This window comes from Salvia splendens, chromosome 10 (assembly GCF_004379255.2).
Source record: "Salvia splendens isolate huo1 chromosome 10, SspV2, whole genome shotgun sequence".
In the NCBI taxonomy this organism is placed as follows: domain Eukaryota; kingdom Viridiplantae; phylum Streptophyta; class Magnoliopsida; order Lamiales; family Lamiaceae; genus Salvia; species Salvia splendens.
This window is the reverse complement of record NC_056041.1, coordinates 4461711-4599992: the sequence shown is the minus strand read 5'-3', so window position 1 is coordinate 4599992 and position 138282 is coordinate 4461711. Positions and strand designations below refer to the sequence as shown.

Below are 138282 nucleotides of genomic sequence, written 5' to 3'. Positions count from 1 at the left end.
CCAGTGCAACAAGCATCGCAACATGTACCGACGCCGATTCAGACCCAGGGAGGTCCGGGACGTGCGGTTGATCAGGCAAGACCGCCGAGGGTCCGAGTTTCGCAGGCAGAAAAGGCGGAACGAGCTCGGTTGGGTCTGTGTTATTACTGCCCAGCTAAATGGGTGGTGGGTCATGTGTGCAAACAATGTTTATTGTGTTACGCTGAGGAGGGAGATGAGGGCGTGGCCACTTACGATGAGAAAGTTCCCAACGATGCCGCTCACAATGGGGGCTCTAATCTTGATGTTCCAAACGACGAGGCCATAGAAGAGATCGAGAAGACCGACGATATGCCGCTGCAAAGGCTCGTCGGGGTATATGATGAGAAGATTGGCGCAGTTTGACGAAAGTGAATTCGAGAGTAGACCCATGGACGAGATGCGTTCCGATGATTCGGTTGGCAACAAACTGGATCGATTGATGGATAGGATGGATAAATTAGATGCTTGGAGAGAGGAGACGGACCGGCGGTTTGAGGATTTGGAACTTGCAATCCCGCGCGTGTTCAGCCAGCCGTTTGCCTGCGATGACGACGATGAATGGGAGTATGAGGATTATCGTCGCAAACGTAATTGGAATAGTAATCACCACATGGGATCGGTCCAAACCCATCGCACCACCTGTTGGTATCCTCCCGTGGATCGACCACGGCCGAGTTGCCAGTTGTACGACCCACCACAGTCACGGAGGCCCCCTTGGGAACCATTGCCTCGCCGTGCATCGCGAGAATATTCGGACTCCTCAAATGTACCGTCGTGGCAGCCGCGCTTCACCAACGTGGAGTCCTCATCAATATATGGGCAGCTGCACTTCACCAACAGGGATTCCTCATATGTACCGCCGAGGCAATACAAGACCTCGACTATTAGGCAACCCACCTATTCGTCGGACGTACCACCACGAAATCCCCCAGAAATGGATCGTTTGAAGCTTTTCGACAGCGACGGCATTTCTTCAGACGACGACCTGTCCAAAATTGAAATCAACCAGGAATTTGCCAAAAACAAGAAGCGAGAGGAACTGCATAGGTACGAAGCGCTCAAGAAGCAGGGCAGAGTCGACTCGTCGGCCTCGGATTCAGAGGAATCGTCGTCTGGAGAGGAGGAGTTGAAGAAACCGAGTAAGAAGACTGACGCCAATTTTTTTGAGGTGTTGATTAAGGTGAAAAATCAAGACCCGATTTTGAGGGAGCAAGATGCGAAATTGTTCGAATCCGATGACGAGGATAGTGATGAAGAGGAGGATACTGCAAGTATGAAGAAGGGGAAGCCAATGTATTTGAAAGACGTCGTTTCGAAGCAATTGATTAAGGCGGGTCCAGAGCTAAGTGATGAAGAGGATGGAAGTGGGGATGGTGGAGAGAACAATAAGTTGAAGAGTTATTCGCACGAGCAGAAGGAGCTGAGGAAGCAGATTGTGAAATCTCTGGAGGAGGGGAAATCGGATGATAATAAGGAGCTGCCACATGGAGGATTTATGAAGTGCTTGCTAGCCACAAAGACATTTAACATCGGGCTAAACATGCCGGCAAATCCTGTTGTCTTCACGAATGTTCAGGAATTTGATGGGGATTACTATGTCAGGAGACATTTGCCTATTTGGCGTGTGTTCGATCCAGGAGGAGACGCCTCAACAAAGCTTTTACTTCCGACTATCGTCGTTGCTTCGTAATTTCCACCTTGAAGACAAGGCGGATTTCAACCGTGGGGGAGTTGATACGATCCCATATCTTAGGAACAATTATTTAGTAATCTTTTGATTCACCAAATCCTTCCATATATTTGTTATCTTGGTCAATAAGTTAGGGTATAGTATTTGAGTATTATAAATAGGGATAGATAGTTATTATTTGCATTCATTCAGAAAATCAATAAAATCATTACGTGTCCAACAACGTGTTGAGAAATTCTCTTTCACTAAGATCTCGCGCTGCCCGACGGAGAGGAATTCCCGCGCACAGCCGGTTCTTTGCTACCGCCGATCCTTCGCTAGGACGCCGGAGAAACGGGATACGACGTAGGGTCGTATCATCTGGTGCTTTCATCTTGTGTGCTCATGAGACGTGTTAACTACAACAGCAGAGCCGGCTGGGGCTCTTCACGCCCTGACTCATTCACGAGTGGGGGGCAGCGTCGTCAACAGCCCGTTGATCGTCGCAATTTTGGGGTCCCTCATCGACCGCAGTTAGATGATGGGGATTTGGAAGTTCGTCAATCGGAGGAGATAAATCACGACGACTCTGTGAGTGGTAAGTTGGATCGCTTATTGGATCGTCTCGACAGATTTGATGCGTGGAGGGACGAGACCGATCGACGTTTCCAGTATCTGGAGCCGCCGGTGGCGCGCGAGGCAGAACCGCCCTCGTGTTTCGAGGCCAGAGAGGATTGGGGGGATGATGGTTTCAGGTATACACGGTATGGTGACAGAGGGTATAATTCATGGTACCTTGACGGGGGGCTGCGAGACGGCCAGCAGCCGGGTCGGGGTCGCCGCGGAGGCAGGGGCCAACTAGATTTATGCTGGGACCCGCCAGGGTATATGCAGGCCCGTACCCGTGCGGGAGGCTTCGACCAGTCGCAGGAAAGGCCATCAACGTGTTGGGATCCCCCACAGCGTTTCCAGGCCAACATGTCGGGTTATGATCAACCCAAAAGGGTGCACATGGATGCCCCGCGTTTCGATGGGACAAATGCATCAAATTGGATCTTGAGGGTCCAATGTTACTTCAATCATTTGATGTTGCCCGATGCCCAACGATTGCACTACGTGGTCATGTTACTTGATCAACCAGTGGCGGATTGGGTATTCAACTATTTTGCAAATAACGATTTCGTGACGTGGCAGGATTTCTTGGAGGATGTGCGTGATCGTTTTGATCGTCAAGGCCCTAAACCAGTTATGAAGGAGAGGCTACAGTTGCATAGACCGTTGTCCTTAGCGGTGGCTAGGGCACACGCACTGGAGCTGGCGGATACTCATGTAGATCGTACCCGCCAGCCACCGTCGTCGACGACTTCTCATCGCCCCTGGCAGAACAGAGAGGGTAGAGGTCAGGTGGGGAGTGCTCCAGTGCAACAGGCATCGCAACATGTACCGACGCCGATTCAGACCCAGGGAGGTCCGGGACGTGCGGTTGATCAGGCAAGACCGCCGAGGGTCCGAGTTTCGCAGGCAGAAAAGGCGGAACGAGCTCGGTTGGGTCGGTGTTATTACTGCCCAGCTAAATGGGTGGTGGGTCATGTGTGCAAACAATGTTTATTGTGTTACGCTGAGGAGGGAGATGAGGGCGTGGCCACTTACGATGAGAAAGTTCCCAACGATGCCGCTCACAATGGGGGCTCTAATCTTGATGTTCCAAACGACGAGGCCATAGAAGAGATCGAGAAGACCGACGATATGCCGCTGCAAAGGCTCGTCGGGGTATATGATGAGAAGATTGGCGCAGTTTGACGAAAGTGAATTCGAGAGTAGACCCATGGACGAGATGCGTTCCGATGATTCGGTTGGCAACAAACTGGATCGATTGATGGATAGGATGGATAAATTAGATGCTTGGAGAGAGGAGACGGACCGGCGGTTTGAGGATTTGGAACTTGCAATCCCGCGCGTGTTCAGCCAGCCGTTTGCCTGCGATGACGACGATGAATGGGAGTATGAGGATTATCGTCGCAAACGTAATTGGAATAGTAATCACCACATGGGATCGGTCCAAACCCATCGCACCACCTGTTGGTATCCTCCCGTGGATCGACCACGGCCGAGTTGCCAGTTGTACGACCCACCACAGTCACGGAGGCCCCCTTGGGAACCACTGCCTCGCCGTGCATCGCGAGAATATTCGGACTCCTCAAATGTACCGTCGTGGCAGCCGCGCTTCACCAACGTGGAGTCCTCATCAATATATGGGCAGCTGCACTTCACCAACAGGGATTCCTCATATGTACCGCCGAGGCAATACAAGACCTCGACTATTAGGCAACCCACCTATTCGTCGGACGTACCACCACGAAATCCCCCAGAAATGGATCGTTTGAAGCTTTTCGACAGCGACGGCATTTCTTCAGACGACGACCTGTCCAAAATTGAAATCAACCAGGAATTTGCCAAAAACAAGAAGCGAGAGGAACTGCATAGGTACGAAGCGCTCAAGAAGCAGGGCAGAGTCGACTCGTCGGCCTCGGATTCAGAGGAATCGTCGTCTGGAGAGGAGGAGTTGAAGAAACCGAGTAAGAAGACTGACGCCAATTTTTTTGAGGTGTTGATTAAGGTGAAAAATCAAGACCCGATTTTGAGGGAGCAAGATGCGAAATTGTTCGAATCCGATGACGAGGATAGTGATGAAGAGGAGGATACTGCAAGTATGAAGAAGGGGAAGCCAATGTATTTGAAAGACGTCGTTTCGAAGCAATTGATTAAGGCGGGTCCAGAGCTAAGTGATGAAGAGGATGGAAGTGGGGATGGTGGAGAGAACAATAAGTTGAAGAGTTATTCGCACGAGCAGAAGGAGCTGAGGAAGCAGATTGTGAAATCTCTGGAGGAGGGGAAATCGGATGATAATAAGGAGCTGCCACATGGAGGATTTATGAAGTGCTTGCTAGCCACAAAGACATTTAACATCGGGCTAAACATGCCGGCAAATCCTGTTGTCTTCACGAATGTTCAGGAATTTGATGGGGATTACTATGTCAGGAGACATTTGCCTATTTGGCGTGTGTTCGATCCAGGAGGAGACGCCTCAACAAAGCTTTTACTTCCGACTATCGTCGTTGCTTCGTAATTTCCACCTTGAAGACAAGGCGGATTTCAACCGTGGGGGAGTTGATACGATCCCATATCTTAGGAACAATTATTTAGTAATCTTTTGATTCACCAAATCCTTCCATATATTTGTTATCTTGGTCAATAAGTTTTTTTTTTTTTTTTTTTTAATTTTTAGGAGGATCGACGATGGTTCCCCATCTACCCTCCGATGTGACTCGGACCCCCGACCTAACAGTTGGAGGTGAAGCGTCTTACCCAGTAGGTGCGCTTCGTTGTCATTCTGGGCCCACAGGCCCAAGGAGAAATTAATCCCCAAATCTGCACTTCCTAGGATTCGAACCTGCGACCTCCTAGGAAGTGAAAGCTCCCTGATATCAACTCCCAAGCCACTAGAGCAGCTTGGTTGGATATCTTGGTCAATAAGTTAGGGTATAGTATTTGAGTATTATAAATAGGGATAGATAGTTATTATTTGCATTCATTCAGAAAATCAATAAAATCATTACGTGTCCAACAACGTGTTGAGAAATTCTCTTTCACTAAGATCTCGCGCTGCCCGACGGAGAGGAATTCCCGCGCACAGCCGGTTCTTTGCTACCGCCGATCCTTCGCTAAGACGCCGGAGAAACGGGATACGACGTAGGGTCGTATCAGATTCGCGATTTGGGGAGAATTTGATTTGGGAGAAGAGATGGAGGTAGGGTTCGCGATTTGGGGAGAAATACTCTCCTGAATCTGTGAAGAGGGAAACACGCCAACCTCATTGGCGTGTGTTCAAATTTTTATTTTTTAATTACTTATAAAAACGCCAACAAGACTTCCGTTTTCTACTTAAACACGCCAACGTGGTTGGCGTGTTTCAATAAATATTGTATTTACATAAAATCAAAAATTAATCGTAAAACGCCTTCTTGGTTGGCGTATTTACCTAATAAAACGCCAACGCGGCTGGAGTTTTTCCATAAATGGAAGAAATAACAAAGTGGATACATTTTTGTTATTGTAGTAGTAGAGTCCTCCACGCATCCGATTTTCTCACCATTATATGGGAGTAGAACACATAATTCTGTGATCTTAGATCCAATCTGAAATCGGTTGCCATAATGTGAAAACACTCTGAATAAAATTTGTTCTTCGTTCTTGCCCGTGGATATAGCTAATTGGCGAACCTTACACAATTACTCTATTACGTCACGATGCTCACTACTTCATATGCTTTCACACCTCAAGACAACTTTCTCATCAGCTGTGGTGATTCTTCACACAAAGGTTCAGCTTATCTGTCGGAAGGTACTTCATCTTCCCTCACAAACCCAAATTCGTCTTCCAATTCTGCTGCTATTTACACCACAGCTCGAGTTTTCACTTCTGCCTCGAGATACTCTTTCAACATCAAGAATCTTGGCACTCATTTAGTTCGTCTGCATTTCTCTCCCTTCACCTCTCCGAATTATGATCTCAAAAATGGAAAATTTGGTGTTTCCTCAAATGGGATTTCTCTTTTAACTAGCTTTAGTGCTAATGCTACTGTTGTGAAAGAGTTCTTTGTCATGGTGGATAGAGATGAGCTTGAGATTGTGTTCACACCTGATTCCAGTTTTGCATTTGTGAGTGCAATTGAGGTTTTCTCAGCACCCAAAGATTTCTTCATTGATGCTGGTGGGATAGCCTTGATTAGCCCTGGGGAGATTAGTGAGTTTAAGCAGAATGTTTCAAACCAAGTTTTGGAGACTGTTCATAGAGTTAATGTTGGGGGTTTGTTGATAACACCTTTCAATGACACTCTTTGGAGGAGTTGGATTCCTGATGAGGATTTTCTTGCGATTAAATCTGCTGCTAAGGTTGCTAGGACTAGTGATCCTCCGGACTACCAGCAGGGCGGGGCAACGAGGGAGGTTGCCCCCGACAATGTGTACATGACTGCACAGCAGATGAATGTGTATAATGGGAGTTTGGCTAACCATTTCAACATCACATGGGATTTCCCGGTTGGCTCGGAGGGTGCTATGCATTTGGTCCGTCTCCATTTCTGTGATATCGTGAGCGTTGCCCTCAACACGTTGTACTTCAACATATATATAAACGGTGTTACTGCATACAAGGATGTGGATCTCTATGTGCTTTCACTTCACATTCTTGCATCTCCTTATTACATTGACTTTGTGGTGAAGAATATGAGGGGCTCTGGTGTTGTTCGGATCAGTGTTGGCCCCTCGGACATGAACAACGCGATGAAAAAGAATGCTATTCTCAATGGGGTGGAGATTATGAGAATGCTGAACTATGTGGCTCCATCTCCCCTGAGGTCCAAGAAGGATGGCAAGTGGATCGTGTTAGGTTGTGTCGTTGGTGGAGTTCTCGTTCTGATTTTGGCAGTTGTGATGGTTTTAGCCATACTGGGATGCAGGAAGAGGAAGCCCAAGCCCAAGACGAGACGTGCAGAGAGTGCAGGTTGGACTTCTCTGCGCGTGTTTGGTGGTGGCAGCTCCCATGCCACAATATCTCAGGGCACGGTCCTTGCCACTCCCAGCCCCTATGGCCTCTATGACTTGAAGATCCTATTTGCTGATCTACAGCTTGCTACCGATAATTTTGACAAGAGTTTGGTAGTTGGCACGGTGTACAAAGGGGTGCTCAAAGACAGCGTAAAAGTTGCTGTGAAGCGAGGCGTGCCTGGCTCAAGGCAGGGGCTCCCGGAGTTTCACACTGAAATCACTGTACTATCCAAGATTCGCCATCACCATCTTGTCTCACTTGTTGGCTACTGTGAGGAGCAATCCGAGATGATACTTGTTTACGAGTACATGGAGAAGGGGCCGTTGAGAAACCATCTCTATGGTAGCGACTCACCACCTTTATCTTGGAAGCAACGCCTTGAGATATGCATCGGGGCAGCCAGAGGGCTTCACTACCTCCACACCGGCTCAGCCCAAGGCATCATCCATCGCGACATCAAACAAACCAACATTCTTCTTGATGAAAACTGTGTTGCTAAGGTTGCTGATTTCGGCCTCTCAAAGTCAGGGACGAGACTCATGTCAGCACTGGCGTGAAAGGCAGGTTTGGCTACTTGGATCCTGAATATTTCAGGAGACAGCAGCTCACTGATAAGTCAGACGTCTACTCATTTGGGGTCGTGCTCTTTGAGGTTCTCTGTGCTAGGCCTGCAGTCGATCCATTGCTGAACCGCGAGCAAGTGAACTTAGCTGAATGGGCAATGGAGTGGCACAAGAAAGGGATGATCAGTGAGATCATAGATCCTCACCTCAGTGGTCAGATCAAGCCAAGTGCCCTCAAGAAATTTGGGGAGACGGCTGAGAAGTGTTGGGGCTGAATATGGCGTGGATAGGCCGACCATGGGCGATGTGGTGTGGAATTTGGAGTACGCGTATCAGCTGCAGACTAACGACAGGCCAAGGGAAGAAGAGCAACGGGCAACAGATGGTAATGGTGGCGATGGTGAAGCACCTGTTGTTGTTCCATCGAGGCGTTAATAATGGTTTGCTTAATTTTTATTTTGTGAAAAATAGTTAACAGTAGAAAGAGTGTTGGATATATTAAATTAATCTATGTACACTTTGATGGTTTGCAAAGAAATAAATTGATACATCAATCAATTAAGATACATGTCATTCTATCAACCAATCAAAATCAAATTAAGGAAAGGCTCGTTGTCTAATCCACTCGTTTATTATTAAATTAGTTTAACTCTGATGTTTCTTAAGAAATACTTATGTCTTATCCAAGAATGAAGTAATTGCACGAATAGTCTATTAAATGAATTTATTAAAATAAATTAAATGAATCAAACGTAACATTTTTCGGATGATGATCAGTCATACAGTTTTCCATTGGCCAAAGGAAATGTGAGATCATAATAAATTAATAATGTGTCGTGATGATTGTACAAGTTTTCGCACAGTATATGATACGTACATATTCTAACCACCACACAACTTCAATTATTGAATGCCCTTTTAATAATTTAATTTTAATATGTACTCAGGTTGGATATTGCAATAGAACTGTCGAAATACAGAACATTGCCCACCATTTTGTCTACCTGCATTCTATTTAACGCAACATTAATGTGGCCAAATTGAACATTTGAATAATAGTAGTAATAATAATAGTTCATCGTTTAGTGACCATAATTATTTAAGTCAGTAACGCAAGCCTGAATTTTAAAGTTGCCATGAAGAAAAATCTAGGAGTTGCTACTGCTAATAACAATAAGATATTTTTGACGCCGCCACCATAAGGGGTAGAAGAAAATGTTGAAAGAGAGTGAAATAAACTCAAGATAGACAATGATTAAGAATTCAAAGTAGTAGTACATAATATACTAAGATAAGAAATTCAATTCCAACAAGAAAAATCGCAACAAATGCAAAAAATATTAAATTTATTTATAAATAGTGAGATTGCCAAAATATTCGTGAATTTATTTCCTGAGTAACGATTTTCACTCGACCTCACAACGAATTTTCAATTTCAGGTCATAAATTCAATGACACAATAAAAATTCACAATGCTCCATTTTAGGGTCATAAATTCAACGATACAATAAAAATTCAAAATATTTTCAAATTTCAAATTCAGACAGTCGATTAAAAGTTAAAGACCATAATCAACAATTTAAGACAAGGCAGGTTTATAAAGTAGTTAATGAAAAATGCAAGAATATGGTACACACAGATTCTACAGTAGTAACAGATGAATCACATCTCTTAAATTCATAGTCACACCGCCATCATCACTCTCTTAAATTACTTTCACCTAATCTGATTTGTTTCGGAACAAGTATTCAAGTGCCCATCCTCAATCATTCCACCTGATTCAACTTTGAAGTGGAGATAAAAATCGTGGGCGAGAGGGGTTTTTTGAATTGAATCGAAATTGTGAAGGGGAAAGGGAAGCGCTGAATTTGAGATGACGGAGGTCATACTCCATGTCTACGACGTCACCAACAGCGGCAGCGACAAAACCAACAACACCATAATGCAGATCAACAAGATTTTCAAAGACGGAATTGGCCTCGGTGGCATCTTCCACAGCGCCGTTCAGGTTTTGCACTCCCACTCTGCTTCCTGTGTGAATTTGTGTGGGTTTTTGGTGCTTATTTTGAGTATTGTTTTAGTGGTTTGGGCTAATGCTGTTTTAGGTACTTGCATAGTTAAATTTGTTCTCAATTTGGGAATTTGATTTTTGGGGATTCCTCTGCTCAAATATTTTTCGAGGGCGAAGCAGTTCTATGTTAGGTGAGGCTGGATTTGGACTTGTTTTCGAGAAAAATCCAAAAGGATGCCCTGATTTGGGTTTTTTCTTAAAATTTTTGTACTTGAATAAGGGCTCTATATATAGGTTCTATATACGTTTTATGGATTGAGCTTTCACCTTAGGGGTTATAATTAATTGCCTGTGTCAATATCAAGTTATTATTAATAGCTTAGGGAGTACAAGTGATCATGAAACATTTGGTTGCCATTGAGAAAATGCATTAATTTCGTTGGATGGATTGGGGTTTGACACAAAGATGAGTGTAATTCTTTGGTGGGAAATCCCCAATGGCTTCTTGAAAAACCAATCAACAAGTTTTCTCAGTCGTCAATGGAAATGGAGTGTAAAACGAAACAGCGTGTGGTGGGTGTTAGTTTTTCTACCAAACACATAATAGCCACTCCTGACCTCATGTTAATCTCCACCTTTATTAAGATGTTAAGGCTGTTTACCTTAATGTTTCCATGTTATGTACATACTGTAGATTTAAACAGTTTGTGTCTATGACTCTTTGCGTAACTTGTTGGTATTAGGCAACCAAAACATGTCAGAGGTTCTAATCCAGTTTATTTTGATGAATTACAAGTTTTGAATATCTGGATGTGATATGTAAGAAGCAATATTATCAGATCTTCTTCATCATCTATAGAGTTGTTCGTTTGTTTTCTCTATTTGGTTATGGGCTTTATGGCAAGCCAATGTATCTAATGTGTTACAAACAGTAGCGGGATATATGGGAAGAGTTTGCAAGTCAATGCTGTACCATATTCATAGTTCTTGTAGTTTAGTATGTGCGCCGAGTGGATGTTTTGACTGGTGTTACAAAAACATCGTGTGTTAAAGGATACTGATTTTGCCATCTCCAGATCCCTTATAACAAGGTTGCATATTGTGTCTCTCATAAATCTTTTGGGTCTTGCAGTTTTCACCATTTTGATGCTTACTCGTTTTCTTCTATATCTACATTGTATCATATTTTCAGATTGTTTTTTTGCTCGAGCAGGTTATGGGGGATCTTTCTGTGTTTTCACTTGATATGTACTCCATATCTTTTGCCTACTTGACTTTCAATGCACTCTTGGATACAGCTGAGTTATGATTATGCTATTGTTACTGAATTTTCAATTGCTCGACAGGTTTATGGTGATGAAGAATGGTCTTTTGGGTTCTGTGAGCAGGGTACTGGAGTCTTCCACTGTCCTTCAATGCAGAATCCAATGTATACATACCGTGAAAGCATCAAACTTGGACAAACCACAAATTCTGTCTCTAAGATTAACCAAATTCTCAGCGAACTGAGCAGAGAGTGGCCTGGAGAATCATATGATTTGCTAGCAAAAAATTGCAATCATTTCTGTGATGAATTGTGTGAGAGACTGGGTGTTTCTAAGCTACCTGGTAAGGCAGTCCCTCTTACTGACTAATGTTCTTTTTTTGTTGCAAATATTTCATTTTGATAATTGTAGCTCTCCTTTGTTTGTCAGATTCTGGTTAGAAGTTATTTTTGGAAAATGGGCATTATATATCAGCTTATGTAATAACTTGGCAGTGTTTTTGCTCAACTATGCTTCCTTGATCTTCAACAAAGATTCCCTAGGTATAATTATGTGGGACAATTTGTGTGGAATATATACTTTTCTATGACTTATCAGACTAGCTGTGGACATAATATACAATATGTGTTTTCACTTGGGAACAATTGAAAATCATAGATTGTCAGGGACTTGGTTCTATCGTATGCCTCTCTTATTTTCTTGATTAAGTTTGCTAACTTCTTTTAACAGCTTGGTTCTGTTCTTTAGTCTGCACAAGGTTTTACATGTGTGTTTAATTGCTAAGTACTCCCTCCGTCCCAACTTAAGAGTCCTAATTAGTTAGGGCACGGGTTTTAAGAAATGTAAAGAAAGGTGGATTGAATAAGTTAGTGGAATATGAGTCTCACTTATATATATTACTTTTATAATAAAATGTGAGTGGAATAAGTTGGTGGAATGTGGGGCCTACTTACCATTTATGGTAAAAGTGAAATAGGACTCTTAAGTTGGGACGGACGGAAATGGCAAAACAAGACTTTTAAGTTGAGACGGAAGGAACCCCCATGTATTGATTCTTGGTTAGCATGACCAATGTCATTCTGTAATTAGGTGTATCGAAATGGCATGTTGCACTGAGTAATTGTAGGCAGCATTTTCACTTCTTTACTGTTGGATTATCATATAACCCATTTTCATTTCTTCTTGGAATCGTAGTAATCTTTTCACCTCCATAACAGGTTGGGTGAACAGGTTTGCAAATGCTGGAGACACTGCTGTAGAAATAGCCGGAAACACAGCATATAGAGTAAGGCTCCATATCCATTTGCTTTCCAACAGACTCATTTACATTACTGTTTTCCACAGCCTCATTTATGATGAAATTTCTGAAGCCCTTTATTTTGATTGTGGTTGCAGTTTAGGCAAGCCAAAACCGAAATCGTCACTGCCAGCAAAGTCGCATATCGATTTTTAGCTGGAATTGCATCCAACAACATGATTGCAGGCCCAGATGCCCCCAGCAACTCTAATGGTGGAACACCCCGATTCCAACCTACCTGGTTCAAGAACCTCGTTGCACCCGGCGAGAAACCTTCGAGTAGTTCGGAGCTGGAAGATGAGGATCAGCTACTTAGACAAGACGCCAAAGCACCTCTATGATCAGACTCTCTACCTGACCACAGTGTCCAGCATCATTGCCTGTTAACTTGTATGCCAGAATACCAAAACATTTGGGACTCTTGATCTTGCAAATTGTTGTAATATGTTGTCGCAACTTATATAACATTTGGAAATTAATAGATTGTCGAACGTTTATGTCAACCTAATTTTTTGGGTCAGGAAGTCTCAAAATTCTCCAATCTTAAAACATTGTTTCTTATCATATCACCCACGAAATAGATTTCTTAGCGTGGAACATTTTAAAAAACAGATGAGGACTTGAATATCAAGAGATCATAACTCTTTTAGGCACCTCCTGCTGTCATAAACAAATACTACCAGATTAATACGTATCTAGCTAATTACAGTGAATTTGTTTGCTTGGCAAATTTTCAAGTACAACAGAAACAGTAAAATACTAAAGCCGAAAGTATGAAAATGTGACGATACAAAATATGATATCTCATAAAAAGGACACAGCCGAGCTCACTCCACATGTATGTACAGAAAATTATTGAAAAAACAGAACCTAGTGCTCGCACAACAACTTAACCGATCCTCTCAGATCTTTTTTGCACCTTTTCACCCTCTTAGCATCTCGTTGAACATATAAGCATCCACATGTGCGTCGTCAGCTATTTTAAGTGACGAAACAGCCTGAGCAGCAAGATGACCAGCAGATAAACCCACGGAGCCCCATCCCTGTTCAGCAAAATATTGAGGGTAGACGTCTCCTCCAAAACAATGATCAGATGAGATCATCAGGTTAGAGTTACCCCAGTGACTCCACACGCGCCCATATCTATGAGCATCAGAAACCAATCCAATATTTTCAAGGGAACACTTAGGGAGATCTTGGTAAGGAACCAAAGAGTGTCTCCCAACAATGATGTCCATGTTATTAGCATGATCCCACGAGGCCAGCCCCTCACCCTTCTCCAACATTAGTTTACTCGAATCATCTGAGTCTTCGCCAAGTAGGACATGCAGAGCAACCGCCTCTGCTATGGCAGCACCTTCTTCGTCAAGTCTTTCCTGTTCTTCTTTCTTTCTCTGTTTCTTCTTTTCTAGCTCAGAACGGATGGCCGCAGAAGTAGCTAATGCCTTCTCCAAGCGTCTCTTTTTCTTCTCAGCCTGTTTAATTCGGTCAATCTCATCTTTCACCTGCTTCTTCTTGCCTTTCCTTACACCAGCTGTGGCTTTAGCACCTTCCATGATATCCAATCACACTCAACTCAAACCCTATTGCTACACTGTCCTAACAGCCTAATTTCTTTCGAGAATTTCCTCTTTGTATTCCCTAGTAAACTTCCCTATGACGTATACATTATCTAAGCAATATAAGCTTCATCTCCTTTTGAAACATGTTATTGAATACTTAATAAACTGAAATTAAAAACCCAAAAACAATAAAGCAGTATAAAACTTACACCTACACCCACTCAGGTCTGAATGAGTACCTCATCTTGCGCACACTACATTCCCAAAAAGAAATAATAGGAGATAAAAGAAGTGAAAAGTGGTAAGCACTCATTAATCCTGACTTCATCATTGTTCTCAACCTTTCCCTTTGCCACCCACTAACAGAACACTTAGAAAGAGTAACTCAATTAATACGAAATCTTTTCCGTTTCAAACAACTCACATGGCCTTCCCCCCTGCAATAAACAAGAATAACCTCAGCATTTACACAACCGCTAACAGAAAGAAATGTACAATTCAAGGGAAAACACACAAATATATTTAAATACTGTAATACACAAATAACTACCAAATGAGAGTCATAAATCTTGCACATACCTAGATACTAAATGCCATGGAATCAATCAAGACACATGCCAAGGAAAATATTGACAGTATAGAGACTCAAAACAACATCAGGAAAGAAGAAACATTACAAAGCATACTGTATTCTAGCATAAGTAACCCTACAGATTGACTGGATAAAGGAAACACAACACACAGTTAAGTGATACTGAAATCTAAGATAAAACAGTTTCAGGATTGCGCAATTTACACACAATTTGGTATTCGAAACTATGCAGATACAAAAATGATCCTTCAGGCAAACAAATAAACGATGATAAACAACTAATGTCCAACTAAGCTAGGATGAGTAACCAACTTTAATCGAATAGATATCTTGAATAATAATTAAGGAATTGATTCACACATTGTTTCTACATTCTATGCAATTGTTCGAGTTTCGCCTAGCAGAAACATATGCCCAAATCTCAGATCCCTAAAACAGGAATATATGCCGCTCATTAGACAACTCCGAAGAATCGGCAGATCTGAATACTCCTAACTCAATAATAAACCCTAACTCAATTCCACAATTCAATAAGCAAAAACTCATCAATTTGACATACGATCCGATCCAGTCAGCCATGATGCCGGAAATTCAATCAATTGCTCAATAAATCATTCAGAACAAGATCAACATACCCACATGACATATTACAAAACTTCAGAGATCAATCTGAAAAAAACGAGAATTTTCTTCAAAATTATTGGTAACAAATATAGCGGACCTGGTGGAATCAAGGAGAATGAAGAAGGCCTCCCGACAAAGCAATTGGAACTAAAAATTGAATAAAAAGCTGTAGATAAAATTAAAGATTGAAGTGTGTCTGGATCTGCAATCAGTCGCGCGTTGAGAGAGAGAGAAAAAGATATTGATAAAATAACTGATCACATGAGATTGCCGGTGAGAAGAGACGGGGATGAGTAGGAGAAGGAAGGGTATTTTTGGAACAACAGATGGAAACTGCCACGTGTCGGTCAAAGGAGAGTGATCCAGAATTTCTGACTTTTCAATATTTTAATCGGGGCCCACTATTCTCTTCATTCTAGTCGACGATCTTCAGCCGTTCAATCCTTTGTCAATAAATGGATTAACGGCCACGATGTGCACCGGATATGTGACATCATACTAAACTTTCTTGCTTTGCTCATTAAATTGACATGAAAAGCGATACGAAATTTAAATCTTGGATATCTTCACTCGATTATAATGTCAATTGCTGAAAGTATAATTATACATATAGATCTCTAAAATATGACTCAGTTGGGACGGAGGGAATATTAGTTATAGGTTATTTTCTCAAATAATTTTTTCCAACCATCAAAATTTAACATCACATCTTCAAATCTCATTGGATGTAAGAAGCCTACATCACCTTTTAATACATCTTCGGATTCGGACAATGCCCTCTATGTTCTCTCTCCAATATTTTGAGTATAATCATCATCGCCTCGCCCCCGCACAACATGTCAAAACTCACTCAGGTGGTCATAAATTTGTTATGTAATTATCCTAAAAGCTAAGATACTTTCATTAAAATAGTAAGTATAGTGTTACAAAATTGAATATTTACCCAACTAAATCTTTTTTCACAATCATTTATAATTTGTTACCATCGAAGTCTTTTCAGGATCCAATTTCATTTTGAATGTTCTATTCCTCTTGGTACAATCTTAATTTGATAATAATTTATTTGTATTTAATTAGTACTAGTACTTAATTAATAAGACTTGTTAGCATAAATAATTGTGAATTCCACGTTACTTCTTTTGTTACCATAAAATAATCCGTCTCAAAAATAAATATAAAAGTTATTTTTCAAATTTGAATTTTAAACGACCCTATCTCCCATATGTAAAATAATTACAAACATAATTTTAATTTATCTACATTATTCATTTTATAGCTCGAACTAAACTCCTGCCCCAATTTGTGATAGTCCCACCATATGCATGGCCTATTGTCAATGATAGATGGGGCACTTTTTGTTTGGCAACTATAAAGTGCTATTTCGCGAGCCTTCAAAGTTACAAATCTTGAATAGCAAATAATGAAGTTTAGGCTTTTATCCAGACATTATCTTAGCTTCATATTGGAAAGACTTAAAAACTAGGCCTACAACATAAGTTATCCTTTTTGGAATAATAATAATATTATAATACTACACGTTTTAGCTAAAATAGAACATATGGGGTAGGTTAGGTTAAACTTTCTAAAAAATAGTAGTATAACTAATTAATCCAGTACGAAAATATCCTCATTAGGCACCAAATCCAGCAACAATTTACTAGGCACCAAATCGACATATTAGCAATTTATGCGGGTCATATTATAATTTTAGGAACATAATTTAGGCACCCAATTAACATATTAGCAATTTATGGGGGTCATATTATAATTTTAGGAACATAATTTACCTAGATTTAGTTCTCTCTCTTGCAGAGCTCTCGCACTGCAGCATATTTCCATTTTAGCTCAATCGTCACTCTCCCACCATTTCAGATTCAGAATACACACACTCACATCCACACATTGTGGCGGCGGCCGTCGGAATATTTTCCGGCGATAGCCAATCGTAACGATGATATCCATCCACACAATCATCAAGCCATCGACCCTCCAATTCCGCCCCAAAAGGCCCTCCAGAAAGCCGCCCAAAACCCTAGCTCCGATCCACGCCCTCCTCCAGTACAACCGGAAGCCTCAGCTCGCCGGCGACACTCCACGAGTGGTGGTCATCACCTCCGGGAAGGGCGGCGTCGGCAAGACGACCACCACCGCCAACATCGGCATCTCCCTCGCCCGCCTCGGCTTCTCCGCCGTCGCCATCGACGCTGACGTCGGCCTCCGCAACCTCGACCTCCTTCTCGGCCTCGAGAATCGCGTCAACTACACCGTGGTGGAGGTCCTCAACGGCGACTGCCGCCTCGATCAAGCCCTAGTCCGCGACAAGCAGTGGTCCAATTTCGAGCTCCTCTGCATCTCCAAGCCCCGATCCAAACTCCCCCTAGGGTTTGGCGGAAAAGCCCTAATTTGGCTTGTAGACGCCCTCAAAAACCGCGAAGAAGGCCCTCCCGATTTTATCCTCATCGATTGTCCCGCGGGGATCGACGCAGGGTTCATCACCGCCATCACGCCGGCCAATGAGGCGGTGCTGGTGACGACGCCCGACATCACCAGCCTCCGCGACGCGGATAGGGTGACGGGGCTGCTGGAGTGTGATGGGATTAGGGATATTAAGATGATTGTGAACAGGGTGAGGACGGATATGATCAAAGGGGAGGATATGATGTCGGTTTTAGACGTGCAGGAAATGCTCGGGCTGCCGTTGCTGGGGGTGATCCCGGAGGATACGGAGGTGATCAGGAGCACGAACCGAGGGTATCCGTTGGTTCTGAACAAGCCGCCTGCGCTGGCGGGATTGGCCTTCGAGCAGGCGGCTTGGAGGCTGGTGGAGCAGGACAGTATGAAGGCTGTGATGATGGAGGAGGAGCCCAAGAAGAGAGGTTTCTTCTCTTTCTTCGGAGGCTAAACCGAAATCAGTGATTGCAGAATCTGTACAGTGTAGGTTTGCCTCGTTTTCGTTGTTTGTGAGTTTTGGTTAGGATTTAGAGTGATCAATGGGGGTGTATCTTGATCAAAAGGTGAGAGAGATCGCTTTGGATTTTGATTTCTTTATACATGTGCTTCATTCTTTCGCTCTCACATTTATTTCAAGACATCATTTTTGTTGAGTTGAGAACTTGGTTTTGTGTTCGGCTATATATGGTTTCCTGCTTGGTATGTTATGTTTGATTCTTGCTTTTCACTTTTCAAACTAATCAAGGTTGGTGGGCAATCTTGGTGAAGTTGTGTGTTACCATCTTGATCAACTCCATACTAGTATTATTTTTATCCATTAGCCAAATTTGAGTTTCCATCTTAACTGGATAATGGTTTAGTAGTAACTGTTAGCACAGAGCTATATAGAGAACAACAAATATACAGTTGGATGCAAATCTCAAACATGTACACATTTTATAGCAGCTTGAGTATTTATCTTATCTTGTGAATTGCAAAGGCAATCAACAAAACCCGTGGGAAAATTCGAATATCAGTAAAAGTAAGTCATAGAAGGGCATCTTCATTCTACAGAAATTGCAGGCTTGACTCCTGATTGAACTTTTGCTCCAATTCTCGGAGCACCTTCCGTCCAACCAGAGTTATATCACCTGTTAAAGCACATGAATATTATGGAGCCTTATATTCTTCATTGAGTTTAGTCACGTAAAATAGCCTACTCACCTGCTCCTAGTGTCAAGATCACAAGCTGACGATGGCGGTTCTTGGATACCATATTCACCAGCTCACTGATCACATTCTCCTGATAGATATTATATTGATCAGTATGAACACTTAATGGTCATGATTTTCCCCAGTAATGTAGTTGGAAATTTTCGACTTGATTTCAAGAGCCCTTTTATAACCACTTAAACGTGGATAAAGGTGTCACAAATGTTCATCATGCTCAACATATGAATAGACTTAAACTCTAAGCCATGCACTGACTACTACTAGTATTTTTTGCTCAACACTCACTCCCTAAGACTAAAGATGATGCTGTACTAAATTCCACAATCTTGAGCACTTTCGAATTGTCAAATTGTGCTTGTGCTTTGTAGATGAAGATTAGTTGCAAGAAATTATGCTTCCAGAGCCATAGGCTCATGAATGTGCTAAAAGGAAAAGCTTACTCATACCAGGCATGGGATAAAATCGCATGTTGGACTGGTTACGCCAATATTCCAAACGTTAGTTTCCCTGGCAGCATAGACCTGTTGTGAATCAGATGAGTTGTCAGACCTGTTGATAATGGTAACTGATTTATACAGAACTTGCACTTAAATTAATTACCTCAGTAACTATGACTTGATCTGCTTTTTTGAATGCAGAGGCAAACTCACTCATCAATGCTGCCAGGCGACTGCAAACAACATTGTTAAGAAGAGCTCAGCTCTATAACTGAAAATACAATTGGTGACACTCATACATCACGAAATATAGAGACCTGTAAGTGTGAGGCTGGAAAACTACCAAAAGTTCCTCTAAAGGAAAAATCCTTCTTGCCGCTTGAAGAACACAGCGTACCTCAGTGGGATGATGAGCATAGTCGTCAAATATACGACATCCATGAATTTTGCCAATATACTCAAAACGTCTGGAGATGCCTTTAAAGTTTTTCAAATGTGACTTCACTTTATCAATTGATTCATAGAGTTGTCTACCGTCACCAAATAAAGCATTTAAAGCAGCAATCACCTGTAGACTTGAAAATGTGAAATACATTAAGAAAAGAGCGGATTTAGCAAATACCATAACTGCCATGAAAATGAGAGTAAAACTGACATGGACAGCAACACCTAGCCTCCAGGCAATAATTAGAATTAGTAAGCAGATTAATGTCAAAATATGAATGATCTAGTTAACAGACTTGAAATCCCTAGAAAATGAACACAAAAAGGCATATTTAGAAAACAGAAAATAAAATTAATGTTACACATTGGTACTTGGAATCTCTTACCGCTATCCAAGCCCCCTAGCTCAAGTGGTTGAGTAGGGTGACAAGGATACCGCGCCATCTTGGAGGTCTCGAGTTCGACTCCTGGATGGCGCAACTTACTTGGGATTAATTTCCCCTGTGGGCCTTTACAAGGCTTGTTGCCTTGGGGCTTGGCAAGCTTACGAGCCTGGACCCGAGCCATGCGGGTGGCAATGGGGAGGGGCTAGGTAGCTTGCCGAATGTATCTCGAACTCCTTAAAAAAAAGAATTACCCGAGCCATGCGGGTGGCAATGGGGAGGGGCTAGGTAGCTTGCCGAATGTATCTCGAACTCCTTAAAAAAAAGAATTAAGCACATTATGGTCTCTACAACAAGATGTATTCAAGGTACAACTAGATACAAGATTTTAGTAAGTATTAGGAAAAAGAAAGACAACTCCAGAACCACATATGACAAATATGGACTAATAATATGCAGAGAGAAACCCAAAACCAGAAGACCTTTTTCATTTAAGCAATGGTAAGAAAATTTTCAGCAGAAAATTACGGATTGGTGCTTAGAACCATTTGCCCTCTCCCTAACAAAGTCTGCTAAGATCACGCAATTAGAAGCCTACCAGTTGATAGTCACAACCACCGTGAGAGTTTGGAGAAACTGATGAAGCCTGCCAGTTATTGTAACCTGACATTCCGAAAGTAGTAATATTGTATCTCTTGGCGCATAGCTGGTCAGAGAGACCTCCACATAATTCAGAGGATCAGATACCTCTATGGGGTGATTCAGCATAGAAAAAGCACCTAGGCTCTGGCCATGCCTACAAATATTCATTCTCAGCAGGTTACACTTTAGTTATGATTGCTTAAACATGAATGTGAGATCATGACAGCATGAAGAGGAAGAGCTCATATTGATGGATGATCAGCAGGGGCGGATGCAGAAATAATTATTGATAGGGGCTGAAACTTCTAAATTTTATTTTGATGTATATTTTTGAGTAATTTAAATTATTTATAGGGGCTTTTACATTATAACTTACACTAAATTTGATTAAATTTTTTAAAAAATTAATAGAAAAAATTTTAAAAAATTATTTCATTGAGGGCTTAAGCCCTACCCCCTTACAACCTTGGGTCCGCCCATGATGATCAGAGATGCATACTTATCCCCATATACAATAAGGTGGCCATCAATTCTTACTCTCTCAAGGAACTTCCTGAAAATTTCTTTGACAGCCTCCTACTTTGGAAAAAATATCATGTGAAATAATAGGGGAAAGTTAAAATGTTGATAACTTGCATTATGTTGTCAAAATAACTGCACTAAACCTCATCTTGATATATATCCACATGCTCCCAGTCCAAATTTGTTACTATGGCTACATGAGGTAATAATCCAAGGAAGCAACCATCATATTCATCAGCCTACATACAAAAGAGCAAAGAACTTCAAGATTACCAAGGTGCAGATAAAGCTGTGCAGTTCTCACAGATATAAGAAACTAGTCTCTCCTTACAGAAGATTTTTTATACCTTACAACTAAGATCGCAAAGACGCAAACTCCATTCTAATCTAATCATAATGAATTAATAAAGCATTATTAAGGATGATCGGTGAGCCAAACCGAGATATATTAATTGATTTATTGCGAAGTAAATAGTAGTATGTAATTAAACTCTCACTGAGAATTTTAAGTTTTACTATTGAAATAAAACAGAGGTAGAAAAAAGTTTACCTCCATTTGCCAAGAGAATCTGGAGTAAACGGCAGCGGCGGCCATGGAAGTGATCCCTAAGCTCGACATAAGCGCCGCGATCAAATAAGTAGACCGCTCCGATTCCTTCCTCTCTAACTTCTCTGCCAATCGCGCCGCCGAGGCGATGCGTTCCTCATCCGCATCTCCGATCGCCAATTCCGTCAAATTAGGTTTCTTCCTGGAAACAGAGGGGGTAACCGGTGAAGGTGGTGCGGCTAGTGAGGTCGACTTTGGAGCGAGAAATGACGAGTGTTTGAATTGGAAGAGCGCTATTGAGGAGACGGGGACAGTGTTTCCAGCCGACATGGACCACGGTTTCTGTATCGCCGGCGAATTTCGACGGCCTTTTATTTCTTTTATTTTGTTTGAGAGAATTTTGTTTAAACTTTATACTCCACGTTAGTATCGTGGACTGAGTTTTCTGATTTATATAGTGACCAGGGCGGTATGTGCTGGAAATAAATTTCTATTTTAATCAAAACAATACATATTATATGATCATTTTTTAGGGAAAAAACAGGAAGCGGTTTGATGGTTGGGCGAATTTTTGATGGTAACAAATGCGGATGAAAAATATAGATCACGACACAAGGAATTACGTGGTTCGATTTACTGAGGTAAATCTACGTCCACGGGAAGAAAGGAGGGCAAGATTGTATTGCTTGATCTGGTTTACAGCTTACAAATACAGACTTGCTATATGATATTTGATGTCTAGAGCCCTTTTCTATCTGATCTAAGTTCTATTTATACATTGAACTAAGATCGTGGCTTGCATCACCACTAACTAGGTCGTGGCTTGCATCACCACTAACTAGGTAGTGGATGTCGTGGAGGTCATGAGATCCTGCATGGGTCCACTATCTCTTTGTTTGGTCCGCTATCCTGCATGAGATCCTGCATGAGTTGACACCACTAAATAGATCGTGTAGTGGAGGTCGTGGAGGTTCTGCATGAGTCCACTATCTCCCAGTTCGGTCGAATACTGAGACCGAACTTCTGAACTATGACCGAGCAGCTTTTGCCGATCTGAGAGTAGAGCTTGATTGGTCGGCTTTTACCGAGCTGTAGGCTGGGGCCGAACTCTTTGGTAATGCGGCTGGGGCCGAACTCTTTGGTAATGCCGAACTGATACTCTTCCTTGGGCTTTGGGCTAATGGGCCGTCACTGCTATTGAGCTTGTTTAGTACGTACTCCATCACTACCCCCCCCGAAAAGCGAAGTGAATCACTTCGGCGAAGCGAGTCACTTCGGCATTCTGGATAAAGGTACAGGGGAGGCTGACGTCAGGGGACGTGCCTTGCGCGTGACTGCATTAAATGCGACAGTAAAATCCGGCCGTTGAATCCTGAAAAGGTGGGATTCGAAACGGTGCGATGATTTTGAAATCTTCTCCGAATCTGATAAATACGTCCTTTATTCATCAGTTGAACACTTTTGCTATTGCTTCTTCTGCATTCTCTCTCTTTTGCGAAAAAATTTCCTTCCGCTTTCAAGAATTTCTTCAGAATTTTTTCAGACTTTGAAAGAGTAAGAACTATGTCTTCTTCTTCTTCTTCTGAGTCAGGTAGCGGTAGGAAAGGGGATAAGGGGTCTTCTAGCCGGAAAGAATCCGGGGAGAAGACCGTAGAGTATTTTCACAGCATCTTGAGTAAGGATACTGTGATATCTTTACACGAAAAATATTTTTTTCCTGGGGGGAAGGTTGCGATTCCCGACGACCTTCATAGGGCTGACTCGCCGCCGGAGGGTTACGCCACCGTTTATGAAGCCGGCTTGGAATGCGGGCTTCGTTTCCCTCTTCCCCCTGCCTTTGTAGAGCTGCTAGATTTTTTTCAACTCCCTTTAGGTCAGGTGACTCCGAATTCTTGGAGGCACTTATCGGCCTTTGCTGCCGAACTGCGTAGGCTAGATAAGGATCTGTCTCTGAGGGCAATCCTTAATTTTTTCCAGTTTAAGAGGAAGGGATCTTGGTTTTACTTGATCCCTTTACAGCCTTTTAGGGCCTTCTGCAAAACCAAGTGGCCAAAGTGGCAACATCGCTTCTTTTTTTATAATAGGACAGCGGCTCCGGGCTTTCCCTGGAGAGGGCCGAAGTCCGTGATTCCTCATCCTCGGTTAGAACCGTTGGACGAGCTCGAGGGCGAGCTCAATAAGATTCCTATGATTAGGAAGCAGTACCTGGAGTCTGAGCTCGTCAAGGGCGACTTCGTGTTCGACTCCTCGTCTTCGGACGAAGAGGCTGAGGGTGAGGATTTCTTTTTTACGCATTACTGCCTTGACGACGAAAACTAACCTTGTTTTCTTGCTTTTTGGCAGTGAACTTGCTAAACAAGTTCGGTCGCAAATCCTCCGAATCTAAGGAACCGGAGAGGCCGAAAACCAGCAGCTCGGCGTCTGATGCCGAGAAGAATCCGAAGAGGCAAAAGACCTCTTCGGATCCAAAGAAGCCGGAGTCGACTTCGGCAAGTAGGAAAGGGAAGACCCAGAAGCCCCCAAGAGCGCCGGAGAAAGACGTGGTCTTGGCGCCTCCTTCGGAACATATCTGTGAGCCCTTTTTATGGCCCACGGACTTCGCCGAGGTGAATTCTGTTCTTGATTTTCTGGCCTTGCTTTTTTCCTGTATTTTTTTTGTGGCCTCTCGGTTGACTTTTTCCTTTTTCCATTTTCAGAGGAACGATATGCTCTCCAAGCTCGTCGCCGTTGAACTCTCCAAAGCGTCCAACGATTATGCTGAGATGCAGAGGAAGTTGGCGGCTGCTCGTCACCAGGCCGAACAGGCTAAGGCAGACTTTGAGAAGGCCAGAGCTGCTAGGATCTCGGCCCAGGATGAAGCCCAGTTTGCCAAAAACCAGCTCGTCATCCAGCGAGAGCAGACGAAACGGAGGGATGCTGCCGCCGTGGTTGCCCAAGGGGAGATTCTCCGTGCTTTCGCGGAGAAACTCTTTCTGAGCAATCAATTTTCGGCCTTTGTCGGTGATCTGCTGAAACTGATGACCGATAATGCCGAGCAGGGGCCCGAAGTCGTCCTGCCTCTGTACGGCCGAGAGATAGCAGCTCGTCTCCAGAGTCTGCCGCTCCTTGAGGAGCTTGCTTCGTCCTCGGTCCTGCTTTCTGCTGACCGAGTTCGTAGTTGCCGAGCTGATCAGGACGAGAATATGGAGGCTATCTTCGCCTCCTTAGGGCCAGTTTCACCTGCTCCAATTTTCCACGGAGAGGGTGAGACTGAGCAGCTTGATCAGCAGACCGGAGGCAGGCAGGCCGAGCAAGAGGTGCTGCTGATCGGTGATGGGGGCACCGAGCAGGCTGGGGGGAGCATGGAGGCCGAGGCTGAAGCTGAGGCAGACAAGGAGAAGGAAGCTGAACTTCACCGAGGAGCCGGAGACGAAGTTGGCGGAGTATGATTTCGTCTCCCTTCTCTTAGTTTAGTTTCTTCCTTCTTGTAAAATGGCTTTGAAGCCCTTGTGTAAAAAATTTTTTTTTCTTATGAATGAAAAAATTCTTCTTTCTGCACTTGTGTCTTCGTATAGCTTTTCGTACTCTCTTTTACTCCTGTTGTGGTTTACTACCTGCTCGGTAAAATGAAATGCCGAACTGACATAGCTGCTTTGTATTCTTAACTCTTAAGGAGCTGGAGGTACTTCACTGGAAGCGGCTGTACTCTTCCGCTTTAGACGAAGCTGAGAAAAAAGCCATAGCTGACCAGATGAAGAATGACGAACTCTTGGCTTGTTTAGTGAAGCTGGAGGCCGACAATAAGGACTTAGAGTCCGAAAAGAAAGATCTGGAGGCCGAGCTGAACACTGCCGTCGCTGAGAGGACTGCGTATGAGGATTTCATCTGCAGGCGCGGGGGAATGACCATCTCTGAAGTTCAGGAACGAGTTGACGAACTGTGGGAGGAATATCATGTACTCCGGAGGAACAATGCGCTGGAGAGCTCGGCTTGCCAACAAGTCGTGAAATCATTGCGGCGCTGGGCTTCTCGGTACGACATCATTCTTTCCCGGCGTCCCTCAATCGAGAGATTCCTTAGGCATTTCCTGCCAACAGATGGTCACACTCCAGCTCAAACCCCTGATTCACTTGCTCAAAACCCTACTCCAAGTCAGCAACGAACTCAGGAACAGCCGGAAACGTCAAGACGAGAACGGACTCAGGAGCAACCGGAAACGTCAAGACAAGAACGGACTGAAGTTCGTAGAGGAGCTGTGATTATGAGTGAGCAAGATCAACAAATGCTTCGTGAAGAGACTCTTCGCCGCCGAGGTGCTAGAGCTTCCCGGGTTCAGGGAAGAGGCGGTAGGTCGATTAGAGCATCTCGTCGACCTGCTTATTCTTCAGCTGCCGAGAACGCCCGAACTCGGCTTCACGAGGATTTTGTGAATAGATGGCTCAACTTTAGCAACCAGGGACAGTAGAATAGTCCTTTGTAATAGCGTAACGCCTTCTCGTAGGGCAGCGGAGTTGTATGCCGAACAAGTTTTAATAAATGAAATCTTCATTTCGCTTCTATCACTGCGTATTTACAGCTCAGCGAAAAAATTTCATCGTGCTCGTCCTCGGTCTTATGAAGTAAACTTCTTTGACCGGACTCGTCCTCGGTCTTATGAAGTAAGCTCCTTTGACCGGACTCGTCTTTGGTCTTATGAAGTAAACTTCTTTGACCGGACTTGGTCCTCGGTCTTATGAAATAAACTTCTTTGACCGGACTCGTCTTTGGTCTTATGAAGTAAACTTCTTTGACCGGACTCGTCTTTGGTCTTATGAAGTAAATTTCTTTGACCGGACTAAGCTTGTGTCCTAATTTGGCGAGTTTTATCGCTCGGATCGGACTTTCCCTTGTCCTAATTTGGGGATCGGACTTTCCCTTGTCCTAATTCAGCGAGTTTTATCGCGTGGATCGGACTTTCCCTTGTCCTAGTTCGGCGAGTTTTATCGCGTGGATCGGACTTTCCCTTTGTTGCAGTTCGTTTCAGACGAACTGCTTGTTTCTTAAGCTGAATTGTGGTCTTGTATCCTCCTTAGAAGCTTGGACTCACAATCGTTGGCTTATATATGTTCTAAAAAGGGGATCAGCCTTCGAAGAACAAGATACCTCAGTAACATTTGTAAGAGACGACACGCATATAGACAGACAAAACGCACATAGACGAACAAAACGCACATAGACAAACATGAAAAACAAGTAAAAAACAAAGAAAGCACATACCCCTAGGACCGAACTAGACACAAGACTGACTGACCGGACTGTCTCTTACAAATGGAACTTCTTGAGGTTGGAAATGTACCATGTTCGGGGTACTTGTTCTCCTGACATGTGAGTCAATTTGTAAGACCCTTTGCCGAGGACTTCTGACACCCGATATGGACCTTCCCATGTGGGTTCGAGTTTGCCCAGCTTTTCTGCTCGGCTTACTTCGTTGTTTCTCAAGACGAGATCTCCCACTTGAAATTGCAGCTTTTTCACCCTTTGGTTATAATACCGGGCTACTTGCTCCTTGTACTTGGCTGCTTTTATGCAGGCCAATTCTCTTCTTTCTTCGGCCAGATCTAGTTCGGCTCTCAGTCCGTCATCATTCATTTCTGCTGAGAAATTAAGAGTTCGGGGACTGGGTATGCCGATCTCAACCGGAATCACGGCTTCAGTGCCGTACACCAGACTGTACGGAGTTTCACCGTTGGAGGTTTTGGGTGTAGTTCGGTAGGACCATAGGACTTGAGGGAGATTTTCTACCCATTGTCCTTTGGCTTGTTCTAACCGAGCTTTTAACCCTTTCACCAAGATACGGTTTGTTACCTCCGTTTGTCCGTTTGCTTGTGGGTGGGAGACCGAAGTGAACCGCTGTTGAATATTCAGCTCTTGGCACCAATTCTTGAATGTCTTGTCGGTGAACTGAGTCCCATTATCCGAAATGAGGATGTGGGGTATGCCAAATCGGCACACTATGTTCTTCCAGACGAAATCCAATGCCTTCGAGCTCGTTATCGTAGCTAATGGTTCAGCCTCCACCCACTTCGTGAAGTAATCCACGGCAACGATAAGGAATTTCATTTGCCGAGGAGCTTGTGGTAGTGGTCCTACTATGTCTATGCCCCATTGCATAAAAGGCCAAGGGCTTTGCATAGCACATAGATCGGTCTGCGGCATCCTTGGGATATTTGCATGAATTTGGCACTTCGTACATGTCTTGACGAGCTGCACTGCTTCTTGTACCAAAGTTGGCCAATAATATCCCCATCTCAGAACTTTTTTAGCTAAAGCTCTAGCTCCGATGTGGCTACCGCAAGATCCTTCATGAACTTCTCTAAGGATGTAGTCCGTCTCTTCTGGTCCTACACATCGCAATAACGGTTGAAGGTAGGACTTTCTGTATAGGACTCCTTCATGAAGTTCATACCGAAGTGCTCGGCATGTGATTTTCCGAGCTTCTCTCTTATCCTCGGGCAGTTGTCCTTGATCTAGATACTGTAAGATCGGCGTCATCCAGTTCGGCGAGCTGGTTACTGAATGTACCTCAGCTTCATCAATGCTTCGGTGTAGTAATTCCTCCACCTTTGAGCTCGGATATGAGGCCAACTTACTTAAAGTATCTGCTCGGCTGTTTTCTGCTCTGGGAATGCGGATTATCCGAAAATAAGAGAAACTTCGGCTAATGCTTTGCGCTTTGTCCAAGTATTTTTTCATCCTCTCATCTCGGGCTTCACTTGTACCCAGCATGTGATTCACTATGACTTGTGAATCACAATGGATTTTGAGAGATTTAACAAATAGACTTTGCGCTAATTGAAGTCCGGCAAGGAGGGCTTCGTATTCGGCTTCGTTATTAGTAGTTGGGAATAAGAACCGAAGTGAATAAGTTACCTCGTGTCCGTCGGGAGCGATAAGTAGAATACCAGCTCCACTTCCCGTCTTATTCGAAGCTCCATCTACGAATCCACTCCAGCAGTCCGGCGGTTCTACTTCGGATTCTTGGGGCTGTGTTAGTTCGTCATTGGCAGGATTTTTCTGTTCGGCAATAACAGGGATTGCTTGATCGAACTTTGCTTCTGCAAGAAAATCTGCCAAGGCTTGTCCCTTGATGGCTTTCCGAGGTAGATATTCTATTGAGTGTTCTCCCAACTCTATGGCCCATTTGGCGATTCTGCCTGATGCTTCTGGCTTGGTCAAAACTTGCCGAAGTGGCAGATCGGTTAAGACACATACCTTGTGAGCATAGAAGTATGGCCGCAGTCTCCTTGCTGCATTTACTAACGCCAGAGCAATTTTTTCCAGAGGTTGATACCTTGTTTCTGGACCTCTTAATGCTTGGCTTGTAAAGTAGATGGGAAGCTGCTTTAGGCCTTCTTCTCGTACAAGCACCGCGCTAATGGTTTGATCTGATGCCGCTAAGTATAAGAATATCACTTCGGCATCTGTTGGAGCAGAGAGAATTGGAAGCTTGGCTAAATAACTTTTGAGCTCGTCAAATGCCTTTTTCTGCTCGGCTCCCCACTCAAACTTTGGTGCCTTTTTCAATACTTTGAAGAACGGTAGTTGCTTTTCGGCTGCCTGGGAAAGGAATCTATTCAGTGCGGCTAGACATCCAGTTAGTCTTTGCACATCATGTATGGACTTCGGCATCGCCATGTTCTGAACAACTTGAACTTTTGAGGGATTTGCCTTGAGTCCGTCCCTTGAAACCCAACAACCCAGAAACTTTCCCAAATCTACCAAAAAGGTACATTTTTGGGGATTGAGTTTGAGGTTGGCTTTTTTGAGCACGTCGAGGGTGGATTTGAGGTTGTCTTCGTACTCCGAAGTGCTTCTGCTTTTGACGACTATGTCGTCAACATACACTTCAACCTCTTTTCCGATCAAATGCCGAAAGAGCTTATCTACCATCCTTTGATATGTGGCTCCGGCATTCTTTAAACCGAATGGCATCTTTTTATAAGCAAAGATGCCGAAGTCAGTAATGAAAGCCGTTTTTGAAGCATCATTCTCATCCATTAAAACTTGGTGGTAGCCTTTGTATAAATCAAGAAAACAGAAAATTTCGAAGCCGATCAAAGCTTCTACTTTTTTATCTATGTTCGGAAGGGGATAGCAATCTTTAGGACAGTGCTTTTTTAGATCGGTAAAATCTATGCACATCCGCCATCCTCCTTCTTTTTTCTTGATCATCACAGGATTGGCCACCCAAGAAGGATATTTCACCTCGAATAATACATCCGCTTTCAGTAATTGGCGGACTTCGTCATGGATGACTTGATTTCTTTCTGCCGCAAAGAGTCTTTGCTTCTGTTTTATAGGCCGGACTGAAGGATCAATATTTAATCGATGAGTGATTACCTCAGGGGGCACTCCGGTCATGTCCAACGGAGACCATGCAAAGACATCTTTGTACTCCTTGAGGAGCTGGATGGTCTTTTCCCGGAGTAGGGGCGTTCCCGCGAAACCGATCTTGACCGTTCTGGATGGATCATCTTCATATAACTGAACGGTCATTGAGTTCGACTCTGGTGTGACTTCGGTCATTTCGCTTGCCTCTGACTCCGGCTGCTGTGATTGCTATGCTTGATGATGCCGATCTGATTGCTCGGCACTTTTAAGCGCAATCTGCAGACACTCTTTTGCTCTCTTTTGATCACCTCGGATGACCGCTATCCCTCCTTTAGTGGGGAAGGAGTTCGGCGAGGAAGCCTCTGATCGCTATGATCGGGCTTCTTTTTGTCTTCTCTAGATGAGCTGTCTAAAGACCGTTTTAGACGGTCTGCCTCATCGGCACGAGAAAACTGGTCCGCAATGTCCCACATCTCTTGAGCTGTTTGCGGACTGCATTCCACGAGCTTTCTGTAGAGAGCTCCGGGCAGGATTCCATTTTGGAATGCCGAAATGACAAGTAGATCATTGAGATCATCTACTTGTAGGCATTCCTGGTGGAATCTCGTCATAAAGTCGCTGATCTTTTTGTCGCGACCTTGACGTATAGAAAGCAGCTGAGCCGAAGTGATTCGGGCTTCCGCTTTCTGAAAGAACCTCCTGTGGAAAGCATCCATTAGATCTCGGTAAGATCTAATGCTGCCTTGGGGGAGGCTATCGAACCACCTTCTTGCGTTCCCGATAAGCAGCTCGGGAAACAGCTTGCACATATGGACCTCATTGAGACCCTGGTTCGCCATGTTATACTGATAGCGTCCCAAGAAATCATGAGGATCCACTAACCCGTCATAAGTCATCGACGGAGTTCGGTAGTTCTGTGGCAAGGGAGTTCGGGTGATATCGTCCGAGAACGGAGTCTTCAATGCTCCGTACATGGCGAACCCGACATCTCTTCGGTATGGAGGAGATGGAGTTCTCCTGTGATTCCGGTACCGAGAAGGAACAGGAACATGTCGGGGTTGAGGATTCTTCTTCCTGGAAGACACAGCACTACTGCGGTAGTGACTTTCATGTCTGGATGAGGAGGGAGAATCCACCGTTTTCGTCTCCGGCTTTTGGCTCTTTTGCAGGAAAATTAAGAACTCTTCCTGCTTCTCGGCCAAAAACAATTTGACAGCCTCGTTCAAATCGGGCTGCTGGGAAGACTCGGTGCGATGAGTCTTTGAGCGGCTTGTTCCTTCTCCGTGAGAACTGGAAGTAGATTTCTCCCGAGGCTGTTTTCCAGACCTGCGGGCTGGACTAGCTTCCTCATGGTTATCATGAACGGTATTATGGGTGTTACGCGATCTGGTATGCATTTTTTTTTTTTTTTTGGGGTGGAAAAAGGGTCAAAAATTCGCTTTATCACAAATTTGGTTCTCTGTTTCCCACAGACGGCGCCAGTGATGGTTGGGCGAATTTTTGATGGTAACAAATGCGGATGAAAAATATAGATCACGACACAAGGAATTACGTGGTTCGATTTACTGAGGTAAATCTACGTCCACGGGAAGAAAGGAGGGCAAGATTGTATTGCTTGATCTGGTTTACAGCTTACAAATACAGACTTGCTATATGATATTTGATGTCTAGAGCCCTTTTCTATCTGATCTAAGTTCTATTTATACATTGAACTAAGATCGTGGCTTGCATCACCACTAACTAGGTCGTGGCTTGCATCACCACTAACTAGGTAGTGGATGTCGTGGAGGTCATGAGATCCTGCATGGGTCCACTATCTCTTTGTTTGGTCCGCTATCCTGCATGAGATCCTGCATGAGTTGACACCACTAAATAGATCGTGTAGTGGAGGTCGTGGAGGTTCTGCATGAGTCCACTATCTCCCAGTTCGGTCGAATACTGAGACCGAACTTCTGAACTATGACCGAGCAGCTTTTGCCGATCTGAGAGTAGAGCTTGATTGGTCGGCTTTTACCGAGCTGTAGGCTGGGGCCGAACTCTTTGGTAATGCCGAACTGATTGGTCGGCTTTTACCGAGCTGTAGGCTGGGGCCGAACTCTTTGGTAATGCGGCTGGGGCCGAACTCTTTGGTAATGCCGAACTGATACTCTTCCTTGGGCTTTGGGCTAATGGGCCGTCACTGCTATTGGGCTTGTTTAGTACGTACTCCATCACGGTTATTGTGAATATAAAATAATAAGAATGGCTAAATAAGAAAGAAAAATAAATCAAGATATTACCAAACGTTTACTTGTATTCTAAAATATATACTACAAGTATTATAGAGAATTTGAAAGTAGAAGACGACAATTTGAAATATCTAAAATATTTGTAATACTATAAATAAATGTAGATGCTTCCAAAAATTATAGTTGGAGTGCAGAAAATTACTACATGCTACATTGGAGGTTGGTTGTGAAGCGAAAAAGTGATTATGATGACAAACGTAACTGCGCTGGCTCATCGTAAATTAGCGCCTGCTTGGATTAGCTTGAAATGATTAAAAAAGCACAAAGCCACAAAATAAAAATAATGGGATATCTAAAAATAGAACTTGTATTGTTAGACACAATGAAAGGGTTATTGTATAGAAAATCAGATGTGGTGCAGTGACCGTCACTAACAATAGACGGTGGACGAATATGAACGTTGAACTCAAATCTCAAATTATTGTGGTAGAATTGTAATAAGTCGCATGACAGAGGACAGCTTTAAAAGCCAAAATAGAAAAAAAAAACTTTATACTTTATACATATTTGATTGAATATACTCCATATGCTAAAACTGTGACACGCAATATCATCTAATAATGTAGGAGTAGTATTTATTTAATATGATCTATTAAAGCATCAGCAATGGCGCCCGTTCCGGCGGAATTCCGACCGGAGTACCGAAATTCCGCGGCGGACGTCCGCCATTGTGCATGGTAGGCACGGATACGGAATTCCGCCGATGACACCGCAGTTCCGCGGCGTTTACGCGGAATTCCGTCGCGACGCCGCGCGGACGTCCGCCATTGCGTTGACTCCCACGGACGTCCGCGCGGAATTCTCGTTTATTGCATTAAATGTTTTTTTAAATAAAGTGGTTGCATTTTCTCCGTATTCGTGTCGACTATTTAATTTCGTAAATTTCTTACTTCCGGAAATTGTTTAATTTGTGAATTTGTGAATTTTTTTAATTGTGGGAAGTCCTTCGGGATGTCTGCTACTGTGCAGTGGGAAGTCCGTATGACGTGACAGGACTCAGAAGGTGTTTTTGGGAATTCCGCGCCACTGCTGATGCTCTTATATAAATTATTAAGTATTTTTAATGAAATACAAATGAAATAAAATAAGCTCAAATAATATAAATGATCACAAATCTTAATATATCTCAAAATTCATTTCATCTAAGAAAGTAAATCCCTATAAATTAATAAAACTTGTGATAGGACAATGAAAGCGTTATCGATAAAGGTTCATCTTAAAACTCTCTTATAGACAATTTTAATAGGAGTACTACTAAAATAATAAAAAATTATTATTATTATTATTGTTATACAATAGGGGGAAAATCATTTCAATTAAACATCAAGGTTTTGTATTGAACAATCATGAATCATCAACATCCATATCAATTTTTAGGTGAATAATTTGATTGTCACTTGTTTTATTTTTAGTCTTTATATGTTGAAACGATCTTGGAGGTGAAAAAATAGATAAATAATACTACTAACATTTTTATAATACAATTTAAATACATATGAAATTGGATTTTAATTGTTGATATTCGAAATTTATATTTACTCTATCTTATTTAAGGTTAAAAATTTAAATTCATGTCAAAATTAATATGGAGCTGGTCTACTTGATTGGTACCGATGGAAAACTCACAGTATATAATATCTATAATATATTCGTATTGTATTTATACCCATATTGCTCGATAAAATTTACCAATTTCATTTAACAATAATAATATTATTAATGTTTAGCATTTAAGGCTATATAACTACCAAATAATACATGAATTTTGTGCACACAGTGACAGATTCCACCAAATCAATTGTCACGTGTAATGATGTAAATGACATAATCTCTCATTCCTTAATAATATGCACTATTTTCTTTTTAATTCGTCCCATAAGAATATGCATTTTCTAAATTTGAATTTTTTTCTCTAATGAGTTGAAACTCATTCTTTACTAACAATACTTTAATTACTTCTTCACCTCATTCTTTACTAACAATACTTTAATTACTTTTTCTTTCTACTTCTCTTCTCTCCAACTATACTAATTGTGCATTAAAATCCTTATCCAACAAAAAATGCCTATTTTTGTGGAACGGAGGGAGTATTGTTAAAAAAGGGTAGGCCCTCCTTTATAGTACTACTCTCTCCACCCGCAATTAAGAGTCCTCATTTATCATTCTAGTATGTTCGTCATTAGGAACACCCGTTTATTTTTACTATTAATGGTAGGTAGACTCTATTAGAAGTATATCATATCACTATTAAAAAAATGCTCATTAGTGACGGTGAAACACAGCTCAAGAACTAGTGATGGATGAATGACTGAAATTAGTCAGTCGCTAATTAGTATCAGATAAGTCCGTCACTAATATGTGACAACCACCTACTTTTCCGTCATTGAGTGGGCTAGTAACTTTGGTGACGGACAAATCCATCGCTAAAAGTTTTTAGTGACAAGCTTGTTATTGACGGATCCGTCGGTAACTGTGTTTAGAAGAAATTTTGCTGTTTAGTGACAGATAATTCCATTACTAAATCGCAAGTTTTTTTTGGTAGTGTATATACACTACAATCTACAGTATGTAACACTAACAAACACATACTTTTTAACTACTCATGTTGCCCCAACTTAGTTTTTTAATTCATCATATTTCACACTTACACAAAAATGTCAAGAAAAAAGAGGGTAAAATTCCAAAAAACTTTATTTAAAATGTCATAACCAGAAAACTATGTATAAGAGTACAAAAGATGAAAATAATTGTAAAATTACATAGGAATGGCACAATTTGAATGATCAATGTATTTGTGAGGGAGATTATGTTGAGCATAATAAACCACGACACCATGATAAAACTTCTTATATACTATAATTAAAAAAAATTTTGTCGCCAAGGATCCTTCCATCTATAATTATTGTTATCCTAGTTCATAGAAACTCCAACATCGTCAAACTTTCAATATAAATTTGAGCCATTTTTTCCTTATCCTCGCGTAAATTCAATAAAAAAAAGCAGAACTTAATGATTCTAGCATCAAATAAAACTTCTCACAATGTTTCAAATCTCATGCTTAAGCATAGAAATGGAGTAGTTTTTTTCAATAGAAAAACTTAAATGTATCGCTGTATGTGATTTCTACAACACTGGCTTACATAAAGACGATGCCCAAATGCAACAACAGCTCCATTTTCTGAAGTATTGCTTTTATTTGTTTGTCATTATGAAAATCATATCTATTTGTATTAACAAAGATATTATAGATTATAATATATGCATATAATAATGAAATAATTAATGACCAACCATTAGTGATGTATCACATGCATATATTTATTCACAATGCACTATTTAGTGGAGTAGTATTAATTTCTTAAAGAGAAAATTCTTGAATCAATTTCATGTTTTTTAATATACTAGTATGTTGCATGGATAGTAGATTTTGTTACATATCAATACTTATTCTCTTGCTTATCAAATACTTATAATTTTGACATGAATTTGCAGTGCTGTAGGAAGCCTAAGGTCTTCTTTAAAAATGGGCTGCAGGCGGCATGCAGAGCCTCTTGATGTCGCCATTGAACGGCTTCTTCAACCGTTGCAGCTTTATCTCGTACAGCTTGGGCCATAACTTCCCAGTTACTGATAAACACCAGGTTAACATTTTAGGCTATCTTGTTTGTCTGCATAAATATAAAAATGGTTGGAGGACTCACTAAATATCCGGTTCTGCGCCTGATCCCAGGCGATGCCATTCAATACATCAATCCCCTGAAAAACGGATCAATATATTTTTACAAAATGATTATCGTAAAACTAAATATATCAATATTAGTTCAGGGAGAAGGAAGAAAAAGAACCTACCATGTTTCCAGATGCAATTAACTCTTCCCTGTAATAGATTCGGACAGTTGTGCAACACGGAGTTGATTATTGGGGGAGAAAAGATATATGTATTTGACTGATGAATATTAGTATGAAACATGGAGTGAAGGTTAAACCTCAGTTTTGGAAGGTATATCCATCCCAAGACAAGACCAATTTTTCCTGATATTCTTGCTATGCAGTTAGTCTAGCAGAATGAACTGTGTATTATCAATGCCAAGGTAAGACGGAAAGATAAGAAAGACTCGATGATAGAATCGGAGGCTTATTAACATACCTGCCAAACATTTGCCCATATTTCACCAGCGACATACTCTAGTTCATTCAGGTTATGTACTTCATTGCCTTTATACTTGACAGTATGATTTCTAATAACTGCATCATCCAAACCAACTATGTTACAAATGAAGCTGGCATACAAAACACCAACTGAATTTGTGGGGAGAAGACTTGACAGGTAATATAAACAATATCTTTTGACATATGAGATAGATCAACACCCCATTACTTCCTCGGCATACTCCCATAGTAAAATTTAAAAGACTCCCATTTGGTTCGAACTAAGGTAGAATAGGATGAGAAACACTTAAAAGGATCAGTTCATATTGAGAATGGAGGGTAGGACTAGGAGGAGTACAGAAAGAGAAAGCTGGCAATGAATGCTTCAAAGGACCAAATATAAAAGTAGAAACTCAGATGATGCAAACCTAACATTGTCTGAGGGTCAATCTGATACAATGTTGATGTTCCATCACTTCCAAATAGAACTTGTCCATCAGCTGCCAACCCCCAACCATCTTTCATTCGATTAATAAACGTGCTAACCTGCAGTGGATGCCAAAATTCAAAGACCCAAACCAGTAATGAAGAACGCTTATCACAGTATCTATCTAAATCGAGAGCCCACATTCAGATGCAAAGCAAATAATAGCTTGTTAGCTTCACCAATTCAGATAGTGGTCACATCTTTTCTTTCCCTTGTTTTAAGTGCAATTACCCAAACCAATCGTTTGCTATAAGGATTGAACAGAATATAAAGATTCTATTGCAGTATAACTGATGTCAAGATATAGGTCTGAAATAGAAATCTACAACAGTATTTTACATTGTTGTCTTGACTCCACCATTAAACCTAAGTAAAAAAACATATAATACTTTTACATTTAAACTTATCAATGCTGACTAAAGTGGCTAATATCAGAAGGAAAGGTTTAATGGTAGAAAGATGACATTTCTTATTGCATTCTGACGACAAGGAACAAATGGAACAGGCTACCCATAACCTTTATTTTCCCTTCCCAATTACTTAATATTGTTGCAGTTACAGGGTTCGGTGTCTAATTGTTTATCAGACAGGTGGAATAATATCTCTAACAACCAATGCAGCTTTGGCCTTTGGAGCAGAATTGATTTCTTTAGCTTAAAGTCCATATTCAAGTTTCACATGTAACTAAAAAAGTACCATTTCTAAAATATCTATGGGGTACATACGAGAACTTTGTTGTAGATAATATGCAGGAGTACAGAGAAATGATGAACAAAAAATCAGATACTTGAAGTTGAAGATGCGATAGAGAACACTTTTGGTGAATAGTGACAGAATTATACTACTATAATATAATTATTGCACAAGCATTATACAGATATGAAATGACTTTAAAAGGAGTTAAAAAGTGGAGCACAAACTTTACTCAAGTTATTTCTGTCATATATGAAACCAGTTTTTGTCATCCAATTGACTTGAAACAACCTACAAAGGTACATGATACAATACCATTAGAATTTACCATAACACTAAATCTCAAATTAAAGCAACATTCAGCTTAAAATGGTTTTAATCACCATATCTTAAAAGGAACTGGTTAGCGCATAAGACAGAAGGTAAGATCAGTTTATTAAATAGGAGCAGAACATTCAGAAAGCTTCTCCAGTTTTGGCATTGTTTACTTAATTACTTCAAATAAAAGTTATACTGGTAATTTTTAAGATTTTCATCCAGTTAAAACAAAATCATAATTTGAAAACATAACCAACACATATTATCCAGACAAACCTGTCATCAAGAAGGGTCAAACCCTCCCCAAAGTAAGAGTAGTCCATCTTATGGATAGCCTCAACCTGTAAAAAGAAAGAGAAAACAATAGTTATTGATATATGAGGTAAACAATTCAGATGTTCCTTAATGCTTGGAAATTCCATAAATAGGTTCTTCTCTTCCAATAAAACATATTTTTAAATTATCAGAAATTGGTAAACATTTACAAATCTTTTTGATGTTATAGAAGAAAACACCCAGGAAACAATAACTCAGTTATTCCAAGCAAAACAAAGAAAAGCAAGAAATATGGATCAGTAGGTGATCATTATTTTCATACCTTCCCTGTCTGAATAGCAACTTTCCGAACTGATGACTGCCATTTAACATAAGAACATGTGAAGTTAGGACTTAGGAGAAGCTCTTCATCTATGAGACATAGCTCAGACAAATAAAATGTGCATTTAACTTTAAATAAGAATACGAGGGAAGATATTTATAAATTGAAAAAAAGGATTGCTAGGGTATGCAAGTTACGATTCCATTGCTATATTTAGGTTACAGAAAAAGTTGTGTAATATATAATCCAGTGGCTCTAACGAAGCAACCTTGGCTAGTTACTGTATCTATGAGACATATGATCCAAGGGAAGTCCTTCACTGATCTGACAATACGTCAACCGTACTCATCAAATATAGCTGTCATTCCTTCAGATATATTATACCGACATGGTCACATGCAGTTTAATAGATAATTTTCACATTTTAAAGCCAATATCTCTATCTAGCAAAAAACACCTCAGTGTGGAAGTGCATTTGTTTAACAAATATTCTTCGATAACAATACCGGTACTTGTTCTAGATACCTATCCATCACAGGTATATCTCAAATTATGCTACACTGGAAAATACATAGTGACTTGAAAATATTTGACTTATATCTTAAATTTATCACAAGTGAAACATGGAAAGACAGAGGAAGAGCATACTCACATGTCCATAGAGCCCAGTAGATTCAAAAAGAGCATCATTTCCTGCATACACGAGCCCCTGAACACCAAAGCTGTTATTGCTGAATAGAGCAATAATTTTGAACATTTCCCTAACAGTATGGAAGAACATGCTACAATGACTCATAACATTTAAAATTGATCACTCTAAACACCATAAACGGAAGAGCACATATTTTATTCCACTGGAAAGTCAATATAGTTTCTCTTTGAACACAATTTCATGAATATGGAATAAAAAAATAATGCAAATAATTGTTCTTTTTTTGTTACCTATAATCCAAATCAAGAAGGAATTTAATATAGTAGCAGACTAGCAGTGAATCAGTGATTACAGAATTATTCAAACCAATAAAAAACAGGGGACTCGAACTCGATCACAAATGAAGAAGACACCTTAGTTAGGTTCACAATTAACCTTGGCAACGATTAAATAACTGATGGATCCTTTTCAACGAGCACTCCGTTGAACAATAAACAAAACCGACCGTGAAAATTCATAAAAAAAAACCTAGATTAAACGGAGTAAACCTGAGTGAAGGCATTTGGATCGTGAGGAAACTCATTCACAACTGTAACGTCGTAAATCCGATCAATACTCGGCTCCACACCGACGACGCTACCCATGTTCGACGAAATGCTGAGGAAAATCAGAGCACACGCAAAAGCAACAGCTGAAATCAGTAAAACGGCCATCTTATATTTGGCAAACGAGCGGGCAGAAGGCCGGGAGGGACTGGTACTGAGATTAGTCGGACTGGGATTTGCTGGACGCTTTTCCGATTTCTTCCTCAGAGATTTATTTGCCATAGCAGGAGAGAAGAAGTCATCGGCGGCTGCGAGTTGAGAGGAGGAGAGGTGCTCCGGCGTCGGGATCAGTTCGTCAACAGGTTTGACTCGAGAAAGATGGGAGTTTGGCTTCCGCTTTTGCCCCTCTTAGCTTTAATGCAAGTATACCTCAAAATTTATATTCCAGCCTTCACATTTCTTTTTTACTATTTATTGTACATTGATAATCATAATCAGAACTGGCCTCATTTTACCTTTTCAATTCGATTGTGAAAAAAGAGATTTTCTATTTCATGGGAGTAGCATTACTTTTCGACTTGCTAACTAGATTAAAATGGGCTTGATTCTCGTAGCCAATACATTATCATGATTCTGTTTAAAAGGGTAGGGCCTGACTTTTTTGAAGTGTTAAATATTCGAGAGCTAATTGGTGTTTACCTTTGGGATTAGATACTCTTTTTGAAAGGTAAACAGCCAGAAATTCCATTTGGTTGATTCATCAATTTTAAGGTAATTTAAGCTTATTTCATGAACAATTTCAACATTCATTTATGATCCGTAGTTCTCTTTATATTAAAACAATGGATACATTGAGGCCCAAAAGGCAACCCCAAAACAAAACATAACTCTACCCCTAAAGTAGAGGTCTCTAATAATATTTTAATTCATTCAAGATATTTTGTTGTGTGTTTTTTTTCTATTTTATTCCTCTAGTCTCAACGGCAATTTTGATCATTTCTATTTATTTTGATTTCTCTTGTTACCCTGTTCAAATTTTATATATAATGTTAGATGATACTCCATAAAAATACATAGTTCAAAATTGATAAAATAAAAGTAAAATTTCAATTGAAACATTATGTTCAAAAATTATGTTTCAATTGATAAAACATTATGTTGAAATTAGTAAGTCATTTCGCTCTGGTCTTGAAGCCTTTTATTCTTTCTGGTTTTTAGACTCCCCACTTGAGCTATTATTTACTAGTTCTTGATTTTTTTCAAAATTGAGCTCCACCATGGCTACGAGGTGGCCCATTCCTGGGGACGGGTAGAGGACTATAACTATCGTTGGACTTGTCATCTTAATTTCTTGATGTTTCCTTCTCATCTAACTTCATTCGTCTTTATATACTCCCTCTGTCCCAAGCTACTCGCACTTATTTCCTTTTTGGGCGTCCCAAGTTACTTGCACTCTTTCCATTTTTAGTAAAAATTTTCACCTACAGCCGTCATTTTTTACTTTCCTATACACTCATTCCTTAATCTCCGTGCCGAAAAGGAAAAGGGCGAGTAGCCCGGGACGGAGGGAGTAATAGACATAGTGGAGAGAGGAAAGTGTCGAATAAAAAGTTCGATCCGGCAAACTATAGGAAGTACACTAATTGACGGAGAAAGTCATTCCTAATTGATACTCATCCATTCCAAGTTAATTGAGTCATATTCTATTTTGAGTTGTCCCAAGTTACTTGTGTTATTTCTCTTTTTGGGTAAAAACAAAACATTTAATCACACTTACTTTATTCTTTCTTTTAGTTTACTCTATCGCGTATCTCTTACTTTATTCTCTCTTCTACTTTATTTAACTCACTAAACACAACTTTCTTAAATTTCCTGCCGAAAAGAAACGCCTCAAGTAACGTGGGACGGATGGAGTATAATTAATAGTAGTATGTAATTATTGTCGAACCTGTATTGATACATGAATATAGTATCCCATAAATACCTTGTCATTATCACCTAAGACTTTATCAGAAGGTTCGTTAAAAATTGTATCGAACCCGTAAACACAAAAATATTACTAGTATTTATCATAATCGGGTGGAGAAAACCTTATGTGGATAGCCATCGATCAACAAGAGTCGAATCCGAGAAATGTGTTAAATGGATTATAATGGCAGAAATACCAAAAAGGAAAAATGAGACACGTATTGTACTATTGCAGGACACAGGGGTGGAGAGAAAAGTTATTTGACCATAATATGCTAAGCGAGAATATTGAATGTTAGTGAAAAGGGGTTAAACAGAGAAAACATATTTAACTAAGTACAGTACTAAAAAGAGATATACTTTATGATCGTTGTAATTTGGTCAAGTTTTGGTATCACATTAGATTATTAGTAGTACATATCCTTTGTAATTTGGTATTAGTAGTAAGGATATGGACTGCTCAACACAAATGATTGTGGAAGTTTGAACACCAATAATGACCACAATTTCCACATTTCTTTTCCCATAATATCAAGTATCAACCAATCAGTTTTTTTGGCTTGTCTGGATAAACGATCAAACCAAACCCATGCTAGCGCAAGCAGTGACATGGATATGCACTTTGTCCTATATACTATTTCGCCAACCAATAAATGTATCATTTTATTTTTACTATTTATTGATTCTATTAACTATTTCGTTCACATTTTATTATAAAATTATAAGTACTATAAAAATAGAGTAGTATTCCATAAATTTTTTCTATCCACATCTCCTCATAAAGTTAAATACTTTTTTAAAACTAGAGCTGGGTACATTTATTCATGGAAGAGAGTACCTTTCTAGTGTCAGTCTTGATAGGACTTGTCATAAAATTCAAAGTAATATTCAGTACTAAGTCAAAACGTTCAAAAATTAAAGAGTATTTGTGGACAAGTTTCAATTCGCCATCAAAAAATATTTATCATCTTGGAATAAATATGAGTGGAGGAAGTATCTCGCTTATAAAATTGTGTCATAAACGTGGTGAAATTGTGTGATGGAAAGTAGGGAGTAATTTGCTGTGGATGAAGGAATATTACTAAAAAGTGAAAACACCATTAACCTAAATATGTACTACTATGACAGAAAGATAGCAAGATAAATCTAGAGCAAAAACAGGCAAACACAGAGCGGTGCATCTTATATATATAGTATATCTATAAGATTGTGAAGGCAGAACGATCTCAAGTTGGATCTGGGAAAATATATTCAATCACCGTCAAGTTTCTCATCCTTTCACAATTAACCTTGCCAACGATTGAATAACTGATGGATTGTTAGAAGGAAATCACGTAATATCATACTACCTCCGTTCCATAGTAATAGAGGCATTTCATTTTGCGCACTCGTTTTGAAAAAATAATTATAAATAGTTAAAGTGGAGAAAAAGTAAAATAAGAGACATAATATTGTAGATAAGACTCTTCTCTACATTATTCTTTCTCTTACTTTACTCTCTCTCTACTTTAACTATTTATTATCATTTTTTCAAAACGAGTGCAGAAAATGAAATGACTCTATTACTATGGAACGGAGGGAGTACAAGATTGGAGTGATTGTCTCTTGCCAAGTATAGAAGATATGGGATCAATTATAATAAATGTAATTGCTAGGTTTACCTTGTATAATCACACGGTAGTCTCTATATAATAGAGCTTGATGTACAAAGTTTAATATATCAATGAAATACAGTTTATACCCCAATGCGACATGGCATCAGAGCAGGAGGCTCGAGTTGCTCATTGGCTCAGAAATTATTTCATCATAGCCTAATATACCAATCCCGACCTTTCGACCAAACCAATCCCGACCTTTCGACCTGAATCAAATAGCCAAAATATCCCAACCTGCAAAACCGAAAACATGACAGACAAGGAAGATGTCAAACCCGATCCGGAACAATTGACGAACCTGAAGAATAGCAAGAATGTTGTTGTGGCATTCAAACTCAATGGGAAGAACTACCCATTGTGGTCTAGACTTATGAAAGTCAAGATCGGAGGCCGAGGGGCCTATTCGCACATCAAGAACGAACCCCCAGAACCCGGGAGTAAGGGTTACGACGACTGGGAAGAAGACGATCTAGTGGTTTTTTCATGGATCGTATATAATATCGAGAACGAAATCATTGCCGACTTTGCCCATCACCTAACGGCGAAAGCTCTGTGGGACAGCCTCGCCATAACGTTCGAGAACAAGGCGGACAAGTACCTCATATATGACCTGGAAGAGAAAGCAATCACTATCAGACAAGGAGACCTGGATTTAGAGACGTATTACCGGAGAATCAACGGCCTATGGATTAACATCGACCGGTGCCAGAAACAGCCCATCACTTGTTGCGATAAGGGCGTCAGCCAATACCGAACACATTCGAACGAGAAGAGGCTGTTCAAATTCCTGACCTGACTGAATCGTGAGTATGATTCCATCAAGCGAGAGATCCTCAAAGAAGACCCCTACCCATCAGTCGAGGCGGCCTATGGGTGGGTGAAGACGGAGGCGGCTCGACGGAATATCATGCCACCGGCATCGCCTTCCCCCACCGAGACCGTCGGCAATTACGCCGGAGACGCATCATCTGGGGGAATCGGGAGCGGGTTCTCGGCCCAGAACCAACGCTCATCTCAGCGACACGGACCACCGCGACCCGCAGCTACCGGCCGACCAGGATACCGCCAAGACACGTCAAAACTCTGGTGTTCACACTGCGGCAAGCAGAAACACACGTATGAGACGTGTTTCAAGAGATTGGGATATCCGGAGTGGTGGGAAGAGAGGCAGAAGGCGAGAACACCTCAATCTCAGGCCAAGTTAGCCGTGGGAGTGAACGAAGATGGAGTACCGAGGCAAATCGGTACCGGAATCAATGGGGGAAATGGAGAACAGGGGCCGACGGTGAGCTCGGAGGTCCAACCTGGCGGCGGCAACATACGGGGGGCGGGTAATTTCGCCGGACGAACAGAGGCGATGGGGGGATCAGACGCGAGGAGTAGCGGCGCAAATGGAGGTAAAGGGTTTGGCTTAATGCCAAACCCTAGTTATTTACCTAAAATAGAATTGGTACCACATAAATCTCGTTTATTACAGAATACACCCCGTAGAATTGCAAAAGAACCCCCTGATCCGAATAAATTCGAAATTGACCCCAGCTGCAATTTTAGATCTCATAGAAGGCCCTATTATCATAAAAATTGCAAATCAGCCCCGGCTTTATTTGATTATGTGTCTAAAAATCCTTTTGCACCCCTAGAAGAAATTTCCGATGCTTTCCATGTTGAGAAAATGACCGATATACACACGAGGGGATGGATTTTTGACTGTGGGGCAACCGACACTATGACTCCAGATAAAAGTGATTTTGTTGATCTAAGTTGTGAAGTTGATAAATCATACATTAGAACTGCCAATGGGGAACTAATTACAGTTGTAGGGTCTGGAACGATTGAGATATCTCCCACTCTTCGCCTCAAGAATTGTCTATATGTTCCTACTCTGTCTCAACGGCTAATGTCCATTAGCCATGTCACAAATGAATTGAACTGCACGCTCCTAATGCATCCTGATTTTTGTATCTTGCAGGATATTCAGACGAGGAGGATTCTTGGGCGTGGCACTGAGAAGCAAGGACTCTACTACGTGGACGAGATAGCTCAACATGGTAGTGCAATGCTGGCTCACGGATCCACGAAACAAGAAACTTGGCTTTGGCACCGACGACTAGGACACCCTTCCTCGGGTTACTTTAAACTTCTTTTTCCAAAACTTTCTATTCCTGTTGATTTTTCTTGTGCAACTTGTGTTTTGGCCAAGAGCCACAGACAGTCGTTTAAACCTACGAATACTCGAATGAATTCCATGTTTTCCTTAGTACATTCTGATGTGTGGGGTCCTGCTCCGATTGTGGGTGGAAATGGTTTTAAATATTTTGTGATATTTGTTGGTGATTGCACTAGGATGACATGGGTTTATTTTCTGAAACACAAGTCCGAAGTATTTGACAGATTTACATCCTTTTTTAAACTTATCCAAACACAGTTCCACACTACTATTAAAACCCTTCGATCTGATAATGGGAAAGAATTTGTGAATAGTGCCATGGCTCAATTCTGCACCGAAAAAGGTATCATCCACCAAACTTCTTGTCCCTATACGCCCGAACAAAATGGGATTGCTGAAAGAAAAAATAGAACCATCTTAGAAATGACCCGAGCCTTGATGATTGAATCCAAAGTTCCAAAATCTTTTTGGCCTGAAGCTGTTGCCACCTCCATCTACCTCATGAACCGGCTCCCCACAAAAATACTCCGGATGAAAACACCCCTTGATACCTTATCCAAAATTGCCAAAATTCCCGAGTACCTAAACTTGTCACCAAAGGTCTTTGGCTGTACCGTCTACGTTCACATTCCAAAGCATGAAAGAACCAAATTGTCCCCGTGTGCAACCAAATGTGTCTTCGTGGGGTATGGGTTACACCAGAAAGGCTATCGATGTTTTGATCCCCAAACCAAAAAGGTCATCACCACTATGAACTGTAATTTTCTGGAAACCGAATTCTTTTACCAAGCCCACCTTAGTAGTCAGGGGGAGAGTGATCCAGGTAGTACGAGTGACTATCTAAGTTGGGTCGTGCCACTGCCAAGCTCTTCGATTGAGGATCTAACAGAACCAGTTGTCACTACTGCCGAGCAGGTCTTGCCACAAGAGTCATCTCAACCACCAACCCAAACTTCTCCTCCGACGATATCCGAGGTAAATTCAGACACCGAACAGTCTTCCATACCTATTTCGACTGACCCAATTGAAACAGAACCTCAAGAAGAGGAAAATGGCGTTGATGGAGACACTGGACAGTATATACTGCCACACCGAAGTACAAGGGGGATACCGGCAAAGAGATATTCCCCCGAGAAGATAGGGAAAAAGAGCAGATATGGAGTGGCAAACTTCGTACAAGGGAACCTATCTAAAATGGCACGGGCTTTTGCGGCTGCGTTATATGAAGAAGAAGAGATCCCGCGAACGGCTGAAGAGGCAATGATGCATAAACACTGGAGAGAGGCAATGATCACCGAAATGAAAGCCTTAATGAAGAATAACACATGGGTGAAAAACAAGCTGCCTGACTGTGCTAGAACTGTTGGATGCAGATGGGTGTTTACAATCAAGAGAAGGCCAGACGGGACGATAGAACGATATAAAGCTCGACTAGTGGCGAAGGGATACACTCAGATGTATGGCGTCGATTATGCTGAAACCTTCTCTCCGGTGGCCAAGATAAACACTGTTAGAGTACTGTTCTCCATCGCCGCTAACAAGGATTGGCCACTTCATCAGTTCGATGTGACTAATGCTTTCCTCCACGGAGAATTACCGAAACCTGTATTCATGGAACCACCTCCGGGGTTTACCGAAGAATTCCAGAATGGTGAAGTCTGCCAATTGAAAAAGACACTCTACGGCTTAAAGCAGTCTCCACGAGCCTGGTTTGGAAGATTCACTGAAGTAATGAAGAAATATGGGTATAAGCAGAGCAATTCAGACCACACCCTGTTCCTCAAAAAGAAAGACGGTAAGATCACATGTCTGATTATATATGTAAATGATATGATCATTACAGGAGACGATGAAGGAGAAATCAGCGAGTTGAGAAAGAACTTGTTCAGGGAATTTGAGATGAAGAATCTAGGATTGCTCAAGTACTTCCTGGGAATAGAGGTGCTTCGGTCAAAAACAGGAATCTTCATCAACCAGAGGAAGTATATATTAGATCTATTGGCAGAAGTGGGAATGATAGATTGCAAACCAGCAGATACTCCCATAATCCAAAACCATGGACTACAATTGAAGGAAGGCGCAAGACAGACAGACAGGGGGAGATACCAGAGGTTAGTCGGAAAACTAATATACCTATCTCACACAAGGCCAGACATAGCTTATGCAGTGGGAGTAGTAAGCCAATTTATGCATTTACCTCAAGAGGAGCATTGGGAGGCGGTCCTGCGAATAGTTCGATACTTGAAGGGAACAGTCGGACATGGACTCATGTTTGAGAAGCATGGACACATGGAAGTTCATGGTTTTACTGATGCTGATTGAGCAGGCAACCCAAATGACAGAAAATCAACTGCCGGATATTTTACCTTTGTGGGAGGGAATCTTGTGACGTGGAGAAGTAAGAAACAAAAGGTGGTGGCACTGTCAAGTGCAGAGGCAGAGTTTCGAGGGATTAAAAGTGGAGTGACTGAACTACTTTGGCTCAGGAAGCTTATGAAGGAGCTAGACTTGTATTCATTTAAGACGTGCAAGTTGTTCTGTGATAACAAAGCAGCAATTAGCATATCTGAGAACCCAGTGCAACATGATCGGACGAAGCATGTAGAAGTCGACAGACACTTCATAAAGGAAAATATTGAAGCGAAGATTGTGGAGATGCCTTACGTCAAGTCCGAAGACCAGCTGGCTGATATCTTGACAAAGGCAGTAAACTCAAAATCCTTTCAAGAGGTATTACGCAAGTTAAGTATCGGCAATCCCGTTACTTAACTTGAGGGGGAGTGTTAGAAGGAAATCACGTAATATCATACAAGATTGGAGTGATTGTCTCTTGCCAAGTATAGAAGATATGAGATCAATTATAATAAATGTAATTGCTAGGTTTACCTTGTATAATCACACGGTAGTCTCTATATAATAGAGCTTGATGTACAAAGTTTAATATATCAATGAAATACAGTTTATACCCCAATGCGACATGGATCCTTGTCAACGGTTGAATCACAAACAAAACCAATCGTGGAAATTCATAATAAAAAAACCTAGATTAAACTGAGCAAACCTGAGTGAAGACATTATTCGGATCGTGAGGAAATTCATTCACAACTGTAACGTCGTAAATCCACGGAGTCCCTATTACTCCCCCTTGAGTTACTTCAAAGATTGTTGTGATGCTAAACTTACAAATTTATTTATTAGCTTGCATTAATAAAACATTGTCCAATTATTTGAATAAGACAAAAATAAAAACAAAAACAACAAAGATTAACACACTAAGCAGAGGTCCACAATTCCACCATCTTCCCGAGCGCCGCAACCGAAGATCCCCCATTCGCCATGGCTTCCCTCGCTTCCACGCTCTTCTTCTCCACCTCCCTCCTCACCTCCTCTGCCCCCTCCATCAGCTCCACCACCCGCTTCTCCACCTCCTCCGCCGACACGAACCCCTCCTCATCCTCCACCACCCTCACCGCCACCTTCATGTCCTCCACCAACACCACCCTATTGAAGTGCTGCTCCGCGTACATCGGCCACGCCGCCATTGGCACGCCCGCGCACACCGCCTCCAGTATCGAGTTCCACCCGCAGTGCGTCACGAAACCCCCCACCGCCGCGTGCCCAAGCACCGCCACCTGCGGGGCCCACGACTTCACCACCATCCCCCTCTCCCCCCATCCGCTCCACGAACCCCGCCGGCAGCAGCTCCTCCAAATCCGGCTCCGGTGGCTTCAGATACCGCCTGCTCTTATCCTCCGTCGGCGGCGACCGTACCACCCATAAAAACTTCTTCCCGCTCCTCTCCAGCCCCACTGCAAGCTCACTCAACTGAGCCGCGGATAACAACCCTAAACTCCCCAAACATATGTATACGACGCTCTTACTAGGCTGCTTCTCCAGCCATTTCATACACTCGACCTCATTGTACTCTTCGCGCTGGTTCTCAGTGTTCAAGAGAGGTCCCACGCAGAAAACTGGCGGCGTGTTTCCGCCAGGGTTGCATTTCCCTTCCCGGATTGCTTGAAGAGGCTTAGGTTCTAAGCTTTCAAATGTATTGACGATCAAACCAGCCGAGTTTGGTATCTCATTAGCGAAATTAAGTAAGTTTTGATACTCCGACCATGTCCGGTCGAGCATGGGCCTCATCATGTCTGAAGACGGGATGGGAGGGACGCCGGGGATATGCAGAAGCCGGTTCATGTCTTTGAAGCTTTCAGTGGTGGAGTTATGGATGACGGGGAGGTATGTAAAGAAGGCGACGACGCAGGCGCCAGAGGTGACGAAGAAATAGGTGGGGATATGGAGGTCGGCGGCGATGGGGAGGGAGGCGGTGCAGAAGAAGTCGATGACGAAGGCGGAGATAGGGGTAGCGCGGGAGAGGGAGTCTAGGGCGGAGCGAACGTGGGGGCTACTGAGGCGGAGGAGCTCGAAGATGACGGCCTCCATGGATGGGAAGGAGAGGAGGTCGAGGGAGATGGTGGGGAGGTGGTGGAAAGAGATGGAGGGGACAGTGGCGGAGATGTGGCGGACGTAGTCCATGGTGGAGCCGGTGTTGAAGGAGGGAGGGGAGATGAGGACGGTGATGGATAAGGAAGGGTGGTGGTGGAGGATGAATTTGCCGAGCTCCACCATGGCTACGAGGTGGCCCATTCCTGGGGATGGGTAGAGGACTATTGTTGGACTTGTCATCTTAATTTCTTGATGTTTCCTTCTCATCTAACTTCATTTCTCTTTATATATTACTAGGAGATAGAGGAAAGTGTCGAATAAGCAAACTATAGGAAGTACAATAATTGACGGAGAAAATCATTCCTAATTGAATAATTAATACTAGTATGTAATTATTGAAGAACCTGTATTGATACATGAATATATTATTCCATAAATACTCTTAGTAGTACTAAGATGGTACTAAAAGGCCCATTGAAAATCGCTTTTTTGAACCTGTAAACACAAAATATCATAATTGAGAGGAGAACCTCATGTGAATAACCATCGATCAAAGAGAGTTGATTCCGAGAAGTGTGTTGAATGGAATATATACTGATGGACACACAAAAAAAGAAAAAACTATGACCATAACATGACGAACAAGAATGAATAATATTAACTATAATCAAATGAACAAAATAATGAAAAAATGTTGAAAGTTAGTGAAAAGTGTTAGAGATAGAAAAGATAGTACTTTAACTACTTAAAAGAGATACTTTATGATCGTTGAAATGTGGTCAAGTTTTGCTATCATACTAGGGCATACACAATGGGGCTGCTATCATACTAGGGCATACACAATGGGGCGCCCTATAGTCCGTCCTATGCTCCGCCACATCAGCATTTCATCCTCCTACCCTTCCACCTGCAGTGAGATACCCTATAGGTCGTCCTATAGTCCGCCCTAAGCATTTTATTTATTTGAATATTTAAAACACTACAAAAATTGGAAAAACAACTTCATTTCATTAAAATTCAAACATTACACTACGAAGATTGGGAGTGAACTCCAATCGTCGCCGGGTCTCATTTTTTTCAATGAGAAAGATTAGGAGTGAAATATTGGTGTGTGGGGAAAGTGAGAGATGGGAGAGAATTATTGGTGTGGGAAATGGAAGATAAATGAAGGTTTAAATAGATAAAAATTTCGAAAAAAAAAGGAAAATGCGTTGCATCGTCCGCGTGACCCGCAGTGGGGGGACGATACCGCGGACGATGCGCGTTCCGACGCCATCGTCCGCGGACGATGCATCGGGCATCGTCCGCATGGCTACAGTGGCGGACGATATACCGCCTGATGCATCGGGCGGACTATCGTTCGTCCCACTATGGATGCTCTCAATAAATAGGATATGGACTGCTCAACACAATTATATTGTGGAAGTTGGAACACCAATAATAACCACAATTTCCACATTTCCTGCTGTATAATATAAACCAATCAACTATTCGTGTGGCTTGCCTGTATACGCGAACAAACCAAACCAATGCTAGCGCAAGCAGTGACAAGTATATCCACTTTGTCCTATATGCTAACTTTGTAGTGTCAGTCTCGATATATGACTTGTCAGAAAATTCAAAATAAAATTCTCTCACGCAAGTGTAACCGTTCAAAACAACAAAAATAAAGAGTACTACTATTTTGGAACAAGTTTCTATTCGCCCATAAAAAATATTTATCATATTGGAACAAACATAAGTGGATTAAGTATCACACTTTTAAAATTGTTTGATAAATGTGGTGAATTGTGTGGTGGAAACTAAGAAGAAAACACCATTTACCAAAATATTTTTCTTTCAACGGTAAATTCTTATGGAGAGGTGATTAGGCTAAAACACTCGTCCCAACTAAGATGAAACACTTTTCTTTTTAGTTTATCCAAGCCAAAATGACATATTTCAATTTTTGACAATTTTCTCTCTTCATATTCAATTAATACACCTATCCACTTTTTTCTCACTTCAATTAAATATTCAACCATCTTTCTCTCTCTATTTAATACTTACACTCTCTATTTCTCTCTTAAATTAACTACATTAACCAACAACTCCTACAATCCTGTGTCGACTAAAAAATGTGTCATCTTAGCTAGGAAGGGAATGATACTCACAAAGATAGCAAGAGAAATCAAGAGGAAAAGCATGCAAACACACAGCGGTGCATCTTACATGGAGTATATCTATAAGAAATTCACACACAACCCAAGTTTGTGATGGCAGAACGAACTCAAGTTGGATCTGGGAAAATATATAAACAAGTTCAATCACAATCTGTAACTAAGTTATTCATGTTATGAAAGCATGTGAGATGATCGAAGATTTTAATATTCCCATTTCTTCAACTCCATACCGTCGGGAGGGCTTCCTTCTACCTTCTTGCCGCCCACTTCTTTCCAGTTTGTCGATAGCACTGTCCCGTTTGACTCAACCTATGGTAATTTGGCACCAGAACAAAATTCATTAACGATGTTTCCACAATATGAACAGCTGAATTTGCAGAAAGAACGTGACTACTCATGAGGAAAAGGATAGCGGTTCTTACAAAAGATTTTCTCATTGCTCGTTTTGTGTCTTCGTCAGCATCAAGGTAAATGTCTCTGAAAAATTTGTTCAGAGCTGCATCACCGTCAAGTTTCTCATCCTTTTCCTGACATATAACAAGAAAATAAATCATGTGGCCGAGAAGCAGGGATGTATGGGCATTCATATGAGTTCAAAGCAAACAAGAGCAGCAAAAGTAGCTAATTTCCAATTTGCAAACCTCTTTTTTCATTTCAGCTTCCAGTTTATCCCAATCTACTCCTTTCGGTTTGGAGGAAGGATAGGAGGGTTTGCTGACTGTTGAACAGAAGAGGAAAGTAAGGCTCGAACTTAAGTTCCATGCTAACTACAAAAGGAAAGACATTCCGGGAAAGACATCCACCTGATGATACAGTAGCTTTTTGTACAACTGCGACATCCTTGTTAAATTCAAGGGACGTCCAATGTATAGAGTCAGCTTTGGCAAGTCGGATTTCAATTTTTGTAGACATGACACTGTATCTACATTTCGCAGGAAATATCTGTTCGACAAGTATATTAAATCAGACTATGAGTGCATTTATAATGTTTGAAGAAGTACACTAAACTGCACTGCCCCAATAGGACAAGTTCGTATCATCAGCCCCAAGCCCCCGAAAGATGTTCCTCTCACAATCATGTCACAAGATCTTTGCTAAAGCAATCGAATAGCAGCATTTGCTGATTTACCTTTCCAAATAAGCGAGGCTGAAAACGATATGCTTCTTCACCAGGCAACTCGATGGTGACACTAAGCTGGATATCAATCAAGGACAAAAAGGAGTTGTCATGCAATCAAAAGTTAAGAAACAACTGAAATTAAGAACACAGCAAAACTGCTAGCTCATGCAACTCGTACTATTTGTTCACCAAAGTCAACGACAACGCTGTTAGCTGGTATGCCCTTTGCAAATATAGTTACCACCACCTCTTCTGGTTTCTGATAAAATTCATGCCTGCAGAATATGTAAAGAACAATCCCAAACTGTGAAGAATGGATATAATTAAGTAAAATATTATTCAATGCCAGGACAAGCTTTTGACAACTCTCATGAGTACTTTTTATTTTGAGAAATGAGTGACCAAAATGAGTTTCAAACTCCCCCTAAAAAATACTAACAAAAATAACAAAAACCAAGAGCAAAAAAATTAGTAGCTCAATCACATCACTGAATTACCTGTATTTTGTTTTGGAGGTTGGCACTGTAGTGGCTGTTCCTTGATTGGCTAAGCCAACTGACGGTAAACTATTAGGAGCAGCAACATTTGGAGCTTTGTCAACTAATCCTGTAGAAAACTCAGCAGCTTCCTCTGAAAAACAGAAAATAATTAACATGTAAATCACAGAGTACAAATATGTACAGAAAATTCAATAATTTACAGCCCAACAGTAAAGGAAAATAGCAAACTGCTAAAGAAATTCACGTCAACAGCATAACAAGAATACCGAACCCAAGAATTATAGGTCTAACAATTGAGTCATAAACAATATTAAAAAAGCTTAACTAATTATAGTAAAAAAATCAAAACTTCACCGAAATCAGCTACGGGCATGTAGAAGAAACATTTCCCCTATATGTGCTCCAAAGGCAGAGTGGTAACTCAAACTACTGCCATGAGCAAATGATAATCAAGCAAACAACAAGTCAACAACAAAAAATTTGTTAACTAAAAGGTACGGAGTACATTTAAGGGCTTGAAACAGAAGCCCACAAGTAGAAATGACTGAAAAATAATAGTAAAGAACCTAATGCATGTGGCATCTTTTATTAACAAGAAATGCCTCTAAGAGGAAGTTATACCTCCAAGGTACTAGCCCACACTCAGCATTATATATAAGAAAATTAAGAAAAAAAGAAACCAAATCATGAAAATATGGATACACTCACATGCACTACAAACACAAAATCATAAAAAGGGGTCCATGAAGGTAAAATTCATGACGATCTCAAGCAGGTTAGGAAAACTCAGTATTGCGTATAGCAAGTGTGTCGAATTGGCATAGATAACCAGACAGCGAACCAACACACACTAATATTTCATGAACAAGTTGACCTCAATATATGATTGATGGCACTGTGATATTGTTTCCAGCAACTAATTCAAGAAATTCTAGTTTACTGCAGCATGGAAACGTATTAAGACATGAGAAAGTTCACATGTTTGATGTTCTGCGAAGCAAAAATACCTGCTATGCGCTTGTCACATTCTTTGATAAACTTAGTAAACCTGGAGTCGTTAGGCGCCAAGGAAGCACCAGTTTCCAAGGCAGCCTTAGCAGTCTGATATTCTTCAAGCTCGATACATGCCAAACTATACAAAGAACACAAAATCTGCACTTAGATAGATAAATTTGGAGAGTGGGACAATAATACCTATTACATGATTACATGTACACATTTATGATTATATCAAATTTACTATCAAATGTAGTAATCATTGATTGAGTAACAAGTAGCACAAAAACTGACAAATGTGCAGACAGTTGTTTTTAGTGACTCAAACCAAACTGGCCATATATCAAAGGAAAAGTTTAAAAGAAATTATATTTTGGGGAAAAAAAGATAAAAAAAATGTCGGTTGATTATAGTATAGTCGAACCCAATTTTCTGCACGAATAGTGCCTATGACCATTTCAGTTTCCTTTTTCTGCATACGAAAGCTCACTGGAATAAGCAGACATTAGACAATAGCTACAGAATACATCTACTCCAGAAAGGTGGTACATGAATTAATTGGTAGACTTCCAACCAGTTTTACTAGAAACAGCACACTAGAGCCAACCAAGCAGGCAGCCATAAAGGCTGCAATGCTGGCATCTAATAAATGGGCAAGGTGCATACATGCATGGAGGAGTTAGCATTTTAATGATTAAAACCTTCCCAGATTATATAAAATATCAAAAAGGCTATTCAGAAAGGATCTGTAGCATGCTTAAACAGTACGTGTTTCATGTGCAAACATTTATAAATTGAGTAGGAAAAGAAAAATTCCTAGAGCAATTTTTATTTAAAGGACAGAAACAAGAAAGCAACTCCAGTCATGGACTCTTGGGGATAGGAGTAACCCATAGAACAAACATAATCTGCACTAAGAATACCGTAGAAAAGGGACCAGAAGACGGAAGGGGGCTATAGAGTTAAATGCTACTCCCTCCGTCCCCAAAGAATATGCACTTTGAGGTCGGCACAGGTTTTAATGTAACATTGGTAAAGTAAGAGAGAGGTAGAGAGAAAAAGTAATTAAAGTATTGTAAGTGGAGAATGGGTCCCACCTCATTAGAGAGAAAGGACTTTCCAAAATTAAAAAGTGCATATTCTTGTGGGACGGACTAAAAAGGAAATAGTGCATATTCTTATGGGACGGAGGGAGTAATAAATTACAACAAAACACATGCACAAAGTGTTGGTAAATTGGTTTACATGCAAAGCACTTGTATAGTAATGGCACGAAGTTTTAAAGTTTACTTTCAACTTCATTTCGTATTTCAGGAGCACTTCCTTGTTCTGAATTAACTGGAAATCATGAATTCCTAATCAAACATGCATATATCAAATCCATTATGTCTTTCCGATGTATAACTTGGCGAGTAATTTAGCTTCCACAAAATAGGCATTCCAAAATCATAAGTTCATAACTTTTTCAATCCTAGTCCGCTCATAGAACTCACCCTTTACGCAGGTAAGCTTTAGACATTGAATGATTCAGCTCAATTGCATTATTTGCATCAGCAACAGCCTCTGCTCACCAAATAATTAAAGAACATCAGTAGTAACCTCAAAACAAGCTTTGTTGAATATCAGCAATAAATATAAAAAAGCAACTTGACTTCTAAATACGACAAGACACATTCTTGCAACACGCATTCAGAATAAATTTATCGTGGAATTAAAACCGTCCACGACAACACCAGAAATTCATTTGGAAGCAATAAGTCATTGCCTTGGATTAAAAACTAGAAATATCAACAGCTATCGTTAGCTGATTTCAAAGTCAATTAACTACAAATTTATGAACTAGAGTTGCATCTTTTGAAGAGAATGCAATATCTTCAAGTGCAAAACTGCCAATGCACTAAAATTCCCCAAGGCTTTAACAACCTAATTCTTTCTATCATGTTTCGGATCAACAAACCAGAAAAGATCCCAATTAAAATTAAATAAAAATAAACTCCAATAGAGCCGAATTACCACCCTTTTCTATACACAATTACTGTCCACCGTAGCCAGCCCCAAACCATAAACCCCTACCGATAAAAAAAGGGCGAAAATATAAACTGAAAATTCGACAGTAATTGTTGCGTGTAGACGAAAACACAATCAATAGCACAACTCAACTCCATTAAACTCGGAAAGTTCTCAGAAATAGCAGTATAAAGATTTGTTTTTCCTTCCAGTATTTGAGATTACCAGTGAAGTTTCGGAGTTTGATATTGGCTTGAGCGCGGTCGGCGAATAGCTCGGCGGCGGTAGGGCTCAGCGCAATGGCTTCAGTGTAGAGGTCAACGGCGAGCTCGAAGTGGTCATCGATGAAAGCCTCTTTCGCCTTCCTCTCCAGATCGGAAGACGCCATGGATGGAGATTATCAGAACTCGCTCACTACTGTGGATTGATTAGTGAATGAAGAGTAGACACCGACTTGCGGAGATATACATATACATATAGGTATCTGTATATCTATTAGCCACTCATTAACAGCATTTGGTAATTGTGCAATTTTAAAGGGGTGTAATTCGTAATTTCATACCGAGAGTGCAAATACAGTTAAATCTTGCAAAATTAAAAAATACAGTATACTAATGGGCAGCAATAAAAATAATTTATTTTGTCATACATTCACCCTTTGATATCTAATTATACCTTCATTTTTTTGGAGTTTTTTTTTAAAACTCTCTTTGTACACCATTTAAAGATCCATCTTGCTATTTTCGATTGTCAACACTTTAAACAATTCACCAGTAACTGGATTTTCTTTATATTGGTTAGTCAAAATTAGTTGGATACATACACAGATACGCTGATATAGTAACAATTTTGTTGTTGATCAAATCACACTTCCATTGGGCTAAACAAATGGGCTGGACTTGGGCCCTTTTGGAGCAACCCAATTGTGAAAGAAAATACAGAGCTTGTATAGACTATAGGCATTGTCATGCCGGTTCGCTACATTCTTTTTTCTCATTTAACAATTCATATCGATAATAGTAATTCACAGTTCACAAACAATAAATTCATACACAACAATTAATTCTGTATGTTTTATGTTTTTATCAATGAAACCACAAATCAAATTAGTTGGTTGAATGCCAAAATAGTTAATAATAGTATGAATCTAGAAATTTAAAATATGTAATGCAGTAATCCACAAAAGGAGGAGTAAATAATGCCAAGAGAACAGGAGTTAAGACAAGACAAACATTGTTAATAATTTATGATATCTTGGTAAAGTGGGCAAAAATGAAAGGCCTCCACCTGCTATCTATGGGACTAAAATACATAACTTACATTAATATAAATAAATTAGTGGGGATTAGAGTATGATAAACGGACAAAAGAGGGATCTTTGGATTGGAGTGGGTAAATTAGTGTTGTCTCCTTCGTGAAAACCTTGTTATTCCACACTCTATATATTCGATTTGATGCCTTCTCCCAAAACATTCTAATTTCATTTGTATGCATTGTACTTTCTGTCTTCAACAATAATTAAGTTTACGTATTAGGAGTATATTTGTATTGTTTTTGAGAAGCCCTTATGAGATATTAGTATATCTCAAAAATCAATTACTACAATTTTTTATAGGAGTAATTAACCAGGTACAAGGTATAGAAGAGAATATGTTGCGAATATACGGTATACCCATTGGCCCGATCTGACTACTAACTAGTAGAATCATAACCGTACTTATGTTGAAATTTATATAAATGATAAACAAAAAGATGGTAGAAAAAGCAACTTTTGAATTTTAATAATATCTGATCATGTAAAGTTTGAAAGATCATAACTCAATTGTGTCAATGATCATCACATATTTAAACTAATAATTAAATTAGTCTAGTAGCAAGTAGTAATTTTTTGAAGCGGCAAGTCCAAAATAAACTCAATATACAAATTAGAAACAGATGTTTAATGCTAAGGTACAAATTAGAAGAAAATAATAGTTTATGGAAGATAGATATTCCTTGTCCTTGATTCCTGTCAATGTGTCTAGAAAGATCAATGACTTCCTCCGCCACCGGCGTTGAATGTGGCGGCGGATCCGGTGGGCGTCCACGGCGGTGAAGACATCAAACCAGGGGAAAACAAGTCCCCGGCGCCGCCGCTGGAGTGACCATCGGAATCTTGAAATCCACTGAACATGTCGTCATCATCGTTCATCATATCGCTCGGGATCATGATTATATTCTCGTCGTCGTCTTCCCCCTCGCCTATCTTCACGTCTTCGCTCTGCGCCACACCTTCGCCTTCCACGGAGGGAGTGGCCGGCGACGAGGAGGAAGAAGCCGACATCGGGCCCTTTTGAGATAAAAGCGTGCCATTTCCGCCGCCCGGTTTAGGCCGCGGAGAAGACAGCTTGGCGCGGGTGCTTCCGGCGAGCGAGCTCCGGTGGGTCGGGCGCGGGTGCGTGTGCTCGCCCGAGTACGAGACCACGAAGATCTCCGGATCGTTCGGGCTCCGCTCCACCTGCTTTCTCGCGGCGCAGCCTTTCGATGTGCTGCACCGGTAGTAGTTTCTGTAATAACAACATTTCAAAATTTGTACTCCGATATTAATCAGTGCTGAACGGGAATATCCGGGGCCGGGGCAATTTGGTAGGATAGATAATGTTCATTCCTATTATGTTTTGTTTATTTATCTTTCCTGCCAAAACTGCTCGAAAAGGGAAATGGAAAACGGAGACACAAACCTCGGATATGGAGAACCTTTGATGGGTTTTTGGCCGTATTTTCGCCACGCCCATGAATCCGCAGAGAGCTCTTCTTGTGTCATTTGACGCACCATTTTCATCTGCTGGTTTTTCCTGTGCAAACGAAACTAGATATTAAAACCAGTCATATCCTTTTCTTCCTTGAGATTTCTAGAGAGAGAAAAAGCTACCTTCTCCGCGGCCGAACCGGCGGCGGAATCGCGGCGGGATAGTTTTGATGGGAAGAGCCTATGTGAAACCGTACATTTTCATGAATTGGCATATTCAATCGGAGCGGCGGCGGCGGCTTGAACTGCATGAAATCTTGACGCGGCGGCGGCGGAGAGGGCATTACGCTGGCGGAGGTTGGCGGCTGATCCTCGCCGCAGAATTCTTGGTAGATTTCTCGCAAACCTTGGAAAGGATCGTTTCTGACATCCACAGAAAAATCGAAGGGGTTTTGGCCGTTGTCATGGAAAGGTGGAAAAGGGTCATCGGCGGCGGCGGTGGTGGAAACTGTAGCGGTTGTCGAGCTGGCGGCGCAGCCTCTCACCACGGCGTGGAGATCCCAGTCATCATCCATCAGATCACTGCGTATGTATGTACTAGGAAAGAAATGGTCTGATTTATTTTCTTGGCGCTGACTTTTAATTGTAAACAAAAACTATACTGTACAATATTGTGTGTGAATTTCACTGTGCACTTATATAATGATAATGGTGTTTAGAGAGAGAGAAGAATGAGCATTCTCTACTTTTTGCCTTTTATCAGTTTGCAGCAAGATTTGTTAATCATTCATGCACAAGAAAAATCTTAGATTTTTTTGCCCAAGCATAATTTTGTTTTAAATAAAACCTATTTAAAATAGGGAATCTCATGTGCATGTATAGTTGCTAGGGTTTTATTAATGGTGTGGAATCTCTTGCCTTTTATATTGACTTTTGGAAATGTCAAAAAGGGGCCATTTTAAATCATGGAGTGATATTGGTGGCACCATGGCCATTTAATTATCCCATATTCTTTTTGCCCTTTTTTCATGGAATGGTGGCCATCTTTTCACAACTTGACTTAACACAACTCATAATGGGCAATAAGAATATGGGGTTGGTTTCAATCTTTAGGAACAAAGATCTTTTGTGTATATATATGTTTTGGGTTTAATTAGTACCCCCAATCCAAATTTGTTATAATTAAGAATAGCAATTATATCAGTGAGTGGATTGATATGCCACAACTAATTATAGAGATATAACTAAAGCATTATTTTTTTCCCCTAAAATGGATGTATTGGTGAAAGATAGTGTGTAGTGCTGGTATAGTAATCCAGATATGTAGAAGATTACACATTATTACCCTAAAATTAGAAGGAGATCCTAGTAATATTAACAATATTATATGATAGAAATTAAAGAATAATCTTTTATGTTTGGAATCAATACATGATTCCACAATCCACAGTACCCACTATGCATGAATGGAAATATCTTTAGAATAAATAATTTTATAAAGATAACCATCTTTTCCATGCATTATAATATTGGGGATTTTGATGATTTCATTCCTCTCTTAGGTTCTTCAATCTGTACACTTATTTGCTGCCACATAGATTTAGTGAAAAGTCGTTAATGAATTTTTCTTATTTAGTTGTTTTACGATGCTTGGAAAATAATTACATTAACATATTATGGACAATAGCACTTAGAGCGCCAATTACATTCAAATTATATGATTTGTTCATAACCATTAGTATTTTACTCGTACTACTGTTTATATGGATTGGGATAGGATAGCTTATACAATTTGTGTATCATTTTATTTAAGGTTTATGTCTCCAACTTTGAACAAATTATAAAAAGATCATAAATAGTAGTAACTACCTTTTCAACTTTGGAAAAGTTCAATTTATACTTTGCGTGGAGAGGCATCGAAATGGTGTTGTTTTTATGCTTGAAGCCAAATCAACACCAGATCTTACTAAAAGTAAATAATTTATTGGCAAATCACCGTTATAAAAAAACATTAAAATATTTTTTAAACTAAATTTCATGTCATGTCTTAATTAATTGCCAATAAATAATAATAGTTCGTTATTTAACTTGATTTAATAGTTGGATGCAAAATATTTTATCAAGTAAACTAAGTCGGGAGATGGCGAATGTGTATATAATAGTACTATAATATAGAAAGGTGGGAGATGGGAATGAACGTAGATTCATAGATTGTGGGTTTGGCATAATACAACTGAAAAGTGAGGCAGCTAAAATCAACAACACTTTTGTAGGCTAAAAAGAGAGGTTCCTTTTCTAGAGTTTTTTCGGATGCGTGGGGCACTCTACTACTACAATAACATAAATGTACCCACTTTGTTGTTTCTTCCATCTATGAGAAAAACGTCATCCGAGTTGGCGTCTTATTAAGTAAAAACGCCAACCAAGAAGGCATTTTCCAATTTATTTTTGATTTTATGTAAATGTAATATTTATTGAAACACGCCAACCAGGTTGGCGTGTTTATCATATCATAACTATGGCTTTCTAGGGCTTGTTAGACACGAAAATGGACAAGGAAAAAAATTATGCCTAAAAACGCCAACCCGGTTGGCGTTTCTTTACAAAATTATGCAGAGGGAGGAACACCACAGCGGTAATGAATCCGCCATTGATGAGCATAGGCTGGAGAAGGTTTTCGCGCAGGCAGGAAAAAGGGTTTTTGATTTGGGAGAAGAAATGGAGGTAGGATTCGCGATTTGGGGAGAATTTGATTTGGGAGAAGAGATGGAGGTAGGGTTCGCGATTTGGGGAGAAATACTCTCCTGAATCTGTGAAGAGGGAAACACGCCAATCTCATTGGCGTGTGTTCAAATTTTTATTTTTTAATTACTTATAAAAACGCCAACAAGACTTCCGTTTTCTACTTAAACACGATTCAATAAATATTGTATTTACATAAAATAAAAAATTAATCGTAAAACGCCTTCTTGGTTGGCGTATTTACTTAATAAAACGCCAACGTGGTTGGCGTTTTTCCCATAGATGGAAGAAATAACAAAGTAGTTACATTTTTTTTATTGTAGTAGTAGAGTCCACCACGCATCCGATTTTCTCTCCTTTTCTATGTATATAAATTTAAAATAGCACCAACATTTTCCTATTCTGATAATTATTAAGTACTAATATCCATGAATCATCTTTAATTCTTCACTTTGCCATCCCCATATCAACTAGAGGGACAGTGATAGCCCCCAAATTCAGAGTCTGGGTTTGGGGCCACCTATTCTCACCTACATTCTCTGCCCACAACGCTAAACGAATGCCAATATATTACTCCTACAAAGAAAAATTTAAAACATTTGCAAGTTTTTGGATTAATAATGAATTCTATTCAAATTTTCAATTTAATCATCTTTGTCTTGTTGGGTAAAATTATGAATTTATGTCCAAATTCAAATTGGACATAAAAACAGGTAGTATTAAATTGTATGCCTAAGTTGAGAAGTCATGTTATGATGTTTTGGATGATGATGACTTATTATTTCGCTCATAAAAAAGTTAGTATTTAATGATACGAGTTAAAAAGATTTAATGGAATTGCAAGTTGGTGTTGTATGGTGACTTAATTTAAAAGATTAGATATATAGAACTAGTAAGTTGAAAAGATTAATTGAGATATAATTGATATAATTACTAAGATTTGAGATAAAATTGATAAAAAAGATTAAGATAGAATTAATTGATAAAATCACTTAAAATTAGGAAATAATCGGTCATTAATAAAAAAATCAATCACCACCAATGCATTGTGTATATACTACTTGATTCTTTGCAGCAAGATCTGTCCCTCCGTTGCCAACTGACCCTACAAGCATATACTACTTTATTCATATTTTGATGTATGCCTCCTGCTATTTTGGTCAAAATTAGGTCAGTTATGGTAATGATATAATTAAAAGGATATCAAAATATTAGTGGTGTGGTAACATAAATTAGGCAATAAATAAATGATTGTGGTAGTACTAACTAGCATAATAATAAGAATTATAGTATATGTAATCCAAGTCTAATTATATTAACAATAAAGTATAGAGATACATGTTCAAAAAAAATACTACTAGTATGCATCACTTTCTATACTTACATGGAGTAATAAAACAAATTGTTGCTCAACTTGATCGCATGCACTTTTCTGAGATTTTTGTGATCACTTTATTGAAGTAGCTGTTGGATGTTGCCTGTTACGAGCGCCACTGACCCACAGAGGGCGGGGGATACGACAACAACATCCTCGGCTGTGCCGGGGAGTGAGGACGAAACAAGGGAAGGAGAGGTCGACGTCGGAGTGCCGGAGAGGCAAGCCGTGAACGTTGACACAGTGAGGAAGTTGAGGCCGAGGAAGGAGATCAGGCAGCCGGAGCGCTACCACGACTTCGTCACCAAGTAGCGGCAGCAGCTCGGCAGCAGCTCGGCAAGTAGCGGCAGCAGCTCGGCAGCAGCTCGGCGGACGACTTGGAGGAGAATAGAATAGTGTTTTATTATTTTACGTTTTTATTATATTTTGTTTAAGTATTTCTCTTTTGTTATTTAATTTCTTATTGGGTCGAGCGTTTTATAAGCTCCGTCGGGTTTTCTTTGTTGGTTCTTTCCCGATGTATAGGATTAGGTCGAACCAACCCTAGGGTCTAGAATATTATAAATAGGGCATCTTCATATTTTTCGAAACTTATGAATGAAGAAATAACTTGCCCACTTTACTTGTGCAATACTACATCAAACCTACTTGCTGCCGACGGAGGAATTCCGCGCCAGCCTATCGTTTGATCGCCGCCGATCCTAGAATTAGGACGCCGGCACGGTCGTTGTACAATCGTGAGACAGGGGTTTCGACGTAAGGTTAAGAGGGTTCCTAACAAACTGGTGCTTTCATTGTTGAACTTATGAATACGGTAGAGGAATTACAGCGATCTCCGCCGGTGTTGACTGGGGGGAACGCGCAAGAATTGGTTCTCGGATCGGCACGTCGCCCTCCGCTAGGGAACCACCGCGATGTAGGGGGCAATCCCAGCAGCCGACCAGGGGTGAACCGTCGGTCTCGGGGCGCCCATGGCCGGAGACGAGTGGGGTCGACCCGATCACCAAGGGTTTTGATCGGATTATGGCCCGTTTTGATCAGTTGGAGGTACGGGTGGATAACTTGGAGTTGCCGCACAACCGGGATGTGGATCCCGCGGATGATGGTTGGGATTCGGAGGATCGCGAGTATGCGGAATATAGGGACTTCGACGGGGTACAACGGGCCGCGAACCCTCGCCAACGTTTCCTAGGGCGCCGCGACATGAGAGGCGCGAGAGGCGGCCGCCGCGGTGGCTTTGGGGGCCGCGACGAGCCTTGGAGAAGGGGTCACTGGCAGCCGGATGGTGGGTACGATACCAGAATGGTGCCGTATCAGCCTCGCCGCCTTTCGAGTTGGGACCCGCCAGCGGCAAGGCAGCGGGGAGGGCGTGATCACCGCCGCCTCGCATCGTGCTGGGACCCGCCAACCGTAAGGGATAGGGCCCAATACTCATATGGGTCGGACGCGCATCACGGGGTCAAAATGCGTGCCCCCCACTTCGACGGGTCAGACGCGAAGAACTGGATTTCACGGGTGGAGTACTACTTTGATCATATTATGATGCCGGAGGAAGACCGTTTACACTATGCGGTAATGCTCTTTGATCCCCCGGCCGCAGAATGGATATTTAATTACCGAAATAACAACCAATACGTCACGTGGCCTGAGTTTCTGGAGGATGTGCGACACAGATTTGATCCGCAGAGCTTCAGAAATTATATCGGTCCTCTAGCCAAATTGGTTCAGACGGGGTCTGTGGCGGAGTATCATGACACGTTCGAGAAGTATCTAAATCGGGTTGAAGGTGTACCGGACTACATATTAATCCCGGTATTCATCGAAGGCCTTAAAATGCCTATTCAGGAGAAGGTGGAGCTGCAACAGCCGCAGACATTGGCCGAAGCTATGGCATTGGCCTTACGGCTAGCGGCCAACCAAGACCATCGGTACCAGCAAGCTTCGACGTCGTCGCAAAAGCGACAGTGGCCCCCGAAGGACAGCCGCCAGCAGAACTTTCCTGCTCCGCCGCCGAGCGGCCCTGCCCACGGAGCGAAGCCGAACCAGCCAGCCCCAGAGCTGGAACGCCCTCGCGTAACGCCGATTCGAGTGTCCAATGCCGAGAAATCGGAACGCTCGCGGAAGGGCCTTTGCTGGCATTGCCCCGAGAAATACACGCCGGGCCACGTGTGTACAACGAGGTTGTTATGTTATGTGGGGGATCCCGAGTGGGAGGAATCGGGCCAGACCCCGGATGTTCTATCTCCCGACGAGGAGTTGATTACGGAGGATATTTCTCACCTCCACTCGCTTACGGGAGGAAATCGCTCGGTACCTTTTCAGGTGGTAGGGGAAATAGGGGTCACCAAGGTGCGAATTTTGATTGATACAGGCAGTACACACAATTTCCTCCATTCCCGGTTCGCGGAGACATTACGGTTGCAGTTATACCGCATTCGACCCTTCCGGGTGTACGTCGGGAATGGGGCATCGATCATATGCTCCCACATTTCGAGGCGGACTAAACTTTTGATACAAGGAACAGAGTTTTTGCCAGATTTGCACATCCTCGATGTGCACGGATGGGATGTGATACTCGGCATGGACTGGCTGGAGTCTTTAGGCCGGATCTCGGCAGATTTCGTGGGGAAAACGTTGGAGTTTCGGAGGGATGGCCATCCGGTGACGATACAGGGAAGGCGGCCGGGCCCTCAGGCCATTTCGCTGCACTCGCTCTCCTTACTGGCGTCGTCCTCGACATCTCACGAGTTTTATGAGATCATCGCACTGCCAGCGGACGAAGAGGCAGCGCCTGGCGCAGCCGCTGAGCTGGACTTCCCGGCAGACCTGCCGGAGGCATGCCAACGGATCCTCGGGGCTCACAAAGGGGTGTTTGATGTGCCATGCGGAATCCCCCCACCGCGGGCGTTCGATCACAGGATTCATTTACTCCCGGGCTCGAAACCGGTCAATGTCAGGCCATACCGCTACCCATACTTTCAGAAAACCGAGATTGAACGACAGGTTAAGGAGATGTTGTCGCAGGGCATAATTCAACGAAGTCAAAGTCCTTTCTCATCCCCGGTCCTACTGATTCGAAAAAAGGACGGAACTTTTCGTTTCTGCATCGACTATCGTGCCTTGAATTTAGCAACGGTGCCGGATCACTTCCCCATCCCCACGGCGGATGAGCTGTTCGAGGAATTGGGTAGGGCGAAGTTTTTCACAAAACTCGACTTGCGCTCCGGGTACCATCAAATCAGGATGCACGAATCAGATATTTTTAAGACGGCTTTCCGCACACATGACGGGCATTTCGAATTTTTGGTGATGCCTTTTGGCCTGACCAACGCCCCATCCACCTTTCAAGCAGCGATGAACACTATTTTCCAGCCCCTCCTGCGCCGGCACGTCATCGTTTTTTTTCGATGACATCTTGGTGTACAGCCCGACGTTGGAGGCACACTGCGAGCATTTATCAGAGGTACTATCGCTCCTGGGCGCCAACCAATTTTATGTAAAGCTTTCCAAATGTTCATTTTGCTGCACCAGTGTTGAGTATTTGGGCCACTTAATTGCAGATGGCACGTTGAAGGCAGATCCCCGCAAAATAGAAGCAATGACGGCGTGGCCCGTACCGCGAAATGTTAAGCAACTTCGCGGGTTTTTGGGCCTGACAGGCTATTACAGACGATTTGTCGCCCACTACGCAGTCATCGCGGGCCCGTTAACGGACCTACTAAAAAGGGAGTCGTTTGTCTGGACCCCGGCCGCGACCACCGCGTTTGAGGCATTGAAATTAGCTATGTCGTCGACCCCAGTGCTGCGCCTACCAGATTTCAACAAAACATTCTATGTGGAAACGGATGCTTCGGACACCGGGATAGGAGCGGTATTGATTCAGGAGGGCCATCCCATTGCCTACTTTAGTCGCAAGCTCGGTCCGCGCCGTAGGGTCGCCTCAACTTACCACAAGGAGCTATACGCCATCGTTGAGGCAGTCCAGAAATGGCGTCAGTACCTGTTGGGCCGGGAATTTGTCATCCGTAGCGACCAAAAGAGTTTGAAGGAGTTGCTGCAGCAGGTTGTTCAAACCCCAGACCAGCAGCTTTATGTCCAGAAGTTGATGGGTTTCACCTTCCGCATTGAGTATAAGAAGGGAGCATTGAATCGGGCTGCGGATGCTCTGTCGAGAAGGGAGGACACGGCCTTGCCGGGGGAGACGGAGCCCGCTCCAGAGATCGACCAGGCAGCACAAGGGGCCGACGCCACCTGTCTTACGGCTGTGGCGCACCCGATCCCGAGCCTGCTGGACACCTTGCGCCGGGAGACAGAGTCGCGGTCGGACCTGGTGGAGCTCGCGGCCCGTATACGATCAGGGGACGCACCCCCTCAGTTTAGCCTGGCGGACGGCCTAGTTTACTTCAATAGGCGGATAATGGTGAGTCAGTTGTCCAACGTGAAGAGATTATTGTTGGAGGAACATCATAATACTCCAATGGCGGGCCATCCGGGCCACGAGCGAACGTTTCGCTTGTTAGCAGCAGGGTTTTATTGGCCTAAGATGAGGAAGGACGTACGGACCTTCGTTGACGCGTGTGCAATATGCCAAGCCACCAAGTATTCGACGCAGAAACCGGCGGGCCTTCTGCAGCCCTTGCCGGTACCGACGCAGGTCTGGGACGACGTATCTATGGACTTTATCACGGGCCTACCTCAGTCCCGCGGGTACACCACTATTATGGTGGTGATCGATAGACTCTCGAAGTATGCCCACTTCGCGGCGCTGCCGACTCGTTTCGACGCCTTGCGGGTGGCCCACCTTTTCGTTAATACAGTGGTCCGTCATCACGGGTTTCCTAAGACTTTGGTGTCGGACAGGGACTCGGTGTTCCTCAACGCGGTATGGGAGGAAATACTTCGTTTAAGTGGGACCAAACTGAACTTCACGACGGCATATCATCCGCAATCCGACGGCCAAACTGAGATACGCAACAAGGGGCTAGAGCAGTACTTACGAGCCTTCACAGCAGACAAGCCATCGACTTGGTCGAATTTTTTGCCGTGGGCCGAATTGGCATTAAATTGCTTCCACCATGCGGGCTTAGGCACTTCCCCCTTTAGAGCGCTGTATGGTCGGGAGCCTCCGTTGTTGGTAGCCTCGGTCCCATCAGCCAAAACGCCCCCTAGCGTTGCGGAACTCATCAAGGAGAGGGGGGAACTGCTCGTCCAACTACGCGATAATCTGTCCAGGGCGCAGCAACGGATGACGGCGACGGCGAACCGGCATCGCCGTCATGTGGAATTCGATGTTGGGGATTTTGTGTGGCTGAAATTACAGCCGTATAGGCAACATTCTGTAGCGAGGCCCATTTCGGCAAAGCTAGCTAGGCGTTTCTATGGCCCTTTCGAAATAGTTCAGAGGATCGGTCCAGTGGCATATAAATTGCGGTTGCCAGAGGGGAGTCGGGTTCATGATGTATTCCACGTCAGCCTTTTGCGCGCCTTCGTAAAGGACGATCCGGTCACCATTCTGCCGGAGTTGTTCGTGGGGAATAGACCCGTAGTCCAGCCCGTGGCCATTCTAGACTCGAAGATATTATGGCACAAAGGAGCGGCAATGGAGCATGTCTTAGTGCGGTGGTCCGACGGGTCCGATTCGCCCTCGTGGGAGCCATTGGCGGAGATACGTCAGCGGTTTCCTACCCTCTCCCTTGAGGACAAGGAAGTCTCTAAGACCGGGGGAGTTGTTACGAGCGCCACTGACCCACAGAGGGCGGGGGATACGACAACAACATCCTCGGCTGTGCCGGGGAGTGAGGACGAAACAAGGGAAGGAGAGGTCGACGTCGGAGTGCCGGAGAGGCAAGCCGTGAACGTTGACACAGTGAGGAAGTTGAGGCCGAGGAAGGAGATCAGGCAGCCGGAGCGCTACCACGACTTCGTCACCAAGTAGCGGCAGCAGCTCGGCAGCAGCTCGGCAAGTAGCGGCAGCAGCTCGGCAGCAGCTCGGCGGACGACTTGGAGGAGAATAGAATAGTGTTTTATTATTTTACGTTTTTATTATATTTTGTTTAAGTATTTCTCTTTTGTTATTTAATTTCTTATTGGGTCGAGCGTTTTATAAGCTCCGTCGGGTTTTCTTTGTTGGTTCTTTCCCGATGTATAGGATTAGGTCGAACCAACCCTAGGGTCTAGAATATTATAAATAGGGCATCTTCATATTTTTCGAAACTTATGAATGAAGAAATAACTTGCCCACTTTACTTGTGCAATACTACATCAAACCTACTTGCTGCCGACGGAGGAATTCCGCGCCAGCCTATCGTTTGATCGCCGCCGATCCTAGAATTAGGACTCCGGCACGGTCGTTGTACAATCGTGAGACAGGGGTTTCGACGTAAGGTTAAGAGGGTTCCTAACATTGCCTTAGAGCATCTCCAATGGCGGACGTTCGGTCGGACATCCGCGACCAGCGGCGGACCCAGGTGGGGTCGCGTGGGGTCGGCCGACCCCACCGGCGGTCCACCGGGCGCTACCGGAAAACATCATCTTTCACATTTGATCTGGTGCAGCTCCGCCTCTGACCCCACGGCAGCTTCAATTTCACCCGAAACCTTCGGCCTTTTTCAAAAAGTAAGAGGATAGAGGAACGATACTAATAAAATAGAGGAGAGATATAAGGGAGGAGTTGCAGAGAAGGCATAATCTGACGGTGCTTTAGTAATTAGGTTAAATGAGTGAAATTCTTTGGGCCAAATGTTAGTGGGCAGTTAATTAAATAGGTTGCCTATTTTTTGGATAACTAAGCATAATTATTTTTATAATTTTCGTTCATCAACTAAAATTTCATTATATTTATATTTTATTTACTAATTTTTTAAAACTATTTAATATTTGGTGCTAAAATTTTAGAATCGATGTTGTATATTCCCTCCGTCTCATAAGAATATCCACTCTTTCTTTTTTAATCCGTCGCACAAGAATATGCACTTTCTAATTAGGCAAAGTCTTTTGTCTCTAATGAGGTGGAACTCATTCTCCACTAACAATACTTTAATTACTTTTTCTCTCCACCTCTCTCTTACTTTACCAATTTTATATTAAAACCTGTGTCAACCCCAAAGTACATATTCTTTGGGGACATAGGGAGTATAAAGTTATTTCATCACTAATTAATATAATGATATTTAAATAATTATTTAAATATTATATTTATTAATATTATTTTTTATTATATCCGACCCCACGGATTTTATTTTCTGGATCCGCCATTGTCCGCGACGGGCGACCGGGACGTCCGCCATTGTGGCGTGGCAAGTCGGATACGGACGTCTCGTAAGGACGTCGGATGTCCTCGGACGGGCGGGCGGACGTCCGCCATTGTGGCGTGGGTCGGACGTCCGGTATTAAATTTTTTTAAAACTCTATATATACGGCTCGTTGAACTTTATTTTATATCCGGTATTAATTTTTTTTTTCGAATCATGTATGTTTTTTAATGAAGTTGTTAATTTTTTTCGTTCGTATTCGTATTGAAATTTTATTTCCGTAAACGTAAATTGCTTTATTTGTGAATTTGTGATTTTTTTTATTGCGGGAAGTCCTAGTGGGAAGGGCGGATTGTGAAGGGGATGTCCTAGTGACGTGGCAGTGGGATGAGAAGTCCTAGTGACGTGGCAGGAGTTGTTTTTGGGAAGTCCTAGTGGATGTCTGAGTGGGACATCCGCCCACTGGAGATGCTCCTATAGAGAGATGCTTGTATTAAAAATTTGTTTATCTCCTTTTATTAAAAAAATCAAGACTCGAGTCAAAGTCGCTGCACAGTTGGTTTGTGAGTGGAAAATATGAAAAGTCAACCAAGAAAAAGTAGCCAATCAGTAGCAGTTTAAGAGCCAAAATGTTCATCACATAAGCATTTCAATGGAAAGTGTCAAAATATTACTAGAATCTATCAGTGGCAAATCCTGTTACATGCACAACTTTTTCTTCATTATATATTATGTCCTCAAAGTTGAAATAAATGGCGCCCAAAAAGCGTAAATTTTCTGTGGCAGATATGAAACATAATTTTGGGCTTAACTGTTTTATTTTCAGATCCGAAACATAATTTTGGGCTTTTAACTGATGAATATGTTAGATACCTGTGACTCGATTGGTGAAATAGTATCTCTCCCCTCAAAAGCATGCTTTTTTTTACCGACGCACAAAGAAAATATTTTGTTGCGAATGAACAAGATATTGAGGAATTGTCCATACGTAAAATCATAATTATTGCTCCAGCAAGAAAGGGGTGGCGGATCCTAAACATAATTTTGGGAAGATGAATCTATTAAGTGAAAATACAGCCTCAAGAGATCAAGAAATGGCAGATTTCAGAAACAACTTGTTATACTAAGAGCATCCACAGTGGGACGGACGATAGCCCGCCCGATCAAGGCGGACAATGGCACCTCCATCGTCCGCGGACGATGAGCCATGGAACACGCATCGTCCGCCCCATTGCGGGCGACGCGGACGATGAGTTTGCCTTTTTTTTTCTTCAAAACACTATATATATACCTATATATATATATATAAATATATATATATATATATATATATATATATATATATGATTGTATAACTTTCACTCTTCTTCAACCTTCCATTCTCTAAATTTCATCTCCAATTTATAATGAATCCGGGTGATTTCTCAGATCCGAATAGTCCCGACGGAATGCCGATGTTCAGTGGTGGTGCACGGTGGCCGGGTACAGACCCTGACGAATACCGGCCCTTCGACTCCAACACCCAGTACGATCCGGATTTCAGCACGGATTCATACGGGCTGTCAGACATGGAGCCGTCCCCCACCCGCGCCCCCGCCCCCGCCCTACCCCGCGGCCGCGCCTCTGCCTTTGCCGCCGCCGCACCCACCTCGGCCTCCGCACCCAAGGAGAAGAAGAAGAAGAAGAGGGTCAAGCACAGGGCCCAGAAGTGGTCGTCTCCGGAAAAGAACGAAGAATTAGCCCCATGGAGGACGAACTACAGTCCCGAAGAGACCATTCTTATGACCCGGTGTTGGGTTAATATCTCCGAGGACCCGGTGTTAGCCAACAATCAAAAGCAAATCGCGTACTGGGAGCGCATCGCTGAGCGCTACAACGAGTCCAAGCCGGTGGCCGCGTACAAGCGCCACAAGGAGCAGCTGCGCAAACACTGAGATCGGGTGAAGAAGCAGCTCAATTTGTTCTCGGCGGAGTATGTGGAGTGCTTGAGGGAGCAGGGCAGCGGCTAGACTTTTAACGATATGCACGATAAAGCGCTTGCGTCGTACATTTCAATGTACGACGAGTTCAAGCACTACTCCTCCTGGCTGATCGTGAAGGACAAGCAGAAGTTCCAAGGAGGGATTGTGCCCCTGTCGTCTGCGTCGAAGAGGATGAAGAACACCGCTGCCGGTGATTATACGAGCAGCGACAGCGTCGTACCTCCGATGGACCTCAACCAGCCGATGTACGAGGATGAGAGTTCGGGCAGACCGATGTCCTCCTGGCGTCCCATTGGCAACAAGGCTGCCAAGAACAAGGGCATGGCGAAGGCGACGACCTCACACAACCAGGCCCCGACCGCGACCCCGGCCCCGACCCTGACTTTGGCACATGCCTACGGGGACTTGGTGAGGGCAGCCAACCAGAGGACGTTGTTGGACACGCACAACGCCCTCAGACAGACCGACGACCCAGGTGAAGCCCAATACCTCAAGAAGCCAATACCTCAAGAAGATGATCGATGAACTCCAGCGCCAATTGGGAATGCTTTAGACCAGGTTTTTATCTGTAGCGAACTTGTTTTTTATTTCCACTCTTGTAATTTTTTTTAATTAAGTAATGTAGAGTTTACCTTTAAATTGTGATGTTTTTTTTATTATTTTGCATAATATATTTGAAAACATAAAAATTAATTAACAAAATACTAGTTAAAACTATAGGACAGACTTTAGGGCGTCCCACTGCAAGTGGAAGGGTGAAAGGATAGAATGCTGATGTGGCGGAGCATAAGGCGCCCTATAGGGCGCCCAAATGTAGATGCTCTAAAGTGAAAAAAACTCCTATTTCACATGATTTAACGTTGAAAATAAACCAAAATTTCGGTCAACTTTTGGACCGTGTTCATCAAATCACAAGTATTTCCATACTACTCTACATATAAAATCATTTAATCCTACACAACTGAAAAAAAAAACAGGAAAAGGAATCAGGTTCTAGAAAGATCCCCCTCGAACCCACCTGGCAGACCTAGTTTTTGATACACCAGAGTAGTAGTCCCCGACGTTCGCCACAAATAAAGGATCCCTCTCATCAACCGTTGCCTCGTTGCCACCTTGATTTACCTGTTCCGCCTTCTCCAGTTCTTTCGTCAGATCATCCATCATCTTCTTTAAGTTGGCCTTCTGTATCTTGCCCGACTCTCCCGTTGAGACTCCAACCATTGTAATCTTGGGGAGGAATGGAGATAACTGCAACTCTTGATCTCTGTGTTGCCTGGTGCTCTTAGGATCCCTGCACCGAAATTAGATAAATTTTATTACAAAGTGAATACTCGAAATCACAAGAAAATAATTAAGAAAGATCCTCTTGACATGGAGGCTGATGGTGAAAACCTTGCGTCTAACGGATTCTGCTGATCTTCCTGTTGCTTTGACCAAGGATTACTAGACCAATCTCCGAAAGGGAACTGGAAACTCAACCTCTGTTGTTTATGGCAAGTACTGTCTTTCGTTTCCATTAGAGAGTTGGGTTTTGTAAGTAGAGCATCTTCCTCAGACTCAGAGTTAGAAACTAAGTGGGATGGATTTCTAGCTCTCTGAAAAGCAGCAGCACTCCTGCAGCAGGATACATGATATGAAATAAGAATATAAAGAGAGAGAGCATGAGCATAATATACTTGACATAATTATGTAATGGATCGAGAGAAACACCCTCCTCAACAAGAAGAAAGTACAATGTTTTTTGCTTGTAGAGTGTCAAAATGTGACGACTTCCATCATGCCATCGTACCATCAAATAAATGTCAAACTGGGATTCGTAATAGAGAGAGGACTTTACACCTAAATCAACAGTATATTAAATATTTGCACTCCGAAATACAGTTGACAAAACTCTCACACGTCATAATCTTACTACTTTCATATAAAATAAGATAGTGTATTATATTCATGTGAGTAAATGACAAATCTCATTTTCATTTAGTCGTTCTTTAAGCATAGTGAAAGTTGCACTTGGGTTGGAAGTTTGTGTGGGAAGTAACAAAATGAGAAGAAAGGAAAGAAAGAGAACACACACACACACAAACCGACAACCAAAAACAAATTAAAAACTGTAAGCGATTATAAGATAGCTCACAAAGGGGACTAGTAATGAACACACATTCATAAAAAAGGGCATATATGCTTCTGGCATCTCTATTAATAAAAGATATATGAAAGGAACTAGGCGAATAAATAAAAGTTATGTATCTCTTGATGCAGAGCATGCATGCACTTATGAGACAGCAAAATGTGTAAATTAGCTGTTTAAATATTTCCAGAAAAAACATTGAACCAGGGCAGAAGAATATAGAGCTTTGGACGTACTTTCTCTGAAAGGAGTCGATCACATAGGGAAATTTGGGCTGAATTCCAGTGGCCTTACGCAACCATCTGTTACCGAGAATAACCTTGTCAACAGCGTATAGAAGCTGAATCTCAGCAGCCTTTGAGATGACACTTAAGGGTATACCAGGATGACCCATTTCGTCTAGGACTTCTTGAACCTTTCAAGCAGCAGCAACAGACAGAAGATCCATTTATTCACAGGTACTCAATAACATACGCATGATAATATTTGACTGGGGTAATTGATTTAATACACACTGAGAGTGCAATCTGACCAAAATTAACAGCAGAAGGTTGTCTTGGTGGTATAGTTTTCTCAGGTTTGGCCAATTGCCCAGCACAAGTTATGATTTTACAGAAAAGATGGATCCTTTCTAATTCCTATTTCAATAATCTTTGTTATATAGTTGGCTTCTTAAAATTTTGTAGCAAACTAGCAAATGGTCAGCACTAGACAAATAGATCTGTACCTCTGGGGGATCCCATATGCTTTCATTCATCTCTTCAACAGCTTCTGCTGACAGGTTATCATCAATAACATCTCGTCGCCGTTGCGAATTTCTTGTTTCAATCAATGCATGGAAATGTTGATCTACTGACTCTTGAAGAATGTTATCTAGCATCTTTTTATCAAAAAAGTAAGGAGTATACCTGACATAGGGTGGCAATGCCAATGGGTGTCAGAATGAACTCCAAACAAACAAATAACACGAATGGGTTAAAACATGCAAAACGACACCTGAATTTCCCAAAAGTCGTACTTACTGCGAGTCAACAAAACTTAGTGATACATTGAATCCTTTTAGCTGATCATAACGTAATAATTATTGAGGGATATCTCAAATTTGAAATGCAGTAACAAAATGAAACATAATGATGTAACCATGGAAGATATTAGGAATTTTATGGACGAAAGAGGAGATTACTGAGGCATCAAAGACAAATTTTATTGTGATAGCTTCACTAATGCAGAAAAGATTTATTTAGTGCACAGACTAACAAAGACCTCCTTGCAAATTATTCTCATTCAAACATAGATAGATAGATAACATAACTCACCACTTGATGCCATCCACTGTTGCAATAGCAATATCCATGTTCTGAGCACTAAAGACAGGAACACCCTCCACTTTCTTTTTACCATCGATTTGGGGAAATACTTTCAGAAGTTTGTTAGCTTCCTTAACCTGAAATCAGCATATTGGAGTCATTGGTAACTGCAATTTTAGAACATCATAACTCAATGTTTGTGCCACTTAAATTTCAAACTAGTTCTAAACAAGAGCTTGTAGGTGGGTCTAACCTGTCTTTCATTTGGAATAAATTGAAACATATCAGGTTTCTCCTGCATTGTACATGAAAAGTTCACGAATATATCAGTTTAGAAAGCTCCATATAATTAGTCTCCCTCTCCCTCTCCCCGCACCCACCCACCCCAAAAAAAACATGTACAAAGAAGAAAAATGGACAGGTCATGATAACGCATGCATAAGACCTTATTTATAAGGTGAAGGAGTTCCAAATTACACCTTGCAGGAAAACATCAGAAGCATTTAAAACTAAGAAACTGGAATAGTTTTAATAGCTTTGTTCTCTTTGATTTTTTTATAAAAATCACCATTGGTAGTGATATAATACGTTGGTTGGAATTTGTCAACAGAACCTAAGAACATAAAGCATCAACTGGAGTTTTATACCATTAAAGAAACTAAAGTTTGGTCTTAACCAACAAAAAAAGAAGGCTGGGTGAGTTATGCAATTAGATGAATCATTTAATTAAGACTAGATCCACAAACTGATCAAGCTAGTACCTTAAAATGCTCATATGCAATATCAAGACGGCATGCACCAACCACCCCGCTGGGTATATTGAGCTTTTTTACATAAGAAACTGGAGAACAGTGAAAGAGATTTCATCAACTCAAGCTACATCTAAAGTGGAAATCACTAAGAGCAAAAGCAATGATAATTAAATAATTTGAGCACCATGCTATAAGAACTAAATCACTAAACATGAAAAAAACTTGGAACAGCTAGTGTTGTGAAACCTTTCCATAGAGCTAATGGGTGGATAGGAGCATATGTTTCCTGGGACAATAGGAGGAGGTAAAGAGAGAGCAGTTTTCATACCCGCATCTCCGAGATCCATGAAGAAACGGAATACAGGACCATTCCTTTCACTTTTAGTCACTGCTGCAAACATCTTCTTTAGCCACTCTGGTGTTCTGTCATAAAAGATGATAAGGATAAGATGCATTTGCAAATGAATTCGTGAAAGGAAAAAAAAGGAGCGTCTCACGGCAATGATGGGATAATGGGGGTTCAGAGACTCGAGCAGATTGAATAAAAATTTAATTTCCTCAGCAAGTCAGCATAATCTCAGGAATCACTGCGGAAAATATTCTGGCGAAGAATTGTGAATGTTTTTGTGTTCAAAAGCAAGGAAAGAGGTAAGGCATAGTTACTCCCACGGAAGTGCTTGAAAATGAAGCCGCAAGTGTAAATATGCATGCAGCTATATAGAATAGATGAAGCACTGCATAGTAACTAAAGCCAATCCACTCCCAGTTCCAATTCCAAATGCTCTAGCAGGAAAGCACCAGGAAAACAAGGCACTGACGCCAATCAAACCAGGTTCAAAATTACTTTGACAAACAGGAACAGTTTCACTTTTTCAGTTGTTTATGAAGCGTTTGAAAATCACAACACCTTAGTTACTTGTAAGGTGGAAAGTACATGAAGACTTCAAAAAGAAGCAATTCTAGCGCCATTAACAATAGCAGTGCTAGTGCTAGACAATTAGTGACGAGGCCAACAATTAGCGTTGGGATTCAATCATATAACAATTAGCATATTAGAATTTTCAATACCAGGTTCTTCAATTAAATCCAAAATTACCAACGGTGACCTGCCCTGGTAATTTCTATATCATCAGGCCATCCGCAACGCCGTCTCTTAACCGTTTCACCTCTTAACTATTCATGGGCCCCACTGTACTTTTCACTCCATCTCTTAACTAAGAGACAACACCTGCAACCCTTCATCTCTTATCCGTCTCTTAACCATCTCATCCCTTAACTATTCATTCAATTTCATTTTTTATTTTTATTTCCAACAAATTCAATTAATAAAAACACACTTCATTAAATAAAATAAATTACAACTTAAAATCCTAAAAAAAATACATAATTAAATTCGTGGCAAAATAAATAAAAAAAGACATAATTTAAAATACAAATTTATAGAAATTATAAAAACTACTCCGCCGGTGAATCATCCCCCGAAGACGGTGGCGGTACACCGAATGGAGGCGGAATACCAAGTTGTGCCGCCAGATACACAATGCTGGCATGATGGGCTTGATATTAGGCGGGCGTCATCCGGGAAGTGTCCTTCATCGTGGCAGTGAAGTACATGGACATTAGGGAGGAGGCGGCCTTTGGGAACCCGCCTGGCTTGATTCGTCTCGACCCCTCCTCCCTCTAGTCGCCTTCGCCGCCTTGGTCCCTTGCGGCCGACGGCGCCCACGTGAGGACCCCCCTGCATCGTCTGCCGTGCCCTCAGCCTCCTGCGAGGCAACCACTTGTACGGCGCTGCCTGAACCGCCCCCACTAGACGAGTATTGGCCACCCGCCGTGTGCTTCGTACGTTTCGAGGTTGAGCCCGTGCTGGACTGGACACCGCGGGCCCACCTTTTGACGTCTTTAACGGCCTCCCAAACATCGATATGTTTGAATTCTTTGCCGTTGTCGTCGAAATAGACTCGCAAAGCCGATCTCAGAATGTCGGCTCCAGTGGCTCCGCTTTGGTAATGAGCCGCTTCATTCTTGTAGATGCCGCTGAATTTTTTGACCTCTCTATCGACTCGGTCAAAATAACTTCGGAGCATCTTCAATGTGCGGCGGCGGGGCCCCTTCGGCTTAATCTCGTTGTAGGCCTCGGTGACCTTTTCCCAAAAGCACTTACGGGATTGTTGATTCCCGACGATGGGATCGTACGAGACGCTGATCCAGGCGTTGTACAGCGCCATCGTGTCCTTGCGGCTGTACGGATGACGGCCTACATCCTCCTCCTCCTCCTCCTCGACCGTCTCCTCCTCTTCCTCCACGGCATCGAATGCCCTAGAGCTTCCACCGCCTCGTCCTCCATCCGGATTGGGTTCATTCGGATAATCCTCCCTAATTTGGGATAATCCCTGCGAATCCCTCGGGGCGGAGGGACGAGCACATCAAAATGAGGTGGTTGGTACCCCGCCAGCGTCGACGAGCCTTGGGTGCCCGGCGTCGACGAACCGGAACCACCCAAGACATTGTACATGCCCCGAGTCGCCAAACGCGTTGATGACAAACCCGCCGGAGCCGCCAGAGTTTCCGTCACCGGACATTTTGTGATGAAAATTGGAGAGGTTAGATGAAAATTAGAGAGGAAATGGAGATGATTTGGAAAGAATAGATGTGCGTTTGTGTATAATGAAGATGAAATATGAGTATTTATAGAGTAAAAAAAAGAAAAAAATTTAAAAAAAAAATTTAAAAAAACGGTCGAATACGGTAACATTACCGTTTGAATTTTGAATTTTTTTTATTAAATTCGAATTTTTTTAAAAAAAATGATTTATTACGTCAGCGTGACGAAGCTCACTCGCTGGCCGGCGAGTGGGCGTCACGCCTAGCGCCCGCCACGCCGCGGGCGCGCCAGCCGTCTCGGTGGGACGGGTGTCTCGGCGAGACTGGGACAAGACGGGACGCTGCAACGCGTCCTCTCGTCTCGGAGGGACGAGATACGAGACACCCGCACACGTCGTGCGGGTGCTCTCAGTTCCGCTTATCCTTATTCCAGTGTAGAAATAGTAACTAAAATTATTCGAAAACATTGCAGCAACGACTCCACCATATCTTTACTACGCACTAGTGAAACCAGTAAATCCACAACTCTGTCTAGCAAGAAAACCTAACAAATAATTCAACTGAAGATTACTGAAATTCAACTAACCGAGACTAAGACCAATACCTTTTAGACAGGAAAGGGATATCAAAGTGAGTCGAAACAGCCATCAAACCGGTGCCGGAAAGGTCGCACATGCTGAAAACCTGGCCCACAAACGCCGGGCCGCCGCCTTTCCCGGTTGAAATCCGAACTGTGGAGGGGAATCCCGCGCCCGTCTCGTAAGAGGGTGCGTTCTTGGCGGATGAGGAAGGCGGAGAAGGCGGATTTTTCGAAGGCGAGGCTGAATCGGAGGGTGAAGTGAGTGAGAGGGCCGAGTTGGGGAAGAGAAGAGGGAGGTGGATTTTGGAAGAGGGCGGCGGAGAATATTGCCCCTTGGGAGGGAGGAAAGAGGATAGGTTGGCGGCGGCGGCGTGGAGGAATCCGGTGAAGTGAGCGGCGGGGTGGCGCCGGCGGTTGCGATTATCGTCGGCCGAAGCCATGGGATGAGAAGGTTCAATCGTTGAAACCCACACAAACTAAGTCGACAATATAAGATTCATGGAGTAATTTATTTCATTGTTTTGTATAGTAAGTAGTATCAAAGTATTTCTTTCTCTTTATTTTTAAACATAATAGGTATGGAGGAGGATTTCTATAATTATTATATTGTTATTAATTACTATTACATGATTAATTATAATTAAATTATAAAAAAAAATTTAATTGAAGGAGTGTGTATAATTAAATTATAAAATTATTTTAATTGAAAAAGTGTGACTAACATGATTATTCATCTAATATTGAGTTAATCTCATTAATCAAATAGTATTATAGTGCATAAATCTTGAGTTCACTTGCTCCATTTCCTATTACAAATAAACATGATAAGCGATGATGGAATCATCACTCATATTTGTGTGTAATAGGAACTGAAATAGATGACCTACGTTGATATAATATTATGAGATATAATATTGCAAGCTGAATAATCCATTACTAATATATTTAAACTTATACATCAAAATGAATGATTAAGATCTAGATTTTTTGATAATAGTCCAGTTGATAACTTTAATATATATTCATATAATTTAAAAATCCATATATTTTATAGGCATTATATACATTGCACTTAGAGAATTATATACACAGGATTTAGGGCATTAATTCGTGTAACATACTGCATTAAGACAACGGTCCTTGCAAAATTCGAATTTTTTTTTGTTATATTTAAATTTGTTTGACATTATAATATTGAACTTATGACATAAAAGTAATGCAATGATGTGTATTATTCTATAAGTCATTTTAAAAATATATATATTACCAATCTTTTTTGTAATTGAAATTCTCATTAAATTTTTTTAATTTGAGTATAAGATATATAAAAATTTAAATTGAAAAAATTATGAAGTATAAGTTTTAAAAATTGTTTTGAGGTTTTTAAGGATTTTCATCGTTTTTGTCCTTACTATAGTACTTATATAAATATGGGACGTGCATATCCTAATCTAATACTCCTTCTAATAAAGTCTTAATTTCAATATAAAAATAAGTTTTGACATACTCCTTCCCTATTCCATATAGGTCAAAATGTATAATTATTTCTACCACATCCTAATCTAATACTCCTTCTAATTTAATCTTAATTTTAATAAACATGCTCCCTTCCCTATTCCATATAGGTAAAAAGGGGAGCATTATTCTCCTTTTCACATCTTAGATCCTTTTTCCTTCTTAATATTATGCGTTAGATCTAAGGCATCAACGGATCAGATTGATTATATAAAACTGGTTCCGTGTTGCATTATAGAAGGTGGTTGTATGCATTACAGGGTTATTATTGACATTTGACGGAAAAGTAACTGCCACATTTTGGTATCTGCGAATAATGCACCACATGATCACGAGTAATGCATATAATTGACTATATAATGCACAATATGTGAACTGCAATGCATACGAATAAGATGTACCATGTTATGATGTTTGGACACACGTTTCTTGTTTCCCCTAAGGGTTTAATAAGCTTAGGGGCTAGGGTATACTACGTAGACACGTATGTAATCTTCACATGGTAACGAGTAATGGATATAATTGACTATATAATGCACAATTTGTGAACTGCAATGCATACGAACAAGATGTGCTGTGTTATGATATTTAACACACGTTTCTTGTTTCCCCTAAGGGTTTAATAAGCTTAGGGGCTAGGGTATAGTACGTACGCATTAATAACAAATTATAAAACGATACGAATAATTCACCAAATTGTCACGAGTAATGGATGTTATTAACTATATAATGCACAATATATGAACTGCAATGCATACGAATAAGATGTACCATGTTATGATGTTTGACACACGTTTCTTGTTTCCCCTAAGGGTTTAATAAGCTTAGGGGCTAGGGTATAGTACGTAGACATTACTAACAAATTGTTGTTATTGGAATATACGTATGTGCATTATTTGGTTTAGGTAGTGCATTATGTAGCTGTTAATTGTCATTATCTCAGTATATTATGCATTATTAGAGGTATTGTGTATATGAGTTAATCAACGGATTGAAGATTACATACGTGCATTTAGTAATGTCTACGTACTATACCTTAGCCCCTAAGCTTATTAAACCCTTAAGGGAAACAAGAAACGTGTGTCAAACATCATAACATGGTACATCTTATTCGTATGCATTGCAGTTCACATATTGTGCATTATATAGTTAATAACATCCATTACTCGTGACAATTTGGTGAATTATTCGTATCGTTTTATAATTTGTTATTAATGCGTACGTACTATACCCTAGCCCCTAAGCTTATTAAACCCTTAGGGGAAACAAGAAACGTGTGTCAAACATCATAACACAGCACATCTTGTTCGTATGCATTGCAGTTCACAAATTGTGCATTATATAGTCAATTATATCAATTACTCGTTACCATGTGAAGATTACATACGTGTCTACGTACTATACCCTAGCCCCTAAGCTTATTAAACCATTAGGGGAAACAAGAAACGTGTGTCCAAACATCATAACATGGTACATCTTATTCGTATGCATTGCAGTTCACATATTGCGCATTATATAGTCAATTATATGCATTACTCGTGACCATGTGGTGCATTATTCGTAGCGGTTTCCAGCCATTATTAGATTACTATTGTACCCTCATAATGCACAAAATAGGACAAATAATGCAACACGGGATTAATTACCCAATGTTGATCTTGACCGTCCATTTCTCTAATCTAATGGCTGATATTAAGAAGGAAAAAGGAGGAAATATAGGAAAAGGAAATGGATACATCCCTAGGTAAAAATGTATAATTATTTACACCACGTATGAGAATACGCAATAAATTCCACAAGATCTGAATAGCTTAATAACACAGGCTAAATTCAACAATTTCACACAGATTTCAGAAGAGGGTCCAAATTTCAATAAGAAAACAAACCAAAAACCGAACAATTTGTCAAGTGAACAACGTCGCTTGGTCCTCTTCTGATCTTGGCGTCATATCGATCATATCAATTACTCGTCTGCAGCTGCATCGAGTAATCAGATATTTCTACTTCATCTCCAGCTATTGGTAATTTTACGTATCTGTAACTGTTTTCTTTTGGCGAATTGTGTTGTAGCTATTGTTTGTTGATTCTGCTTTCAATGGGCTTCTTCAATTTTGGCCATGATGGTGATTTTGATTTTGAATTGTTTTTCTTTGTGGGTTTTACAGAGGGTTATGATTGTCGAAAGGTTTTGATTTTTTTGGGGGCATCAAGTTTGTGTCTGTGTTTGTGAGAAAGAGCACTCTCATTTTGTCATTGCATCATTCCCATCTTTGTGAATGCAATTGCATCATTAAAGATCTAGCATGGGGGTTTCCTCGGCTTGTTTTTTTGGGTTTAGATATTTATCTTTGTGATGCAATTGTATAATGAATTTTCGATTCACTGGAATTTTGTTTTTATCTCAGTTCATCATATATCTTTTTAATGCCTGGATCAATTACGAAATTCGTTGAATCGGCTGATTTAGAATTGAGTGGAAATATGGTGTATCAAGATGGAATTGCACTGAGAAACATGAAAAGATTTTGTTTGGAAATATCATGGGGAATGATAAACTAACAATCATATCCAATGCTAGTTACGCGTGCTTTTTTGGCTTCTTATATCAAATTTTATTTACTTTTATATCGCTCTGTGATTGTTGCATTGTATTCCCGGTGTCCAAGAAAAGTATGCAACATTTGATGGACACTAGTTTTAAGAAATTTGTCGATGTTTTTGTTGTGTTTTTAATGGATAAAGGCATAGCTACCCCCCCCCCTATTTTGTAAAGGAAAGCTGCATATTTATCGTGGACACCCAATATTGCAAATGTTGCATACTTTTCGTGGATGGAGGGAGTATATTATTAAAGTTTTAAAGATCTGTCGAAGTTACATGTGATATGATATTAAGGTCGTCTTGATCTTGTGGTCTTACATATATTGACAGGTATTCATTTTACAAAACAACACAAGGATAAAGCATCATGGCTAATTCAGAAGAAAATAATTCATTATTTCCAATTTTCATTCTGTCTATGATTGCCTTGCCGTTGGTTCCGTATACCATACTGAAGTTATTCCGTGCTGCATCAAAGAAAGCAAAGAGCATACACTGTGGCTGTTCTGATTGCGCTCAATCAGGGAAATATCGGAAGTCTGTTTTTAAACGGGTCTGTGGCACTTTTTAGCTACTCGACTTATATTGCAGCTGTTATGCAATTAATAGCTGTACCATTTATTTCATTATTTCAGATTGGAAATGTCTTAACATGTGGTAACTTCACTCTGGTGCTGCTATGGATCATCACAGGGTTTCTTGTTTACTACATTAAGAACATGAGCCGTGAGGTAAACCAATTATTATGCATTTTGTCTAAGTACTTGTTCTTTTATTTTACACTGTATCACGTATGCACCTGACCTTCAATGATTGAACTTCACAGTTCACTCAGAATAACACTTTCTACGTAAACTCAGATTCAAGTCTTTGAGCCGTTCAATATTCTTGGATTGGAGCCCGGAGCATCAGATTCTGCAATTAAGAAGGCATATAGGAGACTCTCCATCCAGTACCATCCTGATAAAAATCCTGACCCAGGTATTCTACGTTTTTGGTTCTGCTGTGCTAGTTTTGTGCCAAAGCTATGTTTATAAGATGTTACATATACTCATTCTGGTTCAAACTTTTCAGCTGCCCATAAGTACTTTGTTGACTCCATATCCAAAGCTTACCAGGCTCTGACAGATCCAATCTCCCGTGAGAACTTTGAAAAATATGGTCATCCTGATGGTAGGCAGGTAATATACTTTCAAATAAAAGCTTCTTGTTTTTTTCATAATGCAGAAACTTTGATGCACAGTTAGAGCTATGAACTATTGAAGTTTGAATGAGTGACTCTAGGTAACATTTAGCGCTACGATATTTATGCTGCAGGGGTTTCAAATGGGAATCGCTCTTCCTGAGTTTCTTCTCAATAATGGTGGCGCATCTAGTGGAATTTTACTGATTTGGATAGTTGGTATCTGTATATTGTTGCCACTTGTTCTGGCGGTTATATATCTGTCTAGATCTTCAAAGTATACTGGAAATTATGTAAAAAATGACACACTGGCGGCCTATTACCACTTGATGAAACCTTCCTTGGCTCCTAGGTATATATTTCTTTCTACATTCATGCATCACTTGATTCAGTCCTACATGGATATAAATAGTCTTGAATTGTGTGTTACATGACTTAGACATGCGTTTAGCTAGTAACTTGTGGCCTACATGAAATTTAGATATTAACTATATATTTTACTTTGTCATAGAATCGATACAAATTCATGCCTGTTGAAACTTACTGGTCATTGTCTAAGCAATAGTTGCAGGTTAAAACGTGAAGTGAAAGGGCAAAATGATTATATTACTGATAAAGTCCTTCCATAAAACACATCACTCTCAAAGTTCAAGTTTATATTGTTGGGTACTCTATTATATTCATGATTGAATATTTGACCAGTGATGTGAATATTGTATGTGCAGCAAAGTCATGGAGGTCTTCGTCAGGGCTGCTGAATTCTTGGAAATTCCAGTACGAAGATCTGATGACGAACCCCTTCATAAACTCTTTATGACAGTAAGAGGTGAATTGAATCTAGACCTTAAAAATATTAAAAAGGAACAAGCAAAGTTTTGGAAGCAGCACCCTGCACCTGTTAAGGTAAGAGAATCTTAGAAGTGGAGAATCTCTTTGGTGTTAGGTTGGATATTAATTATCTGAACTCAACCATTATTTGGGTCCGCTAATTTCAGGCGGAACTGTTGATTCAAGCGCACTTAACTCGTGAAACGGCATCATTGACCCCAGATCTGCAACGTGATTGCAAACAGGTGCTTGAATTTACACCACGTCTCCTTGAGGAACTAATAAAGGTTAGCACCCTAATACTCTAGTAGCTATCCACTTATAGTCTTGTAAGTAGCATCCTCAAAGTTTGCAACAAAGCTTGATGCAGTTCCCATATATTACTGTTTTTTCAAAAAGGTTTCTCTGTCCCCAAAATGTGATGGATCTGCATCTAACTGTAATAAATTGTCTGAGCAGATGGCAATCATTCCACGCAATTCTAAGGGGCATGGCTGGCTTAGGCCTGCAGTTGGAGTAATTGAACTCTCACAGTGCATTGTTCAGGTATCAAAATGGCGACTATCTTTAAGTATTTAAATCATAACTACCTGGAACCAAGCTGTTAATTCCGATTATTTACTGACTATCTTTAAGTATTTAAAATGGCGTCGCCACTTCTGAACCATTGGCCATGTTGCAGGCTGTTCCTCTTAGTGCTAGGAAAGCAGCTGGAGGATCTGCCGATGGAACTGCTCCATTTCTACAGCTTCCATATTTTAATGATGATATAATAAAAAAAATAACGCGAAAGGTATGCCATGTTCCACATTTTTTCCTTTGTCAAAAGCTTTTTCAGCTTAAATGTAAAAACTCTTACCTGTTTTTCCCTTCTCCCTTCCGAATCTTTACTACTGTAATTGCAGTCTGTTAAAACATATCAGATGCCACGTTTTGATACTAATATTCCTTGCATATTTTGCAGAAGGTGCGAACTTTTCAGGACTTTCAAGACTTGTCTGCTCAAGAGCGTGCTGAGCTTCTCTCTGAAGTAGCCAGTTTATCTCCTTCTCAAGTGGTGGACGTGGAGAAGGTGATGGAACTGATTCCTTCCCTGACGGTTGAAGTTACTTGTGAGACTGAAGGAGAAGAAGGTATACAAGAGGGTGATGTAGTTACAGTCAAGGCTTGGATCACCTTAAAGCGCACAAATGGCTTGATCGGGGCCCTTCCCCATGCTCCCTATTACCCATTTCACAGGGAAGAGAACTTCTGGTTGTTGCTAGCAGATCCCAACTCAAATAGCGTGTGGTTCTCCCATAAGATCAGTTTCATGGATGAGGCGGCCGCAGTCAGCGCTGCTTCAACAGCAATTGATGAGAGAATGGAAGCTCTTGGCGCCAGTCCAAAGGAGAAAACTGCTGCCATAAGGGAAGCAGTAGAGAAAGTCAAGAGCGGCGCTCGGCTTGCAATGGGCAAGTTCATGGCCGTGGCAGAGGGCAATTATAACCTGACTTGCCATGTGCTATGTGATTCGTGGATTGGCTGTGAACAGAAATCGACACTAAAGCTGAAGATTCTGAAACGGACACGTGCTGGTACTCGAGGCGGGCAGTTAGGCGATGCAGGCATTCCTGAGGATGGTGTCGAAGAGGAAGAGGATGAAATTGAGGAAGAGGAAGACGAAGATATCGAAAGTGAGTACAGTGACGAGGAGGAGGATGAACCAATTGTAAACAAGAAAGGCGTCGCCAATGGCAAAGCTGGTAGGAAGAAGGGCAAGCAGTCTAGTTCAGAAAGTTCAGGTTCAGATGAGGAGTGAGCTCTTTACTAAAACATTACATAGAAAAATTTCGCTGGTTTTTGTTACCTCGGATTATAGACTAACATGGTCCATTTTTCTCTAATCATGTGTATTGAGTTTACGGTTGAAACTAAGAAAGATACACACCTTTCCATAATTTATCGCACAATTGAATTGTTATTACTTGTATCTGTAGTGTTTTTCTAATGAAATTTGTCAAAATCGACCTCCGAAATAAATGGTGGGAGATGATTGGTTGACCAATCATTTGTTGACATACAAATGCAATAAAAGATATTTTTAATGTGTTTAAAATATAGATATCCATAGAAATCATTTAATCGATGCAAGTGCTAAGGTTATTAACTAATTTACGAGAAATGCTAAAATAATTTATTCAATTAAATTGAGACATTTTTTTTAAATTTAAATGCTAAATATTAAAACGAATATACTAAAGTATATAACAGTTTATTGAAATAAAACGGAAACAAGGGATGAAATAGAACCACGCGTTCCAATCCCAGAGGTGAGATGCCTTCAAAAATGCTGGTGATTGAATCCGTCCCCGCCGCCGCTTTCTGCGCCGGCACCTTCCGATCTCCCGGCCGCATCCTCTCTCACTCCGCCGCCTTCTTTATTCGCAGGTGCTACTTCTACTTCAGTTCCCTTTCTTTGTGTTTGAATTGCAGAAAATGCACCATTTTTGGCTGATAAAGTGACAGTTATTTTGTGCTATTTAATTTGGTTGTTAGTAGAAATAGCTGGAGGAGCAAGGCGAAGAGCGTGACCGGAGTTAGGGCGACTGCAAAAGATCAGTCCGGCTCGGATTTCGGTCCGGTGAAGCCGAATGCGAAGCCGCAAAGGTATCATCCGTCTGAGGAGATTGGTGAGTCAGCGTTCCTGGAGAGTGGGGGAGAAGCTATACTCACGCCTGCTGAGACTACTCGGACGATAATTGAGGTAATAATTCGGTTTCCATTATAGATTGTGGATGTGTAATTGAGGTAAAAGTTCGGTTTCTCTAGATAATTTTTTGCATTTTTCTTAGTTGCATTGCTCATCTGTCATTGAGGCATGAGTCATGATTGATTTTGCTTTCTCTGTGAACTTTTTATTGGCATTAGGTGAATAGCAAGGCGACATTGATGTTCTCTGGTGTCATTAGCGAGGAAGTTCATGAGAATATTTTCTGGCCGGACTTACCTTACGTCACCGATGAATATGGAAGTGAGAATCATTTTTCTTGTTTTAATTTTTATGTAGCCATTTTAAATTATTGATTGAAAGGAATATTGCCTTTATCTTGTTCCCATTTTTTATTGGTCAGATATATACTTTCAAGTGAAGAATGATGAAGACATCTTGCAAACACTTACTTCTGAAGAAACTGTTGTGGTAAGATTAACTCTTTGATTCTCATGTTTGGAAGGATCTTATGATTCACATAGAGATTTTCGTCAAATCTTTTTTTATGATCTTTGTGAACTCTACCAGTCTTGACTGTTCAAGACCATTGTATGATTTGACATAAGTTTGGATGGGTAGAGTGAACTGTATAGGTTCACAGCTTGTTGAATTACATGGGCATTGCATCTCTTGAATATATTTCTTTTCATCGCATCATCTGACTTAAATGATTGTTTTGAGGCTTACTTGATTTTAGCACAATGCAGCAAGTCATAATTGGTCTAGACACTGCAGAAATGTTAAGTGAGATGGAAGCACTAGGTCATTCAGAAATTGATTTTGGAATAGATGAGTTGGATGATGAAGATAGTGAATTTGACGATGAAGATGATGATGAAGATGGAGATGAGGATGATGACGAAGAGAATTATGAAAAGGTAAGGATAAGCTCCTCGGTTTATGCACCTTTAAGTGTTTGCATGTAACTTCCTCTAAACCTTTGTGATGTTCATTATTCAGGATTGGGTTTCCATTCTTGATGAAGAGGATCAGGGCGAGGAAAGTGATGGCTCACTGGGAGACTGGGCCAAATTGGAAACAATGCGATCTTCTCATCCCGTGTATTTTGCCAAAAAGCTAGCTGATGTTAGTGTCACACTCAAGCTTTTGGACAACCATGCAAATATTTATTCAATACGATACTGCTACTCGGACTTTGTCTCCTAATGTTAAAGACTCTTTCAAGTGCTTAACATCTTCTGATTTTTTTCCCTCTGTGACATTCTCTCTTCTTTTATTATTGGGTATAGGTTGTGTCAGATGATCCTGTAGATTTTATGGAACAGCCCGCTGCTGGCCTTGCAATTCAAGGTCTTCTCAGACCTGCCTTTATTGAAGAACACCCGGTCATCCAAAAGCAGATATCTGGTCCTGAATCCTATGATGTGGATGCTGATCATAATGACCAACAATTTCAAGGACATGTGCAGATTAATGGCGAAACACATGACGAAGATGAGGCACAAGAAAACCCAAACCGGGCAGAAAACTTGGAGAAAGATGAAAATGTGGGAAATGGATTTGCATTTTATAAGCTTGAGATGATTAAGATTCAGTTAGTTTCTGCTCTTGGGCATCAGGTGAACATTTGTTTAATTTTTTGTATCAGCAATATGTGGCATTTCATATTGAATTCTACTTTCTTTTCTTACTTCTTCAATCTTGAGCTCTGCAAGCGGAACTCTTTTCATACTCTTTCATTCTCACCGTGACTTAATTTGCATGTTATCCTACTCTTATGATCTGGTTTCTAGACAATGCTTCAATTTGGTTTGTTGACTTGGACTATACCAGATGCTCAGCTCATTGCGTCTAGGTTGGATGCAATAAGTTGATTTGTGTTATTCCTGCAGAGTTATGTTGAAATAGAAGATTTTGGAAGAGCTCAACCTGATGCAATAGCACATTCTGCTGCAAAGATCATATCCCGCCTCAAAGCTGGTGGAGAGAAGACCACACAAGCTCTTAATTCTCTCTGTTGGAGATGCAAGGGTATTCAAGTGGAGGTAGCACTTTGCACACTGTTTGTACAAAAAATTACTAGTAGTATTATTTTGGGAATTAGAAGTCCTCCATGTCCAATTCTGTGCTACAAACGGGTTCATTACTTTCTAAATGGTTGTAGAATGTTTGAAAAACATGTAATTTTTTTGAATTTGAAATGATGGCAGGAATGTGCTCTGATTGGAGTGGACAGCCTTGGGTTCGATGTAAGAGTCTGCTCGGGGATACAAGTTCAGACATTGCGTTTTGCATTTAAGAAAAAGGTAGTATAAAATTTCCATTGTTTACATTTAGGAATATGATAACGTTTTTCATCAACTTTGTATGGGATTTGCAGGCGTCATCGGAGTATAGTGCTGAGAGGCAATTGAATGATCTGCTGTTTCCTAGAACCCAGAAATTTCAGCAAAAGAAAGAAGCTCAACAAACTGAGACTTAACTTGTACATTCTGTTTTCTTTCTTCCCAAAGTTGTACAGAGCATCTAGTATTGAATCTCTTTCATTTATTATTCCTTAACTGCAACAAGTTCATAATGATGGAAATTTGGTCTCGTTTTTGTTCAAGATGTTACACATTTGTTCAAGTTCAAATTTTTTGGACCAAACATTGCCGTTTTAAAACCAACGCAATTATAATTTTTTTCGTTACTCCTGGTTCCCTTAATCATAATTGGGGGAGGCATGAAATAAAACTGAATGAGATTGGGGGGGGGGGGGGATGCCTCAGATAACTTGTCTTCACAGATATGTTACATATCACGGTTTTAGAGAGAGTTCAGTCTGGGCTAAAATGAATTGAACAGTGCGGGCTTGTGATAGGATAAACCTCATATCGGGCTGATCGGCAATCAATAAATGTATGGCGATCAATAAATGTCTGTCGGGCAAGTGCCCGTCAAACAAGACGGTTTTCTCACTTTGGAGAAGAGAATGAACGATAATATTGATATTTTTTATCACTTAGGAAAACATCAGCTTTGGTGGGCTATTGGCGGTGTGATGTCAGGCTGCGGAAGTAGGGTTGTCCGGCGGCTAGAGCTCGGCGGACAGGCGGGACTCGGCAACCAAATCTGGTCTTGTGCACGGAACGTCTTCCCTCGGGCAGCAGCGCAATTTTGGTTCGAGATGGTGGGAAGGCATAACTAGTTGTTGTGCACGGGTGGATTCCCGTCGGGCAGCGACGTAGCTATGGTTCGATCGGTGTGGCTAGTTGCTGTGCGCGGTGGATTCCCGTCGGGCACTTGATTCGATCGGTGTTTTGGAGGTTGAGATCGTAATGAAAGCACCAATTTGATAGGATAAACCTCCTATCTGGCTAATCGGTGTTCGTAGATCGACTGGGCAAGTGCCCGTCGAGCAAGACGATTTTCTCACTTTGAAGAAGAGAATGAACGATAATATTAATATTTTTTTATCATTTCCTCAAATGATTACAATAACTCCTATATATAATACTAATAACTGACTTAATAAACAAAAAAATAAAGATATAAAAAAGATAACAAATTCCTAATTTGATTAACTAAATAATGCTTGTATCTGCTTGTCCTGGGCTTACAAGATTTAAAACACAACACATGAAATCTTATTCAATTTTTTTGTTAGTACTGCTAGTAAGTATTCGGATATCCTACTTCAATACTCCTACTCCAACACTCATAACACAATAAAATAATGTTATAAACATATAAGTGATAGTGGAATTTTATAATATTATTTTATTATATTGTGAGTGTTGGAGTAGGAATGAAATATGAGTGACCATTTCCGCTACGTATTTTGTTATTTAAATAAATTAAGTAGGAGTATTTAAACTTTTCATCTGAAGATCAAAATAAAACAAAAAAGGGATATAGGGTTGATGGAAGACATCGTCTTCCTCTTCCACACACCATTCAGCTTAAACCAGTAAAACAATGGGTTTCTCATATCTCAATTTTCTCTGATTAATTCATTTATTCACGAGAATTGATGGCTTTTGCTGCTGCTAACTGCTGTCGAACACTCCTCTTCGCCACCACAAGGCTCGCTTCGCCCCTCCTCCTCCGCCACCGCCCTCCCCTTAGCTACAACACCCGCCTCTACTCCTCCCGCAGCAATGTCGTCCAAATCCTCGAAGAGCGAGGCCTCCTCGACTCCCTCACCGCCGACTCCCTCCGCCGCCCCGACTCCCCTCCCCTCCGCGTCTACTGCGGCTTCGACCCCACCGCCGACAGCCTACACCTTGGAAACCTCCTCGGCCTAATCGTCCTCTCCTGGTTCCTCCGCTGCGGCCACCGCGCCGTCGCCCTTGTCGGCGGCGCCACCGGCCGCGTCGGTGACCCCTCCGGCAAGAGCCTCGAGCGTCCCCAATTGGATCTCGCTGCCCTCGATCGAAACGTCGCCGCAATCTCAGCCTCAATCCTCACCATTCTCGAACGCGTCTCTCCCCCGACGGCGTCTCCATCCTCCGCCGCAGCCGTCGCGATTTTGAACAATTACGATTGGTGGAAGGACGTGAAGCTCCTGGATTTCCTGCGCGACGTCGGGAGGCACGCTAGGGTGGGCGCGATGATGTCGAAGGAGAGCGTCCGCCGCCGCCTCGAATCGGAGCAGGGAATGAGCTACACGGAATTCACCTATCAATTGCTCCAGGGCTACGATTTCCTCCATCTATTCCGCGACGAAGGCGTCAATGTCCAAATTGGGGGAAGCGATCAATGGGGAAACATCACCGCCGGCACCGACCTTATCCGCAGAATTCTCCAAACCGAAGGCTCCTACGGCCTCACATTCCCTCTCCTCCTCAAGAGCGACGGCACCAAATTCGGGAAATCCGAAGACGGCGCCGTTTGGCTCTCGCCGTCGCTGCTATCGCCCTACCAATTCTACCAGTATTTCTTCTCCATCTCTGACGCCGACGTCGTGAGATTCCTCAAGATTCTAACCTTTCTCCCCATGGATGAGATTTCAAAAATTGAAATTGAAATGCAGAGCCGTGGCTATTCCCCCAATTCCGCACAGCGCAGACTGGCGGAGGAGGTTACGCGATTTGTCCACGGCGATGAGGGTCTCGCAGAGGCTCTCAAGGCCACAGAGGCGTTGAGGCCCGGGGCTGAGACGAAGCTGGATTCGAAGACAATAGAGAGTATTGCAGAGGATGTGCCATCGTTTTCTCTGCCGCAGGATAAGGTGTTGGACATATCTCTTGTGGATCTCTCAGTCTGCACTGGCCTTCTTGAAAGCAAATCGGCTGCTCGGCGCCTGCTCAAGCAGGGGGGACTGTATTTGAATAATAACAGAGTTGATAGTGAGGCGAAGAAGATTGAAGCGGATGACATTGTTGATGGAAAGGTTATCCTTTTGTCAGCCGGGAAGAAGAACAAGATGATTGTGAGAATATCTTGATTCATATGAATAGTGGTTTGCATTTCATTTTTGGATGATACAGATACCTGCTCTTGCGGTAGAGAACACACTCTTGCATTTGTCCTGGTATTTCAATTTTTCCTTACTTCATGCATGAGTTATGCGTTTTGGATGGATGTTCAGAGTTGTTCTTGATGCTGAGTTATGAAAATCGAATTTAGTGGATGCTCTCTCTTTTTATACAATGGTGATGGTGATGGTGATTTCTTCTTTATTCCTCCTTTGATGTAGTGATTTCTTCTTTATTCCTCCTTTGATGTAGAGCACTTATGGGTTATTTGTCTAAATTCTTGGAGCAGAGGTATCAAATTGACTATATGACATCTGATCTTTCCCAGATCTAATTTTAGAGTATTGTGGTGGTATTGCTTCTCCCTGGCTGCAACACCAAACTCTTTTACTAGAAAGAGGATTCAGTAGTCTTTTCGTGTAAATTTTATGTTAATTTTCAAGTTTGGTTTAGCTTTGTGCATTTTGAAGTAATTGTATCAGTTGTTCAAAATTCGATTATCAATTAACGATAACTGATAACTGATTAATCACCATTTAGACAGCTGCCTAGGCCGCCGCCTCCTGCATACACTCAAAAGGCCAAAGCGGCCTCGCCTAGTTTGTGTATTATAATGATGCTATTATCTCCAAGAGTCCAAGCCAAGTACCCAACTCTCTTTCTCCACCACCGTACTGAATTCGGAATTATTCGTGTCTTTTCCATGATGTGCAAAATTGATTGGGAACATGCAAATTAAATTTATTCAAAGAAAAGGACAAAAAATGACTTATGTGATTTTTTAATATTCCTTCTTCTCCCATCCCATTTTGAATACTTGGGATCATCTATCCAACTCCATTTTTGTGTTCCACTTTTAATATTTTTGTTGGATTTCAACCTTTTGTACCATAGTTTAATTCTGGAATTGTTACATAGATTCATGTTTTTCACTACACCAAATTAGAGTATAAACAATCATTTTTAGAAATCTTACCTCGTTCATAAACCCCAAAATGAATTACTACAAAATTAATTAGCCAAGTGACCTGTACTCCGCGTGTTCTGCGCGTAAAGTGCATAATAATATCTTAATACCTAAATCAAGAGATACAACCTACCTCATAAAAGAACTGCCCTTTTGTTTTGTCATTCAGCCACATTTCCAATTAATCAATTACCTAATATCCCAGTTTGTGTTATGCTACTTTTTTAAGACCTTCAGCACCCACCAAATCAGGCAATATTAGTTTACAGTACTCTGCTTCAAACTAATATTATTAAACCGAACTGTGCATGACTCTATTATAATGTTACAATTATAACTTTGGTGCTTTTCTTGGTATCTGCATTTGAACTCAAGGAGAGGGGAAAGGGTTGCCTTCTCAAATCCAACATCGACAAGAGCCTTGAAACCTAGGATAGCAAAAGTCCTTGAGGGGCCTCGTTGGTCAAGTGGCACACTCATTATCGAGATGTCTTCTATTCTTACAAATGCCTTACCGGCCGAGATACCACCTGGAGCAGTTGCAAGTAATTCTACGAGAAAATATAACCATGTGTAACGTTAGCAAAAACAAACAAACAAACAAACTGGTAAGAATCTAGAACTAAAACTTTTGCTTGGTCGGTCAGCAACCATGCATGGAAACTGATTAGTATAATGATATAACCCAACCGGCCCATTATTCATATAGAGCGTTTCCCTTTTTGTTTTCCTAAATAGTTATAAATTCAAAACATGGAACAGTGGTGGAAATCCATCTTGAATTCTAAGACAAGCAGATTACAACAAAAAATGAGAAAGAAAGAACGTAGAAATTAAGTAAAGAAAGGAAGTTTAGTTCACTAATCACGCATTATGCACAAATTTTTATTATTATTGCTTATGCTATCATCATTCCCCAATAACCATCATAATCTTACTCAAAAGCTAAGAGTTCTTGTCTGTTGTGTTCGCGATTGGTCCACTATCGTTGTCCTCCACTTATATAAGTATATCGTTACTTTTCAACAGAATTTATCCATAACAGAACCAAAACCAAATCTAGTGCATACCTGTTTAGATTGCAATGGCAGCAAATGATGTCCCATGCTGTGAAACGATGTTTTGGGTGTATCTAGTGATATGCATCGCGCTTGTTTGTTTCGCAGGACTCATGTCTGGCCTTACTCTAGGACTGATGTCCCTCAGCCTCGTTGATCTGGAAGTCCTCATCAAAGCTGGCAAGCCAGAAGACAGAAAGAATGCTGGTCAGTATCTTCAATTATCGCTAGACACACATGTTTTCGTTCAAGAATCTAGTTGATAAACGGCTTATTAATTTATATTCTCAGAAAAGATTCTCCCTATTGTCAAGAATCAGCACTTGTTGCTCTGCACACTCCTCATATGTAACGCCCTAGCCATGGAGGTATCCATCGTTACATGAAACATCAGTACCGTTTTTTCGCATTAGAATAGTGTCTTAAAATGGAAAAATTATTCCTCATCAACTCAAGTTTGTTTCTGATTCATGCAAGGCACTTCCTATTTTCGTTGATTCTCTTCTCCCCGCCTGGGGTGCTGTGTTAATCTCAGTTACACTCATACTCACATTTGGAGAGGTCTGTAGTTTCTATCAGGACACACAAAGTTGTTAACATCTTAATTACATGAAATCAACAATGTTAATTTTTATCAGATTATCCCTCAAGCTGTGTGCTCCCGATACGGATTGAACATTGGTGCCAGGCTATCAGTAGTGGTTCGACTGCTAGTCATAATTGTTTTTCCTCTATCATACCCCATCAGTAAGGTAATTCAAGCTTTCAGTCGAACTCACAAGCAAAGAAACTAAACGACTATCTATATAATCAACATATATCCCATCTTCCCTTTAAAAAAAACAGAAATACATATATCCCATCTAATAAGTTAAGTTTGTATTGCACATACCACAAGCTTTTGGACTTGCTGCTTGGGAAGGGGCACTCTGCTCTGCTGAGGCGTGCGGAGCTGAAAATACTTGTCGATATGCATGGAAATGAGGTTAGTTAAAAGCTCACAACCTGCACAATTGTCCATTACCAAACACCAATGTAGATAACAGCATCAATTTCACTGTTTTCCCTACATGTGAACAATTTTGAGCAATCAGGCAGGAAAAGGGGGTGAATTGTCCCACAATGAAACAACCATTATCTCTGGAGCACTAGACTTGACTGCAAAGACAGCGAAAGATGCAATGACACCATTATCTTCAGTATTTTCTCTAGATTTTAATGCTAAACTCGACAAGTATGATATGCCCTTGCACCTTAATTTTTTCTCCATTGCAAGATTTTCTTGTTCCTCTGTGATTATTTGATCTCTTCCTCAGTGACACAATGGGTCTAATATTGAGCAAAGGGCATAGCCGGGTGCCTGTCTACTTGGGAAGCCCGGCTAACATTGTTGGGCTTGTACTGGTGAGTTCAACCAAACAAAACTTTCCTATGTGGTTCACAGTTACCTGTTAAGAATGCATGCAATTACAAGAAGGGAGAAGTAAGCGTAAAAGAAGTACGCACTCCTATGCATAACCTTAATATAGATAATTCTTTCTCAGGTTAATGCATGCATCAAAAATCTATACCTTGCCTTAATGACGTAGCAGCAGGAAATCTAATTAAAATTATTGCATCTCTTGCCTTGGAATTTTTCACTCACCGCATACTGTTACTTCCAAACTGTCGACTTGACATAGGTAAAGAATCTAATAAAGAGCCGTCCAGAAGATGGGACTCCAATCAGAAATCTAACCATACGAAGAATACCAAGGTATGATGATTCATACAGTGATCTTATGACTAAGAACCTCTTGGATAGTTCATCCTGAGAAAGTGATATGTTTTGCAGAGTTCATGAGTGCCTACCACTGTACGACATACTAAACCAATTCCAGAAAGGGCAAAGCCATATGGCCGTAGTGGTTAAGAGCACTACTCCCCTGAATGATGTTATAGAGAGTGCAAGTTCAAAATCAAATTTGGCACAGAGACAGACAGACAGAACCATTAATGTCGATTGTTTAGTTTCTATCCCTCATAGAGATGAAGAAGTTCTTGGCATAATAACAATGGAGGACGTTTTAGAAGAACTACTTCAGGTCGTGTTTCAAGTGAAATACTGTTGTTTCAACTAGCACCAGATTAACTGCACTAACTCTGCTATGCCTCTTTCTTCCTTCTGCAGGAACCAATATATGATGAAACTGATGATTATGTTGACTTGCATAACCAGTAAGTTATGACTATCCTAGTAACTTCTAGTTTTCAGTACAGAGGAAGTTGCTAAAGATTCATCATTTTTTACAGAATTAAAATCAATCTGATTACTAATGGGAAAATGTCATCACAATCTCCTGGAAAGCTGCGTACCCCAACAGCTTCTCCCTATTCTTCGAGCCATCAAACGCCATTTTCATACCACCAGACAGCTCTGATGCGCTCCCCCCTCTCTCCCTACATTCAGTCGCCTATTAGCAGTCCACATATTTCATCTTCCGCTGGAAACTCTGCACCGGCTTCTCCAGTTGGAATCAAGCATCCTCAGGGCTCTCCCTCTATCTACAATCAGGTTAGGCTTTCAGGAAATACTGATGTAAAATGGAGAGTTCACTATTGCAAATCTGCAAAGTAAAAGACTCATATTTAATCTGTCCCTATATTGATCAACTCCATAACTTTTTATTAAAAACAACAATTATAATGGTTTTAAGCAGCACAGCTTCTTAGAGCATTAATTTGTTCATGCAGGCTCAACAAAAATCATACGAGAAGTTTAGAAGGCTTGACCATCCATAACTTATCGTCTTCTTAAGATTGAAATCAGCAGGTTGGCATCCTGACTGTAAAATTGTGAGTGCATTGTTCCGTATGTAATATTTAGTCTCTATATATGAAATAATCTGCTTAGATCTGCTACCAAAGCCAAACAATCAACTCTGTACAAACTAGAGCAGCATACAGTTCAATTTCTAACTAATCATCAAACTGATCTTGTTCTCATAGAGCAGTAGAGCACAATGATTGTTGTAAGTGTTTTGTGTATACAATTTGAACTATATTAGCTTATTTAATAACTCGTACCACAGTAGGGGTGTGTTATATTGCTAACTTTTTAATTGCTAACTCATCATCACATTGTATTAAAAATGCCAACGCGATGACATTAAAATGTCAATGCATAATATAAACACAATATATTGAAATGTCAATAAAAATTATGTGTTGACATTTTTAATGCACTGCGGTGATGAGTTAGCAAAGTTAGCAATTGATCACACCCCTACCACGGTATCAGTATTTTCTTAATGGATAGCTCATAACATGTTTCCAGATAAGGTAATTTGAAGTAATCTGAGCCTATGACCATAGGAGTCATCCCAATCAAATTAGAAGACTCAGAGGGTGTTTGATTATCTTGGAAATTAGAATTTAAAACACATATTGCACATAATTACATATTAGAGGGAATTGATATATTTCTTATGCAGTGAATTGATTATTAATTCTCCTATGACTGTCTGATTCGTCTGCAAGCCTCACTGGATGCACATGTTTTGCCCCACTTACAAATTGATCACACTCCGTGATCATCTAAACCAAATCTTCTACTTGTCAAGTGGCAATGATCTACCAGAGTAATCACTATGTGTTCCTCATCTCCCATTGTATTTGTTGTATACAAGAATTACCTGTCTATGAATGGCGGAATATAGCAGAGTTTTAGCCCAAATCAATTACTTCCTTCTCTATTGACATAAGACCCACCTACATAATAAATTGATCACAATTCAGATGAAATATCTACGTACGATACATTTAGATATGAACATATTAAATTATAACATCCACATGTGTATGCTTCTATACTAACTCATTTGAATCACTTCATACATATAATCATATTCTTTCTTTCATGAAGGCAAATGAGGTGTACAACCAAGTGAGAAAAGGAACACGTGAGGACAGATGTTAAGTCGATGCCCAACTAACATAAGTCACCTCTTAAAAGCTTGCTATATATCACCAGCTACATGATTACACTAGATCAAACATCTTTGACTCATCCGCATAAAGTGTACAGGGCATGGTTACCTACAACATTTGTATGTACGGTCATGACTTTGTGAAGAAAAAATTATCAACTTAGATTGAATCACCCATGCCACTGGACATGTGTTAAAGTAGCACTGTAAAACTTACATACTATTATGACAAAAACTAAAGAAAAAGAGAGTAATTAAAGCAATAAACATGCTGACTAGCCCAACCATAGTTGTGGCCATCTAAGTTACTGCCCGGTTTTTAGTATGGGGAAGGTTGGTTGGCTAAAGATGTTTCTCTTTCCTTGAACAGAACCAAAAGTAATCTAATGCCGTCTGTGAATAAACTGCATCATAGTGAACTTAAAATCCATCAGTTTCTAACATGAACTGGCATACCTTAGTCACCACTATTTCCAGGCCAAGTATTTCAATTCAGCTAGAATGTTGTGCCCTCATCATGTCTCTCCCTTGGCCTACATTCAGGTTAACTGTGACGTATATGAGTACTGTTTAACTACTCAAAGTATGCCGAAAAAAATTAGTGATACTCAACATTGATTCAACCTTATTCATACATTGATCATCAACTCATTAAATGCACTTTCATAGGATAAAAATATGCTTCGGCTGTCTAACATTCAATTATGCACACTCCTGTACAAACTAGAGCAGCATATGATTCAATTTTTTATAATGTTAGAACACAATGTTTTATCATGTGATTTTACTGTCTTGAGTAGATAGCTTTACTTTCTTGGCTTCTTTTCATAACTCATACCACTATTTCAGTATATGGCTCAGTGTCTAGGCCATAACATATTCGGAGAATGAAAACTGTGAAATTTGGACAATTGGGATGAGAAAACTGATTTTATGCGTTTGTTTTAAAATTAGAAAAAAATTATTTCAACATGAATCTGGAAATTTTACAGTCCATCAAACATATCCGAGAAGTAAGGTAGTTCATCCAACTTAATGACAAAAAAATTAACTAAACACTTTTATATTGCATATTTACCTATCCAAATAAACAATATACTACTCTACTATATAACACAAAAATATCCTTTGACATCCCTAAATTAACAGGAGCATCTCCTTTTCCTGCTAATAGACAAAAAAAATGGCGTCTGAAATAATTTTAAGTTGATCGTTTACGAGACTACACAGCCATTCGTTTTTGTGGATAAGATATTTCTAATCACTAAAATCAATACACCACGCACCAAAAATCCTTAAAGCAAACACACATTTTACATTTTACAGTAAAGATATGAGAACTCTTACCATTCTCCAACAGATAGCACCATCTCACATTACGAGACCAAACCCATGGCCACAGATCCACCGGCTCCCCCACACTAATCGCCCTGAGACGCCGTTCCCGTCGCAGCGGAAGTGGCAGCTCCAGAGCGGCGCAAAAGGCTTCACCAGCAGACCAAATGGCGGCGAATCCGTCGCGAGAAAGGGCGAGACTAGCGGCGGCGGAGGCAACGACGACGACGATAAGATATCGGATGCGGTGTGGGAGAGGATGATCAAGAGAATTTTGTCCTCCGTCGGGATGCCTTTAGCAATTGGATTCGGCCTGCTGAAAGGCTTCGATGTGGTGATAGAGAATGGGTCGTGGAACGTGCCGAAATGGATGCCATTTGTGACTACTTTTTTGACATTCGGAGCTTCGGCGCTTGGAATTGCGTACGGCAGTCTGTCGACAAGCTTGAACGAGGCGGAAGAGGGATCGTTGCTAGGGTTTGAACAGCTGCAGAAGAATTGGGTTGAGATGTGGAAGGAAGAAGACGCTGCTTCATCTTAAATCTAAACTCTCTTCTTCATTCTTTTTTCTTTTCCTTTTTCTCTTTTTCTTTTTCTTTTTCTTTTTCTTTTTCTTTTAGTATAAAAAATCCTTCGCTTGTGTAGTTTGTAGTTTATTCATGTGTACTAGTATTAAATTTAGTTAAATTTCCTACAAAATTAGTAGTAGTAATTGATTGTAAGTATATCTAAATACAAAAAATCGAAAATTATATCAAGATTGTTGTAATAATTTGAAACAAATTCCGATTCGCTCATTTCTCATATGTTCACCATCACATATGAGCAAAATACTATGTCATGCATCTATATTTTCCCATATATTTATTTCGAAGTTTGTATTCCAATTATTTTCCATTTTGGTTATCGAGTATGTATGTTATCTATAGTGTATGGCAAATTTTATTTAAAATAAAATAAAATATGTTACATATACTACGTTTTAAATCGAGTAAAAAATTAGATAAGTAAGTTGTTGGGAATAAGATAAATCAATAATATAGAGTGAGTTGCTTTGATGGACTACGTGATACTCTACAATATTATGAGATTGTGTATGTGGATAACGCAAAACATAATGTTCTACTTTCTAGAATTACAAATTAAGGGTGTGATTGGTGGCCAAATATAATCTCAAAACCTATTTTTATATCCTATTAATCTCAAAACCTATTTTTATATCCTATTAATCTCAAAACCTATTGTCATATTGATGCGACTCTCTGCATTCCATTTTTTCTTTGCCGTATTTAAATTGAATAAGATTGAGAGTAAGTTGAGATGTACATAAAGACAACAAATTGCACATCCACAGTGGTCCTGTAAATTGGAATGTAGTTATAAATAATTGGTGCTAAAATCAAAAAAGCAAATCGATACCCTTCATTGATTATGCAACTACACAATTAAGTGATGAAAATTATATTTCTCAATATAACACATCGATATCATTGTGGAAATGGACTATGAAGCTCTAGAATTAAATGATGAAAAGGATTTAGACAACTAGAACTCGTAATATTCAAAAATAGATATTCATCTTTAATTTAGAAAAAATCCTAAATAGTTTAACTATTTGCATATGAGATATTCTTTATGGGTGGTCCTATTTCAGTTTCATCTTTTCTTTGTGATTCATTACAATTTCATAAAAACGAAACATAGAGGACCATTATGCAAATCACAATTTGTGATCACTTTTCATGAATTTCGTACAAAAATAACATGGCTTGATTTGCATGTGAACAAAGCATATACTAATAAATTTTAATTTTGTTATTTCCTTTAATAAATTTCGTATACAATTGTATACCTTGATTTCAATATTACTCCTCCTAGTAAGCCACCTCAAAATTCACAAGATTCACTGTTTATAAACTACAAATTAGTAGTACTAGTACTTGTTAAGGGTCTTTAGCAAACATAGAATATAATTGTTTAATTTGTGTGCGCAAAGCTATTACTATATGACATATATTTTGATAAGATAGAGTGACAAATATGTATCTGGAGATTCTGGACTTATAATAAGATCCATAGTTAGTACTATAATAATTCTACAGATTGAAAATTTATTTATAATTTAAAATTACATACTTTGGAGTATATAATAACAGGAATACTATATAAGAGTTGATAGTTATTTAATTTATTGAATATTTAGAGTTTTATAAGATAAATCAATAATGAGTGCATGCATATTACTATTATGGCAGTTCAGAATTTTCGACCTATCAATACAAGTTGCGGTTCATAGTTTATTCCTGAGTTAGGACAACGAAAATTTACAGTTATGAGCTTATATATGATGTTGAAAATTCATAGATTTGGTGCTTTGCCTTTGTTCCACTCAATAGCGGACGCAGAAAATCATATTGATAGGGGCTATGTTTACTACATATTTCTTAAAAGTATATTTTTAGATTATTAATAGGGGCTTTACATAGAAATTTATATTTAATTTGGACAAATATAAATTTTTATAAAAGAAAAGCTCCCAAAAATGGTTTTAGGGATGGCTTAAGCCCCTTGTTAGCTACACTTGTGTCCGCACTTCCACTATTGTATAGTGTAAATACATTAGACAGGTACAAAAGGTCCTTTTAATGGTGCGCTTGTTTAACGACAAAATAAAATTGCAGTATCTAAATTCCACTTGCCAAAAGGTGATTATTTTATGTGTAATCTTTATCCAGTGCTTACATCTCACATTACGTAAATCAATTCTATGAAATGTGACATTTATATATCATAAACATTGATGACCAATTATTTGTATCATGGAGTACGTAAGGAATTTGATTTTCTCAGATAAAACTTGAACTTCTCAAAGTCATGGCCCATTTCAATATTTTTTTTTAAAAAAAGTCTTTGAAATTTTCAGCAAAAGCCGACTATTTGGAATTATTTGAAAGCTGCATCTTCAATACAAAATGAAGCAAGCACGCCAAAAATATTAAGTAGTAAAGAAAGTTCAACTACAATTAACTTAAATTTGATAGGACCAGCTAAGAGCATCTCCAGTGGGCGGATGTCCCACTCGGACATCCACTAGGACATCCCGAAAACACCTCCCGCCACGTCACTAGGACTTCTCATCCCACTGCCACGTCACTAGGACATCCCCTTCACAATCCGCCATTCCCATCGCCCTTCCCACTAGGACTTCCCGCAATAAAAAAAATCACAAATTCACAAATAAAACAATTTACGTTTACGGAAATAAAATTTCAACATGAATACGAACGGGAAAAATTAACAACTTCATTTAAAAAAAAACATACATGATTTGAAAAAAAAATTACATAGTAATAAAATTAGAGATGTAGAGAGAGAAACTTGTTAACACAAGTGGTGCGAATGAAATAAAATTCAACGAGCCGTATATATAGAGTTTAAAAAAAATTAAAAAATCGGACGTCCGACCCACGCCACAATAGCGGACGTCCGCCCGCCCGTCGCGCCGACGTCCGAGGACACCCGACGTCCTCACGGGACGTCCGTATCCGACCTCCCCTGCCATAATGGCGGACGTCCCGGTCGCCCGTCGCGCACGTCCGACCGGACATCCGCCATTGGAGATGCTCTAAGATCTCACTACTTCACAAACTTTTATGTGGCATATTCAGCTTTTCGTCAAAATCTGCTATGATATCATATTATTTTTAATGAAGATTATACAATATTTCATATATTTAAGCATATCTGATATTGAAGAGAGACCGAGAACGAATCAAGGTATGGTTGGCTAAGCCTACACGATAAGGAACCGGGGATGTATTGAGACGGGGTCGGCCGGTGTCGACTAATCCCACTGCTAGCCATGAGCATTATTGGGATAACTTTGTTAATCGATCTTTGACTTGACGACACACTGCCTCATTCCAACTTTTCCTGTCTTTTATTTGGCGGCCTGAGTTCGAATCTTGACGTTCCGTATAAAATTTAAAAATGTCCACCACTAATTCAAACATTTTTTTTATCACCTTACTTTTGTTGGTTCTCTCCCTACTTTTGCATGAGACAAAGATATAGAGACATAGATAGAGAAGGATGAAGAACAACATTGAAAAGAGAATACACTTTCTTAATCCAAATGGTGGCATACAATGTCAAAGAGATGTTTTGCGGATTCGACAGTGAAGAAGACTAATTGAACCCCACCCAATAAAATTTTGTCGCCAAACCAGCTAACTAATGATAGAAATTGTGGAGTACAATCTCACTAGTTAATTGATATGTTTACTTCATATTTTCGATATAAAACAACTCGTGTATGAATACGCCAACAAGTATTACCCAAACACTGTGAAATAGTAGGAAAATTAAAACCGCTCTATTATTATGGTATCTACACACTGGATAATGGATATTCTAGTCTTACAACTACACCATCACCAAACAAAAACAAAAGAAGATAAACCAAAAAATCGTTCAACTAAAAAAATAATTTAACAGCACCATCATCAACAGCGGAGAAAATCAAAGCACAAATCTTAATTAATTAATAATTAAGAAATAACGCAAGCATTGGGATCCTCCTCAGAGCTCCTCTGATAGTAAGCCGGGTACGCCGGCGCCGGCGCCACGGCGGCGGGCGGGTGATTATGGTAGTAGTAGAGGTTCTGATAGTAGGCCTGCTGGGCTTTGAGCAATTGGGCCGCGGCTTCTTCGGCCTTCTTCTTGTCTTCGGCGGCCTTCTTAGGGTCCTCCTTCTTCGGCTCCTCCTTCTTCTTCTCCGGCTCCTTCGCGGGCCCCACTGATATGATCTCCGTGTAGCAAATCTTCCTCAGCTTCGCCACCACATCTATGGGATCTATGTCTCCGGTTACAGTCAGCTTTTTGTCTTTTGAATCCAGTGAGATTGACTCCAGACCTGGGGGTAGAAATGGGGAGTATTAGAAAAATTTGGCCTTCCTCCTCTAAATATAACAACTTACTTCAATTTTATAATTTTTTTAACAATACTTCAATTTTTTCAATTATGCATTAGAATGATGGATTGGAGATAGTTTATGAAGATCTGGAGATGGTACTTACCGAAGAGGCCGGAGACTTTTTTCAGGGCTTTTTGCTTGGTTTTGTCGTCGGCAAGATCCAATTTCAGTATAACTTTCTGTAAAAGAATAAGGATAGAATGAAATTCATAAGCATCTAATAAAGTGAAGATTCATAATTTTAGCTAAAATAGGAAATCAAGAACCACAATCCATAGACAGAAAAGTAGATTCTAAACTGTACTACTCCTACTACTTACCATCATCTTTGTTGTCTTGTTTTATTTGTGTATGTGTTTGAGTGAGTTGTAGATCAAGAAAATGAAGAGGGTTGAAATGGAGAGAAAAGAGGAAGAAACAAAAAATGAATAAAGGAATTAATTATGAATATAAGAGAGAGTGAGTGAGATGAAGAGATGATTTTGTTGAGGAGTGTAAAAGAGAGAAGGGTGTTTATATAATGCAAAAATGAAGTGGGTGAGTCAACTAGAGTCAAGGTGTTTAGTCTGGTTAGGATTTTGCCACATTCACGAATGCCTCCTGGAAGATTCCTCTTGAGTCGCTGGCTGCAACGAAGAATGCGTATTCATACTTTTTTTTTTACTTTTCTTGTGATCCAATCAATATTTTGTAGTGCTCCAGTAATATATATTCCTATTGTTTTATTTTTCCCTAACTAAAAAATAATAGTGGTAAATTATTACTTCCTCTATCTATGATATAAAATTCATTTACAGTTTTAAGAAATACTATAAAGAAAACTTAATAAAAAAAATTCAAAAATGATTCATTGATCAATAATAGTACTAGTATACTAGTCGTAAAATAGTTTCCATTGGCCAATCTAAGTAGTACCCATAGTTTCATAATTAGTGTTTAGTATTCCAATTTTGGAGAAAATATTCAGTGGTCTAGACACACCACGTGGCGTGATGATGTGGTGTGTCTATATAAGGTATCTAGTTGTTATAAATAGAATACAATTTTGAAATTTAAAAACTTTTCAAATTATAATATAAACTATTAATACACATATATATATATAATACTCCCTCCGTCCCATATAATTTGACCCAGTTTTCTATTTTGGGCCGTCCCACATAATTTTACCCACTTCACTTTTACCATTTTTGGTAGTGGACCCACATTCCACTAACTCATTCCTACTCACATTTAATTATAAAACTAATATATAAAAATATGACTCACACTCCACTAACTTTTTCAACTCATTTTTCATTACATTTCTTAAAATCCGTGCCCTATCAAAGTGTCTCAAATTATGTGGGACGGAGGGAGTAATATATTTCATCTTTTTTTATTATATATTCACATCATTCTAGGTGATTTATTTAAATTTGATGAGACTATTCTCTCTCTTTTTTTTTATTTTATTTTATTTTATGGAGAAATATATGGAACGTGTATATATGTATCTAAAAATCACAATACTTTAACTTAAATGTACTATTTTTCATTTTGTATCTATACATGAAAACAATCAAAAATAAAAACATAATAATAAACTAAATCATAATTAATCATGTTAGTACTATAGGCACGGAATTAAAAATATTTATATGTAATTTTATTTTTTTAATACACAAAATAAATGAAATTACTTAGAATTGTATGTATCTCAAATAATCACACTACATTAACTTAAGTTTACTATCTTTTCATTTTGTATTTATATATGAAAAGAATTATGAATAAAAATATAGTACTATAAACTTAATCATAAATCATATTAGTATTATAGGCATGAAATTAAAATATTTATATAATTTTATTTTACCATTACACAAAATATAAATACTTATATAAATTAGTCTTACAATGATGTGAATAGATAATAAAAAAGATGGAATACATTATTATATATGCGTGTTATTAATAGTTTATATTATGATTGAAAAGTTTTTAAATTCAAAATTATATTCTATATATGAGAACTAGATACCTTATATAGCTCAATTTATGTCTACTACTCCTATTTGTCAATTTCTAATTAGTGGACAACCACGTCATCATGCCACGTGGTGTGTCTAGACCATTGAATATTTTCTCCCAATTTTGATACTAGTACTCTTATTATTATCCATCATCAAATGTCTCATATTTTCACCATTTCCATTCCACTTACTATTTTTATAATTGAATCATACTACTTACTAATTGAATTAACTGATTTTATTTATATTTTATCATAAAATTAATATATAAAAATAAAATCTTTTTTTTTTAATTTTACCTTTCTTAAGATTCATGCTTAGTCAAGATAAGGTAGTGTATTAATTTATGGAGATAGGAGTAATATATCATCAATCACTACGCTAGTTAAAAAATCAAATTTGAAACCTAAATGGAGTAATAAAATTATAGAGTTTGGATGAGTAACTTGTAAAAATATAAAATAAGAAATTATATAAGGACGACTCTTTCAAACATATACTCCATCAAATAAATGAATGAATAAGAGAAAGATATCATTGATTTATTGTATAAGTAATTTAAAGATAAGTACTAACCTGACCTAGAATTGAGTTGTTTCAAATTTTAAGCCACATGATTTAGACTCAAGAGTCAACAGGAAGAAGTCATAGTCATCATTTTTTAGCGTGTTGCAGATCTACTTTATTGGACTAAAGGTCTACAAAATTGGGATCTCTATCTTGATAACTGTTATGATAACTCCATTTTAGTCACCCAATTAGCACTGTTTCAAAGTTGAAATAGTTATAAGTAAATCACTAAAGCTACTGGTTAAAGATTCAAATCGATTATTAACCGAACTAGGATATTGTAATAAACATATATAAATACAATTAATATATAGTTATATCATAAAAACTAGTGAATGACGAATTTAATTTATATACTATCTCTCGTCTTTTAAAAATAGAAATTTAGACTGACTGGTAGTAAAGAGATCTGCAGTGGCGGTGGTGCCGCGGAAAAGCTGGCGGCGTCAGCTGTTCGTGCAGAGAGAAAGATGTGTTCAGTTAGGGTTTCGATTTGGGGAAGAAGAAAGGTGAGAGAGGGAGGAGTAGGGAGAAGAAATTGGAGAGTCGCTCCTGAAAGAAATTGGCGGAGGTTGAGAGAGAAGAGGGTGGCGGAAAGAGCGGTGATTGTTTTAGGCCTGCTACTTTTTGTATTGGCCCAATGTATTTATTCAATATGTAACATTTTTGAACTTTGCAGTTTCGGGCTGAAGTTATTAAAGTGTAGGCTGTGGAGCATATACATGGGTAGGAGTCTACTATAAAAATGGTCCGAGTTTATCTCGCTTATAATTTTTAGACTTTAAAAATATCGTCAAACATTCTTGGATTAAAGTTTTATTTAAAAAATGGTCCTTTTGGCTATTTTTTATCTGAAAATACCTTTTTGGGCTCTTGAACAATTTTGTCTTTCCGCCTTTTTAACTTTTTCAATCTTATATTATTTCACAATTCCACCCCTACACAAAACGCTTTTATAATAGAATATATTAATTAATATTTTTAATTAAAATCAATTTATTAGTATTTAAAAAGCTAAATTTGAAATTTAATTTTATAAAATTAAATCTAGTATTGAAATAAAAAAACAAAGTGAATGATGAAAAAAAAGAGAAAGAATAAGATAATTTTGAAATAATATCAGATTTAGAACCTTATTGAAATAATATCAGATTGAAAAAGTTAAAAATGTGAAAGAAAAAAAAATTGCCCACAAGCCCAAAAGGGCATTTTTGGATAAAAAATAGTCAAAATGACTATTTTTAAAATAAACTCTTAGTCCAATGATGTCTAGTGATATTTTTAAATCCCAGGAAATGGACGAGATAAATCTATAGTCCAAAAACCATTTTTATAATTCAATCTTAATTCTATGATTGGATTGAGATTTTTTCCTAAACTTGGGGCGAAATTAAATAAAGAGAAAAGAGTAATGAAGAGATTGGTTTGCTTCAGCCATAATTTTATTATAACTTAAAATTTGTCCCATGATATTAACTTATGCAGATGACGTGGCGCTTATTTAACTAGATAATGTGACCTGATAAAGATTATTGAAGGATAACTTCAACCCAATTCACGTTTGTAGTGAATTGTGAACCACTATAGTAAATTACTCCCCTTCCTATTTAAGATCATATTTTTTTTAGTTTCTCATTCAAAATATTCATTTTATATTTTTAGAAATGAATTCCTCTCTAAAATATTAAACTATTTTTTTTACCGAACAACTCATCTTAAAAATATGTGATAAAAAATATGAACAACTTGACTAGAATGACCGAAACGACAACATTTCAAATTTACATAGATCAATTTCAATTTTATTGAAAACTAGTCTTACTTGATAGGAGTAACGGTTAATTATGCGGAGTACAACAAAGTTCAAGTTTACATAGACATCGTTGTTCTGAAAATTAACATAATTAGTCTTGCATCTATCAATTTCATTTTCACCAAAAACTTGCGACATATTTGTAACTTATAAGTTATGCGGATGAGTACTAATTAAACGGTATATACACACTCCAATCATTTCCATCAAAAGAAATATATTTTTAAGTATAAATACATTGAAAAGTAATTTCACTCTAAGGCCATCCACAACGCTGTTCCTATACCGTTCTTATACCGTTCCTTAAACCACTATTTGAGGGCACCACTGTACTTTTTTACTCCATTCCTTAACTAAGGAACGGAACCTGCAACCCTCCGTTCCTTAACCGTTCCTTAAATTACTATTCATTCAATTTCATTTTTTTTATTTCCAACCCAATTCAATTTAAATAAACACACTTTAAAAAACAAACACACTTTATTAAAAAAACACACAACATTAAAAAAAATTACAACTTAAACGTAAAAAAATAAAAAGCACACAATTAAAATCCTAAAAAAATAAAAGTACACAATTTTAATAATTTCATCCGCCAAAATTTGCCCAAATGTGCTCAATTAGATCATGTTGGAGTTGGGTGTGGGCACTAGAGTCGCGTGTCCTTGCACGAATAGATAACCGTTCTTGTATAGACGGATGCGCTCCACTTCGAGGCGGACTACTTGCGGTTGAGCTTCCGGGGGATTCGTCGTCGAACCAATTTCCCGCCTCGGGTCCTTCGTCTTGGACAATCATGTTGTGCAAGATTATGCACGTATACATGATGTCGACCATGTTTTCCATGAACCACGTACGAGCCGGGGCTTTGATGATGTTGAAGCGCGCTTGGAGAACCCCGAACGCTCTCTCCACATCCTTGCGAGCAGCCTCCTGCTTCTGCGCAAAAAGAGTCTGCTTTGGGTTCGCAGACCCGCTGCACGTCTTCACGAAGGTAGGCCACTTCGGGTAGATGCCATCGGCGAGATAGTACCCCATTTTATAAAGCCGGTTGTTGGCGACGAAGTTGATGGCCGGCGCTTTACCATCCAAAACTTCGGTCAAGAGGTCGGACTGGTGGAGCACGTTTACGTCGTTGTTCGACCCGGGGACCCCGAAGTACGCGTGCCAGATCCAAAGGCGGTAGTCGGCAACGGCCTCAAGTATAACGGTTGGGTGGGTGCCTTTGTGGCCGCTCGTGTAGGACCCCTTCCACGCCACCGGGCAATTCTTCCATTGCCAGTGCATGCAATCGACGCTGCCGAGCATCCCGGGGAATCCGTGCACTGTTTCGTGAAGGTTGAGCAGGAACTGACAATCGGTCGTGCTTGGCCTTCGGAGAAATTCGTCGTTGAAGGCTGCCCGGACGCCTTGGCAGAATTTGAGCAAGCACATTCGCCCAGTGCTGTCTCCGATGTGGAGGTATTCGTCGAACATGTCGACCGTTTGTCCAGTCGCAAGCTGGCGGATTGCTGCAGTACATTTCTGCAGCGTCGTGTGGCTGGGACGGCCGACCGCGTCGAACCCTTCCTGGAAGAACTCTTCCCGGGCTGCCAAAGTATTCGCGATGTGGAGAAATAACGGTTTCCCCATGCGGAAACGGCGACGGAAGTACGTATCTCCCCAAACCGGGTTATCGCAGAAGTAGTCGCGTACTAACCTTGCGGCGGCTTCCTCCCGGTTACGATGGATGTACGTACGGGAGCGTCGTTGGGGTGGCGCGGCTTCTTCCGCCTCCCGTCTTCGATCTTCTTCAAGTGATTGTTCCAATATTTGACGCATTTTTTCATAAGGATCCATTAGTTTGATTAAATTTGGGAGAAGGAAAATATAGTTGATTTGAGATGAAAATTGGGGTGGAAATAGAGAGGAATAGATGTGTGTTTGTGATTGAAATGAGTATGAAATAGGAACGGCGACGACACGGAACGGCGACGCGTGCCGCCGCGGAACCGTTCCGCCGGAACGGCATAGGAACCGCAACGGCACAGCGTTGCGGGTGCCCTAACTTTCCATACCAAATTCAAATTTCACCTCTTTTTTTTTACTATATGTCTAAAATTTTTTGATATATTTAGTGAGTAATAGGCAAATATGGGTTTGGGTTTCTACACAAAAAAAAAATGAAATTTGGTTTATGTTGGGATATGTAACCAAACAGTCTATCTATATTCTAAACACAAACCACATCAGTAGGCTCCTCACTCCTGCAATATACACACAGTTAAGGAGCAGCCACACACATTGACACACAGCGCATGTTCTCTCATTGAACACGAATCAACCCGGGGGCTTCTTCTTGGATTGGAACGGCATGGCGCTGCTGAACATCGGCCTATTTTCGCCTCCGGCAGCTGGTCATGGCACGCCGCCGGCCGAGGACCCCAATAAAAAAATCCGAAAACCCTACACCATTACCAAGTCACGTGAGAGCTGGACCGAACCGGAGCACGACAAGTTCCTCGAAGCGCCCCAGCTGTAAGTCTGAGATTATGGCTTTCGGTTCGATTTTGTTAGGGTTTTTGGAGCAGTGTTGAAATGTGGCTTCGAATTTGTAATTTATTGGTTTGTTTGAATTGCGTTGTTTAGTGTTTGATGAATTAGTGCCTATATTGTTACAATTTCTATTCAATTGAGCCACAACTTTTTTTCCCCTGCGACGGAACTACGTAGGGACAAGCCCCCGCTGGGCACCGAACCCCGACCCCACCTTATTCCTGCGTTCTCCGACCGATCTCCGCCCCAGATTAAGCCCTGCACTTCAACCGTCCAGACTCCACGGAATCCGCCGCCGCCGCTGATTCTGCGAAATTGAAAAATTGTTGGAGAAGATGAGACTTGGGCTTATAAGTTTTGGGCCATTTATATAATAGTTGGGCTGCTTTTAATTTTTGGATATAATAAACTAATGATGCCCTTGACATAATTACCCGATTCAGATTAAAATTTGATATGGAAATGTATATAATTTTATCAAATAAAATAATCTTAAGTGCAGTGTGCAATACTTCTCATGTTTTTTATAAATTTTGTTTGCCCCCAAACCTCCTAATTTACTTGGTACTTGGTACTTGGATTCAGATCACTTGGTGGTTTGGTAGAATTAGAATTAGTAGTATAAAATTATTTGCAATTGTTATGCAAGTAGTAGTTAATAAATTTATTAGTAAGTGAAACTTATTTATGATATCTTTGTAAAATAGATCACTTGGTGTTTTGGTAGAATTAGAATTAGTAGTATAAAATTATTTGCAAGTGTTATGCAAATAGTTGTTAATAAATTTATTAGTATGTGAAACTTATTTAAGATATATTTCTAAAATAGAATGGGAGATGAATGAACTAATAATATATTAGTTGTATACATTGAGGAATAATTTAAAAAAAAAATTAGAATAAGACTATTCTTAAGCGATTTCAAGACATAGCGATTTGTCGAAAACAATTACTCATCCGCGAATAGGAGTCTCGTTTTTTCATTTTGGTCCGTCTGCGAATAGGAGTCCCGGTTCATTATTACTATAAATGGAAAAGAGTCATACATTCCACTAACTCAATCCCCTCACATTTAATTTAAAACTACTAATATATAAAAATGAGACTGATATTTCACTAACTTTCTTCCACCCACTTTTCTTAACATTTCTTAAAACTCGTGCCGGAAGAAATAAGACTCCTATTCGCGGACGGAGGAATGTCATCTAGTGTGTCGTAAAAGCTGTACAAACATTACATGTAAAGTTAAATATTTTAATATTATTATTATTTTAAAAATTTCAGCCCCGGCTTATTTAATTTCCTAGTTCCGTCACTAGGTATAGTGTAGTTTACAAATTTTCTATTATCTTTGTATAGCTTTGATCGTGATTGGAAGAAGATTGAAGCATTTATTGGATCGAAAACAGTAATTCAGGTAATTTCTATCTAGTCATATTAGTGACAAGTAGAATGAGCTTTTTTGAATTAGTATCCTGCAGATGAATTAGATACTCTACCTTTTGGGAAGGATGGATCTCTAGGTGAATTTAATAAAGATGGGGTTTCCACAATTCAGGAATCCTTTGTACCTTTTTGCTTCATTTTAGCATATTGTGTTGTAGTACTAGTTAGAATGAAAACTGAAGAAGGTATGCAGAATCCAGGTTTGCCGGTCTCGCTATTCAGAATGTTAAGTGTTCTATTTGGATTGTTCCACTGAAGCTGATAAATTGATTAATCATTAGTTTAATGCAATATTTCCTCTCCCATATATTTTTAGTGTTTTTGTTCTAATACTTCACCTGTTCAAAAATCTGCTGAATTTTCTTGCTATCCTTACTTTGCATGTGAGCTTCAAATACTTGCTGCTGACTGCGTGAATCAAGTAGATGGGATGTGTTGTTTCTTGATAGTCCATTTGACTTGCATGTGGTGAGTGAAGGATACACTATTCCATTATTTCTAGTGATTTCAGGTAGTATTAGGTCTACATCTCTATTACGTGATGAAGCTATTGTGTTGCCCAATGCCCAGTTACCCACAGTAGCTTGAGACAGATTGTAACTTTTGTAGATACGTAGCCACGCACAGAAGTATTTTCTTAAAGTTCAAAAGAGTGGAACCAATGAACATCTTCCTCCACCTCGGCCAAAAAGAAAAGCTGCTCATCCATATCCACAAAAAGCGTCTAAAATTGGTATGCACTATTTCTATTGAATCATTGTCAAATTGGCAAACTTTAAAATAACCTTTTTTTAAGCTCCAGTTCTTTCACAAGAGAGACCATCCTTGCAAGGCTCAGCTGCTGTTCCTGATAACGGATTTGGAAGGAGGCCTGATGCTTCTGCAATACTAAGAAATGAATCTGCTGCATCTATACCTGGCTGGACGGAGAAACCTTTGCAGAATACCAATTTTTTGCATGCAACTGGAGGTTAACCACTCCTCTCTGTCAACAGAACATTTTTATGCAGCTTGAAGGTTTTTTTTTGCTAAAGTTGATTTCCTGTTGCAGGTGATACTGGACAGACAATGCCCTATATTTGCTCTTCTGGTAGCAACAACAGCACAACAAGGACAAGACCCACAGGTGAGATAACTGCCGAATTTTTTATGCTCGTGCCCTCCAACTTAATACTAGTGATGGTACAGCTCAAAAGGGACAGGAAGGCATCATCTGCTCCTCCCCCCCCAATCTATTGTTTAAAGTGTAATAAGGCCTTTTAATATCTATTCAGGCAATTATAATATATTCCAGTGTCAATATGATTGTCAATCATAGTTTATGTCTTTATGAAATTTATGTGTTTTGCCTAAAAACGTCAATGAAGTTCAAATAAGTTTTGCTTTATGTGCTACTATAAGTTTTGCTTGTGATAGTGGTCATCTCGAGGTGTGTATATATTGCACTATATATTCTAGATCAAAGAAGGACTTTTAATATCTATACATGCAATTATAATATATTCTAGTGCCAATATGATTGTCAATCATAGTTTGTGTCTTTATGAAATTTATGTGTTTTGCCTAAAAACGTCAATGAAGTTCAAATAAGTTTTGCTTTATGTGCTACTATAAATTTTGCTTGTGATAGTGGTCATCTTGAGATGTGTATATATTGCACTATAGTTGCTTCTGGCTTTCAGTCAACAATTTAGTCCTTTAGCTAATTTGCACCTCCGGGCTGATTTGATGTTTGAGTCGTCTTGCTTATCTATTTCTATTTTAGCAATGTTGTTTATTACGTGCTTAACTCTGCCGTCTGCAATCCCTCTGGACTACTTTAACCTTTCTCTTTGTCCAAGCTATACAGTAATATTTATTTCTCTTTGTCAAGGCTATACAGTAATCTTTAGTCTGCACTGGTATCCTGACCTAGTTCTGTAATATTGCCTACTAACCTCTCTTTTCTTTTGAATGCAGTTCTCCCTGATTTTGTTCAAGTGTACAGTTTCATAGGCAGTGTCTTTGACCCAAATGTGACTGGCCATTTGCAGAAATTGAAGAAGATGGACCCAATCGATATTGAGACAGTATGCTTTCTAAACTTTGATTTTTCTGATCCTCTTGTTGCTGCAGCATTCCTTGATATGTTGAAGATCAGTAATTTGAATGGATTCCATCACCTAATCAAAACAAAGACTAGGTTTTTAGTCAATGAGACAAGGAACTAAAATTAGATGGATCTAAAGGCTTGTAATAGCGTGTCATATCGAAAAGTATGTGATATGCTTTTCCTGATGAATTGAGGGTAGGTAGTTTACATCGTGAAGGTGACAGTTGCTTTTGCACCTTTGTTTAGAGCTGTAGCGTCTCTTTGCTAGTACCAACCCCTGCTTTCCTGCATGCTCCATGTTCTGTTGAAAGTAATCAATGGTGCTCTGATCTATTTCTATCGACCACCAGGTTTAACGGATATTCTGATATAGAATTATTGTTGGGTTTTCATCTAGTTCTTTCCTCTTAATTTACATTTTAAGTATCTTACTCAAGCTCTTAGCATCTCATTGTCTCTATCTCTGTCTCTTAAACAGGTACTATTGTTGATGAGAAATCTCTCGATCAATTTGGCTAGTCGTGATTTCGAGAATCATGTAGGTGCAAATTCACCACGAGCATTAAAGTATTTATACAGTGGCTAGTTTCCAGTTTGCCTATGCTTGTCTGTGCATCCTCTGCCTGTTATTTGCCAAATTTGTTGATGAGACATTATTATACTTAATGTCATATCTGCCTGAATTTTGGGTGAACCTGTGAAATGTAGTATGACATGACTTGCGTATCATATAACATATCTAATAGATTAATATGCCACTGTTGCAGAGAAGGGTGCTTTCCTCATATGAGATTGACCCCAAGAAGGACAATGCTTTCCATGTCACTGGTTCTATCCTTTGTAGCCAATCTGAGGGTGCAGGCTAACTTTGTGTGTCATTGGTGCTTTCATGCCTTGGTACTCTCTCCATCTCCCTCTCCCTCTCCATCTCCCTCTCCCTCTCCCTCTCTTCATCAATCATCCTAGGATCATGTATCAACCAGGTCATTATTGCATGGATGATACTAGGCGAACTTGAGTATCGTTCTTGTTAAATCTTCTTCTGGCTATGCAGTTAGTGTGCCTTGTACATTACATACAGGCAAATGCAATAAAAATGAGAGGGGGTATTTCCCAGAATGTAAATTCTGATTCACTATTATCTGTAAATGCAAATTTTGATCATATAGTGCAGCTATATATTGTAGATGATGTAAAGTTTTTGCTTTTTGAGTGATTCACAAAAATAGATGATACTTCACGCAAGATAGTTAAAATCGGCTACTAAAGCTGTGTCATTAGTACTACTTTTATTGCATTTTCTTTGATGTAAGAATGTTAATAGTGTGGTTAGTGCCATGTTAAGCTTGTCAACCAAGAAGTGGCGCTGGAGAAAATTTTTGCACACTTTAACATGTCTATTCACCAATTACCAAACTGTAAGTTAATCTCATGTTAATGTAACCTAATCGGCTTATCGTTTGTACCTCCTTTGATGGTTTTTTTAATGATATCAAGCATCGTACATTCAGTATTACTTTTTGGCAAAATAGCTTCTAATCACAAGAATAATTTTTTTTAACAAAATGACTTTTATGTAGTAGTATAAGGAATTTAAGAATAGTACTAGTAATTTTGTTTCAGAGCTAATGGTGATGGATAGTTGGATGCTTCAAAGTTCAAACAATTTCTGTCTGTTGGGTTTGCAACAAAATCTGAACTGCCTTTTTTTCTTGTGCAAGAAATAAATACTGGTTTATATGGGTAACTGGATTCTTTACCACAAAATTATTTGAGTTCTTAAAAATAGTATATTAACGTTAATTCGTCAAAATAGTTAGTATGTAGGACATTGTTAACAATCGATCTATAGTAACGATTCAATCCATCCTAACATTTTAGTGAATTTATAAATTTAATCACATCACTGAAATTTGTCAATTTTATTCCAACCTTTAGCCGTTAAATCGACTTTACAGACCATGTCCCACACAAGATTGAGGAGTATATTCAATGATAGCAAATGGATTATAGTTGTATATGTGATGAACCAAACTGGAATGAGATATTTTTCAAATCTCAATTATTTGGAATTTCTTGCATTGTAGTAGAAAGTGGAGCATTAAGCACAAAATGATATTAGTATTAAGGAATATAGATTCATAATGCTGGTAGGGGACTAAAAGCTAGCTATTCTCATGCAACATGAATATTCAGTTAGGAGAGAATGAGAATGGCAATATAGTAAGACTAGTTCTATCTACTTGGTAAGAAGAAATATTGTCACCCTGGAAAACAGATGGGATACTAAGATTGTCAGATGCTATTTACCTGCTTCCAATTTTTCAACGACCCTCAAAGATTGGAAGTCGAGCGCAAGAACTGCAGTGCATCCAAATCAAATTCACTCAGTAGGTTCGTAGGATCACCGAAAAGAAGATGGTGTGGTTGCTGTGGGAGAATGTTTGGTTGTTGTGACAGTGAATACTGGGAAACAGAATTGCTAGTTTTTATGTCGGGGGGTTGTAGATGAATATCAGACCTGGCAAAGATATTTAGACTTGGTATGTAAGAGACAATGTCTGGGGTCGAGAACAATGGAAAGGAACCTGCTTGATCACATAATAGATGGTGGGAGTGTAAATCTGGAACAAATATACCCATAGATGTTTGTGAGCGTGGCAGCAACACTGAGAGGTCAGGATACTGTTTAGCTTTAAGATGATGTTTCTTAGGTCGATCATCTCTCTTGGCAATCATTTCCGACTTCGAGTTATTTCTGATGTCAACTGCAATGTTTGATGCCACCATATGATCAGCTTCCCATGAGGCTCGATTGCTATAAGGGGCTAACATATCCTGGATCGTAATCAAGCTGTCTTCATCTGGCAAACTGATTTCAGCTTCTGCACCATTGCTCTCATCAAAATTCAAGCTGTTTAAGCTGTCCGGGCCTACTGAGGTCAAACTCTCTTCATCATGAAAATAGATTTTGACGTCTGAATCAGCAGGGCTGTTCTTCGGGGAGATTCTTCTTGGCTCTAGCTGCAGATGGATAGTCTCTAGTATCTCTGCCCAGAATTCATCAACTGTAGGTTGATTATCCCCAATTAACCCAACACGTAGGCTGTTGGCACCAATCACCACATTTCCGGAATTTTTCCTCCAGAAATCTTCGTAGTCATCAAGTGGTTTTGATGGCTCGATCTCATCATTTCCTTCGATGTTCCTCCTAGAACCTCCAGATTTACCAACTGGTTCTTTTGTTGAGTACTCATCACCACCTCCGATGGCTAAACCATAGCCTGATTGCTCATGTCCTGCAATATCATCAGCTGAACCTTTTCTATCAGAACCCCTGGAGGCTGGGGATTCTACTCCAGGTTCAGGAAAAGTGACAAGAGGTTGCCGCATCTTCTGCATAAAAGATGAAAATATGTTATTTATAGAAAAAACCACCACCATGCACCTCAATTACTGAAAATTCATATCCACTTTCTTTTCTTCTACAATATTGTTTTATTTTGATATCTCTTAACCATCAATTCTCAAAGAGCAAAAAACAACAGAAAATTGTAGAGTTTGTAAGGGAGCTAAGTTCAAACAACAATGACAGCACAATAAAAACAGAAAACATACTGTTTAATTTTGTCACATATATATGTTTGGATTATGAGGATCCAATATATTTTTGTTATAGGGATCGAACAGGCACTAAAATTAAAGAATACAATAAAGAACATCGATTTGAGAAGCACTGCCATATTGATCATTTACTTTAGTTCTGGACTATAGAGCATTTTGATCTCAGCTTAATGATAAACTTTAGCATGTCATATTAGGGTATAGAAACTATCACAAGATATTTAGTTGTTAGCATTTATTCAAATGAAACATACTATAGCCTAGCCACCATTAGTGTGTCACACCAAAATAATTCGATATGTCTGAAACATAAAAATCAGATCTTCTAATGTGTTTGTCTGCCTTTGAGAGGATGTACTCAAGATAGTGGATAGAATTGGTGAAACAATAATTTTAACTGATGGTGGATTGAAGGGATATATACTCACTACTAAGAACGAATATATTATGATGCAACATATACACACTATATTTATGATGCAGCATATATACTTACCTTACTGAGATGTGGAGGGCGATAAGGGTTCTCAGTCTTGCTAAGTTGAAAGACATCACATTTTTGGATCTCACGATGCAAAACCCCAGCATCCTGTTCAGGTTTTTGAGGTAATGGCTGACACACTTCTTTTCCATCTGCATGTCAATTTAAACATCTCAAATATTGCATCAGAAGAACTTGAAGAGGTGTCTTTTGTTTGAGCTACTAAAACTACATCAAGGTTCAGAATGATAGGTCATTGACTCATTGCACACAATACACACATTTCTTCAAGCAAATCAACTAGATGAGAATAGTCTGGACAGTTATTCATTATATTTATTAATGAACACATAGTTAAAAGAAAACAAGCGGCAATTGTGGTAAATCAAATGTAACAACATTAACAGCTTATCTGAAGTCCATACAGTAGTACAAAATAAGTTGCCTACTCTAAATACCCCCCTCATGAATTCAAATAAAAGATCCATCAAATTTCTAAATACCCTGCACAGATTTAAAATTTAACAGTGAGAGTGCAATCAGTAATTCAGAGAGCTAGCTTCTTTTCTTGTTCAAGTTTATATACCCAAGTTGGAAGTTAAATATAGATTTGGCTGGACTGAATAATAGTATTAGGATGTTTTGAAACTTAAAATAGTTAAATCAATTGGTGCCATGGCTGCCAAGCTTTATAAATTTTTACACAAGTGAGAAAAGAATGTACAGTTAAACAATCACCAAAGCTTCTGCAACATGTTCTCCACAACACGTTTGAATAGGACTATAAGCAACACCAACACCGCAACCATAGTACATGAGCAAAAACAACAAGTCACAGTTCACACAGTTCACGTACATTCAACCAGAAAATTAGAATGAAATGCAAAAAGCTAGTCAATATAAAACTACACATACCAGATCTACAATTTTTTTGCAAGTAACCCTCTTTACTCTGTGTATACAAATAATCATCCCCTCTGTCATCACGAAAAGGCAAATTCCTTGTAGTTCTAAGAAATGGACCATGATCAAATGGTTTCCCACATATGCTTTTGAGTTCTACCGTATCTTCAGATCCTACATCAAACTGTCTGCTTGAAACAAATAGTATCATTTTTAGTATTCCAGAAAATCAGAGTAACTTTAGTCTCTCACAACTGGACAGTGCGACCTACCAATTTTTTAATAAAAAATCATTCCACTGATGTATCAACAAAACTTTTCAATGGAATAAAAGAGGCATACAAATGTAGAGCCTAATCAATAATACTATCCAATACTAATTCAAGAAAAAGGAGAAAAAGAAGAAGAGGATATTGAAGGAGATATTTCTCACCGCAGAACTAACAGGTTGAAATCACTCGGTAATTTGCGGCACACCTCTACTTCAGTTAATTCCAAAAGCAAAGCTCTTGTATACTTAATTCTAGACTTTCTGCACCTGCAAATTAAAATCAGACGCGAAAATCGTAGCTTCGCAGGATCAAAAAAATGAAAAAACTACAGAATGTGACGACGTTAAAAGCTAATTAACTGCAGCAAACAAGTAAACAAAGTACATGGAAAACTCATCTTCGGTTCCTTTCAGCTCCAGCGGTTCCTCCAAGCCAGTATCGTCAACTTGTTCGATCATTTCTCGGATTTCATCTGCATAAGTCCAGAAAACAGAATTGCTCAGTTGTCGAACCCTAGAATTATCAATTTGTTCACAAAAACTGAAGTAGGAATCAGAAACAGAAGCGGAGCACGAACTGGAAGCTTGAAATGTGATCGAAACTCGTATGAGAAAGGCGGTGAGGTTGAAAGCTAAGTTTGCATTTAATGTGTAGAAGGGAGAGAATGAGGAAAAGAAATGTAGAATTTGATTGGAATATGAGGTTTGCAGAGGAAGAAATACGGATTTAGCAAAAAAAAAAAAGCGGAGGCACATGCAGCAGCAGCTCTGTAGTAGTAATATGTTGTATATGCAACAACCTACTGTACGAAAAATGTTTGTGAAACTTCACATCATTATTTAAATTCATGGCATTATTTAGTTGGTAAAACAATTCTATCGGTAAAATGATTATCTCATACTCCCTCGTCTATAAAAATAAATAGAGTATATTTGTTATTTTTTATTATCCACCAAAAATAGAGCACATTTTTAAAAAAGAAAAATGGACTCCACATTCCACTAACACTATTTATCTCTTACTTTTTTTCTCTACTCTTTTACTTTTTTCCTTCTCTTATACTAATAATATGGATCCACATTCCACTAATATTACTTCTCTCTTACTTTTTTTTCACTTCCCTCTTATTTTACCAATTCCATATTAAAACCTGGGTCATTCACAATATGTCTTATTTTTCGTGGACGGAAGAAGTATGTTGGAGTTTGAAATACAATGACCACAAAAAATAAATGGCTAAGAATCAAAATCATAAATCATGCTCAATTTTTTAAAAAAGGTTACTACAAATTAACTTATAAGGTTCATCTAAGTCAAACCTACTAAATTTCCATTAATAATAATAAAATTATATTTTAAAATATTATAACGAAACAAAGCGAAACACATAATAATATGATAATTTAGAGAGTTGTTAAAAAAAGCTAGTACAGAGAAATAAGATCAATATTCAATACAACAAAGCTTACGTACATGAAAATATTTATTAAATGTAGTATAAATCTCTAATTATTTTATATTAGAATTAAGTCACATAAACTTAGCATATGTAATCTAATTTAACGTTTTATTAAAGTTTAAAAACATACTACTGTGGGCCACTTGGCCCATTTTAGACTGATGGTCCTTCGTGTTGTTAGCTTAATTGGGCTTTTGAATTTTTAATTGGGCCTAATAGTTAGAACCCGAGATCTCACTACAAAACCCTAATTCCGTTTCGTTTTAGGGATTCCTTCTACCATTAGCTGCTGCATCTTCTACCTTCTTCATTCTCTGTTCTCCGTCTCTCTCTTCCACAACCATCTGCAACCATGGTACAGTCCCTCATCACATTAACCATCAATTTTTCTGTTCTAACGTTGAGACGTTTTGTACATCCAATTCTAATGCGGCTCATCTTCTTCTTCCAATCTAACAATGTTTATGTTGATTTTTTTTAGATTATCACGGAGAAGAACCGCAGAGAGATCTCCAAATACCTTTTCCAAGGTAACATTGACTTTTTGTTCATCTTTTTTTAAAAAAATTATTCACTCTTATTTCGTGTATATTTATCTGCGACGGCAATTTGGTGTTTTCTTATGCGTGTGGGAAAATTACAGAGGGTGTATGCTATGCGAAGAAGGATTACAATTTGGCGAAGCACCCGGAAATCGATGTCCCGAACCTTCAGGTGATTAAGCTTATGCAGAGCTTCAAGTCGAAGGAATACGTTCGCGAGACCTTCGCATGGATGCATTACTATTGGTACCTCACGAACGATGGAATTGAGTTCCTTCGCACATACCTCAATCTGCCTTCAGAGATTGTGCCCGCCACACTTAAGAAGTCTGCCAAGCCCCTTGGTCGCCCCTTGGGTGGGCCTGGTGGCGATCGCCCTCGGTGAGTAGATGTTGTTCGTGTGCAAAATTGCTTCTTGGTTTTTGATTGTTCTTAGTTTTGTTCGCGTGATAATGCAGCGTATGTTAAAGTTTTCACCTCTACTGTTCTTTTAGGATGTGGTTTCTGTTCTTTTATATTGTGAAGATTTGTGTGCAGTATATTTATCTGTCTTCCATATGTGTTTTCACCTCTACTTTTTCTGTGGAATGGAAACATGTTTACAAAGTTTTTCTGTATCTTTCATCTCAAATATAAGTCTTCTACTTTCTCAGTGGACCTCCCAGAGATGGTGACAGGCCACGATTTGGTGACCGAGATGGCTACCGTGGTGGACCAAGAGGTCCAGCAGGTGAATTTGGCGGTGAGAAGGGTGGAGCTCCTGCTGATTACCAGCCAAACTTCAGGGTAATGTCAATAAACTTGTTCTATTTGGTTGCCGCTAATCTGTTCATCAATGTGATTTGCATTAGTTTTTGTTGTGTTGATATATAGTTTATTGTCTACTTTGTGGATTCAGAACAAAGCTCTTTAGGAGTTGCATATTTTATCAGTTTCTTTTATTACTATGTTCAACTCTATGTATTACTCTTATCCATTCATTTTCAATCAAAACAAGTTCTTAGTTGTCAAACCATTGTAAATCATGGAAATTATATGTAGAAGCTTATCATAGGAGTATAAAATTTAGAGGTCTACTATACCATCGGTATCCACCTAGGTAAACAAGGCATTAAACACTATGTTGATTTATGTTGTGTGATTAAAAAATATGCTGTACTTTGGCTATCTTAGTTGCTGTATTAAGGTTGGACTTTCTCAAGTCCTTCACAATAAGTTGCTGTGATACAAGGCATTTGCCTTCTTCAATGATGGAATCAGAAGCAATTGAGCTAATTTGGTATAGTAAAAATAAAACGAACATTATTATAAATGCAGGGTACTGGAGCGCGGCCTGGTTTTGGTAGAGGTGCTGGTGGCTTTGGTGGAGCACCTTCTAGTTAATTTTGTTATTTTGCAGTTTCAGTTTCTGGGAATTCATATGATGAGATTGTATGGAACCTAAGTTGTATTTTGCATTATAATGGCGTAATGGACTTGTGTCGCTCTACAATTTTGTTTTCTTTGAACCAGAATTTGTGTTGGGCGTGTTGTTACTTCTGTGAGGCCTTTTTGCCAAACTATAAAATATCTTTTGTTAGTGATTCTTGTTGGTTTAATATTTCATCGATCGGCAGATTACTATGGAACATGCTCTTCATATATCTGATATGTTAACTCAAACTCCATCCCTTGAGAGAACTGTGTTCTAACTTCTTAGTAATAGTATGTGAATAGAAACTCAGATTTTATAGTTTAGTATTTCGGGTATCTGGAACAAACTCTTGATGGGGCTTTAATTATCTTGTTCTTATTACATTCAAACAATCCATTCTAGTTACAATAAAATTTTCTCAAATTTTACGATTGAATAATTTTTAATCATTAACTTCTGTTATATAGTGATTGTAACTTAGGCCTGTTTTTGTTCAACTGGTGGCGTCTCTTAAGATTTTCCCAACTCATGACAAGTTCGTTCACTTCTCTAAGACCGAGTTTGTTTTGTTGGTTGAAAAAATTAGGCATTGATATAGAAAAGCAGAAAAATACCACTAGTAGGTGTTAAACCACCATTTCAGATGCAATTCACAGAAGGAACATCACCATTAAAACAACCAAACAAGGAAAGAGCAAAAAACACACACACTAGGACGCACTTACACCAACAACCACCAAAAACAATGTTTTAAACTCATCATATCCACAGCTAAAACCTCAAATGTTCATCGACTTAATCAACCTCCTCCATCTTGCTCTCCTCAACACCCTCATCCTCCAGCGCAGGCATATCAGCATCCTCAGCAGCTTCATCCTCCTCAATGCTCAAACCAAGCTTCAGCATCCTGTGGATTCTCGATGCAAATGTGTTGGGCTCATCCAAGCTGAAACCAGAAGTCAGCAGAGCCGTCTCAAACAGCAGCATCACCAGATCCAATTAGTTGCCAAAAAATAATTTAAATCGAGAGAGTTACATAAATTTAAAGTTTTGGGATAATTTTAATAATAGAGAATTGACATTAATACCCTTTAATTTTGTTTAATAATTATTTATATATAAAATATAATACACTTCACATTATATAAACCACTATATCTTATAATTTAATGGTTAAGAATTGGTCTTAATTTTGGACCGCTAATTAATTAGCCATTGATCACATCCCTACTTTTGTCAGTGCTATCCCAACTAACTAGCCACAATCATTGAATCAATTTACTTGTATACTCAATATTTCCACTAAAAAATTATGAAACCAAGAGTATATAAATAGTTAAAAATTAGCTAAAATTTTATAATAGTTATTCATGTCCAATTATTTTATTTTTAAATAAATTTTAAGATTGTAGAATATAAAAAGAATACATGTATACTTAATTTCTCATTATTAGTATCACATATTATTTGATGATCATTAAGTCGACTTCATTGCACTACATCTTCACGTAAAAATCATGAAATAAAATTAAATATGAAATATAATAGTAAAAAATAAATTAAATTGACAATAGTCTTTCACATCCAATTATTTTATTTTAAGTAAATCTGTACCAGCGACCAACCGAATAGGTGATGCTACATTTTTGTTACTATAAGGTATGGTAAATTCAAAATTAACACATGAGTGTATAACCATGCAAAACCAAGCGATCTTCATATCATTAAACACCGAATTATATTATAAGTACCATCATCATATACAATCATAACAAAAGTAATAAATACATTGTAAGTTTCACTCCTAGCATGCCAAATTTACAAAAACAAAAGATATATTTATATTTACCAAAAAGTGGTGATTGACTACTAAAACAAGGATACGTTGGTGAGTAATAAAATAATTGTGATATAATAAAATAATTGTGTAGTCGACAAACGAAAGAACGTAAAGAGACATAAATTTACGTGTTTCACCAACGTTGTGTTGGCTACGTCCACAGACAAGAACGGAGAACAAATTGTATTATGACTGCAGTTACAGATTTCAAATCGGATCTAAGATCACAGAATTATGTGTTCTACTCCCATATAAATAGGCACACATGAGATCCTATCCTAATTCGGAAACATAATCTTATCCCAATTAAAAAACATGATCTGAACAGATTCAAGGCATACTAACAAAACAAAAAGAAACATCCACCAAAATCTTCAGTCACCTTACCTGGAAGCACATTAGACAATTTAGCCAAGACTATCTTGATACCTTGGCCGGCATTGATTGCCGTCCTTATTATTTGGCTTATATTGTGCTCTCTACTTGGCTACCCAAGACTATGGGCACGAGACAGTGATTCTTGTTATCAAACTCGGATTGAGATGAACGGATCTCTCTAATCAGGTTAAGCAACTTGTTGCTTCGATTAGTCCCTTCGTTTCATGTTCATTACTCATTTAGCTATGAGGTTTTGTGTTGCTTGGTAAGAAAATAAATAAAAGAGGAGGCATAAGAGAGAGTAAAGTAGCAGAGGAATGAACATATATTACTTGTAGTCATTTTTTATTAAACTTTTATTAACAACACAAATAAAAAAAATCATTTTTTTACAACAAATGTAATTTATTTTTAAAAAATAAGTTTGTTTATTTATTTTTTAAAAAAATATAAGACAATACGTTTGTTTTCTACCGTACGCTTGTTCGTTAACAACTAGTACATGTTATTTTTAGTTTAAATTTTCTTTGGAAAAAACTTTTGTTTATCATATATTTTATCCTCATAGTGACTAGCATGGAAAACTAGGGCTATTTTGGTACAATGGGTGATCGTCCTCCGAAAGTCGTCCTAGCGTGACACGGCTAGGCCGCACCAGCTATGTTCTCGGCTCAGCCAATGTCCGAGATGTGATTGGGATACGAGATTGTTGGATGGTCCCGAACACATCACGTCCCAGGTGCGTGTCTCAGGCGCGAGTCCCACTGTTTTACGTGCCACGTCCCTACTTTTCAACGCGATAGGATTTTCGGATATTGCTCCGACATCGTTTTCAGAAATTAACTCAAGTTGTGACTCGGATAGGCCGCACCAGCTTTGTTCACGGTACTCATCTAACGTGCCATCGTGTAAGGCCATGGAGCCATTGTGCCAGGCCACCATGCCATCGTGCTAGGCCATTGTGCCTGGCCACCGTTCCAGGCCATTGTACCAAGCCATCGTGCCATCGTGTCAGGTCATCGATTCATCGTGTAAGGCCATCGAGTCATCGTGCCAGGCCACCGTGCCATCGTATAAGGCCATCGTGGCAGGCCATCGTGCCATCGTGTAAAGCCATCGATCCATCGCGTCAAGCCAAGGTTTAATTATTTTTGTAATTTTGTGTTGATCAAATAAGAGCTAATATTGCATGGCCCATGGTATTGCCACAATGTGTATGCATTAATGTATATATATCGTCTACTATATATTGGTCCATTTATTCATATTTCATAGTAAACATTTTGTACATATATATCTAAAGAATTAAACAACCAAATTATTTTTTGAAACATTATTGAAGATAGGACACATTTTGCAATCACAAGTTCACAATATTCAATTAGGAAATAAAGTTACAATTATTATATAAAGTCCCATTGGTGAAATTAGATAACTGGAATTATTATATAAAGTCACAGTTAATTACTTTATTTATCATTAATTAATTTAAAGTTTGAATCATGAACTTCAAATTAGTGTTAGTGCACGCGTATATTGCTCTAGTGATAATTTAGTTAATTCATAATGCCAAATATATTAGATTCGAGTTTACCGTTACACAGACATTTATATTTATTTTCATTTACTAGAATATTACACTAACTTAAGATGGTGGCAGGTAGAAAATATTTTGGGAACCCACCTGGCTTGATTCGTCTCGGCCCCTCCTCCCTCAAGCCGCCTTCACCGCCTTGGTCCCTTGCGGCGACGGCGCACACGGGAGGACCCCCCTGCATTGTCTGCCGTGCCCTCATCCTCCCGCGAGGCAACCTCTTGTACGGCGCTGCCTGAACCGCCCCCACTAGACGAGTATTGACCACCCACCGTGTGCTTCATGCGTTTCGAGGTCGAGCCCGTGCTGGACTGGACACCGCCGGCCCACCTTTCGACGTCTTTGACTGTCTCCCAAACATTGACATGTTTGAATTCTTTGCCGTTGTCGTCGAAATAGACTCGCAAAGCCGATCTCAGAATGTCGGCTCCAGTGGCTCCGCTTTGGTAATGAGCCGCTTCATTCTTGTAGATGCGGCAGAATTTTTTGACCTCTCTGTCGACTCGGTCAAAATGACTTCGGAGCATCTTCAATGTGCGGCGGCGGGACCCCTTCGGCTTAATCTCGTTGTAGGCCTCGGTGACCTTTTCCCAAAAGCAATTCCGGGATTGTTGATTCCCGACGATGGGATCATACGAAACGCTGATCCAGGCGTTGTACAGAGTCATCGTGTCCTTGCAGCTGTACGGGTGACGACCTACATCCTCCTCCTCCTCAGCCGCCTCATCCTCTTCCTCCAAGGCGTCGAATGCCCTGGAGCATCCACCGCCTCGTCCTCCTTCCGGATTGGGTTCATCCGGATAATCCTCCCGAATTTGGGATAATCCATGCGAATACCTCGGGGCAGAGGGACGAGCGTATGCATCCACATCAAAACGGGGTGGTTGGTACCCCGTCGGCGTCTACGAGCCTTGGGTTCCGGGCGTCGACGAACCGGAACCGAAACCACCCAAGACATTGTACATGCCCTCGGGCCCCCCAATCGCCAAACGCGTTGATGTCAAACCCGCCGGAGCCGCCAGAGTTTCGGTCGCTGGACATTTTGTGATGAAAATTGGAGAGGAAATTGAGATGATTTGGGAAGAATAGATGTGTGTTTGTGTGTATAACGAGGATGAAATATGAGTATTTATAGAGTAAAAAAGAAAAATAAATAAATAAAAAAAGTTCGAAAACGGTAACATTACCGTTTGAATTATTATTTTTTTATTAAATTCGAATTTAAAAAAAATGATTTATTGCGTCACCGTGACTAAGCCCACTCGCGGGCCGGCGAGTGGGCGTCACGCCTAGCTCCAGCGCACCTGCCGTCTCGGTGGGACGGGTGTCTCGGCGAGACCGGGACGAGACAAGACGTTGCAACGCGTCTCGCTGCCGTCTCGTCTCGGAGGGACGAGATACGAGACACCCGCGTGACGCGTTGTGGGTGCTCTTAGGATTTTTTTTTTATCTCACATGGAGTATATATATAGTAGGGAAAACTATTTTTAAGGTATGTTTTCGGATTTAATAGTATTCTCTCCGTTCAATGTTAATAGAGTCATTTTACTATTTAAGAAAGTTTAATTTAATTGAGTCATTTCTATTTTTGGCAAAAAATAACCATCCCTCTTATTTTATTATCTTTTCATCTCTTTTACTTTATTCACCATCAACTTAACACATTATTTTTAAACTCCGTGCCGGAAAAAAATACATCAATTAACAAGGAACTAATGTAGTAATAAATTAAATTTTCGAGAAACTACGAATCTTCTCACTTGATTCAGTCATTTTTGGAGGGCATTTATACCAATGTTATTTAACTAGTAAAATAATTTAAAATCTTATGAACCGGCAATTGGTCGCTTCTTATAAATTAATTGAACTTAAACTTGACTTAAAGTCTAATTTATTCTACTGTCCTAAGAGCATCCTCATCCGTGCTCTTGCCAACGAGCATAGATGTGGGTCCGAACCCATTTTTACTCCATGTCCTTAGGCAAAAGCACAATACCCACATTCGTGCTCTTCCGCAAGGATAAGTTCAAGGGTCCCACCATTCTATTATTCAATTTAAATAAAAACATTTCCATAATATTAAAATGCATTAAAATTACCCAGAATACTATTATAAATTATAAAAAAATAAAAATTACATAATTAAAATTCTAAAAATTAAAAATTACATAATTAAAATCCTTAAAATTAAAAATTAAATAATTAAACTCCTAAAAAATAAAAATTACATAATTAAAATGCTAATTTTTTTTACATAATTAAAGGCTAAAAATACCTCGTGGAAGACTATTCATCCGGCTCTACCCCCAATGTTCTTTGGAGACCCCGTATCATTGCCACATGCGATCGAAGTTGCTCGGGGGTCATAGTTGACCTATCGACCAAATTGAGTAGGGCCAAAACCACCCACAATGAGTTGGTGGGGGGTTGAGGTGGCACAAAGGGAGCGGGATCGGGGGCGGATGGAGTCGCGGCGCGACGGCGGTTTGCCGTCGACTTCTTCCTTCCTTGCGGTCGGTGTTGGGAACTACTCGGGCCATCGTCGGGGCTACCCAAGTTAGCTTCGGCGAGCTGGGTGGACACCTCATCGGAGCCGGCGTCTGATAGGGATACCGACCTCAACCGTTTTCCGGAGGAGCTAGAGGAGGATGATACGCCTCCCCTATACTTCGGATGCACACGCACCTCCTGCCAAACATTGAGGTACTTGAACGGTTTGTAGTGTTGCGATTGGTAGGTCGCCAACGCGGTACTGATGATGTCGACCTCGCTTCTGCCGCTCCCCGCCGACCGCTCTTCCTGGAGGTAATACCCCTGGGACTTTTAGATTTCTTCGTTGGCTCTTTATATGACATTGCACACCATACTCTCGTTGCGCTCGATTGTTCCAGCCGGTCAGTTTTGATTGTACCGGCGACAGATGCGTCACCAAAAATGGTCCCCGGATTGGTTCGTGCCAATCTCCGGATCTTCGGAGATACACAAAAACTCTTTGAATAATTGATCCAACGGATTGGTTCGTGCCAATATATATTGTACCGGAGTGTACGGGGTGCGGACACCACGATTAGGAACAGGAGGAGTTTGAGAGCCGCCGCTCCCTCCCGCTCTAGGTACGGGTGGTTCGGATGCCCACCCATATTGCCCCTCGGGGGCATCTTGGTCGTCCACCGGGTAAGGCCGATAGCCACCCGGAGCTTGCGAACTTTGGGTTTGAGGAGGGGCCGAAAATTCCGTTTCCGGACTAGGAAATGGTTGCGAGCCGAACCATTCGTGGTTCCAACCGCGGGAGTCGGAGAGGTGATTGCCGGAGACGGACATTTTTTTGTTGTAAGAGTGAAAGAAAGATTGAGAATTGTAAGAATGAAAATGAGAGAATTTAGATGAGAATTGTGTAGTGTGGTGTGAAATTTTTTGTGTGGAAGTGGGGGTATTTATAGATGAAAATGTGAATTTTTAGGGAAAAAAATTGAAAAATAAATTAAAAGTGAGGACAAAACGGATATAATATTTTGGGAAGTGAGAAAATATTTTTTTTTAAAATTAAAATCCAATTTTTTTTTAAAAAAAAAGAAAATTGCCAACGGTATTGCCGTTGGCCAATCAGAGGAGGACATGTCAACTACTCGCTGGCACGGACGTGCTCGATGCATCTAGCAGCGCCGTGCCAGCGGCAGACAACGAGTGCCGTGCCGCTGGCACGGACGGACGGACGCCGTCCTTCAACTGCTGCGGATGCTCTAAGAAAGGTATGGGAGTGCTGGTCCAACCACAATTATTGTGTTGATGGTTCATTAAATAAATAAAACTAACACAAGTGAGTTTTTTACTTATCTAACGACACTTTCAACTAGTTGTAAATTAATACTGTGTTCCACCCATCCACCACCACAGCTCCACCAAAATAGTTCAAACCGAGTGTTTTAGACCAATTTTGAAGATAATATTACTCCCTTCGATAGTAGTGGAGGCATTTATATTTTCGGCACACAATTTAAGAAAATTGTGTTAAGTTAATTATGTAAAGAAAGAATAAAGTAGGAAATCAAAAGAGGTAGAGAGATGAAGAGATAATAAAGTAAGAGAGAGTAAAAAAGAGAGAAGAAATATATTAATTTTTATTAAAAAGGGAAATGTTCACGTACTAAAATGACATTCACACCTGATTGACTTAGAGTTGCAATAATAAATTAAATTAATATGAAAAGTACAATAAATTATAATTTAATACACCATTTGAGTTTCTTTATTTGGTACGAAAGTTAAAAGTGCTAGTACAATAGACCGTATAGAATAAGCATAAAAAGATTATAGAATTAGATCCCAATATCACTCCCATCTAGAAGACCGTAATCGTAAATGGTATGACGTGGTCACTCCACCTTACATTGTCAAAAACCGGGGGTCCCACCAGAAGCTTCTTTCCGTTCATTATTTCACCACCCAATCCCCTTCTGGCTTCTCCTACCTTTCCAGTTTCCTCAAATAGTTAAATACACAAAGAAAGTCTAGATTCAAAGTAGGCCGCTTCACGCGTTACTTTCCACTAATTAAAATACTACTCCGTATTTTCTTGGTCTATATATATTGGACTCCTAAGTCCTAACTCTAACCACCTCAACACCATCAACATATAGTATTTTCTTACTTTTAGAAAAACAAAACACATTTATCTATCTTCACACTAACTAACATCAAATGGCTGAGAAGCAGCAATCAGCATATCCGGCCAACGGCTACATACGGAGCGGCGACACAGAGGCGGCCGCCGCTCACGACGCCATGAGAGAGCAGCGCAAGAAGAAGCGCAACAAATGCATCCTCTACATCCTCCTCTTTATCGTCTTCCAAACCGCAATCATAACTGTATTCGCCCTAACTATTATGAAAGTCCGAACCCCCAGATTTCGGATCGGCGGCGGCGCCATCACCGACTTCAACGCCAGCACTGCGGCGAGCCCGTCGCTGCGGGCCACCATAACTCCCGAATTCACGGTGAAGAATGCCAACTTCGGGCGCTACAAATACCGCAGCACCACCGTCGAATTCTTCTACAAAGGGACCAGAGTGGGCCAGGTTACAGTCCCGAACTCGAAAGCCGGGTGGAGATCGACCAAGAGATTCACTCACTCCGCCGTCGAGTTGAATATCAGCGGCAGCCCTCAGCTCGCCGAGGATTTGAGAGCGGGAGTGGTGCCGATCACGAGCACGGCGAGGATGGGAGGGAAAGTGGAGCTCATTTTCATCATGAAGAAGAACAAAGCTACTAATATGAATTGCTCCATGAATCTCGTTACTACTTCACCGCAGAGTGTTATGAACATCGCCTGCATATGATTTCTTTCGCTTGTATTTTACTCCTAATTTTTCATTTTGGTTGACATGGTTTTAGGGGCAGTAGTGTTTTAGCCTCTTTATTTCTTTTTTTTAATCTTTTTATTTCTCTTTTTTCGCATTCTTTTTTCACATTGTAATATATGAGGTATAATATATTCTTGTCATATATATACATATTTTTGCTACTATGGAATCTCTATTATGCATTATTGCAACCATGAATTAAATTAATCAGGTTGTGACAAAATATTTGAACCCATATTCTGCTATTTTTATAATTTATTCTTGTTGAAGATTTTATACTCTTGTTAGTAGAGAACGAGTATAGCATAGAGAAAAGTTTCTTAATTTCAAAAATTGTAATTTTAAGGGATGAATTAAAAAGGAAATAAGTTCATATTTTTAAATGAGAGAAATGTCTAAAAAGAATAGTCAGTTGTAAATAGTTAATGACAATACATAATGCATAATATGATCATTATCTTTCTAACTCGAAGATAAAAGTTCGTTTTAACTTTCTGTTTTAAAATATCATTTTCATAGTAAAACAAAAATTAGATACAAGTTATAATCAACTCTTAAATGATGCTCAGTTAAGAAACAGACAACGAAAAAGTAACAAATGTCAAACATGGGGTGCCTGGCTAGAATCAAGTCCATTTGTTCATAAAGTCAAAAAAGGATGCTCGGACTAATTAATTATTTAAGGCATAAGCTAACCTCAATTTTTTAAGACAATTAAAGCTGACGTGGATTAAATAGTTTGTCGAAAATTCCAGCCTGGAAACGTAAAAATCTGACATTTTGTGTCGGAAACCCAGCTTCAAAAACTATTATCCACATAATCCACTTCGGTTTTAGCTTAACAAAAAATTTGACGTAATAACCATATATAGATAATTAATTATAAATACATGCTATAATTTTTTAGAATTCTGACCACAAATTTCAATATCAACCTGGAATATGTAGTATACGACTAATTTATTAATTGCTAATAAATGAAGTAAGAAAATGAATTTAAATACATTTTGGCAGGTATTGTATTGAAAATTTGAACTCGTGAAAATGATGGAAGACGGGACACAAAAATAAGAAAATGAGATAATATTAAAGCAAGTAACTAGCCGCCTAGGCCTACCACTAATTATATCTTTCTTATACGGACTATTAAAGCAAGTAAGTGTGTGAATGGGTTCAATCAAGATATTTTCATCTTTTAAAAAATTGCATATATATATATATTGATATTCCTTTTAATTAAGTTTGAAAACAACTTGTATTGCATATACATTATCTAAACAACCAACTTCAAAGTTCAAACAGTCGTAATGGAGTCGTTAGCAGGATGTGGAAAATGAAAGCAAAAATGGCACTTTTTTGGGACCTATTTTAATGTTCCTTCCACGACTTTTTTTGTTCTCAGTTTTACTAAAAGTATTAATCTATACATAATGTTTAGCATTTAAGTTTCAGTTTTTAGTTGAAGAATAATATGATTGATTATTTCGTAGAGAGGGTACATAATTTTTAAGAACTTCACTTTTTTAGCCAACAATATTGTTAATTAAAGTTTTTATAGTAGTATATTAGTTTCTATGTTTATACTACTGAAGTACAGTAATAAATACTCCTACTCCACAAGCCCGATAAAATATGATGGTAATACATAAATTTCTTGAATGTTATTTTTAGAGCTCGAATTTTGATTCAACATTTTAAGTGCAATTTTAGGTTCCTCCCTCTTGACTACAAAGTTCCAACTTTATACTATAAATTTTTAGTTAGATATATAATTCTACCTATCGTTTATGTCATGTCATAACTTTATTAGTCTTTTTGGGGTTGCTCTTAATTATTGTACAAATGTCTAGATGACTAGATCAACCCTACCTAAAAAATGGAGGCTGCAATAAATTTAAATAATGGGTATTGCAATTAGTAAGTTTGATTTTGTTATCTATTAGAGCATCCACTACGCTGTCCCCCACCGTCCCTTAAACTACTATTTGAGGATCCCACTGTACTTTATTCCTTCATTCCTTAACTAAAGGACGAAACCTGCAACGCTCCGTCCCTTAACCGTCCCTTATTCCGTCCCTTAAATTACTATTCATTAAATTTCATTTTTATTTTTTTTCCAACCCAATTCAATTAAAACAAACACACTTTATTAAAATTAAAACAAAATTAAAATTAAAAAAAATAGAAAATGGACATAATTAAAATCCTAAAAAAATAAAAATGACAGAATTTAATTTTCTCCGCCAAAGTTTTCCCAAATGTGCTCAATTAGATCCTCTTGGAGTTGGGCGTGAGCGCTAGAGTCGCGTGTCCTTGCCCGAATAGACAACCGTTCTTGTATGAAATTGGAGTGGTTATAGAAAGGATATGAGAGGAATAGATGTGTGTTTGTGTGTGAAATGAGTATGAAATAAGATTATTTATAGAGTAAATAAAAAAAATTTTAAAAAAGAAAATAAAAAATTAACGGTAACATTACCGTTTAAAAAATAATTTTTTTATTAAAATTCAATTTTTTTTAAAAAAAACGAATTATTGCGTCATCAGTGACGACGCCCACTCGCTGGCCAGTGAGTGGGCGTCACGCATGCATCGGGGGCGCGACACGTCGCCCGGGCGCCTGACGGGACGGCGCGTCCCTTGTCTCGTGGCTACGGGCTACGGGACGGGCTGGGGACGGGCTACGGGACGGGACGAACGTTGCAACGCGTCCCGTGGCGGAACCGTTCCTCCGGGACGGAACGCGAGCCGCGCGCGAGACGCGTAGTGGATGCTCTTAACTATCGATCATTCAAACAACTGTCTATTCAATTTATTATTATACTATTATGTGGAGTGTTTTAGATGGCAAATATTTAGAGAAAATTATACGCATAACTTATTTCTCTATTTTGAAAATAAGAGAATAGTAGTAGATCGCTTCAAATAAAGCGTGTCGCA

At 39.9% G+C, this 138282-nt stretch overlaps 21 protein-coding genes, 1 long non-coding RNA gene and 1 pseudogene across 40 annotated transcripts; 13 read left to right on the top strand and 10 right to left on the bottom strand.

Annotated features, from left to right (window-relative positions):
• Nucleotides 1-5604: 5604 nt before the first annotated feature.
• LOC121750319 lies at nucleotides 5605-8378 on the top strand (annotated as a pseudogene).
• Nucleotides 8379-9476: 1098 nt separating this feature from the next.
• LOC121750320 (deSI-like protein At4g17486) lies at nucleotides 9477-12936 on the top strand. The gene is made up of 4 exons (XM_042144837.1): nucleotides 9477-9868; nucleotides 11218-11479; nucleotides 12354-12421; nucleotides 12532-12936. The coding sequence occupies exons 1-4, from the start codon at nucleotides 9734-9736 to the stop codon at nucleotides 12772-12774; spliced, it is 708 nt and encodes a 235-aa protein (XP_042000771.1). The 5' UTR covers nucleotides 9477-9733; the 3' UTR covers nucleotides 12775-12936.
• Nucleotides 12937-13171: 235 nt separating this feature from the next.
• Nucleotides 13172-15474, bottom strand: LOC121750321. The gene is made up of 2 exons (XM_042144838.1): nucleotides 15309-15474; nucleotides 13172-14432 (listed from the first exon to the last, which is right to left on the bottom strand). Exon 2 carries the CDS (start codon nucleotides 13987-13989, stop codon nucleotides 13357-13359), a length of 633 nt encoding a protein of 210 aa, XP_042000772.1. The 5' UTR covers nucleotides 13990-14432; nucleotides 15309-15474; the 3' UTR covers nucleotides 13172-13356.
• A 1520-nt stretch (nucleotides 15475-16994) lies between these two features.
• On the top strand, nucleotides 16995-18343 carry LOC121751993 (putative septum site-determining protein minD homolog, chloroplastic). Its single transcript, XM_042146842.1, has one exon. It carries the CDS (start codon nucleotides 17163-17165, stop codon nucleotides 18111-18113), a length of 951 nt encoding a protein of 316 aa, XP_042002776.1. The 5' UTR covers nucleotides 16995-17162; the 3' UTR covers nucleotides 18114-18343.
• A 202-nt stretch (nucleotides 18344-18545) lies between these two features.
• On the bottom strand, nucleotides 18546-22270 carry LOC121751994 (UDP-N-acetylmuramate--L-alanine ligase-like). 7 transcript variants are annotated; one of them, XM_042146847.1, is made up of 9 exons: nucleotides 21853-22270; nucleotides 21446-21541; nucleotides 21246-21356; nucleotides 20737-20934; nucleotides 19629-20453; nucleotides 19475-19544; nucleotides 19321-19395; nucleotides 18866-18944; nucleotides 18546-18792 (listed from the first exon to the last, which is right to left on the bottom strand). In XM_042146847.1, the coding sequence occupies exons 5-9, from the start codon at nucleotides 19943-19945 to the stop codon at nucleotides 18710-18712; spliced, it is 624 nt and encodes a 207-aa protein (XP_042002781.1). In that variant the 5' UTR covers nucleotides 19946-20453; nucleotides 20737-20934; nucleotides 21246-21356; nucleotides 21446-21541; nucleotides 21853-22270; the 3' UTR covers nucleotides 18546-18709. The 7 variants fall into 7 exon arrangements, 5 of the variants coding, with proteins under 5 accessions (XP_042002781.1, XP_042002783.1, XP_042002780.1 ...); XM_042146849.1 differs by having other exon boundaries at nucleotides 19709-19879; nucleotides 20142-20453; nucleotides 20737-21541; XM_042146846.1 differs by having other exon boundaries at nucleotides 20737-21356.
• A 13551-nt stretch (nucleotides 22271-35821) lies between these two features.
• Nucleotides 35822-40418, bottom strand: LOC121753021 (glutaminyl-peptide cyclotransferase-like). The gene is made up of 11 exons (XM_042148153.1): nucleotides 39932-40418; nucleotides 39384-39440; nucleotides 38732-38767; nucleotides 38410-38474; nucleotides 38043-38106; nucleotides 37064-37181; nucleotides 36634-36731; nucleotides 36473-36543; nucleotides 36336-36363; nucleotides 36188-36242; nucleotides 35822-36113 (listed from the first exon to the last, which is right to left on the bottom strand). Exons 1-11 carry the CDS (start codon nucleotides 40208-40210, stop codon nucleotides 36004-36006), a joined length of 981 nt encoding a protein of 326 aa, XP_042004087.1. The 5' UTR covers nucleotides 40211-40418; the 3' UTR covers nucleotides 35822-36003.
• A 3383-nt stretch (nucleotides 40419-43801) lies between these two features.
• On the top strand, nucleotides 43802-44347 carry LOC121751820. Its single transcript, XM_042146613.1, has one exon. It carries the CDS (start codon nucleotides 43802-43804, stop codon nucleotides 44345-44347), a length of 546 nt encoding a protein of 181 aa, XP_042002547.1.
• A 4484-nt stretch (nucleotides 44348-48831) lies between these two features.
• Nucleotides 48832-50812, bottom strand: LOC121750246 (UDP-glycosyltransferase 88B1-like). The gene is given in 2 exon segments (XM_042144745.1): nucleotides 48832-49389; nucleotides 49391-50812. Coding segments are annotated over 2 exon segments (1440 nt in total). The 5' UTR covers nucleotides 50432-50812; the 3' UTR covers nucleotides 48832-48990.
• Nucleotides 50813-52322: 1510 nt separating this feature from the next.
• On the bottom strand, nucleotides 52323-57419 carry LOC121750721 (protein SGT1 homolog). The gene is made up of 10 exons (XM_042145315.1): nucleotides 57175-57419; nucleotides 56436-56505; nucleotides 54954-55078; nucleotides 53944-54076; nucleotides 53625-53721; nucleotides 53456-53521; nucleotides 53130-53268; nucleotides 52968-53044; nucleotides 52749-52853; nucleotides 52323-52635 (listed from the first exon to the last, which is right to left on the bottom strand). The coding sequence occupies exons 1-10, from the start codon at nucleotides 57335-57337 to the stop codon at nucleotides 52528-52530; spliced, it is 1083 nt and encodes a 360-aa protein (XP_042001249.1). The 5' UTR covers nucleotides 57338-57419; the 3' UTR covers nucleotides 52323-52527.
• A 1431-nt stretch (nucleotides 57420-58850) lies between these two features.
• On the bottom strand, nucleotides 58851-60452 carry LOC121751106 (WRKY transcription factor 22-like). The gene is made up of 3 exons (XM_042145820.1): nucleotides 59861-60452; nucleotides 59670-59783; nucleotides 58851-59495 (listed from the first exon to the last, which is right to left on the bottom strand). The coding sequence occupies exons 1-3, from the start codon at nucleotides 60250-60252 to the stop codon at nucleotides 58979-58981; spliced, it is 1023 nt and encodes a 340-aa protein (XP_042001754.1). The 5' UTR covers nucleotides 60253-60452; the 3' UTR covers nucleotides 58851-58978.
• A 4365-nt stretch (nucleotides 60453-64817) lies between these two features.
• Nucleotides 64818-67205, top strand: LOC121751819. The gene has a single exon (XM_042146612.1). It carries the CDS (start codon nucleotides 64818-64820, stop codon nucleotides 67203-67205), a length of 2388 nt encoding a protein of 795 aa, XP_042002546.1.
• Nucleotides 67206-73849: 6644 nt separating this feature from the next.
• Nucleotides 73850-80911, bottom strand: LOC121750328. The gene is made up of 9 exons (XM_042144846.1): nucleotides 80422-80911; nucleotides 77542-77636; nucleotides 77223-77302; nucleotides 76715-76756; nucleotides 76471-76598; nucleotides 75882-76062; nucleotides 75391-75569; nucleotides 74419-74640; nucleotides 73850-74317 (listed from the first exon to the last, which is right to left on the bottom strand). The coding sequence occupies exons 1-9, from the start codon at nucleotides 80835-80837 to the stop codon at nucleotides 74020-74022; spliced, it is 1641 nt and encodes a 546-aa protein (XP_042000780.1). The 5' UTR covers nucleotides 80838-80911; the 3' UTR covers nucleotides 73850-74019.
• A 2816-nt stretch (nucleotides 80912-83727) lies between these two features.
• Nucleotides 83728-88490, top strand: LOC121750121 (dnaJ protein ERDJ2A-like). Its single transcript, XM_042144580.1, has 11 exons — nucleotides 83728-83933; nucleotides 84844-85066; nucleotides 85149-85244; nucleotides 85374-85494; nucleotides 85588-85694; nucleotides 85831-86048; nucleotides 86422-86599; nucleotides 86692-86811; nucleotides 86984-87070; nucleotides 87207-87317; nucleotides 87489-88490. Exons 2-11 carry the CDS (start codon nucleotides 84881-84883, stop codon nucleotides 88323-88325), a joined length of 2061 nt encoding a protein of 686 aa, XP_042000514.1. The 5' UTR covers nucleotides 83728-83933; nucleotides 84844-84880; the 3' UTR covers nucleotides 88326-88490.
• A 324-nt stretch (nucleotides 88491-88814) lies between these two features.
• LOC121753301 (uncharacterized protein At3g49140-like) lies at nucleotides 88815-91845 on the top strand. Of its 2 annotated transcripts, none has more exons than XM_042148555.1 (10): nucleotides 88815-88954; nucleotides 89066-89270; nucleotides 89435-89537; nucleotides 89638-89705; nucleotides 89984-90154; nucleotides 90237-90362; nucleotides 90527-90856; nucleotides 91130-91282; nucleotides 91448-91543; nucleotides 91618-91845. In XM_042148555.1, the coding sequence occupies exons 1-10, from the start codon at nucleotides 88842-88844 to the stop codon at nucleotides 91717-91719; spliced, it is 1467 nt and encodes a 488-aa protein (XP_042004489.1). In that variant the 5' UTR covers nucleotides 88815-88841; the 3' UTR covers nucleotides 91720-91845. The 2 variants fall into 2 exon arrangements, with proteins under 2 accessions (XP_042004489.1, XP_042004488.1); XM_042148554.1 differs by having other exon boundaries at nucleotides 89063-89270.
• Nucleotides 91846-93101: 1256 nt separating this feature from the next.
• On the top strand, nucleotides 93102-95061 carry LOC121751965 (tyrosine--tRNA ligase, chloroplastic/mitochondrial). Its single transcript, XM_042146804.1, has one exon. The coding sequence runs from the start codon at nucleotides 93253-93255 to the stop codon at nucleotides 94666-94668; it is 1416 nt and encodes a 471-aa protein (XP_042002738.1). The 5' UTR covers nucleotides 93102-93252; the 3' UTR covers nucleotides 94669-95061.
• An 867-nt stretch (nucleotides 95062-95928) lies between these two features.
• On the bottom strand, nucleotides 95929-98549 carry LOC121751969. 2 transcript variants are annotated; one of them, XR_006040220.1, is made up of 5 exons: nucleotides 98296-98549; nucleotides 97978-98172; nucleotides 97617-97882; nucleotides 96737-96901; nucleotides 95929-96217 (listed from the first exon to the last, which is right to left on the bottom strand). It is a non-coding gene; the product is annotated as an uncharacterized LOC121751969 (long non-coding RNA). The 2 variants fall into 2 exon arrangements; XR_006040221.1 differs by having other exon boundaries at nucleotides 98370-98549.
• LOC121751963 (DUF21 domain-containing protein At5g52790-like) lies at nucleotides 96138-100879 on the top strand. 7 transcript variants are annotated; one of them, XM_042146802.1, is made up of 13 exons: nucleotides 96138-96274; nucleotides 96833-96931; nucleotides 97016-97092; nucleotides 97202-97285; nucleotides 97363-97476; nucleotides 97623-97709; nucleotides 97819-97958; nucleotides 98041-98128; nucleotides 98407-98480; nucleotides 98559-98808; nucleotides 98895-98941; nucleotides 99017-99278; nucleotides 99458-99711. In XM_042146802.1, the coding sequence occupies exons 2-13, from the start codon at nucleotides 96838-96840 to the stop codon at nucleotides 99503-99505; spliced, it is 1365 nt and encodes a 454-aa protein (XP_042002736.1). In that variant the 5' UTR covers nucleotides 96138-96274; nucleotides 96833-96837; the 3' UTR covers nucleotides 99506-99711. The 7 variants fall into 7 exon arrangements, 5 of the variants coding, with proteins under 5 accessions (XP_042002736.1, XP_042002737.1, XP_042002735.1 ...); XM_042146803.1 differs by lacking the exon at nucleotides 96138-96274 and adding an exon at nucleotides 96288-96516; XR_006040218.1 differs by lacking the exon at nucleotides 96138-96274 and adding an exon at nucleotides 100629-100879 and having other exon boundaries at nucleotides 96751-96931; nucleotides 99458-99559.
• A 1059-nt stretch (nucleotides 100880-101938) lies between these two features.
• Nucleotides 101939-102810, top strand: LOC121751966 (uncharacterized protein PAM68-like). The gene has a single exon (XM_042146806.1). The coding sequence runs from the start codon at nucleotides 102026-102028 to the stop codon at nucleotides 102566-102568; it is 543 nt and encodes a 180-aa protein (XP_042002740.1). The 5' UTR covers nucleotides 101939-102025; the 3' UTR covers nucleotides 102569-102810.
• Nucleotides 102811-106380: 3570 nt separating this feature from the next.
• Nucleotides 106381-107497, bottom strand: LOC121751968 (heavy metal-associated isoprenylated plant protein 39-like). The gene is made up of 3 exons (XM_042146807.1): nucleotides 107324-107497; nucleotides 107107-107182; nucleotides 106381-106942 (listed from the first exon to the last, which is right to left on the bottom strand). The coding sequence occupies exons 1-3, from the start codon at nucleotides 107327-107329 to the stop codon at nucleotides 106578-106580; spliced, it is 447 nt and encodes a 148-aa protein (XP_042002741.1). The 5' UTR covers nucleotides 107330-107497; the 3' UTR covers nucleotides 106381-106577.
• Nucleotides 107498-113602: 6105 nt separating this feature from the next.
• LOC121753017 (protein REVEILLE 6-like) lies at nucleotides 113603-118719 on the top strand. 4 transcript variants are annotated; one of them, XM_042148150.1, is made up of 8 exons: nucleotides 113603-113918; nucleotides 115296-115353; nucleotides 115992-116115; nucleotides 116221-116352; nucleotides 116434-116508; nucleotides 117342-117451; nucleotides 117953-118012; nucleotides 118242-118719. In XM_042148150.1, the coding sequence occupies exons 1-8, from the start codon at nucleotides 113755-113757 to the stop codon at nucleotides 118338-118340; spliced, it is 822 nt and encodes a 273-aa protein (XP_042004084.1). In that variant the 5' UTR covers nucleotides 113603-113754; the 3' UTR covers nucleotides 118341-118719. The 4 variants fall into 4 exon arrangements, with proteins under 4 accessions (XP_042004084.1, XP_042004083.1, XP_042004081.1 ...); XM_042148149.1 differs by having other exon boundaries at nucleotides 116197-116352; XM_042148147.1 differs by having other exon boundaries at nucleotides 116179-116352.
• Nucleotides 118720-119575: 856 nt separating this feature from the next.
• On the bottom strand, nucleotides 119576-123500 carry LOC121753398. Of its 2 annotated transcripts, none has more exons than XM_042148691.1 (6): nucleotides 123332-123500; nucleotides 123139-123226; nucleotides 122916-123020; nucleotides 122495-122670; nucleotides 121595-121731; nucleotides 119576-120867 (listed from the first exon to the last, which is right to left on the bottom strand). In XM_042148691.1, exons 2-6 carry the CDS (start codon nucleotides 123210-123212, stop codon nucleotides 119809-119811), a joined length of 1551 nt encoding a protein of 516 aa, XP_042004625.1. In that variant the 5' UTR covers nucleotides 123213-123226; nucleotides 123332-123500; the 3' UTR covers nucleotides 119576-119808. The 2 variants fall into 2 exon arrangements, with proteins under 2 accessions (XP_042004625.1, XP_042004624.1); XM_042148690.1 differs by having other exon boundaries at nucleotides 119576-120870; nucleotides 123332-123499.
• Nucleotides 123501-124460: 960 nt separating this feature from the next.
• Nucleotides 124461-126338, top strand: LOC121750193 (40S ribosomal protein S10-1-like). The gene is made up of 5 exons (XM_042144676.1): nucleotides 124461-124568; nucleotides 124695-124743; nucleotides 124857-125136; nucleotides 125409-125541; nucleotides 126073-126338. The coding sequence occupies exons 1-5, from the start codon at nucleotides 124566-124568 to the stop codon at nucleotides 126136-126138; spliced, it is 531 nt and encodes a 176-aa protein (XP_042000610.1). The 5' UTR covers nucleotides 124461-124565; the 3' UTR covers nucleotides 126139-126338.
• An 8245-nt stretch (nucleotides 126339-134583) lies between these two features.
• On the top strand, nucleotides 134584-135506 carry LOC121750362. The gene has a single exon (XM_042144883.1). The coding sequence runs from the start codon at nucleotides 134680-134682 to the stop codon at nucleotides 135316-135318; it is 639 nt and encodes a 212-aa protein (XP_042000817.1). The 5' UTR covers nucleotides 134584-134679; the 3' UTR covers nucleotides 135319-135506.
• The last annotated feature ends 2776 nt before the right edge of the window (nucleotides 135507-138282 follow it).

Coding starts and splice junctions, on each gene's coding strand:
- LOC121751819 (XM_042146612.1), top strand. CDS start 64,818: ATGGCCCGTTTTGATCAGTTGGAGGTACGGGTGGATAACTTGGAGTTG.
- LOC121751963 (XM_042146801.1), top strand. CDS start 96,751: ATGGCAGCAAATGATGTCCCATGCTGTGAAACGATGTTTTGGGTGTAT. Junction 97,286..97,362: donor TCATACTCACATTTGGAGAG/GTCTGTAGTTTC, acceptor AATTTTTATCAG/ATTATCCCTCAAGCTGTGTG. Junction 99,279..99,457: donor CTCCCTCTATCTACAATCAG/GTTAGGCTTTCA, acceptor TTGTTCATGCAG/GCTCAACAAAAATCATACGA.
- LOC121750193 (XM_042144676.1), top strand. Junction 125,137..125,408: donor CCTGGTGGCGATCGCCCTCG/GTGAGTAGATGT, acceptor CTACTTTCTCAG/TGGACCTCCCAGAGATGGTG. Junction 125,542..126,072: donor ATTACCAGCCAAACTTCAGG/GTAATGTCAATA, acceptor TTATAAATGCAG/GGTACTGGAGCGCGGCCTGG.
- LOC121751106 (XM_042145820.1), bottom strand. CDS start 60,252: ATGGATGATGACTGGGATCTCCACGCCGTGGTGAGAGGCTGCGCCGCC. Junction 59,784..59,860: donor CCGGTTCGGCCGCGGAGAAG/GTAGCTTTTTCT, acceptor TCGTTTGCACAG/GAAAAACCAGCAGATGAAAA. Junction 59,496..59,669: donor AAAGGTTCTCCATATCCGAG/GTTTGTGTCTCC, acceptor TTGTTATTACAG/AAACTACTACCGGTGCAGCA.
- LOC121750320 (XM_042144837.1), top strand. CDS start 9,734: ATGACGGAGGTCATACTCCATGTCTACGACGTCACCAACAGCGGCAGC. Junction 9,869..11,217: donor TCTTCCACAGCGCCGTTCAG/GTTTTGCACTCC, acceptor ATTGCTCGACAG/GTTTATGGTGATGAAGAATG. Junction 11,480..12,353: donor GGGTGTTTCTAAGCTACCTG/GTAAGGCAGTCC, acceptor CCTCCATAACAG/GTTGGGTGAACAGGTTTGCA.
- LOC121753398 (XM_042148690.1), bottom strand. CDS start 123,212: ATGATCGAACAAGTTGACGATACTGGCTTGGAGGAACCGCTGGAGCTG. Junction 123,021..123,138: donor ACCGAAGATGAGTTTTCCAT/GTACTTTGTTTA, acceptor TTTAATTTGCAG/GTGCAGAAAGTCTAGAATTA. Junction 120,871..121,594: donor GCCCTCCACATCTCAGTAAG/GTAAGTATATAT, acceptor TCTTTTATGCAG/AAGATGCGGCAACCTCTTGT.
- LOC121753301 (XM_042148554.1), top strand. CDS start 88,842: ATGCCTTCAAAAATGCTGGTGATTGAATCCGTCCCCGCCGCCGCTTTC. Junction 89,538..89,637: donor CGTCACCGATGAATATGGAA/GTGAGAATCATT, acceptor TTTATTGGTCAG/ATATATACTTTCAAGTGAAG. Junction 90,155..90,236: donor ACGAAGAGAATTATGAAAAG/GTAAGGATAAGC, acceptor TTCATTATTCAG/GATTGGGTTTCCATTCTTGA.
- LOC121750121 (XM_042144580.1), top strand. CDS start 84,881: ATGGCTAATTCAGAAGAAAATAATTCATTATTTCCAATTTTCATTCTG. Junction 85,695..85,830: donor GTCATCCTGATGGTAGGCAG/GTAATATACTTT, acceptor TTTATGCTGCAG/GGGTTTCAAATGGGAATCGC. Junction 87,318..87,488: donor TAAAAAAAATAACGCGAAAG/GTATGCCATGTT, acceptor CATATTTTGCAG/AAGGTGCGAACTTTTCAGGA.
- LOC121750721 (XM_042145315.1), bottom strand. CDS start 57,337: ATGGCGTCTTCCGATCTGGAGAGGAAGGCGAAAGAGGCTTTCATCGAT. Junction 56,506..57,174: donor CAAACTCCGAAACTTCACTG/GTAATCTCAAAT, acceptor TTTGGTGAGCAG/AGGCTGTTGCTGATGCAAAT. Junction 53,269..53,455: donor AGCCTCGCTTATTTGGAAAG/GTAAATCAGCAA, acceptor CTTGTCGAACAG/ATATTTCCTGCGAAATGTAG.
- LOC121753017 (XM_042148147.1), top strand. CDS start 113,755: ATGGCGCTGCTGAACATCGGCCTATTTTCGCCTCCGGCAGCTGGTCAT. Junction 113,919..115,295: donor TTCCTCGAAGCGCCCCAGCT/GTAAGTCTGAGA, acceptor ATCTTTGTATAG/CTTTGATCGTGATTGGAAGA. Junction 117,452..117,952: donor ACCCAATCGATATTGAGACA/GTATGCTTTCTA, acceptor TCTCTTAAACAG/GTACTATTGTTGATGAGAAA.
- LOC121751994 (XM_042146846.1), bottom strand. CDS start 19,945: ATGGCAGTTATGGTATTTGCTAAATCCGCTCTTTTCTTAATGTATTTC. Junction 19,396..19,474: donor ATCAAGTCATAGTTACTGAG/GTAATTAATTTA, acceptor GATTCACAACAG/GTCTATGCTGCCAGGGAAAC. Junction 18,793..18,865: donor GATCTTGACACTAGGAGCAG/GTGAGTAGGCTA, acceptor GTGCTTTAACAG/GTGATATAACTCTGGTTGGA.
- LOC121751993 (XM_042146842.1), top strand. CDS start 17,163: ATGATATCCATCCACACAATCATCAAGCCATCGACCCTCCAATTCCGC.
- LOC121751965 (XM_042146804.1), top strand. CDS start 93,253: ATGGCTTTTGCTGCTGCTAACTGCTGTCGAACACTCCTCTTCGCCACC.
- LOC121750321 (XM_042144838.1), bottom strand. CDS start 13,989: ATGGAAGGTGCTAAAGCCACAGCTGGTGTAAGGAAAGGCAAGAAGAAG.
- LOC121753021 (XM_042148153.1), bottom strand. CDS start 40,210: ATGGCAAATAAATCTCTGAGGAAGAAATCGGAAAAGCGTCCAGCAAAT. Junction 38,475..38,731: donor TTGCTATTCAGACAGGGAAG/GTATGAAAATAA, acceptor TTCTTTTTACAG/GTTGAGGCTATCCATAAGAT. Junction 37,182..38,042: donor ACAGAAATAACTTGAGTAAA/GTTTGTGCTCCA, acceptor CATCCACTGCAG/GTTAGCACGTTTATTAATCG.
- LOC121750362 (XM_042144883.1), top strand. CDS start 134,680: ATGGCTGAGAAGCAGCAATCAGCATATCCGGCCAACGGCTACATACGG.
- LOC121751966 (XM_042146806.1), top strand. CDS start 102,026: ATGAGAACTCTTACCATTCTCCAACAGATAGCACCATCTCACATTACG.
- LOC121751820 (XM_042146613.1), top strand. CDS start 43,802: ATGACAGACAAGGAAGATGTCAAACCCGATCCGGAACAATTGACGAAC.
- LOC121751968 (XM_042146807.1), bottom strand. Junction 106,943..107,106: donor AAAAGTCTCCGGCCTCTTCG/GTAAGTACCATC, acceptor TTCTACCCCCAG/GTCTGGAGTCAATCTCACTG.
- LOC121750328 (XM_042144846.1), bottom strand. CDS start 80,837: ATGGCTTCGGCCGACGATAATCGCAACCGCCGGCGCCACCCCGCCGCT. Junction 76,599..76,714: donor TTATTCCAAATGAAAGACAG/GTTAGACCCACC, acceptor TGCTGATTTCAG/GTTAAGGAAGCTAACAAACT. Junction 75,570..75,881: donor GCATATGGGATCCCCCAGAG/GTACAGATCTAT, acceptor GCTGCTTGAAAG/GTTCAAGAAGTCCTAGACGA.